The following is a 142,315-nucleotide window of genomic DNA, read 5'->3' as shown; positions in this document are numbered from 1 at the left end:
GAGCAACGCCTCAACTCGTGTTTTTATGGGTTTGTCTTTCAGTCAGGTCCCTAGACAAGCAAATACGTGGATCCGTGAACGTAAATGTTGTGAAATGATCGATTTACTTTTTTTTCTCCCCATGTTTTCTCTTTTCTCTCTGGGGACTCCGGCTTCCTCCAATCGTCCAAAAACATGCTTCATAGGTTAAATGGTTAAACAAAATGTTCCAAAGCTGTGAAGGTGGGGGTGTATGGGTGTGTGTTTGTGGCCCTGTGATAGACCAGGATGTCCCCTGCCTTCGCCCACAAATCAAATCAAACTTTATTTATAAAATAGCGCTTCTCATGCACTTTGTGCAGCTCGAAGCGCTTTAACACTAAAAACAGTAAACACACAACATTACAATAAAAACCCCAACCCACCCTTCACCCTTCCCACTCCCCTCCATTAAACCACATGACCCATGGCTCCCACGTACAATGAAATATGACTATGTAACTGTAAAAGAATAAATAAATAAATAAATAAATAAATAAATAAACAAGTATGGCTTAGCTCTGCTGTGAGGAAACAGTATCTGGGAATCCCTTCATACCAGGAGCCAGCCCGGCCACCGGAACATCGCCACAGTGCCCACCCAGACCGGGACAACACCGGGGTCCCCCTCACAGCCAAAAGCTGTAAAATTAGACCCCAGCCGCCCCAGCAAGGGCAACAACTGCAGCAACAACCGCTGACCAAGCCGGCAAGCCCTGGAGGAAAAGATCCCCTCAAGAAACACTGGGGCTAAAATCATAAGATGCTAAAATTAAAAACATAAAAAAGAAAGAAAAAAAAAACCATAAAATTGAAAATAAGATGCATAAAATTAAAATAAATACATAAATAAAATAGCCTATACTAAAACTAATAGAATAAATTAGCAGTTAAAATCAACTAAAAGCTAAATTAAAAAGGTGGGTCTTGAGCCTCTTCTTAAAAACCTCTACTGTCTCTGCGGCCCTGAGGCTCTCCGGAAGGCCGTTCCACAGGCGAGGACCATAATGGCAGAACGAAGCCTCACCATAAGTTTTGGTCCTCACCTTGGGAACAACTAAGAGGCCAGCACCGGAGGACCTCAAGGTCCGCGAGGGCTCATATTTTAAAAGAATATCATTTAAATAAGAAGGCCCAAGACCATAAAAACATTTATAAACCATTAAAAGAATTTTAAAATCAATCCTGAAACGCACAGGGAGCCAATGCAGCGATTTTAAAACCGGTGTAATGTGTTCCCGCCCTCTGGTTCTCGTCAGAACTCGTGCCGCTGAGTTCTGTAGAAGTTGTAAGTTTGAAAGAGACTTTTTGGGTAAACCAGAGAGCAGGGCATTACAGTAATCTAAACGACTGAAAATAAAAGCATGCATTAGCACTTCTGTGCTGGCAAGAGAGAGGAACGGGCGGACTCTGGCAATGTTTTTGAGATGATAAAATCCTGTCTTAACGACATTTTTAATGTGTGGGATAAAATTTAGCTCAGAGTCAAAAAGTACGCCCAGGTTTCTCACACATTGAGAAGGTTTAAAATTATGAAGATGTGGTAAAATCATCTCTCTCTTGTCTTCAGAACCGATGATTAAAACTTCAGTTTTGTCCTGGTTGAGCTTTAAGAAATTTTCTGCCATCCACAACTTTATATCTAAAATGCAGTTTAAAAGAGTGTTGACAGGTTCCAGGTCATCAGGAGACACGGCGATGTAAAGCTGTGTATCATCAGCATAGCTGTGAAAGTCAACGCCATGTCTCCTGATGACCTCCCCAAGAGGCAACATATACAAATTAAAAAGTATTGGCCCTAAAATTGACCCTTGGGGAACCCCACAGCTTATTTCGTGGATTCCTGAAGAGCACATATCCATACTTACATAAAAGTGTCGATCTGTCAGGTAAGAGTAAAACCACTTAAGAACATTTCCAGAAAGGCCCACTAGACTACTAAGTCTGTCTAATAAAATCTGGTGATCTACTGTATCAAAAGCGGCACTAAGATCCAGCAGCACCAGAACAGAAAGTTTCTGTGAGTCGTAGTTTAATCTTAGATCATTAACGATCTTTAAAAGAGCCGTCTCTGTGCTGTGGCTTTTCCTAAAACCAGACTGATATTTTTCTAAAATTTTTTGGGCATTTAAAAACTCATGCAGTTGAGTAGCGACACTTTTTTCTATTATTTTACTTAAAAATGGTAAGTTGGATACGGGTCTATAGTTATCCAGATTTTTTGGATCTAATTGACTCTTCTTCAGAAGGGGCCTCACCACCGCCGTCTTACAGGCAGAGGGGAAGACCCCCGTCTGAAGAGAGCAGTTTACTATATTTAAAAGCTCTGACTCAAAGAATCCATAAAATGTTTTAAAAAGTGAAGTGGGAATGGGATCTAAAAGGCAGGTTGTAGTGTTTACTTGGGATACAACTCGACCAAGCATCTCTGCATCAACCAGGACAAAACTCCCCAGTGTTTCTTCTGGTAAAGACAATGCTGGAGGTCTGTTAAGATCAGTGTACTGCATGGATGAAATGTTTGATCTTATGGCATTGATTTTACCCATGAAGTGGTCTGCGAAGTCCTCACATGCAGCATTAGATGATGGCATGGAGGACTTGTTGAAGTCTTTGTTTATTAAAATATCAATGGTTTTAAAAAGAAATTTGGGGTTGTTTTTATTTTCTGAAATGATTTTTGAAAAATAGGAGGTTCTGGCCCGTTTAACTGAGTTATTGTAGATTTTGAGTTGTTCTTTAAAAATGTCTTTGTGAATTATTAATTTCGTCTTCCTGTATCTCCTCTCTGCTCTCCTGCAGTTCTGCTACAAGAGGCTGGGATAGGCTCCGGCACCCCCGTGACCCCAAAAGGGAACAAACGGTTCAGAAGATGCATGAATTTTACATTTTTCTTAATCTAGGTGATATGGAATGATGTTTATTGAAATGATGGGAAAGTGTTTCTCTCTGATGATCGATAAGCAGGCCGGGGGCACAGGGAAGTCTAGACTTTGCTTGGACTGCTGCCCCCCGCGACCTGGTCCCAGATGAGCGGAAGAAGATGGATGGATGGAAGTGTTTCTTTCTGAAATGAGTTTGATAGATCTGTAGGATTTGTTCTTGTACTTCCCACTATTAATGCTTAAAATAAACCAATAAATCCAATCAGTCACCCCCAAACTCCAGGAAAATGTCAAGTTTTACAAGGACTACAGAATTACTGTGGAACTCTTTAACACAATTATCAACTAAACAACCGCCTGAGACAAATAGGGCAAGCTTTTTGTTTTCTTTTTTAACTTGTCCTTGAAGATCAGAGCTGTGGGCCTCTTGTGTTGGACATATTTTACAGTTAGGAGGTTATGGATCTATTGCTGTTGAGGCTAAGCTTTATTTATAAAAATTACATTTATGTTTTTTGCTGTTCACTCTGTATGCCACTAAAATCGATTGAGTCAAAAAGAAAAAAAGTAAGAATATTTACAGGATTTCTCAGTAGGTAAACTATAACAAAAATATAAACTACATAAAAAAAATCAAATACCAATCAGCTGTTGTGCAACGAGCCATAAGCTAAACAGTATGGTACATGGGTAGTTATTCAATATTAAGGTGCAAGAACAAAAATAATTAGTTATATGTGCAACGGTGCAGACTATTGTTATAGAATCCTGTCAGCTGTAACTCACAGTCTGATGGCAGAGGGGAAGAACTCCTGAGTCTGGTAATCCTGCACTTCACCGGCCCAAGGGGAGGAGAGGGAACAGACCTTGTGGTGAGTGGGTGGGGTCCTTGACGGTGGAAGCAGGTCTCCTGTGGACTCTGCAAGGGCAGAGGAGTCCTGATCTTGGACTCAGTCTTAACCATTCTCTGCTGGCGTTTGCGGTCCATGGCGGTAGAGCTGCCATACCACAGCGTGACACAGCTGGTTAAGATGGACTCAACAACGCAGCTCTAGAAGATGCTGAGGATCTTTGGTGACATATTGAACTCCGCCTCCTCAGGATGTACAGCCGCGGATGAGCTTTCTTCACCAGCTGCTTGGAGTTTAGTGTCCAGGTGAGGTCCTGGCTGAGTTGGATTGTTAGAGCTGCTCACCCTCTCTGCTTCTGCCAGATGAGCAGCGGCTGATGAGGGCTCCTCTCCTCCCTAATGTCCACCATCAACTCCTTGTTCTTGTCTGTGTTGAGGGTGAGGTTGTCGTCCTCACACCATTTCACCAGAGTGACCATCTTCCTCCTGTAGGGAGCCTGGTCCTTGCAAATACTGCGTCCTAAAGCAAACACGATGTGGAAACATATGTGGAAAAACAATGAAAAATATTTTCTATACTTTTAAAGATTTGTAACAATCATTATTTTAATGGGTTATTGGAAAAAATATGTTCAAGAAAACATTCATTTAGGGGAAAAATTTGGAATAGATTTGTAAGAAGAAGCAGAAAACCTTTTTTGTATTAAATTTTGTTTTAATGCATTTGAGGAAAAATACTTAGAAAAACCGAATTTCCCTTTCTTCTTGCATGAATAGCACATTAGAAAGTGTTATCGTGTTGCTGTTGAAAACTACATTTACAAATATATACTGATTTCTTTTGATAAGTCAGCGCAATCCACTGCTGTGTTTACTGAAAAGTTACAGAAATAAAAGATAATTATTCCTGACTTGTAGCCTTCACTCACAGCTTCTGCTTTTAGAAGCTTTTGTCTCGCAGGAAATTAAGTGTTGCCACAGAACAAACCCTTCAATCATGTTTAATATCAAAGAAGGCAGACAAGCAGGATGCGGACATCTAAAAAAGCTCTCCAGCAAAACTATGTTTGAATTACTTCTCAGGCTTGTCAGCAGCTCACAGAGCTTTGACGACAAGAAATGACGTTCTTGCAGTTCTGATGACTTTTTGCTGTTCTACATTCAGACAAAAAAAACTTTTTTTTCTTTAAGGATTGCTTTGTTTTGCAGGAGCATTAAACACACCGTGCTATGAAAGCACCTGACGCATCCAATTTAGCTGTTTTTCTAAAAGCTAATCCTTTGTGGCATCCTCTGAAATAAGCCTGGAATTCCATTAAAACTTGCAAAATAAACTCTGCCGCTCTTTAACTCTATAGAATCTACACACAAAAATCCTGATACTTTATTTTAGGATTACAGAAAACATGCCCAAATCCTCCAGTCACAATGCATTGCTTGAAATATTTTTAAATACTGTGGAAAAATAATAAAATCAATAAATAAACAGCTCACTTTTACACCAGCTATGTGGAAAATGTTTAAATTTACCCTCAAAAACATAAATATCACCTCCAAAGAATAAAAAAAAAAAAAAAAAAACGAGGACCAAACTAAGTACTTTGGTATTTACTGCTTAAGAAAGATACACATCACCAGAGATAAGGTCTGCTGCAGCAAATTCAAAGCCCACCTGCAGGCTTACCCCCACCCACCTGAGGACACTGGCAGTTTCTGCATCACACAGATCTTCAGCTCTGCCATCTAAAATGATGGAACGGGTTGTCCAGCTTCACACAAAGAGCTGCTAAAGACTGACCTCTTCTGCAGCTTCCTTTGCACTGATATATTTTTCTTTCATTGCTTTACTTAAAATCTGTCTGGCTTCGTTTTTTGCTTTTTATGCAACTCATTTATCATTCTCCTTGTATAAAAACATCTGTATAATATCAACACATCTCTGTCCTGCAGTCTTTAGGAACTTCCTGCCGCATGAAGCTGTTGACCCAGTTCAGTATATCTTGCAGGGGCGTGCAGAGGATTTTAGTGTAGCAGGGGCTCAGAGTCAGGAAAAGGGCAGCAAAACAATTCATTTTTTTAGTCCTTTAAACGCTTAAATACTCAGCTACTGTATGTTAAAGTGATACAATTGTCATCTTTAATGAAAAACAAATGATTGTCTACATGAATTGGTTCACTTTATCATAGACTTGGAAGACATCAAAGCAATAAAACACTGGAGGTTCTTTCTGTTGGCACAATGTGCTGCAGGCATAATTAACATGAATAGAGTTTTATACAGATGAGAATATTTTAAACACAGACATCTACAACTTTTATCCCCAGACTGCTAATAATATTAAATGTTATCATAGTGTTGCTGTAAGGATTCTGCAGTTTACTTCAGGTTTTTGGTCATGTTCTGTCCTCTGTCAGTCACTCCTGGTTCATGTCAATCATCCACAGCTGTCTTCATTTCTGTTAATCGTCCTCAGACAGTAGAAGAAGTGTCTGGTTTTCAGTTCTACATTGTCAGGTCCTCTGCTTAATCTGCTTTTGTTTCTCCTGTGCTTTTGTCCTGTTTAAGTTTATTTATTGAATGTTTACGCTTTTGCCACCAAGCCCAGTTTCCTGCATTTTGGCTCCTACACCTCCAGTTCCTAAAAGCTGCACCCAATGTGACTCTAGTTCTAGATTGGGATCTGTTCCTCCAAACACAGACTTTTGTTGTGATAGGAAAGACTTTAATACAAAAGATTGTGAAACTGAATAATACAGAGTTTAAAGAGGGCGATTGGTCCCGCCCACATTTCCTCCATCCATCCATCTTCTTCTGCTCATCCGGGAAGAAGGCTCATTTAAGCCTAGATGTCCAGACTTCCCTCCCCCCGGCCACTTCCTCCCACTCCTCTGGGGAGACCCAGAGACGTTTTCAGGCCAGGAGTCTCTCCAGCGTGTCCTGGGTCTTCCCCGGGGCCTGTGGGACATGCCGACATCCAGGAGGCATCCAAGGCAACCCTCTCTATGTGGAGGAGCAGCAGCGGACCTCGTTCTTTCTGTCACGACCCAGAGGTCGTGACCACAGGTGAGTATTGGAATGAAGATCGACCGGTAAATTCAGAGCTTTGCTTTCTGGCTCAGCTTTCTCTTCACCACAACAGACCAGTACAGCAACTGCATAACCAGGGACGCCGCTGCAATCAGCCTGTCCATTTCGCGCTCCAATCTTCCCTCGCTCATGAACAAGACCCCAAAATATTTGAACTCCTCTACCTGGGGCAGGAGCACACATTTCAGAGTCATATTTCTAATGAACTAGGCAAGGCAAGGCAAGGCAAGTTTATTTGTATAGCACAATTCATACACAAAGTAATTCAAGGTGCTTCACAAAACAGAAAAATGCATTAAAATCACAATACATCATAGAAATAATCAACATAAAATTTACTTTAAAAGAAAAGAAAGAAAAAATTTGAAAACTGATTTAAAAATAAAGGAAGGAAAGGAAAGAAAAGTGCAGATAGGACCTTTCAGTCATATACACGGCTAAACAGAAATGTTTTAAGTCTAGATTTGAACATGAGCACAGAAGAGGCCTGTTTTACGACTTCAGGGAGGCTGTTCCAGATTTTAGCTGCAGAATATTGAAACGCTGATTCCCCTTGTTTAGTTCTGACTCTGGGAATCAACAGGAGGCCGGCCCCTGAGGTCCTCAGAGTACGAGATGGTTCATATGGCACTAACATGTCAGAGATGTACTTTGGTGCTCGGCCATGGAGAGACTTGTACACAAGCAGAGCTGCTTTGAAGTCTATTCTTTCAGGTACAGGGAGCCAGTGCAGAGACCTGAGCACAGGACTAATGTGATCATACTTCCTGGTTCTGGTCAGGACTCGAGCAGCAGCATTCTGGATGTACTGAAGCTGTTTTACAGCTCGTTTGGAGAGGCCGGTGAGCAGGCCGTTACAGTAGTCTAACCTAGTGGAGACAAATGCATGAATAAGTATCTCCAGGTCTGGCTTTGACACTATGTTTTTGATTTTGGCAATGTTTTTCAGATGATAAAATGCCGCTGATGTTACTGACTTGATATGGCTGTTAAAGTTCAGGTCAGAGTCCATGATTACCCCTAGATTTCTGACTTGATTTGAGGGTTTAAGAGACAGAGAATGAAGGTAGCTGCTGAGACTTTCTCTTTGTTTCTGTGGGCCAAAAATAATAACTTCGGTCTTGTTTGAGTTTAGCTGGAGAAAGTTGTTCTGCATCCACGCACTGATCTGTTGGAGGCAGTGGCTGAGTGAATCCACCGGCCCATATTCACCTGTTGTCAGTGACACATAGATCTGAGTATCATCTGCATAGTTGTGATAAGATATGTTATTACTGCGTATTAACTGCCCTAGTGGCAGCATGTAGAGGTTGAACAGAAGGTGTCCCAGGATCGATTCCTGGGGCACACCACAAGTCAAGGCCATGTAGTCTGAGACACAACTCCCAATTTCAACAAAATATTTCCTGTCTTCTAGATAAGACTTGAGCCAACTTAGGGCAGATCCAGAGATGCCAACCCAGTCTTGGAGTCTGTGCAAAAGGATCCCATGATCAACAGTATCAAAGGCAGCACTCAGGTCTAGCAGGATTAAGACAGAGACTTTGCCATCATCAGTGTTCAGGCGGATGTCGTTGGTTACCTTGATAAGAGCAGTTTCTGTGCTATGATGGGGTCTAAAACCTGACTGGAAAACATCAAATGAATTGTTTAATAAGAGAAAATCAGTGAGCTGTTGGTAGACAACTTTTTCAAGGACTTTTCCTAAAAATGGCAGATTAGAGATAGGTCTGTAATTATTCAGTACAGTGGGATCAAGACCGTTTTTCTTCAGGAGAGGTTTAATGACTGCAGTTTTTAATGCCTCTGGAAATATTCCAGATTGAAGAGACATGTTAACTATTTGAGTAATTGATGGCAACACACTGTTCAGGACAGACTTTAGAAATCTAGTGGGTAACACATCAAGGCAGCATGTAGACGAGCTCAGACGGGTGATGGTCTCTTGGACAGTTTGGTCAGTGACAGGTACAAAGTGAGTCAGCTTAGAGTGAGTAGGTGGCCGTTCGATAGTTATATGTGTTGTGGAGTTGATGGCTTTTTTAATGCCCTGAACCTTGTCATTAAAAAATACAGCAAACTCATTACATTTAGGTGTGCAAACCAGTTCTATTGGTAGCTGGGTTGGAGGGTTAGTTAATCTGTTTACTGTTGTGAACAGGACACGAGAGTTGTTGCTGCAACTTCCAATGATTTCAGAGAAGTACCTTTCCCTTGTTCTGCATAAGATCTGGTTGTAAGCGTACAACTCCCCCTTATACATTTCATAATGAACCTGGAGTTTTGACTTGCGCCACTTTCGCTCAGCTCTGCGGCACTGTTGTTTCTGTGCCCTGACTAGATCATCGTTCCTCCAGGGAGCTTTCTGTCTATGTTTTCTCAATTTAACCTTCATAGGGGCAATGGCATCCAGAACATTCAAGATGCTAGAAGTAACAGAATTCAGCATTTCATCAACATTGGCACCAGAGGCGTTTTCAGGGTTTATCATTTCTACAAACTGTGCCCTAGTGCTCTCATTTATTTGTCTCCTTTGGACAACTGCAGGGCCAGGCGGTGGTTTGGGAGTAACAGACTGTTGTGGTTCTGTTGAGCATGCCTCCTCCTTGGAGCCCAACACCTGCTGCTCATCTCTACAATCAGCACCTCCCCACCTGCAGGCCATCACAGACTCTATTTATTCCTGAGGAGGATCTCCAGCCAGCGCCAGATTATTGTTCACCCTGTGGTAACAAGTCCTTGGCTTTGAACAATCCTTCACACTCAAGAGCAACTAAAATAACTTTTGCATCTCTTTCCAGTCTGCCTGCCTGCCTGCCTTCCAGCCTGCCTTCCAGTCTGCCTGCCTGCCTGCCTGCCTTCCAGTCTGCCTGCCTGCCTGCCTTCCAGTCTGCCTGCCTGCCTGCCTTCCAGTCTGCCTGCCTGCCTGCCTTCCAGTCTGCCTGCCTGCCTGCCTTCCAGTCTGCCTGCCTGCCTGCCTTCCAGTCTGCCTGCCTGCCTGCCTTCCAGTCTGCCTGCCTGCCTGCCTGCCTTCCAGTCTGCCTGCCTGCCTGCCTTCCAGTCTGCCTGCCTGCCTGCCTGCCTTCCAGTCTGCCTGCCTGCCTGCCTGCCTTCCAGTCTGCCTGCCTGCCTTCCAGTCTGCCTGCCTGCCTTCCAGTCTGCCTGCCAGCCTATCAGTCTGCCTGCCAAGTCAAATTAAATAACCTAACTTCTATCAGTTTGTGTCTGCACTTGGATTCAGTTATCCACTCCCCTCTCCCAACACAGACAGGTCAAAGAATACACAGAAATGATCAGAGAGGGCGACATCAACCACACTGACATTGTAAATATTAACCCCCTTTGTGATGAGCAGGTCCAGAGTGTGCCCTCTGCTGTGGGTGGGGCAACTTACATGCTGAATTAGATCAAAGGTTTCAAGGACAGCATTGAGCTCTTTTGCATTTCTGTCATTGACATTATCAACATGAACATTAAAATCACCTGTAATGACTAGACCATCAAAGTCTGTGCACACAATTGAGAGCATTTCAGTGAAATCATCAATGAAACTTTGGCTGTGCTGAGGAGGTTTGTACATGACTATGCAGAGTAAGGGAGGAGTTTGTTTTAACTCAATCTTAAAGGACACATACTCAAATGATGAAAACACACCAAATGATAAGTCTGCGGGTTGCAATATTATCTCTAAACAGTGCAGAAACGCCTCCACCCTTTTTATTTTCTCGTATTTCCGATACATGTTTGTAGTTGGGGGGAGTTGATTCGACTAAAACTGTTTCCTGTGTTTTTGTCAAGCCATGTTTCAGTTAAAAACATAAAATCAAGATTAAAAGAAGAGATAAGATTATTGATTAAAAATGATTTGTTGCATAAAGATCTGACATTGAGTGCAGCAAGTTTGAGATTAGTTTCCTTGGGACTGGTCGAAACCTTCTTGCAAGGGATATCAAATAGATTTCTTTGATTGGACAGTCCAACTGCCCTTTTTTGAATTCTACGTGGTGCAACTACAGGTATAGCACCAGAAGGAAGCTGTTCATCACAGGGCCCCAGTTTGACATAACCTTTCCTAGGACACTGGGGGCCCGTTTCATCCTAGCTCTGGGGGATAGCACGTCTAGAGGCGCGCAGGGGAGGTCGAGTTGAGGGTAGTTTGGGTGTTGGACCAGGAGGAGCGGGAGCTGGACGGGATTTGGGTGAACGATGGAGGGGGCGTGTTGGAGGGGCTTTGGATGAAGGACGTGTTGGAGGGACTTTGGGTGAAGGATAAGGAGGGAGTGCTGGAGGGGTAGGAGAGCTCCTGTGTGGTGTGAGGCTCACAGGTGTTAGGGGAGCCATCTTAATTCCTGACTTAATGAGGCTATCAAAATGGCTAGGTAGGGCCATGGGTGAAAGTGGGGGGGACGAAAAGGAAAGTGAGTCTTCACTGGGAGTAGATGTAGCAGGGGGCGCCCACAGCTGGTCAGACGGTGGTATTTCTGGGGCCAAATCTGGTGGTTGTTGTGGTTCTGCGGTTGGGTCCTTAGCTGGCGGTGGTTGTTGTGATGCTGGTGCAGCTGAGTCCTTAGATGGAGGTGGTTGTGGTGCTGGTGCTGCCGGATCCAAGTCTTTGACCGATGGTGGTGGTGGAGGTAGTTGTTGTTGTTGTTGCCGTTGTGCTGTGGTTCCTGGGACACTGGCTCGGTCCTTCCTTACTGCCTTTTCAGGGCCTTGGCCTATATGCCCCAGAGCGTGGAGGAGGTTCTTCACTAACTCTCTTGCTCCACCTCTGTTCAGGTGTGGGCCTCTTCCCATGAATAGGTCCTTTCGCTTCCAGAATGTATTGAAGTTCTCAATGTAATGCAATCCTCTGGAAGCACACTCTCTGGAGAGCCAATTGTTCAGCTGAAACAGACGGCTGAACTTGAGTGACACCCCATCGATGTTAGGAAGAGGTCCGCTGATGAATGCTTCAACCTCTACTTTGTCAATCTCTTCAAATAACTTGATGAAGTCTTTTTTCAAACGTTCAGATTGTTTTTTTTGATATCGACAGCACCTACATGGATGATTATTCGTTTGACTCCTTGGTACAAGACTTTAGATAAGAGTCCTGTAATCACTGGAACAGTAGAACTTGGGCAACATAAAGTTTGCATTCTTCTGTGGCTGACTCCACTGATAGCGCCATGTCCAAGCAGCAGCGTATCTCTGACCTTGACGTTTGGCACAGATTTTCTTTCTGCCTGTGCTTTGTTTCCAACATTATAACTCCTATTCTGTGGTCCAATTTCACTTTGTTCTTTAACATCACATTGTGTTAGGGGTAAAAATCTGTTTGTGAGCTTTATTTCGGATGTTCTGTCATCTTTACGCTTTGGCTTAACACAGAGTTCCTCCGCACAAAGTTTCGGAAAGGACACAACATCACTCAGGTCTATGTCACTGTTATTCTTCTCATTTGTAGTAAGAGCAGGCTTCTTACCACCCGATGTTACTGGAAGGGTCTTGTGAAGTCCATTTTCAGTTTCCAAAGTAAATATCCGTGTTTGTAGCTCTTTTATTTCTTGTTGGTAGATCCGACAGCATTCACAGTGGGAGTTTGTTTTTCTTCCTCTTCCGGACATGTCGCTGGCTTGTCAGACGTAAAAATATTGATTTGTATAGGTGGAAGTCACAAAAAAGGACCAGTCTGATATTCCAGGAGTTGTGGATGAAGTAAAATAATTAAAAATGATTAATTAAATGATTAAAAAGCAAATAAAGCAGGAAGCGGCAGGAGCAGGGGAAAAAGCGTCTGCACTCTTTTGCAGGGGGAGAAAAAAAGAAAAATCTACTACTGCTCCTCTGTGGAAACTATGGTCTAGACAGAAAATGACAAAGGTTTTAGATTTTGGCTAAAAACGCCATCATCATAATTAAAAGACTACTGGGAACGCTCTGAAAATGGAGGAAAAGATGATCAGAGTGGGTCTTAGACAGCATTAAGCTGACCTACTCTCTAAAATCACATGGAAGCAGTCAGTCTTGGCCAAATGTCTTTTTTGTTTTTCCTTTTTAGATGGTTTATAATGAAATTAAGAGAATTTATTTTTTGTTTTTTGTGGATTTGTTTGTGCCTAAAACTAATAATAATATGTTTATTTCTAAAGGTAATTGTGATGTTGCTTCCATCTCTCGGCCCAAACTGAGGCCCTTTCACTCTGAAACAACAGAGGTGTTCACTGTACACTGCCGTTGACAGGGAATTAAGCTTTCCACAGGGCTGCACTGAACACGCTCTCCTTTGGATTTTCCTGCAGGCTGTGCTGTCGGGCTCGCCGGAGCAGCCCACCCTCCCACAATCCTCTCTGACACACAAGCCCGCACTTGAAATTCACATCCAATGCCAACATGCAGTGGCAGGACAGGTAGTGGCGGGGAGAGAGGCACAGAGATAAGGTCGCTGTCACAGACGTCGGTGGCATTTTGCAGCAGCACTCGCATTTTTACCCCAACGACCTCTTTGACGCTATTTTGAACCGATTTCAATCATCTAAATGTGAAGGCATGCCACATATTCATCCTTGCATTTTTTTTTTTTTGGGCAGTTGGATTTGAGGCTTTTCTTGAACTGGCAGGTCTCAACTTGGAGTCAACACCGAACCCTGCTGGATAAATGTGTGCTGCAAACTTCTATCTTTACCTTTTAACCCTTGTGCTATCTTAGGCCCTTTAACATTGGGAGTTGGGTCATCTAGACCCACTAGACAGTCCTCTGAACCTTTTTCCTTCAATGATTTGTGATCTTCACTGGTGTCCATGGATTACATGAAATCCTCTCCACCTTTATCCACCTTTGTCATGGTAGGGAGAACACGTCAATGGTCATCTTGACCCCATAGGAAAGTACAAGGGTTGAAATAAAAATGCATTAACACCTGCAGCGTTTCTCGCTGACTGGCATAATCAAAGGGCTTTTCTGTCAGCATGGAAAAATGAAATTACAGACATGCCACCATCATCCGGGAGGTAATGACAAACTAAGGCATGCATGCTTGGGCAATCATTTTCTGTTTAATCTCCTTAGAGGAGGAGCACTGAAGCTGCTGACAGTTGGCAGACCTGAAATCAGCAGAATGTGAGGATGTGCAGGAATCTGCTACTACTACTACTACTTAGACCTCACCACAGTACGGAAACTGCACTAGTTAGAGTCTCTAATGACTTGTTATTGGCCTCAGAAAAGGGACTACTTTCTATTCTGGTCCTGTTGGACCTCAGTGCTGCCTTTGACACTATCGACCACGGTATTTTACTCCATAGATTAGAGCAGGACATAGGGATCAGAGGATCTGCTCTCCAGTGGTTTAAATCCTATCTGTCTGATAGGTATCAGTTCGTTAATGTAAATGGCCATTCCTCTCAGTGCACTCGAGTCAACTATGGAGTCCCACAGGGCTCAGTCTTGGGACCGATCCTGTTTACGCTTTATATGTTACCCCTAGGAAACATAATCAGGAAACACAGCATTAATTTTCATTGTTATGCCGACGATACGCAGTTGTATTTATCCATGAAGCCTGACCAGAATGACCAGATAGAGAAACTGAACGCCTGCATCAGTGACATCAAGACCTGGATGACAATTAATTACCTCCTCTTGATCCCAGAAAAAACTGAGGTCATTATACTTGGTCCTAAAAACCTCAGAGATGCTCTGTCTGCTCAGATAGTCTCCCTGGATGGTATAAGTATAGCCCCCAATTCCACAGTTAGAAACCTTGGGGTTTTACTTGACCAGGATTTATCATTTAAGGCTCATATATCTCAGGCGTGTAGAACTGCCTTTTTTCACCTGCGGAATATTGCTAAGATCAGAAATATACTTCCTAAGAGTGATGCTGAAAAACTCATCCATGCATTTGTTACGTCGAGGCTGGATTACTGTAACTCCTTGTTAGCAGCGTGTCCTAAGAGTTCCTTAAGAAGTCTCCAGCTTGTTCAGAACGCAGCTGCTAGATTGTTAGCTGGAACCAGCAGAAGAGATCACATCACTCCTGTGTTAGTTTCGCTCCATTGGCTCCCAGTTGATTCCAGAATCAAGTTCAAGATCCTCCTGTTAACCTATAAGGCCTTACATGGAATGGCCCCGTCCTATATTAAGGACCTCATAGTCCCTTACCAACCAATCAGAACACTTCGCTCGCAAAATGCAGGTAATCAGGAGATGTCCCCTTAGTGCCCTACCCGCCAATTTTAACTGCACCCCCCTTAGTACACACACCCCTCCCCCCTCAATATATACATCCCAACATAAACACACACACATGCACACACACACCCTCTTAAACACACATATACGCACACACATTTTGCAAGGAAGGTGGGACCTAGGACCATCTGTCCCCTGCCTCTTCCCTGGTGGGGGGTACGGGCCCCTTTGCAGCGGCGGCCGTGTCCCCGGGGTGCCGGCTTCCTGGGCCCGGCGGTGCTCTCTCCGCGCGGTGGGGGGGTTCACATTACATCTGAGCCGGGGGTGTTGGTGTCCCTGGGGGGTGGGTTCTGGTCCTTGCTCCTGAGCGCTGGGCCCCGCCTAACTTCCAACTGTGGCCGAGCCTGGTCGGGCCATATTTACAACACCCCTTGTGGGCCCTCTTTTTTCCCCGGGGTTCCCCCCTCCTGGGCGGGGGCGGCGGGCCCCTGCCTTGCTCCTCCCTGGACCAACCGTGGGCCGGGCGGATGGCTGCCTGGAGTGCGGGGCGGGTCTCCCTTGGGGGGTCCTGGCTCGTACCTGGGGTTGGGGCGGGGGGATGCCCGGAACTCCTGGGTGGTGGTGGGGTGCTCATCTGGGGCTGTGGGCGTCCCTCTCCGGTGGGGCCCTGCGTTGGGCTCTCCCGGCGCGGCGGGGGGGCTGTTCTCCTGGTTGGGCTGGGGCGGCCCTCTCTTTCCCTCTGTGCCTCCCTGCTCTCTGGCTCTGGGGGGCCTTGCGGCGGTCCTGCTGGCCCTGGCCTGGGTGGCGGGCTTGGTCGCCCGGGCGGCGGTTGTTCCCTGCCGGTTTCCGTGTGGCGTGGGGGGGATTCCGGCTGCCGCTGCTGCTGCGGTGGGGGTCTTGGGGTGGGGATGGCTGGGCGCTCTCCTTCCTTCTTTACACATTCCACCATCCATATTAGAAGAACATGAGCACTCACCTGAGCACGGGTGTTGGCTCACCTTTGCACTGGCGGTTTGCGTGACTGAATGACTGAAATGTTTCACACTAGTTGGTTTTAAGGCATAAGTATGCGTGTGAGCACTATCTGTTTTGTGTACATGTCGACAGATGGACATTTTTGCAACTAGCAGGTGTGTTTGACACTTGGGTGTGTGTGTGGACAGGCTCCGCCCTTTTTGTACTGCATTTGAGCCTTACCATGGTGATTAACAACCAGTAAACTTGTTGCTCTATGCTGCTTCATGGTCTTATCCCCCTTCCCCTCCTACTATCACCCTCCTTCCCCCCCTCTTTCTAACGTCCCTCTCTCTTCTTCCCCTCTTTCCTTTTCCGTCCGGTCCAACACCAAAGATCTTCAAACATGTTTGAAATTAATAAAGTTTGGCCTCAATTACAAAAGGGGTTTATTCAGACATACCTTTGGTTTGTCTGAAGATTAATAACCCCTCTTGTTAAAGTAAAATATGTCCAACACAAGAGGCCCTCAGCTCTCATCTGTTTGCCCAGCTGTTGGACAGGACAAGGTAAAAAAAAAAAAAAAAAAAAAAAAAAAATGCAGGACTGCTTGTGGTTCCTAGAATTGGTAAAAGTACGGTTGGAGGTAGAGCGTTTAGTCACCAAGCCCCTGTCTTATGGAATAAACTCCCAGCTCATATAAGAGAGGCCGACTCAGTTTCTACATTCAAAGCTAGACTGAAAACATTCCTCTTTGGACAGGCTTATTGTCAGACTAGTTAGTATTCAGAGATTATTTAACTTAATGTTAGTTTGTTTAAATTAAACTTAATAATAACTATTTCTTTTAAAAGGCTGCTAGAAGTTGAAGCTGGGGTAACTATGGTACACTGGGGTTCTGTCCTCTTTCCTTTTTTACTTCTACCCTTCCTCTCCTCTATTCTTGATCATAATTCATCATTTAGTTCTCCATGCCTCTGTTTGGTGCAGTGCGATTCATGTATTGTCCCTCTTTTCCTCTCCCCTCCTGGGGAGTGGGAGTGCTTCCAGACTCCAGTTGGCTCATCCGTGCTCCAGTTCCTGACCGTTTACCTCGCCTTTGCTCCTGCTCCTACACCTGGCTGTGGATCCTGCCTCTGGCTCATCTCTGGCTCGTCTCTGCTCTGTACCTGACCGAGTACCTCGTCTCTGCTCCTGCTCCTACACCTGGCTGTGGTTCCTGTCTCCGGCTCGACTCGCGCCTTTGACTGTCCCGATAACCACGGCTGGATGAAGCTCGTCTGCTGGACTTTTATATATGTAGTTGTAGATTTAGATAAGTTAATTCTTCTCTAAGATTTCTGGTAAATCGCCTGTCCGTCCTGGGGGAGGATCCCTCCTTCATGTGGGCACCCCTGAGGTTTCTTCGTTTTTTCCGGAATCCGGTTTTTTTTGGGAGTTTTTCCTTACCGCGAAGGGGGGTCTAAGGGCAGGGATGCCAGTATAGCTTAGTCAGTTTGTTAGTTCATTTTAGTATTTTTCTATTGAACTCTTTGTATTCGTGATACTTTTGATTTCATGTTTTACTTCGAAGCCCATCGAGACGACTGTTGTTGTGATTTTGGGCTGTACAAATAAAATTGAATTGAATTGAATTGAATTGCATCAGAACTGGAAGCATTTTCTTCTCATGGGGAAAATATTGTTTCTCTTTTTTTTCCCTCAAAGTTTTACTTTGGGATTTATAGAAGGATTTAGACGTTGCGTTGGGGTGAAGAAAGTCATGAGAGAGGAATAATTTCAAAGCTATTAGTCAGAAAATTGTAGCAAAAAAATGCCCCAATGACCTGTTAATGTTGGGCAGCGTAGCTATTCCACTAACCGCTCACAAGAGCTGTAATTAACACTCTTTACTTCTATTTGCCTATTGAAGATTTCTTAGTGTTTATGTTTTGTTGACATTGGGTTGAATCTAACTCCGTCTTACATGTTTCTACATTTTTCCACAAACGTGGAGACGATTGCAGGCATTTTTTTAACTATATGCCTTTGCTACAACCGCCTTATGGATGGATACGAGGTGAAAAAATGCTCAAACCTGTAAAGAGGTGGCCCGCACAAGATATCAAGGTCTTGGACAATGCTATATATACACTGGACATTTGACACTTGTTCAAAAACGTGCTGAACGCACTTTTAACCCTTGTGCTATCATATGACCCCCCCCTTACATTGTCATCTTCTCCCTACCATGACAAAGGTGGATAAAGGTGAAGAGGATTTCATGTAATCCATGGACACCAGTGAAGATCACAAATCATTGAAGAAAAAAGGTTCAGAGCACTGTCTAGTGGGTCTAGATGACCCAACTCCCAACGTTAGTGCATAGGATAGCACAAGGGTTACTGGTGTTCACGCTGGCCTGTCGCTAACTGATATTAGCCATGCACTCACATTTGGAAGAGGCTTGGTGCTAAATGTGGAAGTGGTCCAAATCTTGCAAAACTCGCTCCAGGCTTTTCCTTTCACAATCTTTATTCTGAAATGTGAAATTCTTTGTTGTACAATTCTGGTCGGACACCAACTACAATTGTCAATTTCTCCTCCGTGATCGATTTTCAAACGGTTGGCACTTGAGTGAATGAAAGGAAGCCATCATCACCATCATCATCATCACCAAATCAGAGTCCCTGATTGGTCAAAGTTCAACTGGTTTGACTTTCAACACCCATTCAATGGTTCTGTGTTTTGCACAAACACGGACTTAAAAACGTGCGTAGAGATGAGTGAATCGGAGACTTTTTCAATCTGGCATTTACGCACGTTTACATAGACCTTTCGCTGGAAGTGGTCGCTTGAGCGCACCATGCCGAGGTTGGCGTTCACACAGCATTAAGCAAAATTGTTCCTGCAGAGTTTTTTCTCTGTGGGCAAACACAACTCTCAAGAGCAAGTTAGGTGAAATAGGCAAGACGCAGCTGTGCTGAAAGCTGCCAGTAGGTGCAATTCACATAAGTGTGTGCTCCTTGCATGGAGCTTGACTATTGTATTTCAGGCCATTAAACACGGTTTGAGTGGAGATACAGGCACTAACATATTGAGCAGGCAGTTAGGAGCATTTTACTAATGACTAGACTGTAGCGTAAGGACACCATATGATAGAATCACCAGTACATCATGCAGCACATTCTTGCAAAAGACTATTTTTCAGGTAGGCAAAAAAAAACTTTGACCGCCTATTGCACTGATCTGATTCATTGCTGGTTCGACCAAAATAGCTAAGTGAGTTCAGCAAACTCTCTTCTAAAAATCAATATGTTATCAGCGCTGGACAAAAACAGATCTTGCTTTCCATCTGTGACCCTTTCCCATGCGGGCTCCACGCATCCACGTTCACTCTGGACTCGCTCGGCGAACCTCGACCTGACAGAACAAAGGATGAAGGCTGGGAAGGAGGTGTTGGGAGCAGCGGTGTCTGTGACTCAACTGCAGCCTGGCTCCAAACAGCTTTGCATGCAAAGTACTGACACTCTCAACTCTGCAGATGCTGTGAGAATGAAGTTTAACTAGAACTGTGGAGACGCATGTAAAGCAACCAGCTGCAGAATGAGTTAACTCTCTATGTTCTCTGCACCCACCGCTTTGTTTGTCATTCACCGTTGCTTACAATGACATAGAAATGATGCCCATCCATATTTAGGATTTAAAATTTAACGTAAAGTTTTCAAAAAGTTTTTTGCTTTGGAAATGTTTTGTTTGGTTTAAAAGAAGCGAAACAAGAGCAATGACACAATTGTGTGATAACCCCTGGAATAAATCCTTGGAATTCTTTCACATTTTAGTGGATCTTCGCCTATACTTTAAATAAAAAAAATGTTATTATTTTTCTTTTATCTGTACACTTTTGATCTTTTTGATAAAACATAAAAATGGCTTAATCTCAATTTGTGGTTTTTGCAGGAAAAAAATAAAAAAAGGCCTCTTGAATTGAGTCTTTCGGACAGCCTCTGGTTCATTATGGAATTATTATGTACCATAAAATACAAAATGTAAATTAATATTTTTTTTAAATAGCGGAGTTTACTAAATAAATTATTAAAATCAAGCATTGAGACAAAAAGCAGTTTTAAAGGTAAATTATTGGAGTAAACTCTCACGTAGTAAAAAATAAAAAATAAAAAGCTTAAAACTCACATTACTAAGGATTAATCCGTTTTCTTTCCAGCAGGCAGAGTTTGGTCATAATCTGGCTGGGGGAGGTTGATTAGAGAACCTCTACCCGTTCATCCATAAATAGTGTTTTTTGTATTTTTAACATATTTTTGTTGCATTTTTCAGATGAAGCACCTATCTAAAGAAAATTAAGTTCCAATTTGCATTTCTGAGTATTTCTGTATTCACATTGTTGTGAATCAGGAGCAGATGAAAATATGATGATGCAGATGACGCCGAAAATACGCTGGAAGTGCATGTTCTCCTCGTTCTCCTCATGCATGTGTAGGTTTTCTCCCACTGTCCAAAAGTATGTTTCATAGGTTAATTGGTGAGTCTCAGTTGTGAATGTGAGTCTGTGACCCTGCAACAGACTGCCGACATGTTCAGTGTTCACACTGCCTTCGCCCAACATCCTTTACATCTTCTTGGATTACTGCTAAATGTTGAAGAGTTGGAAAATGGAGCAGACAATACGATCCAAAAAGTCACAAATGAAACCTAACACGAGGCAAAATCAGAAAACGGAAGATTTGGAGGTGAAGTGGGAGAAAACAGGGAATCTATGACTAACTTAGGAGGCTACTGAAGGAGGAGAAGCTGGAATAGCAAAACCTGAAAACATAGGAAGAGAAAAATAAAACTAAAGACTGAAAACTGCTCCTTCCTACCGAATGCTGCTTTACTAGAAGTGTTTCGGGGACTTTCTTGCGTCTCACGCTGAAAAGTGTCAACGCTTTAAGCTTCAAGGACAATTTTTTTGGACCAGAAAGGAAAAGGATGAAGGAAGTTCTTCCACAATCTGCACTGTAAGAACTACAAGCAGGACTCACATCTTAGCTTTTGTTTAATTGCAGCAGACATCACTGAGGAAAACTCAAAACACTGTTAGTTCATATTTGACTGCTGCTCAGCGGGCGACCAGTCAGCAGAGTCGTGCTATTTGGTTGACAGCGAAGAACTGTCAGCAAAAAGGAAAAAGCTGCCTCTGCTGGTTGGTGTTGGCTACATATCCCCCAAACAAACTCAATTACTGCAGGTAAACCAGCTTTTTGGACATGGCGCTTGATGGGATGTGTGGTGAAAATGGGCTGCATGCGCCAAGGGACAGAGCTCCACTCGGTCCTGACACATTAATTGGACCACAGCTTTACAGTTCATCCTTCCCTTTTTCTGCACCGCTGCTTGTGAGCTCTGACTAATAATATCAATCTCAGCGGGTGTGCTGACCCAAGACGAGCTTTGAATCAACACGAGACATTCAATTATGCAAAAAGGTTGACAGTTAATTCACCTCTCAGGCTGCTCGGTGCCACACAGATTTTAATAAACGATGCAAAATTTGCTGAAAACTCCACATACATCTAGTTGCCTTCATTGTAAGTAAAAGCAATGCAATTTTAATTTTGCACAGGAACTCCTTCAAAAATTAAGGAATTTCGTTTTGACTTGAATTTGACGGAAATTCTGCTTTTATGACCTTAAACAGGTTCTTTTTAAAGCTAATTCAGGGTTTACAACCATCAACTTTTAAGGGGCTATTCAAGTAAATTTCACCCTTTAGGACGTTGCTTTGTATTTATGTTATTGCTACTATTAAAATAAATAAAAATTTTGATGGGCATTAATACAACATAAACGTAAAGAGAATAAAGTTAATTTTTCAAAATGGGAAATGATTTATAACTTTAGGCAGAAGTTTACATGGCGTCCTTTCAAAATAAATTTCTAAATAAATTTCACATTAGATCATCTCAATGCAACAAATAGGGTGATGTCAACAGTGATAAAAAGAAAAAGAAAAGTTTATTTTATCATCTGTGGTGCATCTCAGCCAGAAATTAGGGCTAATTAAGTGACCTTTATTCTATTTTTCTATCTATAAGGTGCGTTTGAAATACTTCAATTTGTTCAAAATAGAAAATGTGTCTTATAAGACATGTGAATTCTGTTTGGCAAAGAGTTGAATAAACTTTGAGTTAGGTTACAGTACTACTTACATACTTTGAACTTTACAGTTACTTTTTTTTTAACTTTTCTTCAACCAGAGAGCAACACTGGAAAGGAATAAGAGCCGTTCAGGAGTCTCCATGTGGCAGACCGATGACCGAAGAAGTGTGGCCTTATTTAAACAATCCTGCAAAACACGAAGGAACAAAACTTATCCATGAACCAACAAAAGACACAACTATTATTGCTTAACTGTAGTACCACTCATCCATTTTATTAATCCCATTTGGAGTCATGGGGTTGCTGGAGCCTATCCCAGCTGCCTCTGGGCAAATGTTGTGCATATAGGTTTGAACATTAAACACTGGCTGTATGCTAAAAAAATGCATTGATGAAAACACTTAGTACTGCACAACAAAAGTGTCAGTTAATACGTTATGAAATAGTTAAAAATGCATTTTCTTTAAAGTCTTACCCAAAAAAAAGTGCCTCATGCGGCAAATCTTTGAGATAAGTTTTGGAAAAGTTTCATTTTTAATGATTGTGATCATCACTTCAGTCTCCTTTAATGATCTGTGTTTACCGTGGCTTAAACCACCTATGGTCAAAAAAACACACGATTACACACATCTCCATTCCACCAGTGGAAATAACAAAACTACTTAGTGCACAGCCTGAGGTGGAAGAACACCACATGAGTCAAATAAGGGAGTGGCAGCAGACTGTGACTAATGTTGGTTGAAAGCAGAGCAGAAGGGGGAATTAGAAACGCTGCACTCACACTGTTCTGTTCTCATCATAAAGCAGAGCTGCTTGTTTCAAAGATATTTCTTTACGGACAGATTTCCCTTTGAATGACTCATCGAATCTTCTGTTCTCACAAACTTTTACAAAGTGTTTTTTAGTCATGACGGGCGGCGGCGACGGCAGCTCAGGTGGTTGAGCAAGCCCCCCCCCGGTCAACTATCCAATCCATTATTAATATTATAAGATAAGGTTTTATTCTCATATGCACAGCTTACCCTGACATACGAAAATGGGTTCCAGTACAACCCGAACACAAGATCAGACATACAACAGAAACACACACATGCAGTGTAACCCTTGTGCTATCTAACATGACCCCACCCTTACATTGACGTGTTCTCCCTACCATGACAAAGGTGGATAAAGGTGGAAAGATTTCATGTAATCCATGGACACCAGTGAAGATCACAAATCATTGAAGAAAAAAGGTTCAGAGCACTGTCTAGTGGGTCTAGATGACCCAACTCCCAATGTTAAAGTGCCTTGGATAGCACAAGGGTTAAAGTTGACTGAGGCGTAGCCATGTTAGGCGCCTTGCTTGACCCTTGTGCTATCCTGTGGGGTCAAGATGACAGATATAGATATAAAGTGATTAGAAGCTGTATACTGTCCTTCTAACAGTGAGGAAAATAACTGTGCTGGCTGTAATAAAAAATTGAGAAAAAGCTCAAATAAACATACTTCTGCCCCCCCCCCAAAAAAGTCCACCTTTTCTTTCTGCACTTCTTATGCATTACATTATACTAATATTTTTAGTTTTAATCCAGCAAAATGCATGCCTCATTGAGTCATAAAAACAATAGTTTGAGTGATGGATGTCTGGCACTGCGACCTGCAAGATGTAAAGACACATTTCCCTTGATATTCTCACTTTCCTGGCCTCTCTCCTTTTTTTTTTGTGTGATTTTCATCCTGTCAGCCTGACGGTGCTTTCATCTCCTCAAAGGCAGAGAGGAGATGGATCACGGCCAGCATCCAGTAGGAATATCTAAAGTCAAACCTTCCGTCCTGCTGTGATTGCTGCCTCTTGTGTCCCGGTCATTAGCCAGAGCGATCGATAGTCATCACTCCTCCTGTCATTTTCAGCTTCTTCTTTGTTAGCTGCACTTCCTCTCCTCTAACTCTGTCTTAATTTCTATCTGTTTGTCCGTCCAGCAAGGAGGTTAGCAGAAGTGACAGCAGGGGGACTCTGGAGTGAGATAAAACCACATTAGCATTCACACAATCTCCTATATGGACGACTCGAAGCGTCTACGTTTAACTCTGTGCTGCTTTTGAATGTTCAAATCCATCCACAGACCATTCTGTCATCAATTCCTCCCAGTCCTTTCAGTGATCTATGCTCTTTAAAGGCTGACGGCTCCACGTTTGAAATGCACAGCCCTTTGCTCTGCAACTCTGCATTCCCATTAAATGGCTACTTACTGGGAGGGAGAGCAGACAGGTATAGGAGTCTGCAGCTGAGGACGCTTCCAGTCGATGAGCTTCAGCCAGACTGCCGGGCAAAGGACAGACAAAGCACCTGGCAACTACATAATTAGAGATGTCAGTGGGCCACAGAAGCAGCAATATGATGAATGGGGTTGCAGAGTTGAGAGAATAAAAATGTGTTGAATTACTAGTGGAACTAAATGCAGGTTTAGCTTGGAGGGACTGAAGGAGCTCGACATTCGCCTCTCGGCACCACTGGGATCTGCAGCGGTGTGGTGATTAGTCAGTCAGGAAGGATTTGATCAGACAAACAAACAAAAGGTTGTCATTCTCTGGGTTTTATCTCTGGTCAGGATGGATCCAGCATCTTCATTCTGCTCAGGTCTTCCTCCAAGCTGCTTATTTCCTTTCAAATGAGCGGTGTTCAAGAAGAAAACTTTACTTTTAGTTGTATACAGTAACTCACAAACACATATTTGGGGGTTTCGTGGCACATGTGCAAAGACAGAGGAGGGTTTATCTTCTCATTTGTGCGACGAACCCTTTCAAATGCAAACTTTGGACATGTTGGCGTTTGCCACAATCCAATCGGTGAGTCCAAATATTAATATCAAAAAGCAACTTTAGAAAGCAGGTGTGAATATGTTTTCTTAGACAGACAAGGACAGACGGGGACTTTCTTGGCAGTAGATGCCCCCCTGAGGAAGAGGTGGGTTACCGTCACAGCTCAGAAACCATTCGGTGGTTCAGACCGGAGACAAAAACGCAATCCTCACTCCTGCCGTTGTTGGGTATAAATGTTGTTTAATGTGCTGTCCTATGGGGTCAAGATGACCATTGACGTGTTCTCCCTACCATGACAAAGGTGGATAAAGGTGGAAAGATTTCATGTAATCCATGGACACCAGTGAGGATCACAAAACAAAAAGGTTCAGAGCACTGTCTAGTGGGTCTAGATGACCCAACTCCCAATGTCAAAGTGCCTAGGATAGCAGAAGGGTTAAACCTGACTGCATTCACATAAACAAGCGTGACTGAAGGTTGAGGTGAGGGTGGGGTCGATCCTTGCCATGGGAATGATTTAGGGCGAGACACTTGACAGACCTACAGGTAACCAAACAGTTTGAGTCTGAAACATTGACTGTAAATGAAAACCGGACAAAGCTAGTGTGAGATCACTTAAAGAAACGTCCCGTTCCAAACGAAACGGAAGTAACTGTCCTCCGCTTTGTGCTGGACAGTTTAGGCTACAATTTCAATTTTCTTTGTGTCAAACACATTAAAATAAAAACAAGAGTTTAAAATAGATAAAACAAGGCAGTGCGCTGGAAAAGAAATGCTTTGAAGAGAAACCTCGAATGATCCCACCTCCTTTACAGCACCTACTGTTGTGCGTGTTTCTATTCAGTGTTTTCTTTTTCTTTTTTTCCACATTCACATTACTTTCTGAATAGCACCTCTGCAGAAGTGACATTTTTTTGTCAGGCTTCTGCGTCCTCTGTTGATTTGTGATAATGGACACCTCCCGGGGGTCTTTTAATTATGCCTTTTTTTTGTTTTTGTTTTGCAAAAAACCAAAAACCTGCGATTTTCCAGGACATCATTCCCAGAGCAGCGGTAGTTCATTAGAAATTCGCTTCGGAACAAGTCCGTCCCCCCTTCCCCTCCTTGTTGCAGGGACCTTTTGACCTTCCAATTTTTTTGTCTTTTACAGATTTGATCTTTCCCAAACAGCATTTTTTCATCAGCTTTACAACGATTAAAAAAAAAAAATACTCAGAAATGCAATTTTAAGCTTAATTTTCTTAATGCATGTCCTCCATCATCAGAAAAAAAATGCCACGAGAAAAAATGTTAAAAACACAATTTTTAGGAGAGCGAGTCTTTCCGAGTCACCAGAGGCTCATGATATAGCAGGACTTGTGTTACAATCTGTACTCGATTTCTTCAGCACATATTTATTTAAAAAAACGTATATTTTTGTCCTATAGTGTAATCTGATCAAAAACAGAGAGAAAACAGTCTATAGAAAAACGTTGGTTTAGCACATTCACTCAAAAGTTGAATCATAGTCATGTCTAACAGGCCTTTGAATTTTATAAATAATGGCTGAGCAGTATAGCTTTTTATACTATGCAGCTTTTATACTGTACGACTTTTATGTACTCTAACAGAAACTTAAGATGCACTAAATATGTTATTTTTGAAACGAAAATTCAATGAGTCCATTTGTCAAATCCTGTACAGTGCTGCCCTCTTGTGGTGAAAACTTTACATTGCATCTAGCTGCTGTACCTTGCTGGTAAAAGTTGGGACACAGTTTATATACAGAGCAAATGAGCTTTGCAAATTTCTACATTATAATATACATAAAGATTATTACATTAAGATCAATTTAGCATTTAAATTAGCTTTTTCTCTCCATCCTTTGCGCATTTAGAACTGATGCTATTAGATTTTAAATCTTCACCACTCAAATGCATAAATTTCATCCTTTTTTTGTTTTTTTTGGTGAGAATTACATTTATCTAGTAGCCCATGACTCCAGCCAAGCGCTGCTCACCAATTTCATCCCAACAAGAACATGGATGTGAATCAATTATGGCGCCGCAGCAGAGGCCGCGTGCGCCTTTTTCCCCAACGGGCCTGAAATCGATGAGGCAAAGATGAAGCTTTCAGCATCGCGCAGAGCCGGACCCCATGGACCCTGACGGCTCTGAAGATTAATGAGGGGAGCTGCTGCTGAACAAGCAAGTGGCCTCTCCAGCAGCAAGCATGTTCGCCACGACTGATCAGCCGAGACTCCTGACATCCCATTAGCCGTGGCCAAACATAAACAACACGAGCGAGTACAGACACAATCATTTTTCTTTTATTGAAAAATTTTCAGCCCTGAGGCTAGAAGCTTCGATTAGAAAGGCCACAGTCTTCAAGCCTCGTCTAGCTCCTCAGTTTCACAAAGCAAAACCCGACACAACCTGCCAAAAGGGAACCAAACGTAACCTCGAATAAAAATAAAAAATAATAAAAAAGAAGCAGACATTTGAACTGAAGTTCCTTTTTTTGCTCCTTCCAGGAAATGAAGTTAGCAAAAACCCTTTACACCCCTTAAATCCCTTTTATACGGAAGTTGTTTCAGGCATAAATCAAAGTAATATGCAATTCAGACTTGGAATATGAAAATACATTTTGAAAATCAGAATTCAATAGAATAAAAAAATCACAACTCAATATGACAATTTTAAAAATAAACAATAAATAAAAACATCATCAATTGCATTTTGAGTTATAGGTCGTTTATGCCAAAATTCAAATGCATTTCACAATTTACAATTTGATATGCAATCTGACCTTTCATTTTCAAAATGCAGTTTGCTTTTTACTATGCAATATTTCCAAAGGACATTTCAATCCACGGTTTGCTTCACACTCAATTGATGGGAACTTAAAATCTATTGCATTGTAATTTTCCATGGGGGGGGGGGGGGTTTGTGTCAGAATAGTCTCCCCCAGGTGTAAGCATTTATCCGAGTCAAATTCACCTTGAAATGCTAACTGTCAGACTCTCGTCAGGGCGGGGCCTACCACTTGCATAAATTTGCTGAATTGTCAACTAAGAATTGCATATTACTTTTGGATCACGAATTCTAAAAAGTCAGCATTTCTCATGCTCCAGTAATAAAAAGCAAGGGCCCCTCTGAACAAGATTGTCCCTTTAGGTTCACATTTACAGGATCTAGATTCTCCTTCAACACTTGGTCTCCTCAGGATTTAGTGTTTTCATCAGCAGCTTCGAGCCCAAACCGAGCAGATTTGTTGGTTCAGAACAAACTAAAATCTCTTTGTTGGGGTTTTTTTTCCTTCTAGCTCAACCCGATTCATTTACAGAAATATGCAGAGAACAATTTTGAAGAGAAGGTTTCTTTTTATCCTGAAATGTTGGAGCTCCTACAAAGCTGAGGATCAAAACTGTCCCTTCATCGTGGTCCAGTGCTAACAGCTGTGGTTCATAAAGGGCCTATATCATGCTATTCTCAAGCCTTTTATAGTAAACGATATCCATGCACATGATATTACCTTTGGCACAACGAAGTACATATTTGATCAAATATTAGTTATTTTCCTGAGTTTCATGACGTCAACCTAGAGTGGGCCTCAGCGGCGTGTCTGCGTTTCTCCCGCCAAAACCCAACGGGGACTTTTGCAAAGATGGATGGGCACATTCTGCATGTGAACCAAAAGCGTTTTTGACGATCACCGCTGGCTCCGCTGAGAAAGTGGGTGTTGCATTAGCGCAGACTCTTCCTGGAAGGGGCGGTTCCTCACTCATCTACGTCACAATGTGAGACGTCGCTCGTTTTCATGCATTGGGAGGGGATTGGTGCTCAGAGCGCAGGTTTTTAGAGGAATATGTGTGAATGGAGAGGAAAAAAAACAGCTTTGGGGTTGTTTTTTGTGAGGAATTAACATTATGATACATTTAAAGGCTCAGAAAATTAGATACAGCATTATATAGGCCCTTTAAAAGCCAAAAGGCCTTAGAGCTGCAGGGGGAAAAAATATTTCAAATTGATATTTATTTATTTTTCTTTGTCCAGGCCTGGAACAAACTGAGGTAATACAATAATAAATTATTCAGTTTTGAAAGAGAAGCAAAATATCAAGAATACAAAAATGGTATCAAACACTCACGATGCAACATTCTCAATATACATTTTTTTTTAGTATCATTTCCTCACCGACCATCCAGTTTGTTTCTTCAAAATCAGTATTTTAACTCTAAGGCTTCCTTCATCAGTAGATTGGATTTAACACTGTGCTCCTTCAACTCAGTTAGCATCAAACCTTTCTTCCCGACACTGCGAGGACGCTCGGCTCCAACCAGCCGGCTTCACTCCGTCCGTTCGCATTCACACGGTTTTCCTTTTGCCCTGCAGCTCGCTCACAGATCTGAGAGAAAACGTGCCGATAGGAAAGTCAGAAAAAGGGGTTTCAAAAGTGCAAAAATGTCTTCCTTCAAGAGTCCAGACTGGAGAGTCGTCCACCCAAGCTCAGGCTGATAACAGTACTCGCCATTTAAGAAATTGTACATTCCCATCCACTTCACCACTAGCAAACAAACAAACAAACACAGAATTCCAAAGTGAGGACTTCAAACAAAGAAGCTGCCGGTAAGCCTCACGCTCCGGCAGCTCTGGCAGATTCCCGGGAATTGTCGGACAGTACTGAATTCTTCAAAGTGGGAAAAGTCCCTGGATTGAAGTAAAGTGACATCACGTGGATTTTGGTTTGCAGCCAGAGCAGACGGGCTTCTGCGGCCACCACCATCCCTCATCTTCATCAACGCCTCCGTGGTCCTCTGTGAAACAGCAGGGATTTTGTCCACACGGACACCTAAAAACCGTTTTCATAAACGTATCAAAAATATGGAAAGTAGCGACGGAGCCTGTAAAAGCAGGACGTACTTGGACTCGTACAGAACTGCTCATGATCGGCTAAGTTTCCCCAACTCTGAAAAGGGTGCAGAGTGGTTTTGGTGCCGCATCCATGCAGGGAAAACGACCCCAAAGCGTAAACATGGCTCTTAAAACCTGTTACAGATACTTCCATGATTCTCCTTAACGTTCTACGTGGAAAACTGCCGTTTTTATGGCCACAAACTACATGTCTTTGACTTGTTCCCACCTCACATTCCCAAACTGGAGTATCGGTGCACTTCCGCTCCATGTGACATCAAAGTCAGTGCCATCTCATCCAGACGTGTCCTCGAACCTTCAGAAAAATGTTCCACAAAAACTCAACAGTAGCAGAAACGATCGTCTAGAAAATGACAAGATGCAACTCCCCCCCCCCCCCAACGAGAGTTTCTCGTTTTGGCACCTCTCCCTTTTGTGCCGCTCGCTTCTTAATAAGTTTTTAAAAAATTACAATTGATTGAGAAGATTGGCTTGAACACAGATGGACCTCCGTGAGGAGGGAGGCTGCAGTCTTCATCGCTTTGGATCCATCATCGTCGTCGTCGCCCGCCTCCCCCTCGTTGTCTTTTGTGCACCGGTACAAAACCACTGCTGTGGAGTGGGTCCCTGACATCCAAAGTTGTGTCCCTGTGTGGGTGTGTGGGTCAGTTTGTGTGTGTGTTTGCCGTAGGCGATTCACAGGCCAGGACAGGTCACAAGATGGAGCAGTGGAACCTGTGGGAACCCGTGGACCGCTCTGCCCTCCACTTCATCTTCTTCTTCTTCTTCTTCTGGTTTCGCTCTGGAACCTGTTGCCTGCAGATCCAGAGAAAGGAAGCAGAGTCACGTGTGAAAGAATTCAATTAAAAGCGATCAAACATCTGGCAGATCCCAGTTTGCTGCAGGAAGGGAGGGATTGTGGGTAAACAGGAAGAGTTTGTTCCTGAGGGTTGAGAAGCGCTGGTTCCTTTGCTGTGAAGCAGCAGCTAGTTAGAACAAACTTCAGAGCGTGTTCTGGAGTTCATGATGTGCATGATTGGGGTTTTGAGAAACGTGTTCATACATCCGCACCTGGGAATATTCTGACACTAGGACTTAAAGTAATATTTGACCTCCATCATCAGAAAAGTGCTACAAGAGCATGTTTAAAAACAGCAAAAACACAATTCTCATTGGAGTGGGTCTTACAGAAATTAACTCGCACATCTGCACCTACGGGAATGATGACGCTGTAAGACTACAAATGCAGGAAACCCCTCCACCCGTTTAGAGATGAGCTCGTGAACGTTTAAGCTCACAGAAGTGGGGAAGTCCGTCTCATCTCCTTTCCCGGCAGAGGGGAGGTCTGCTAATGTAAAAAAAAATTAAAATAAAATAAAAATCAACGTAATCTTTTTTTTTTTTTTGGACACGAAAGCAGACAGGATGAGGCGCCACTTTACCCGCCATGAACTACTGATGTACTAAAGTGGAACAGAAAAAGCAGGCTTTAGTCGTGTCAAAAATAATACACAAGAACTTCTGGACAAAATGAAAATATTTAGGTTAAAATCTTAAGATCAGTTCAAATATTTCTGCTGCAACAACTAACCATAATAAAAATAATAATAATCCCTATGCCTCCATATTTTTCTGTATTTAATCTATGGTCACATATACAACAGCGGCCGCTAATCTTGAAGATTCTGCCGCCGCCCAACGTTTTCCTGACAATGGTTGGCGTCAGTGGCGGTTCTACCCTGAATTACTCCCCGGGCGAGACCCTCCTCTGGCGCCCCCCCCCCCCCCCAATAGAGTCACTTTGTCCATTTATTGTAACTGAAAATACAGTTAGGAAATATTTAATAAACACAAATAATCTGAAATAAATATTATAAACTACAAATCACACAAATAATACACTAGAATAAATGTAACTGCAGCACTAAGAACAGAAAACACTAACTAAAACCTAACCTTTGTGGCCTTCCTGATGCAAGCTTGTCAATAACGTCATCATATGAAATCTGCTCCCCCCCTGAATGATTGATACTAACAACAGCAGGTTAGTGAGTTGCTCCTGAGACATTGGTGATCTCAGGTATGACTTGATCAACTGGAGTTTTGAAAAGCTAACAGCAGCAGCAGCAGCAGCAGCAGCAGCAGCAGCAGCAGCAGCAGCAGCAGCAGCAGCAGCTGCAGCAGCAGCAGCAGCAGCAGCAGCAGCAGCAGCAGCAGCAGCAGCATGCTACCATCACAGCTTATTTAACATTATGAACTAATATACAACAATAAAACACAACAAAAACTTTGTGTTACAGCAGAGCAGACACACACACGAATCATAACTAATGTTACAAGTTAAGGCAGAGCAAACATTTAAGAATAAATATCTTAAAAATGACGTTATTTGCAATATTTGGGCCTACTTCAGTTTTGGTCATGATAGACCAAACAAGAGATTTTTCCTCTGCAACGTTGTTGTTGTTGTAGGGCAGGTAGCATTCGAATTTAGAAAACGTGCATCTAGCTATGCGATAATACCCTTTTCTTTGTCTCTTTTCTCCTCTTCTTCTCTTTTCTTTCTAAATTGGGCACCAGCTTTGACCTTTTTTCTCCATATTTCAGATGTTTTTGCATTTAGCATAAATGTCCTGACATAGGTATCAAGTCTGTCGACTAAACCAACTGTCATCTAAGTGAAGAATTTTTTTTGTTTTCCCATTTTTTATTTGGGCATTTCACACAAAAATAACCAAAAAAGCATGATTTTTTTATACCTTTTTTATACCCGCAGCCCCCCCCCCGTTCGTCATACATTTCCAGAAGGAGCACGTGCAGCTGCACCCAGGGGCGCCAATTCGCTACATGGCGGCGCAATTTTTATTTTTATTTTTTCATCAAGCACTGAGCCGCGGCCCGCGACCGTTGCCCCCCTGGAAGAAGATCCAGCCAGGTTTGCGCATGCGTTTTGCGCTCCGTGCTCACCTCTCAGGCTGCACCCTTCACCCCGCGCCCCCTCCCTTCTCCTTCTTCACCCCGCGCCCCCTCCCTTCTCCTTTTTCACGCCGCGCCCCCTCCCTTCTCCTTCTCACACACATTTGCGTCTACTTCTCAAAGACAGGAGAGAGCGCAGCTGCGGGGCGGGGGCGCCGCCAGGTTTCAGGCTGTTACAAACTCTGTGATATAAGTAAACCAATAGTGATGCATAAAGTATTTTACAAGAGCTGAGCCGCTGGCGCCGCCCCTCCGTCATTTTTCCGCCCCGGGCGATCGCCCGTATGGCCCGTGCCTAAAACCGCTACTGGTTGGCGTGGTCATAAATGCCGACAGTTCCTGCCACCGGTCTCCCTCTAAATGTGTGAGGGCAGTGGCTGACCCATGTCAACAAATGGCCCAGTCGCCGTTTCATCTCAACAACTTCTTCAAACCTCTGCGGCCGAAAAATTGCGATTGTCGCAGCCCGATTAGAAACGCCACCGTGTGGCTACCTGTCGCATTAGCTAAAAAACGATTTAGGTCATTTAGGTGGCCGCACGTTGGCATTTTAGCATATGTGACCGTAGCTTTATTCTAAACAGCGTTTCTTCTGTTCAAATGTTGTGACTGCAAAGAATTGTGGGATTGAATTAAACTTTCAGGGAAAATGGCTGGATGCACTTCCTTTTCAATTTGCAGAAGTCCAGCATTCTTCCTTCACTTACAGGTCATTTCTCTCAGAAGGGATCGTTCCACTTAAAAAAAAAAAAGGGGTTTGGGACAGACGATGCCTCACCTCTCTACAGGTGTGACAAATCCTCAACCAGCTCTTGATGATACTTTCTGTAGTTTGAGCGTCCTTAACAAAGTAACAAACTAAAGCCTGCATGCAAGGCCAACTGCTCATAAAGCATGGTGAACAGGAGTGAGAGCACGCAGATGTTTCTCATCGCCACACGGGTCATGTGTGATGACTGCTGGGGGAAGATCCACCCTGAAGATGAAATCGTGTGTGAAAAGAGTACTGGAGAAGCTACAGTTAGCAATATTGGAAATAAACAGCACTTTATTCACTCAATCATACTATTGGTTCAGGCACATTCATTTTTTTTCTTAGACTCAAAATATAGTTTGTTGTGGAAATCAGAGAATGTTGACTCTTACCTTTCTAGATTTTAAGTTACCAAAATAAAAGCACTACAAATTTCCCTAAGTAAAAGCAACTTTTATATGAGATACAGTTGCAGTGCTTAACGTTGTGATCATTAAATAAACAGAATGACAATTTTATTACAATGGAAGACGTATTAAAGTTTTTTTCTAGGTCGTATTAGAAAAAAATGAAAATAAAAAATAAACAAAATGTGTTCCGGTTAAATCATATCACCAGACTCTTCCCAATACAGACCCCTAATTCTGTGCCCCAGCCCTTAATAAAAAAATATGCAATCTTAAGTTTGACAACAAGAGGGTGGTGTTGATTCAGCTTTGCTGGTTCATATTGTTTGTTCCCCAGAGCCAGCCACAATTAAGAGGATATGAGTCAACTTACAGTATGTCCTAAAAGCCCATTTTTCTGAGATGACCAACGCAGACAGGAAATGGATCTGGGATGTTTCTTTCCTTAGTCAGCCTTTCAGCATGAGAGCCACAGGCCTTGGAAAGAACCTCACGGGGTGTTTAAGTATTTTTATGACTGTACTTTCTATGTACGACGGAGTATTAGGGCCACCAAAAAAAAAAAAAAAGTAAAATTACGAGTTTTTAATCACCTAAATTTAGGAGATAAAAACTCGTAAATTTATGAGAAAAAACTCGTAATTTTACAAGATTTTAAGTCATAAATTTATGAGAAAAAAACTCGTAAATTTACGATATTAAGTGGAAGTGAGCATGCAGAGCAGCAGGTGAACGCCGTGCAGCAGCAGAGCAGACCGACTAAACTTTGTTGAACAGGTGAGCTGAATGAGCTTGAACGCTCCAAATATCTGGAAGCTCATTTGTTTGATTTACAATTTATTAAAGTTTTATTTATTGATGGTTGGTTTGCAGGATCCCTGCAGCCCGATGAAGCCATCCGTGTCCCTGCAGCTTTCCACTTCAATCCTTTCTTCCTCCACCAAAAACAAGATCTCTACGTTTGTGTGACGCTTCCGTCTGAGGAGGAGGATCACTTTTTTGGCATTTTCAACGTTCTACTGCTAATATAATAGACTATTTTCATTCATCTTTGTTGTTTAATGATATAACGGGACGTTTACTTCCGCATTGGTGTTCGGATCTGATGACAGGTTCATGACGTAAGGTGACAGATGAACTTCAGGGTTTGTGAATGAAAAGGAGAATAAAAGCTGCAGCGATCCACTGCACCCAAACGTGTCTCTGAGCTCCTTATTTTACATATGAAACTCCGCTTTACTGACACTGAACCCCAGAAAACCGGCTCCACTGACAATCTGATTTTGAGTCGCCAAAGGTTCAGAAACTGTTTGTTTCAAACCTATTATAAACCTGGAAATAAAGCTTCACAAAAGGCTCCACATCTTTCATCTTCAAGCGATGCTTCGATAAACGGACAACTTCGGTGTTTTCTCCTTGTTAATCTATGACTTTTTTCTCGTAAATTTACGAGATAAAATGTCGTAATTTTACTTTTTTTTTTTTTTTTTTTGGTGGCCCTAATACTCCGTCGTATCTATGGAAGCCTGTTGCATTCAGTCAAAAATGGAAAAATCGCCACCTTTTGTTTTTTTTAAAGTTTGTTTTTTTAAAATAAGTGGGTTTTTTGAACTAGGTTAACACGTTTTTCTAAATATTTTTATCTTTCCTGAGATAGTTTAAAAACTACAAGTTGATCGGCAATAAGAAACTGACCAGAAGCCACAACATGTCTGTTTTCCTGGATGAACAATTCATTTTTGTTTGTAGTGATGGAGAAAATGAATTACAACCGAAGCGATCAGTTCAACAGAACACACCTGCTGAGTTTGTAGTTCTACACAATTTATGCCGGAAAAAAACTATCCAGAGAAACAATTACAATTTCCTTGGAGCGAATTTAATCTGCTTCCATAACTTTAACATCAAAGAAAATGATTTTTTTCGTAAAGCTGTGCTAAAATATATCTATCCCAGAGTTTCTTTTACTCAGAGTGTACGACTCACAAACCAGAAAGGATGCAAAGATGAAGAAGTCACCTTATAACTCGGACCAGTTCATGGAAGGCTTTGTCCACGTTCATCGGAGGATCCTTGGCACTGGTTTCAATGTAGGTTATCTGGGAATAATACAGAAATGTCTGAAATCATCTGATGAAACAGTTTTCTACATTAGAATTGACAAACAGACAGACACTAATATTAATCCCATGTTAGCAGGAAAAGAAATGAAGCTAAATCTAAAAGTTCTTGAAACCTATCAGTAAAACAAGGATAGAGATTTAACTTTATAGACTACTACTATCTGGAACAATAAAACTTAAAGTGTTTAAAGAAACAAATACAGCAATTAAGTCGTCTGCTTCTGAGAATGAAATGAAAAATGTCAGATTTCAGAAAATAAATTACTTTTATTCGTCTGCAGATTCTTCAGTGCAAACCTGTAACGTAATGAATCTGCTGGAACTCTAAAAGGTCAAAGGTCAAACTTACGTTGTGTTTTGCAGCCATCTCGTGGCCCTGCTCTGCGGTGACCTTTCGTAAATGCACCAAGTCCACCTTGTTAGCCACCAGCACCATGGGGAAGGCCTCTCTGAGATAAAAAAGGTCAAACATTTTGGAAAATGGTCTTCATTTCCTATAAAAATCCTTTTTTAATAAACCCAGTTGACGTGCAGTATCAGTTAACATTCATCCTGGGCTGCACAAACTGGAAACGTAATGTTACTGAAAGGTGTTAAATTTCACAAATGGCTCTTATTTTGGGAACAAGGCACAGCATGATTGTGCAGACATCAAAGTCCCGTGAAATAGAAGCGCCGTGAATGTCAGACTGTAAAGTCTCAAAGATCTTTCTTTTAGAACGCCCAACAGTTTACAAACTTACTGTGGGAATTCCTACATGGTGCTGTAAACCTTCATAAACACTAACAAGAGATGTGGTCTGAAGCCAGGTGATGGTTATTAAGAGCCCCAAGAATTGCCGTTATAAAGCAGAGGATTTGACCGTCACCTGTCAGGTTCTTCCATGAGTGACACTTTTAATCTTACACTTAAACAAAAAGGTGAGATTCACCCCAGAAGAGCTCTGTTCCACACAGCCACAGAGGCAGAAAGCTTTTAATGAGTATAATTAGTGAGACAGGAGGGTTTTTTGGGGATACCTGACCTGGTTTGAGTCAGCCTCTAGCCTCAAACAGGAAGTCTTACTCTTTGTTACAAAACCACTGACTGTAAATGGGAACTAGACTGAAGGACCCCCCCCCCCCCCCACACACCTGGTGTTCCAAACAGGAAGTGAAAACCCATAGAGAAATACACACCTGTTGGTCAGAATAACCATTCTTTCGCTGCTACATTTATTAACATGTTCTTGCAAGTTATTCAAGTTTTAAACTGACCAGTCAGATTCCTCAAAAGAATTTGGTGCCTGCTGGCCCCCAGGTTCAACTTTCCAAATGTTTGACAGATTTTGTTTAGTCCATTTTGAAGTGGAAGAGGTGTGGACTTCCAACAAGCTCAGTTCTGATAGGTTGCCATAGAAATGTTGACTCAGAACGACCCAGACCAATTACAGATTAGCGCCGACATCCGTCTCCAACATGGCGGCGTCTGCATTGTGAAAAAACATAGCGACTGAACTGACTTCATTTCATTAGAGCCATTTCCTTTGGGTGATGTCACTTTCACTGGGTCCAGTTCTCAGATACAGTCAATGGTATAAACGGGTGAACGAACCGTGGTCCTTTCTGTCTCAAAGCTGTTGCACAGTACCTGTCTTTGACCCGCAGGATGAGCTGATGGAACCGGTCCACGTGCTCAAAGCTGGCCTTGTCCGTGACGGAAAAGACGATGAGGAAGCCGTCCCCCGTCCTCATGTACTGCTCCCTCATGGCGCTGAACTCCTCCTGGCCTGCCGTGTCCAGCACTGAGGGGAAGCAAACCCATCAGTCCTTTATCCCAACTTTAGCATCAGCATATTCCGCTTTAAGCTTCATCTAAGCAGATCTTTAAATGTCACACACCTGAGGGTGGCAAATGACTTCTTCCCATTTGCCCCCTCCCCTGGGGGACCATTTAGGTGGTCTAACCCATCAATGGAGGCGTTGGGTGACATATTTACAGTATTATTACCCAACCATGGTTTTAAGCCCATGACCTCCTAGTCTCAGGGCAGACACTCCCCCACTAGGCCACAGAGCCATACTTTTTCTGACTAAACAGTACAGAGTACTGGAAAAATGACTGTTCAAGCGCACTAAGGATATTAGGGTATCTTTATTTTAGATGTTAATAGAAAACTAAGAAAGTCACTTAGAAAAGGAATAATGGAAAAACTCTAGTCTTGTTATTTTTTAATTGTTTTCCACAAGAAGATCATTTGATACGTGATGTGATGCATTGTAGTGGTGTCAGCCACAGAACCTACAGCTTTGCTCCACTGTAGCTGGTGTATGAGAACTAATCATCTGAGGAAACTGGTGAATATTTGTTAAAAAAAAGTTTGTTTCAAACAAGTAGTTCCTAGATCGCTGTATTCCAAGAAATACCCACCATTCACTCTGATCATGAACAGATTGTTGTTTTGGTTACAAACTGGGGTCTAGGCCTGCACTTTAATACAGAACATTCAGGCTATTTGGTCTGAGGTTGTATTATAAAAGTGTCAAATATTACTGTTTGATGGAGAACCTGCAGCCAATCAGAATTGAGTTTTCACCCAGACCACGGTATAGGATGAAGTATGACAGGGTAGACCTTTAAAACCAGGCTTTGCCATGATGCTATAGACCAGCGTTCTTCAACCAGAGTGCCGCGGTGCAATAGTGGGCCATGAGAAATTGCTCCATTTCATTCAGTTGGTCTAGAAAGCATTTACCAACGCCAGGATATCAGCTCTGTGCTCATCCAGGTTGCTCAGAGTAGACAGAAATATTAATTAAAAAGATCATAAAGTACTTTTTCTTCCCCTAATCCAATTCTTTTCTTGGGATACTTTGATATAAATGACTGCATATTGTCAATATAGACTATATAATTAAATTAATGCTTCACTGTACAACAACTAGTTGTATATTATATAATAATATTAAAAAAGAGCCTTATTATTAAGAGTAAGACCTTTTTTTTTTTACATTTCTGGTTGTTGGTGTGCCTTGGAATTTTCATGCAGGACAAAGTGGACCTTAGATTAAAAAGGGATGGAAAAGAAATACGAGTTCACTTGTCCAGCGGGCTGCATCACTCTCCTGCTTTTCTATCAATTTAATACTTATTTTCTCTTTTTTTTTCTTCTTTGCGGTAGTTTTAACCAAATGTCGTCTCTAAAACTAAAACTAAAAATGCTGCAATGAAAAACCTAACTCAAATATCAATTTGAGTTTGAACAAAAGGCTCCCAGTTGATTCTAGAATCAAGTTTAAAATGCCCCATGGCCCCGTCCTATATTAAAGACCTCATAGTCCCTTACCAACCAAACAGAACACTTTGCTCCCAAAATGCAGGACTGCTTGTGGTTCCTAGAATTAGTAAAAGCACAGTTGGAGGTAGAGCCTTTAGTCAACAAGACCCTGTTTTATGGAATAAGCTCCCAGCTCATGGAAGAGAGGCCGACTCAGTTTCTACATTCAAAGTTAGGCTGAAAACATTCCTCTTTGGAGAGGCTTATTGTCAGACTAGCTAGTGTTCTGAGATTACTTAACTTAATGTTAATGTGTTTAAACTTAACAATAAAGTTGTTAGTAGGCCGCTAGAAGTTTAAGCTGGGGTAACTATGGTGCACTGGGGTTCTGTCCTCTTTTCTCATCTACTTCTACCCTCCTTCTCTTCTCTATTCTTGATCATTATTCATCATTTAGTTCCCTCTGTTTGGTGTAGTGCGATTCATGTTCTCTCCCTCTTTCCCTCTCTCCTCCTGGTGGGCGGGAGTGCTTCCAGATTCCAGTTGGCTCATCCATGCTCCTGTACCTGACTGTGTACCTCGTCTCTGGCTAGCTCTGCTCCTGCTCCTATACCTGGGTGTGGATCCTGTATCTGGCTGGTCTCGTGCCCCCAGCCGTCCCCCAACTTGAATTGGATGAAGATCATCTGCTGGACTTTAAATATGTAGTTGTAGAGTTAGATAAGTTAGTTCTTCTCTATGAGTTCTGGTACACCGCCTGTCTGTCCTGGGGGAGGATCCCTCCTTCATATGGACACCCCTGAGGTTTCTTCGAAGGAGGGTCTAAGTGCAGGGATGCCAGTTTAGTTTAGTCTGTTTAGTTAAAGTTTTAGTGTTATCCTATTGAATTCTATGCATTTATGATCCTTTTTGATTGTACATTTACCTTACAACTACCGGTACGAAGCCCATTGAGACTGTCGTGAATTTGGGCTAAACAAATAAAATTGAATTGAAAAGGAGGAAAACTCACCATCAAGTATGGCCCACTGTCCATCGATCTCTGTGTGTTTAAGGTAAGAGTCCTCGATGGTGGGATCATAGTCTGGCACAAAGATCTTCTGGAAAAACTGGATGGTTAAAGCACTTTTACCGACACCTCCATCCCCCACCACAACCAGCTTGTAGGTTGGCAAGTTGTCACTTGGCACTGCGCTCATCGCCATGGTTACCTCTACGGCGCCGGTAACGATGTGGAAGTAGGCTAGTAGGTGGCTGATGAGACGCACCTGGCTTTTTAAAAAGGACAATGAGAAGGGAAACGGGAAACAGAGAGAGGAGTTAAGGCTTTTTTTTTACCCCCTTCTCTTTTGTTGCTGCAGCTGCCATCTCATCACCATGGTAACCATATAAAAGCTTTAAAAAAAAGCATTTAAAAAAAGCATTTAATGCTCCCATTAATAATGTGAAGGATGGCGTTTATGGGTCCCCCATTCAGAATCTCAGAAATGCCATTGTAAGGTTAGGTGAATTCTTTCCAAATACAAGGAAAGAGTCGACTCTACAAAATAAAAGCATAATAATTATAATAATATAGCAAACCCTACAACATGACTAAAGAAAAGAAAAAAGAAAAAACAGTAATTTTTCCATTTTTACCCGCCATTTTTAAGTTAATTGATATGTTTATGACAATATTTGGAAAAAGATCAGTGATGAACAAATGTCAGACTCAATTTGTGCCAAAAACAGTTTTTTTCTTGGAATAACCCTTCCTGGGCGGATGTGAAGCTTGCTTCATCTCTGATATGGACAACATCAGTGAAACTGGAGTTCTGTTTCAACTGTGGCACTTCCTGGTGGTTCAGTCTACTCTCAAAAGTGCAATGTGAAAGCTCACTTGATATCTGATATGGACCAAACCAGTGAAACTGTATTTCTCGCCATTTAGGCCTGCACAATAAACCGCAAATTTATCGTTATATCAAGCTGTGCAATACGCATTTCGCAAAAGACGGCACAAATGTCAATAAATGATTACCGTAAATGTGCTAAAAAAAGATCTTTGGGCAGCTTGAAGTATTTAAAAAAAATCAAATAAATCCATTTATGCATTTGACCAATCGGATGGAGCCCTTCACGTTGTTGACCATTTGGATGGAGCCCCTTTATGTTAGATGTTCGCCTCCTATATAGACGAGGGTCATGTGGAGTATAATTCAAGTTATGTTGACTTATTTAAATTAAACTGTTGCAGTGAAATGGAAATGTTTTTAGTCGTTTTGCTATTTGTTCATATATTGCATGTTATATTGTCATCGCAATATTGATCACAAATATCGCAAATCGCGACTTTTCCTCAAATCGTGCAGCCCTACTACCATTACATCTACTCTTAAAAGAGCAATACGAAAGCGAACCAAACCAAAATGTGCCGACGTGTTTCATCCCCCTCACCACCATCCAACAGAAACAGGAAAACTGTTCTGGTCCAAAACCGGGTACCCGGGAAAACAATTTTAAAGTAAATGTATGTGCCAAATAAATATAAAAGCTAACGTTTGTAAAACAAATGATTCATGCTAACATTTTCTAACACATGTTAATGATTAACTAAAATTTTTGTAGTATTTGAGATTCAAACGTGCTTTTAAAAAAAAGGCTAATTGCTTTGCAGTAAAGACAGTGTTTTTGTAAAACACTTTTAGAGTTACAGAAAACAAAGCAGCGTTTTGTTGCCAGCATTAGCGCCTCGCTGCTTTTGTGTTAACAGCCAGTCTGCCAAGATGCAGAAGGCAAAAATACACAAAGATGCTGCAAGAAACCAGAGATACAAACTGGTTACATATTCTATGCAAAGAATTCCAGACGACATGCATGACATTCCTCGTTTTTAGTTCAGTACGACCGCAGGATGGATTCCTGTGGCTTGTAATTGTGGCCTTTTTGAAATAAGGATAAACAGCCCTGTGAAGTGTGAGATTTGTAGAGGCCTTTGTAAATCAGGAGGATTTTAAGTTGTACAAAAATTCACACGCAGTTTTTATTCCCACAACAGAATCATCTGGAAGGGTCAGACCAGGACAGTTGGCTCCCCAGCATCATGTAACAGAGCCGGCATAAGGATAACAGAACAGTAAAAAAAAAACAGAGAGCCACACAAGTTTGTAGCTCTACTGTATCCCTTCCACAGCTCAACTTTTTAAAAACAGCAAGCTGCCTTCTTTATGTTTTAAATACATCTTGTAGCACCGAGTGGAACCAGCTCCGCCAGTGAGTAATGATACCTCAATCATTGGGATATTTAGCTCCCAAGAGGACATTTGAGGGGCTCTTCTTTACTCTTTGCAGAAACCATCATCTTGTTGGGGCTCACGTTCAATTTCCGATTTTTTCCAGAGCCCCCCCCCCCTACTGAAGGAAAGCACTAAGTACAAACAGCAGACAACTTAAAGCTAATTTTGCTTTTATTTAATCAAACGCAACACAAATGTAACCCCCATTTCTGGGATAAATAATAAATAAATTAACATTCTTGGAATCAAAGTCCCAGCTGTGTTTTTCTTTGTAGTCTAGACTAAAAGGAGACAAACATTCACCTTCAGAGTAGCACCATTTTCTAAAGGATTAACAATACAGCTCATATCTGGGGTCTAAGGTTTTAATTAAATTATAAACCCCGTCTTCGCCACTGTATATATGGGTCCCATGTCTTTGGCGATATGCAAAGCGACCGCTTCGGTGACTGTTCTCCACCATGCCCCTTTCCTACGGGTACCGATCCCCTGTATTGAACGATCCCCGGGGCAACATTCTTCAAGACCACAGTATCGTTAATATCTCACCTAGACGGTTCTGCTATCGGTACTGGAGAAGTCAACTAGAGCTGTGACGGTGTGGGATTTTTGATCACCATGGTGATGAAACAGCAGGAGTCACGGTCAAACCCGCCCCCAACTTTAGCACTTAAACTGGACCAGAGATTATCATTACATTTGGTCAAACGTTGTAAAGTCTGACTCCAATCACCTTATATCTATAGTAAAAGCATTCCCAGTGGTCTTTTATCATAATGCTGTTTTTAACCAAGAATCAAATAACGTCTGTTGTTTTCTAGGACATAGTTTATGCGGAACAGCAATAGTTCATTTGAAACTGGAAAAGTTGACGGCGGGACTGTTGGCGTGGAATAAATGGAGTAACCCTGCCCTTTCTTCAGATCTTCCATCAGTTTACAGTCTCTCCCACCAGCTTACACCCCCTCACATCCCCAACTTAACAAAACCACTGCAACAAAAATGGCGAGAAATATTGGAGCTACCCGTAAAGTTTTGAGCCAGATCCCAAAGATCTAGTTGTTTACAAGTGGATGCATTAGAATGGAGCAGGGAGCTTGTGGCTTGCCGTAGTCGCCTCTAGGTCACATCTACAAGCTTTTTCCAACTGCTTTACTGCATCTGCTTCTGATTCACAGTGATTTGAATAAAGAAATGCTCAGAAAGGAAATTTTACGCTTAATTATCTTTATATAGGTCCTCCATCATCAGAAAAATGCCACAAAAACATGTAAAAAAAAAAAAAACACCAAAAAAAACATTTTTAAATCAGAGTGGCTCTTTAATTTATTCTGTTTATTATCAGCCACACATTCCAGCTTGAAAAGCAGATGTAAATCAAGAACTCATGAAATTACAAAAGTGAAAGCAAAAATAAACCAATAGCCTTACTGTGGATCCAATCGGCAAACCTGCCAACTTGTCAACAGCAAAGGCAACATGCCTAATCAATAATACCAACGTTGTATTACAAAGGCTAGTTAAGTAAATGGTAAATGGCGTATACTTATATAGCGCTTTTCGACCTACAAGGCCCAAAGAGCTTTACAGTCACCGACCCATTCACCCAGTCACACACACACATTCACACACTGGTGGCGGCTTCGCTGCCGAACACCGCCTCCAACCTCCCACCAGAGGCAAGGTGGAGTTCAGTGTCTTGCCCAAGGACACATCGACTCATGGGCGTGCAAGGCGGTAATCCAACCTGCAATCTTACGACCGCCCTACCGCTGCACCACGGCCGCCCCGTAAGTAAAACACTGTACAAACGGAGGCAGGGACATCCTAAAAAGAAATTAACTGACACATGCAGACACTAACCTATTGTCCAAAACATTTTTTCAGGGTACACTCATTCTATAAAAACACAAGATCAGAATACAAAAACAAAACAATAAAATAACTGTTTGGTTGCTCTATAATGCACAACATTTTAAGGGGAACGACAACCTGTGTTATTAAAATATTAGTTTATTTTAGTAACCCTGGTTAACACAACTGCACAAAACAAAGCTTTGCCTTAGCCTGTGACTGACCAACCAAAAAGATTGGAAACAGGATCCCAAAAGTTTCCATTCTCAGGTCCAACCAACACAGCATTTCAGAAAACAGTTCAAAACAGTAGTAGAAGTGTAATGGTCTGGGACCGCTGTGTGACCTGCAATAACTATGAAATCTGCACTTAACCAGATGTCCTATGGGAGAATGTCAGGCCATGAGGTCAAACGTGAACCACACAAACCCTGGTGTAGAAATGGATTCTTTAAAGGCTGAATGCAGCAATCTTCACATGAATGTCAGATTTGGATCTGGGTGCAAAAGTTACAACAAAATAAGACATTTGATAGAGATTTCTGATGTCTAACATTACAGAAAAGAACATGAACAGGGATCTGTTGGTTCAAGACCCACTCCGATCATCTCTTAGCCCATTTTAAAAGTGTTCAAATGTAAAGGAAATGCTTGGAATGACGCTAAAACTTTCTCCTCTGTCCCACAAAGAACCTCGTGTTTGAAGTTCAAATCTGACAACAAAAAAAGCCACACACTCACTTAGCACTCACACGACACCCCCACCCACGCACCATTCCTCTTCCATCCAGCAGGAAACAGCTGTCAGCTGGCTGAAGTCCATCCCGTCCCGCTCGCCACAATGGAGGGAAGGAAAAAGGCTTCCTTCCTTTTCAAAGCCAACCAGTCGTTCAGTTAGTCTGCAGAAGTCACCCAGCCAGGCAAGGCTGGGAGTGTCTCAACCTTTTTTGTTTTTTATGAAACACCATCTTTAGGTCAACTGGATGGATGTCAAACAGTCCACAGACTCAGAATCTGTACAGCAAAGCGTTTTTTTATAGATGCAAGAACCTCTTTGTGTCTTAAGAGTATAGTAGACCCCGAGGAGAATCCATCTACCTGTGACTGTACCAGCTGTACACAACTCACGTCATTCACCGGGCAGCCATGCTAAAGCCAAGTCAGGTCACAACCCTGCAGGGCGCGTCAGGATTTCCCTCACCAAAGAAGTGTGCACTGCCCAACAGCACAACACAAACTGTGCGCCTGGCCTCTGCAGAGCCCTGTGGCTTCAGTTCCAGCGGAACAGACAGCCGATTGGAGGAAAGGGACCATCTAACCTGCATGGGAGCAAACAAAATAACTCCCCCCATGATCAGATCATTTTTGACTTTCAGTTGTCCTGCACACTCAAAGATACAAGACAGAATAACTTCCTTCCTGTCGTAGAGTCCATCGCAACCACAAGTTAGTCAACCCTACATTAATGTCAAAAACGAATAAATAAGGTCTTTACTTAACCAGACTTTATCCACCTGATTCTAAGAACAAATCAAATATATTGCTGCCTGTAATTATTTGATTCTGAATGATGATGTTTTAGAGAAAACTTTGAACAGAGCCTCACTTTAATAACCTTCATCGATGAAAATGGTCTTTTTGGTGTTTTTAACATGTTCTTAAGGTATGTTTCTACTGATAAAGGACATACATGAATACAGCTAAAATTGCATTTCTGAGCATTTCGTTATGAAAAAGGCTTCCTGCGCCGCTCTATTCCAATGCACCCACTTGCAGACAAATAGATCCACGTAGGCCTTTGTTTTCCTCGACCGGCTGTACGGCTGGAGAGCTACGATATCCCTCGCCATTTATGTTGCACCTGCTGCAAGCTAGTAGGACAACATGTAAACAGAGAGCTCTCAGTAGCTGAGAGTGAAAGAAAGTCCCGCCCACGACTCGTGGGTGCATTTCTAATGAACTATAGCTGCTCTGCGGAAACGAAGTCCTAGAAAACAACACAGTTTTTTTAGCATAGTCATAAATAAAAGACCACTGGGAACGCTTGACCAAATAGATCAAAAGATAATCAGACAAGACTTTAACACTTTTAACAGAACCTACCTGGACTTAAATGGTCAAACTTAAATTTTTAAGCATTGCCGTGCAGTTTTCAGTCTCTGTAAGCAGGACATCATCCTCAAAAATCACAGAAATACATCTCCCTTTTTTAACAGCATATTGATGTTTTTTTTATTTTGTTTAGGAAATAATTAAGCTCATCCAAGAATTCCAACAAATATGTCCCATTGCTTCACGTGACTTTACCCTACCTGTGATGTGACTACTGCACATGCGCACACCGAGTACTTGATGCTATAATTATTTTTACTGGATACCATGTCGTGCATCAAGTATAAACCATAAATGAAAAAAAATCTGCTTTTTGTATATATACAAAGGAAGCGTTTTCTCCAGAGCAGGGCTGATCATCTTAATTAATAGGATAATGCCAGCAGGCCGTCAAACCTGCAACCTGTTGGTAAAAAAAAACAACAACATGGTTGGGGTCCTAGCCTAATGTCGCTTTTTTGGGTGAAGCTTAAGTCAAGCCTCCCATTGACTTCCTTTAATGGTGATTAACCATAAAAATTGCGGCTCTCCTGAACGACATCATCATGCTATTTGACGCAGAAGAATCTGCTTCATCTTCTCCACAATTCCTGCTTTTTTTAGCACAAAACTGCGGGTGACTATTTATCCTATTTCTCCCATTAATGTTGAAAACAAACGCGTATTTTTGAGGGGGGCGTTGATTAATTGTATTTATCTTTTTCTCTCGTGCCCACGGGGGATTTTTGTCACAGTCTGCCGAGGCCCGAGTGGGTTTGAGGGCAAAAGAAAACGTCAGTAGTAGAGCCTGAGTAACGGATTTGCTTCATTTCGAAGTTAGCATAAAACAAAAAAAATACTCTGCACGCGGCTCGTTTTAAACAAGCTAGCCTCGCTGAACTGAGGTCGCTTACCTTCACGAGCTTCTTTTCCACGCCGATCCAGAGACGTTCTCACGCCAACATCTTCCTCCTCCTCGCCGTCGTCCTCGGCTTTAAACCACCACCGCCCTTCAACCGGGACTGTGCTGCCCACATCTGCCGAATACACGCCGAGCAGCTAATCTTTGGAGTGCAACAGCTGATGCTATAAATAGGAAAGCTCCATAGCAATTAAGAATGTATGAAATGAATGTCGGTTCTAGGAGATTTGTATGTCTCCTTGTTAACTAGGACTCAAAAGCAGTCACTGCTGTTGTTCAGAGCTTTTTTCTGTTCTTCTTTTCTCTATTTCATCCGGTGAAGGAGTGCGGGAGTTCCCCCTTTTTTAGAGAAATGGACTGTTCCCCTGCGAAGACTTTTTAAAGGGATAGTTCTGTCAAATTCTACGGAAGGGGGAGAGGGCTGTGGGGAAAAAAGGCAATTCTAATAATAATTATAATTTTTTAAAACTGACAATAAAATAAAGGGAAAAAAATTCGAGCCTAAAGCAATAAACAATGAATAAATACTGTTTTTTTTTTTTTAATTAAAAAAAAAACGCAAAAGAGGGTATATTAGAATCCGAAATGTATATGTTTTATTGACTCGACTCGAAGTGCATCTTTTAACAAGTGAGAACCAATTTGGTTGGACTTTGTAGCTGAACATCACGCTGCAGCCAGGGACGCTTTCAGACTCTGGCATGAAGCTGGGAAGCCTCGTCAAGGTGCCTTGTTTGAGAGCAAGAAAATGACTACTGCTAGATTCAAATATTCACTTCGCATTATCAAAAGGCAAGAAAACATGATGAGAGCAGACTCTCTGGCCAGAGGTCTACAAAATAATGATTACCATAAATTCTGGAAGGAGGTTAATCCTATGAATAATCGTAAAACTTCATTGCCATCCAACATTGAAGGTGTATGTGGTGCTGATAACATTGCTGATTTATGGCGTAAGCATTATTCTGACCTGCTTAATTCGGTAAAAAGTCATGCAGTTTCTATTGACAATGTGGATTTTACAGACACAATGGTTATTCGTGCAAGTGAGATTCAAGATGCAATTTCAAAGATAAAAGAAGGCAAAGCATGTGGTCTTGATGACATCACAGTCGAGCATTTAAAATATTCAAGTTTTAAATTACTGCCCCTGCTGGCCATGTGTTTCACTGGCTTTTTAACCCATGGAGTCCTGCCTGATTCAATTCTCTCAGTTGTATTAATTCCCGTCATCAAAGACAAGACCGCCAGTTTAAATAGTCTGTCGAACTACAGACCGATTGCCCTTTCCAGCAACATTTCAAAAATTTTAGAATATGTTTTATTGACTAGACTCGAAGTGCATCTTTTAACAAGTGAGAACCAATTTGGTTTTAAAAAAAGCCTCGGCACTGATATGTGTATCTACGCGTTACAGGAAATAGTTGGGAAATACCTGCATCTGAATACATCTGTATTTCTGTGTTTTATTGATGCCACTAAGGCTTTTGACAGGGTCAACCACCTCAAGCTTTTTCAGAAGCTAATTAATCGAGGAGTGCCCAAATATCTTGTACGACTCCTGGCTTTCTGGTATGCTAATCAAACAATGGTAGTCAAATGGGGCAATGTCTTATCAGAGCCTTTTTATGTAAGCAATGGAGTTCAACAGGGGGGGGATCCTCTCTCCATTTCTATTCAATGTGTATATTCATGACCTATCCACTAATCTGAATCTGTGCAAAACTGGATGTGTTGTTGGATGTCAAACCTTTAATCATCTTATGTATGCTGATGACCTTGTCATTTTTAGCCCCTACAGTGCTGGGTTACAAACACTTTTAAAAGTTTGTTCTGACTATGGCAGAGACTTTGACATAAAATACAATCCCTCCAAAAGCAAAGTAATGATCGTAAGGACCAAAGACGACAGAAATGTAAACTGTCCTGTTTTTAAGCTTTGTGGAACGCCTCTGGAACAAACATCATCTATCAAATATCTTGGACATTTCATTACTGACGATTGGAGGGATGATAGAGACATTCAGAGACAGTACTGTAAACTCTATGCTCAGGCAAATATGCTGATGAGAAAATTCAGTGCATGTTCTCTTCAAGTGAAGTGTTCGCTGTTCAGAGCTTACTGCACTCCTCTGTATACGGCCCCTCTTTGGTGGAACTATGGACGTGGGACATTCCACAAATTCTTAGTGGCCTATAATGATGCTTTTAGGCTTCTGCTACAGGTGCCCAGGTGGTACAGAGCCAGTCAGCTGTTTGTGGACGCTCACATCCCCACCTGTGAAGCTCTACTGCGTAAGCTTACATACAGCCTCATGGAACGCCTGGACAAATCTAAGAACTCAATTATCATGTCTCTGACTGATCCCAAAAGAAGCTCATGCCGCTACACTTCTGCCCTAAGGAAACACTGGATACAGCGATTATACTCTTTTTAAGTTATATCTTTTTACTTTTTATTATAAATACTGTATTTGTATCTTATGTTTTATTTTATTCTCTTTTCTTCCTATGGACCACCTGAGTCTGAAATAAAAGTTTGATGATATTTGTTTTGGGGAAAAGAAGATACTTTTTTCCTAGAGTTACTTTAAAGTTCCTCTGTGATAAACAGCGATCCTAAAGGTCCTCACAGCAGCTGAGAAAAGCTACCTCCTGCTACATAAAGTAAACTCTAACAAATAAATACCTTGCATTGTTTCCCACCAAGCTTCTTTCAAAGGCAGTTTACAGTCTCTTCGAAATGTTGATGTCTCATCTGGTACATCTAGTTGAATTTGTTTAAAGACCCACTCTGATGACTACTGGGTTTTTTTTGTTGTTTTTTTTTTATTTCCTTGTGGCATTTTTCTGATGACGGAGGACATAAAATGAGAAAATTAAGCCCAAATTGCATTTCTGAATATTTCTTTATTCAAATTGTTGTGAATCAAGAGCAGATTAAAAAATACAGTTAGAAAAAGACCTTATTTGTGAGGTCTATAAAACTAAAATACATAAAATGAACAAATAAAAGAATGAGTAAAAAAATTAATGATCAAATATGCAAATTGTAAAATTCACGTTTTGAATCATCCTGCTTTTGTATGGAAATGTTTTTCAAATAACAAAAATCTGACAACATAATCAATATTGACTATTTACAAAATCATTATCTAGTACAGCTTGTCATGTGATTTTAAATACTCGTGGATCTCTCATAACCCAAATCTGTGTTGGTATAGTATAAATGACTGATCAGAAGTTAGGATTTGGATAATTATAAATTATAACTACATGCAAAATAGCAAATGTGTTTCTGTTTAAGAGCAATAATTGAACTATTTACTAGTGTATTTGAACTTAAGTGTAATTTGCAATCATTTTTTTGATCCTCAGTTTGATGTATCTTTGGATGGATTCAAATATATCTTGTTTGTCTTATTTTAGTATAATTTCTGCTTTGATTGCTTGAAATAAACCATTTAGAATCCAATTTAGGAAATGTGCTTGGCTCCCGGTTCCACTCCATGTTGATGCATCCACTTGCAGACAAATGTATGTTTTTGTTTTTGTCTGAGCTGGTATCGGGCTCAGAACTGTACTGCTGGATAGCTCCAATATTGCTCGCCAAGCTAGCAGGGGAGCGTGTAAACAGAGAGCTCTCAGCAATGGGGCATTCCGGCTCGCAACTTAGAGGTGAATTTCTAACGAACTACTGCCGATCTGCAAAAACTATGTCCTAGAAAACCTTTTTTTTTCCGCTAAAAAAATGCATAATTTAAAGGCAGTGCTTTTACAATAGATCAAAAGATGATCCCAGTGGAATCCAAGGCCAGTTCATCGTAAACCACAAATGTCTAAAAATAAAATTGATTAATCGATGAATAAAGTTGTTCTCCTCTTGGAGGGGGGCAGTGGCTCAGGTGGTTGAGCAGGTCGTAAAACGATCAAAGGGTCGGCGGTTCGATCCCCAGTCAACTGTCATCCTTGGGCAAGACACTTCACCCTCCCTGCCTCCAATGTGGCCACCACTGGTGCGTGAACTCGTGTGAATGTCCTGGTGATGGTCAGAGGGACCGTAGGCGCAAACTGGCAGCCGCCTCTGAAGAGTGAGCGAATAATGGACACATCGTAAACGTTTTGAGCGTCTGGAAAAGCGCAGATAAATCGAATCCATAATTATTTTTGGCATATCTCTTCAATAGTCACTACACCATCAGCTTTCACTGAGTCACACAGGTGGTTTGGCAGAGAGTTTTACGCCAAATGCCATTCCTAACACAACCCTGTGTTTTATCCAGGCTGGGGACCAGCATAAGGGCTTGAGCCCCCAACATTGTTATGCAGTTTAGCTTCATGAAGCTTATTACATCTCCTGGGAAACAAACCCTGGTTTTCCATGCACCAGTCTTACACACAACTGAGCCAACATCAGTGTAGTGTTTCTCCTTTAAATTCACTCTGAATTATTCACCGGACTCTGGATAGCAGTCACCATGCTTTTTATTTCTCTCTCGCCCTTTTTACAACTCCCTGATGACGTCATCACAAATAGCCCGTCTGTTGCAATACACTACATCCCTCCTTTTCTCAGATGACTTGTGCTACAAACAGTAACAGAAAATGAGTTAGCCTCTTATACTAAACTTGTAAACATCGGTCATAACATGAAATGAAATACTCCCAATAAACATATCTTGTCTCAAGTTTAACTGACTTCACAAAATAAGTTCCGTTTTACATCTGAAATGCAATCTTTAGTACTTAACTTAAAATATGCTTCACCACTTAACTTCCATCCAGAACAATGCACATTCTACTTAAAACAATCTGCTTAAACAATTTTTTTTCTTTCCTTTTATAAATGGAGAGGGGTGGACTACCCTTCCATTCAACAACGCCGGGGTTTATTCTGCCCCTTTTGTGGCTTTGTTTGTTTATGTGACAAAGTCCTTAAGATGTGTCGGAGCTTTCTTGACTCTTTGAGGTCGACCTTCCTGCTGCTGCGGTGGATCAGGCATTGATGTAATAGGTTCAGCCCCATCATAAAGCATAGAAGTGTCCTGTTCAGGCTCAACCCATAACTTCACGTGTGATACATGTCTCATCTTCTTTTTCCCGTCTTTCTCCAGCCATACTGATGGACCTTTTCGGCTGATGACAGTGTAGGGTTCAGGTTCAAACGGTGTTGACAGTTTGTTCTGCTTTTGCTGACGTAACAGTACTCTGTCCCCTTGTTTCACTGAACTTTCTTTAGCTTTTCTGTGTTTGTCTGCGTCTGAACGTCCTTTCTCCTTCCTCAGAGCATCGGTCCTCCGAACAGCAGCATCATCTGTCGTTGGAGTTTGTTGGAGATGTGAGAGTTCTGGAAGTTTGGTCCTGATTTTACGGTTGAACAGGAGTTCAGCTGGGCTGCGGCCTGTGACGCAATGAGGAGTGCTACGATAGGCCAACAGAAAAACATCCAGCTCGGCCCGCCAATCCTTTCCTTCAGCATGAGCAGCACGTATAGCCTTACAAAGTGTTTTGTTCTGTCTCTCGACCTCTCCATTAGCTTGAGGCCAATATGGAGTGATACGGCGATGTGAGATTCCATTTTCCTGTAGATACAGCTTAAATTCTTTTGAGATGAATGGCGTGCCATTGTCTGTTACAATACTTTCAGGGAGACCATGAGTGGCAAATAAATGTTTCATACAGTTGGTTATGTTCATAGACGTAGGGTTCTGAAGAACGTCCGCACTCACCCATCTGGAGTAGTAGTCTGTTACTACCAGCAGGTAATGTCCTGATGGAAATGGTCCACACATGTCCATAGCAAGCATCTGCCACGGTTTTGCTGGAAGCTCCGTCCTAACAGTAGGGACATCCTGCGAAGTAGAAGTATTGATTTGACAAGCATGACATGATCTCACCAGGTCTTCTACTTCTCGATCAATTCCAGGCCACCAAACTTTGGTTCTCAGTCTTTGCTTTGTCTTCACTATCCCTTGATGTCCTTCGTGTGCTAGCATCAACGTCTGTCTTTGTGCTGCTAAAGGAATCACAATTCGAGACCCTCTCATCACTATTTTGCCAACCGTGCACAGTTCCGTTTTAACAGTTTGGTAGGCTGGGTCACATTTCTTCCAGTCACCAGTTTCTATACAGCTGCGCACAATATTCAACGTGGGGTCGGCTGCTGACAAATCCTCCATTTGTTGTGGAGTGAAAGCGTGCGGCACTGCATGGTGAGCCACCCAGTATACATGGTCCTCCATAGTTCCACGTTGCACAGGGTGGTTGACTGTTAGCCGTGACAATGAATCAGCAGAATTCTGTGGTCCTGGTTTATACAGAACTTTAAAACTGTAGGGTTGCAGCCGCAGAGCCCATCTTTCAATCCTTGCTGGTGGTTTGGATTTTGGTGAGTAAATGGTTTCCAGGGGTTTATGGTCGGTGACCAAGACAAAGTCCTTTCCGTATAGAAACACGTGAAATTTCTCACATGCCCACACAATAGCCAGAGCTTCTTTTTCAGTTTGGGAGTAGCGCCGCTCCACATCAGACAAAGCTCGACTCGCATAGTAAACAGGTCTGAATGTTCCATCTCTTTGCTGTTGACTCAAAATTGCTCCTAATCCAACAGGGCTAGCATCAACAATCACATGCGTTTCTGCCTCTTGTCTGAAATATGCCATTACATGAGAACTGGTCAACTGCCTTTTTAACTCAACAAATGCAGTTTCCTGCTCAGAACCCCATGTCCACTTGTAAGATTGCCTTGTGAGTTTTCTTAGTGGCTCTGAGGTTGTTGCTAGACCAGGAATGAATCTGCCACAATAGTTCACAAGTCCTAAGAAACTTCTGACTTCTGCAGCATTTGTTGGTCGTCGTGTGTTTTCTACCGCTTCAATCTTTGACTGGGCTGCTCCAATTCCGTTTTTGGATAAGACGTGACCCATGAATTCCAGCTGTGTCATTTGAAATTGACATTTCTTTCTGTTGACTGTCAGGTGATTCTCTTTGAGTCGCTGCAGCACTTGGTGTAATCTCTCGTCATGTTGCTGCATGGTTTCCCCTGAGACAATGATGTCATCCGATATGTTGTGTACTCCGGGAATGCCTTGGAGTACCTGTCCAATGATGTGTTGGTATATCTCAGGTGCGGATGAAATGCCAAACATCAGTCTTTTATAGCGCCACAGCCCTGTGTGTGTGACAAAAGTGGTTATAGACCTGGATTCTGGTTCCAGCTCTATTTGATGATATCCCCATTTCAGGTCTAACTTCGAAAACATTGTGGCTCCTGTCATATTCTCCAAGATTTCATCTATAATGGGGATGGGGTGTCTTTCTCGTATTATGGCCTCATTTGCCCTGCGCATATCCACACAAAGTCTGGGCTCCTTTTTTCCATGCACAACAACCAAGGGTGAGACCCATGGGGTCGGTCCATTTACTCTCTCAATTACATCAGCATCTTCAAGTTGTTTTAGCTTTTCCTCCACTTGCTTCCTTAAGCTAAAAGGAACTCTCCGAACAGGCTGAGCAACTGGCTGCACACTTTTATCTATATGCAGTTTCAGTTGGAAGTCTTTGAGCTTCCCCAAACCCTGAAAACAGTCTTTGTACTTGTGCTCAAGCTCCGAAATGAAAATTGCAACATCTTTTTGCTGAACTGAGTTCACCTGTTCAAATGGGCCAATGTGTAGAAGTCCCAACTTCATAGCAGTTTGTCTGCCTAATACACAAATTTGTGCTTCTTGCACAACTTGGATCAGTGCAGTGACGGCTTCTGACATCTCATTAGCTCTGAATGTAGCAGAAAAAACACCTTTAACATGGAGCGCTTTCTTTGATCCAAAAGGATAAACTTTCTTCACTGGGTTCTGCAGCTCAATATTGCTTTTTGATTTTAACAGTTGAAAAATGCATTCTGTGACAATATTACATGAAGCTCCAGAATCTATGAGCATTTTTACTGGTTGTTCATTTATTAATACTGTCAGAGTTCCTTCTGCGTCACAGTCTTTGATTGTAAACACATGATCCTCTTCACTATCACTGTGTTCCCTCTGAGTTTCAATGGTGACAACTCTGTTAACTTTATGTGTCATCTTTGTTTTACACATTTTTGCAAAATGTCCTTCTTTTCCACAGTTGTTACACTTTTTGTTTTTTGTTATAGTGCACTCTCGACTTAAGTGCCCTGATCTTCCACACCTGAAACATTTTATTCTGTGTTCACCACCTTCCTGCCTTTGAGTGGTGGGCATTTTGGGTTTACTCATTTGGTCTGCTTTTTTGTAACTTTTCCTCTCCACTGCATTTACTGTTAGTTTTTCCATTCTTGCGGCCTGTTGATCTGCTGTTTCCATAGTTCTTGCAATTTCTAATAGTCCTGCAAGTTTTAGATCTTTCTCACGTAACAACCTTCTGCGTAAGGTGTTTGATGTGCACTTGTCAATCACTTGATCACGAATGAAATCATCTCTGTTGTCTCCGAATTCACAAGTGGCTGCCAGTTTTTTTAATCTGCTCACAAAACTGTCCATTGACTCTCCTTGTGACTGCTCTGCTTGTCTGAACACGTGCCTCTCGTAAGGAATATTCTTTTGTGGTGTGAAATAGGCATTCAACTTGTTAACCGCAGCTTCATAGCTGTCGTCATTCCCAGCATCATCCAGAGTAAAGAAGATGTCTTGAACTTCCGCTCCCGACAAGTGAAGCAGTAAAGCTCTTTTCCGCGCATCCTCACGGACTCCTGACGCAGCTAAATAGAGTTTAAAACTACTTAGCCATTTCTGCCAGCGAACGCCGACGTTAGCTGAATCGCTGAGCACATCAAAGGGAGCGACCGCGGGTAAGTTTAGCGCCATTTCACTCACTTATCCGTCTTCTTGGGATCGTTACTTCTATCTTGAAACTTTATTTCCGTTTTCACCACAAGCAGGATCCCATCCTCGTCGCCATTTGTAGTGTTTCTCCTTTAAATTCACTCTGAATTATTCACCGGACTCTGGATAGCAGTCACCATGCTTTTTATTTCTCTCTCGCCCTTTTTACAACTCCCTGATGACGTCATCACAAATAGCCCGTCTGTTGCAATACACTACAATCAGTAAATAAAGCATTTTAGTCAAATAGGTCTGCATATAAACACTTTTTATACAAACCGATTAAGAAGCCTTCAAAGTGCACCCTGCTGCACTTCAGCAATTTCTGGCAGCAGAAATGACGAGCAATGCAAAGGGGAAGTGAAAGTATCGTGCAGTGTTGTGTGTTTGCATGACAACCATCCATTTCTATTTATATTCTTATTGTGTGTATAATTAAAAAACAAAAACCTCCATAAAGCCGTATAAAAACTGCAAACTGTAATCAATAGCTGTTGTTCACGCATACTTTAATGACTTAAAATAAATACTTTTTTTAACCTTTATTTTCACTAAAAACTATTGACGTCTGTTTTCGGTTTATTTGAGTTTAGTTCATTTATTTCAAACATGTTATAGAATCCACAACAAGTAAATCAATATTACCCTCACTGATAACAATAATAATCAATTCCGTCATGTAATCTTTTTCTTTTAAGGAAAATTAAAAAAAGAGTATTCATTTGATAGAACTCAAGAAAATGACATGTTAGGAGAGGAGATAGACAGAAGCTGTAGCTTATTAATACCCTTTTAGCTTTGACAAGAAAAAAGGACAGAAAGGGTTTTGCAGTTGAACGCATTAAGTGGAAATATATAGTTTTTTCCATTATTTGCAGATTCAGTTCTGCAAACTTTTCCAACGTGCTTGTTTGTGCCGTTTAAAACACAGCTCCTCTCAGTCTCCATGGAAACTGGGAAGAGGCAATCAATGGGACTGTTGGGCTCATAAGGAAATTGAAATGGGACGTTCTTTTCTGTCTGTAATTGTTTGTATGAATACAATGCTTTGACAAATAGAGGAATTGAAAATTCTAAATAGGTCACTGCAGTATTCTTGTTCACTTTTTCCAAGTGTTGAAATCTATGAATTTAAAGGAAACATCTTTAACGTTTAACTTTAAAGATGCCAAAAAGTAAGATTGTTCCGACGTTGTTGCATAGTTTCTATTGATAAAGGAGTTTCTTCCCTTTTTTAGAACCCTGTTTTAGTGCTTTTAATTTGCTTTTTTCCGTCTCAGCATGTGACACCTGGTTTCAGGTAACCAACCTGATGCTTCTTGTTAGTCATCACCTCCATCTCCTTATTTTTTTATTTGTCTCCGTGTTGGGAGAGCTTGAAGACCCACTCCGATGAAAACTGATAGGAAGAAAACAAATGAAATTTTAACCACCAACCAACCGATTTTTGGTACTAGGCCAAATAAATATAACTTATATTTTATTTGGTTGATTTTTTTCATTTAATGGTACTTTTTTATTGTAGAAAAGGAAAAGCTGTGTCATTAAACCAGCTGTTGCCAAAATCATCAATTGTGTACAGTTTGTTTTAATTCAATTCAATTTTATTTATGTGGCCCAATATTACAACAATAGTAATAATAATAATTTTTATTTATATGGCGCCTTTATGGACACTCAAGGTTGCCTCACAGTACAAAAGTATGTAAAAACATAAAAATACAACAATAAAACTCCATAAACACAAAATAAGTTAACAGTTAAAAACAGCAATTTAAATATTATGAGCTGAATTCATGACAAAAAATAGTGGTCTCAATGGGCTTCATACCGGTAATTGTATAATATACATAAAATCATAATGAACATGAAGTCATAGAATTCAATAGGTAATGGCTAAACTAAACTAAACTAAACAGACTAAGCGAAAGTTAGCATTCCTGCCCTTAGACCCTCCTCTGTATGGAAAAACCCCTAAGAATGACGGATTCGAGGGAAAAAAGAAGAAACAGCAGGGATGTCCTCATTAAGGAGGGATCCTACCCCAGAACAGACAGGCAATGTACCAGAACTCTAAGAGAAGAGCTAGCTTATCCAATTCTACAACTACTTGTTCAAATAGTCAAGCAGATGGGGTTCATCCAGATGGGGTTGGGGGATGACTGGGGGCGCGAGACTGACCAGAGGTAGGGTCTACAACCAAGTGTAGGAGCAGGAGCAGTACGAGTCTCTGTTGAGTTCTAACCCTCAACAGAGACAAGTGTATTTATGCCCTGCCACAGACTGTCGACCTGTCCGGGTGTCCCCTGCCTTCACCCGCAAGTGGCCGGGATAGGCACCGGCAGCCCAGTGACCCAGAAAGGGAAAAAATAGATTGGAAAATAAATGAAGTAATAGATGAATCACTGCGGAGGGCATCAAACCAGACCCAAAAAGGTTGAAGCCATTTACATAGCACTCAGGTCTGAAATTTTTCAGCTGATCCACGGCACCTTTGGATTCCTAAATTCATACTGAACTATGCAAACTCATCAGAACCACTACGGAATCTGACTAGAAAGGGACATGTGGGAATGGACTAGTGAAGCAGAGAGCTCATTCCAAGCAATGAAAGAAGCGTTGGTGAGTGATCCATGCCTGGCATATTTTGAACCTACAATAGTTACTAGTGATGCAAGCCCATTAGGACTAAGTGCAGTTTTGCTAGGGACTACCAGATGGACAGTTTTGCTAGATGGACAGAACAACCAAACAGTAGTTTATGCAAGTCGTCCAACTGAATGGCGCTTTTCTGAAATGGAACATGAAGCTTCAGGTCTGTGGGACATTTTAGAACTTACTTGTGGGGAGGCAAGTTTACTTTTCAAACAGACCACAAACCTCTCATTTAAATGTTCAACCCAGAAAGGTAACGCTGACACCTCCATGAATACAGAGATTTGGGTTGAGACTACACCCATATGACTACAAGATACTGTTTACTGAAATCATGAAATAAATGTTTTCTGAAGATCATCAATCATTAATAGGCACTGGATTTTGTTACTTCAACGGAATCTATCTGATCAGAACCGGATTTAAAACATTGTAGAACTATCAAATGAATGAACTCAGTAGGGGTGGGATTATATAAGCTTGCTTCTTCCCACTCCTTTTCAAGCAATAAGTCAAACTCTACTTATACTTCAGTTAATGATCACTGTGTTTAATTAAGCAAATGTGATTTAAGTGACATTTTTGTTTTGTGTTCTGTCTTTTTAATCTATGCATTTGATCATTTCTGTAATGAGTTTGATAAATACGTGTAAATTCTTTATTGCTTTGACTACGATACTTGAAATAAATCAATAAAATCATATCAAATCAAGATAGAACAAATACCGGTAGTCGGAATGTCCAATGTTGCCGACTTACCTTCACAACTTCCTTTACCTGAGACTGAGTATAACGAGTATTTGGAAACATATGTAGACCGCATTGTTATTGACAATGCAAGGGGTACAAGCTATGAGCATTCAGGACATAAAGCAGCAAACAGCAGAGGATGGTACACTGAAACAACTAAATAAACTTGTTGAGACAGGAAAATGGCCAGACTCAGTTCCCGTGGATCTGCAGTCATATAACAGGTGTACGAGAGAGTTGTGAACATATGATGGACTCCCACTGAGAGGACACAGTATAGTGCTACCCAGAGAAATGGTAAGACAAGCACTGAGGATTGGGCACGAGACTCATCAAGTGGTGGCTTGTACCAAACAATATCTTAGGAGTTAATTCTACAGGCCCAACATGGACTTAGGTGTAGAGAGACTGGTCAGAAACTGCTCCACCTGTGTTCTCAACCAGCCACTATATGAAGACTAACCCCTCCAACCACTAGAAACTACCCCAGAGACCATGGACTAAGATTGGTATGGATCTGGTAGTCCCTATCCAAAAACCAGCACACACTGACTGTGATAGACTACTATACATCATTTCTGGAGACTGTAGTTATTTCAGACATATCTTCAGCTACTATGGTTACAGAACTGACAAAGATATTTGCTAGATTTGGCTATCCCCTAGAGGCTGTTACTGACAATGGCAGGCCGTTTGTAGGACAGGTTTTAGAGTCATTTCTAAAGTCATGTGAAATTAAACACATCAGAGCATCACTTTATTTTCCACAGAGCAATGGTAAAGTGGCACGGTTTCACATACACCACCTAAAGAAAGCATTCAGGGCAAGCTATTATGAGGGAAAGACATGGAAAGAGGAACTCCCAAAACTGGTAGTGGCATATTGTTAAACACCTCACAGAGCGTCAGGAGAAACACCAGCCATGTTAATATTTGGAAGAGACAAATGCACTAAATGTCCAAATCTTGAAAAAGAAGATCGAAGATCGACCAGAAAAGGAGAAATCAACAGATGTCAAAACCAAAAATGAAACACTATGCTGCCCAGACCAGCAGAGCAAACGAGCACAATTTTAAAGTAGGTGATATAGTTTACATTGTGAGTACGGAAAATGGATAGCTGGATCCAAAATTCAGACAGACTCGTTGCGTACTGCTGAAAAACACAGCCGACAACTCCTTTGAACTGGTCAACACAGAGGATGAATCTAAAGTGATCAGGGATGTCAAACATCTTCGTAAGACACCCCTGGAGGTTGACTTTGACATCCCCGAGCCTTCATCGGCCAGCAGTGATCCAAACCATCATGAGGCAGTGGATGCTGGGACTGCTCCAACAGTTGAGATCCCACCAGAACGTGACCCCTCTGCATTTGTCATTATTACCAGGAAGGGCCAGGCTATCAAAAAGCCCATCAGATACAGAGACTTGGGTAAAAAAACAACATATACACGTTCTCATTTATTGACAAGATTTATTACAACGGTATTTGAAAAAGTATTTTTGTTTTAGTTTGACAACAGCGTGATTTGTTTATTATAGGAAAATGTAGTATAGTCAAAGTTCCTGAAATATTGCGAGACAGACACAGAGAGAGCAAGAGAAGGAGAAGAAAAGGAGGTGAGCTGGCTGGGAGATTGAAACAAATGTGTCAAATAACGCAAGATAAAACTGAACTAAAAGACTGTTGATTTGAACAACACAACACTAATGTTTCCCTCAATGTCGCCAACTCTGGCCCCCGGAAAACACCTAACTGTAGCCGCAGGGAGCTCCACGTGTCTAACTAGAGAAGAGCCAATGACCAGAGTTGACGGTTCAGCGGGTGTGTTGCTGAGGGGAGGGAGCATATTACACATAGATTTAATGAAATGGGAAAAACCTAAAAAAAAAACCCCACCAAACTCAAACTTTTCTTTTGTAAATGCGCATTAAAAAATTAATAGTTTCAATTAGGCTTCAACACTTGCAGGCCGGCTCAGTTTTTTTATTTTTTGATACAGAAACACTAGAATTTTTACAAAATTTAACAAAAAAGCTAAATAAGAATCACATAAAGTTTATAAAACATAAAAAGAGAAGAACCAGGTCCAAAAGACGATCACTAAACATGACACTTTTTTTTCGAAACGTGTTAAAATGACATGGGCTTTTCATGATCACTGAGAAAAAGAAAACATTTACAAAGCAGAAAAACACATTTAATTTCTGCACAGCAACGGACCCCTGCCCCTACATCTAAATATGTTTTTGTCTGTCAGGCCTGCTGAACAATAGGAGAACCACTCTAAAGTGGAGGAGTGCAGATAGTGCGATAAAGTTTAAGATGAGGGTGATGTGAGGAAGACTGCTGAAGCAGCCGTTAGAGCACAACTACGTTAATGGAACATTCACACCAAACTCGGAAATAGGTGTCCAAGCAGCCACTTCCTATGAAAAGTCTATGTAAACGTGAGTATATGACCATTTTGGGCATCCAATTTCAAAGTTCTTTCATTCATGTCTTGCGACGGAAGTTTGTAAGTACGTTTTCAGGCTCTACGTACAAAACATGCAGCCTTTGAACAAGCCTTCAAAATTAAACCAGTTGAACTTTGGCCAATCCGGGAATCAGACTTGGCAGTGACCTTCTCAAAACACGGAAATGCTAGTCGTTTGAAGCTTGATCAAGAAGGAGAAATTCATAATTTGTGCCTGGCTGGATTTATATGACAGCAAGACTTTCACATATTAGAATAGAAATGTGAAAGAGCGAGATTCTTGAGATTTGTACATCATGGAGCAGGTTCTTCTGATGCAAAAAGGCCGTGCTTGTTCAGCTTCAGGTCTTCGGACTGAACCATTTTCAGGTGGCACAGCTGCTGCTGGCGTCCTCATGGCTTCATGGAGCGGTTCACAAGAACTTGCAGATAAGTGAGTTTCTTATCAGGCCGAAGCTTCAGAGGCATGAAAACTGTAGATAAACGTGAAGTTCCTAAAGCTGCAGAAATCTAACGTGTATGCAGAAATTTAGACGTGACACAGACAGCTTTGAATGCTGTCTTTTTTCAGATTGGACTCTGGCCATAGCAGTGCATTCTGGGATTTTATTTACAGGAGGGAGCAAAGAGTTGCTTCTTATAGAGTATATGTCTCAGCCTTCTTCTTCTGTGTGGAACAGTTTTCTCCTCAGCTTTCACTGATGCCCTCGTCTGCATTGATGAAGCACGTGTGAAGCCCCGCCTCTATGTCCTTGAGTTCCACCGGCAGAAAGTCTACGGCGCTGTTGACACCGGCTGTGATGGCTGGAACACCGCTGAGCTGCAGGGTGCCGGATGTGCCGGCTGTGGAGTAAACTCCAGAGTCTGTGCTGCTGCTGCTGCTGTTGTTGCTGCTCTGACGGAGGACTCTGAAACACACAGAACCAGGTTCACTTACTTTTTCTTCACTCACATTCAAGACATTTTTGTACTTTTACTGCAGCCGAGGAAGATCTCATGAACACAAACCTCTGAAATTTTTTTTTAGAAGTCATCTTAAAAATTGTTACATCTTTTACTTTGACGGATTTAAGCTGCTCCTTTGTTTCACTTTGTGATTTGATTTTAGTTATTTTCTTACAGCTTTTAAGGAGATACTGATTTGGTTTATATATGCTTACAGCTACAGATGAGCATTATAATCAATTCCATTCCTATTGCACATCATTGTTTGGATCTCTAGCAGACGACTTTCCCACAGCTAATTGCGTTGCGGTCCCATCATGCCTTGCACTTTGTAAACAAGCCATTTGGGTAGTTTCTTCCCACCAGACACAAGATGTCTAATAGTCATCTACTGTACTGTCGATGTATAATGGACACCTCATCTACCATAGTGTTCTGAGAGAGATGTGCATATAGAGGTCTACAACACATCTTCCTGTAGACATTAGTCTTTTTTATACATTTACTAGATGTAAAACATAAAACAATTCCCAGTCAAACATGTTTCAATCATTGTGATTCTCTGAGCTCACTTTTTTTCTAATATATATGTGTAAAGGCAATTCTATACGTTAAGAACGTTACCTCTGAACAGTAAGTAGACACAGCAGAAGATAAGAAAATGTTTTTAAGCTCTTTCTAATAATAATAGAAATGAAACTTTTTACCATCATTTTATTCAGTTATGTGAAAAGTTAAACATCTAAACAGAAATATATTTGTTGGATTGCTGTTTTGATAATAGTTTTTTAACCATAGGTAAATCTCAACAGATATGTTTGCTACTTGGACGGTAGAGTCTTGTGATTACTAGTTGGACACGGTGGGGTAGTGGTTAGCTCTCTCACCCTACAGCAAGAAGAACCTGGTTTGAATCCTGGCTGGGGCCTTTCTATGTGAAGTTTGCATGTTTCTCCTCAACAGGCCTGCTTCCAATTACATGTTTCACATTGGTGTACACACACTAGGCTGTAGTTGTTGGTTTAAATCTTCTGAACTGATGGATGTAAGATTGCAGTATTTATATAATTAGTAAATTAAAAAAAATTAATAAAAAAATATATCTAAATATAAGATTAGATGACTACAGGTAAGTGTGTAGGACACTTCTATCTGCAGATAGCTTTCAGAACACTTTTAATAAATATGAATGAATGTTTTAAATGAATGTAATGAAGACTGAGGAGATAAATCTCAGTCTTTCAGATCTTTGTGATCATGTAATTGAACTGAGGCTAAGCTAAAAGACAACACTTTTCTTCTTTTTTTTAAAAACAAATATGTAATACTTTAAGTGACCTGCTATCTGGGTTCAGGCCTAAAGGGGGCGCTGCTGACTCCTTAAGCAGACTGAGCGTTTCCAGCACTGAGGACTTCGGGCAGACTGTCATGTTGTCACACAGCCGTTCCGACTCAATACTCATGGTGATGAGCTGGGGACTTCTCCCTCCGGTCGAGTCGCGGCGAGACTGAGGAAGAAGAAAAAAAGCAGAACTTTGTTTTCTTTGTTTTTCGGATAAATCACATCCTCCTGAAAACAGGAGGAGCTGGTGGGGGCGGGAGTACCTCTATGAGGAAGGAGGGCAACTCCGGGTGAAACACCGACTTCCAAAATCGGCTGCATCTGAAGGAGCCGACGGCCAAAAGCACCACGAGAGGGACGACGATGACCAGGAAAGCCATGAAGATTAGCAAGATCTGCCAGCAAGGAGCATGTCCTGACACACACACAACCACACAAACACGGTCATTAATTTCAACCTCTTCTAACTGTAGGTGGCTCACATGCGCTAGTATATAGTAGTAAAATAAAATCTTTAGTGTAAACAACAATAACCTGCGTTCAGCACGCTGTAGAACGCTCTGAACGTTGCTTTACATTACTACATGTTCAATTCTCTTCATCTTTGATGAGATTCAGCACGACATGATCTTCATCACCCAATAAAGCAAAACAGTTCACTTTGCAACAGGACATTTTATTTGTGATTTTCACTAAAAAAATAAAGAGAAATTTCCATATTCTGTCCATTTTTAATAAAAAAAAAACACGAGAAAAATCACATAAAACAGTTTCCCCTTTTCACTCATTCTTAAACTAGATCGTTTAATTTATTTTTCTTTCTTCAAGTTTTTTGCCACAAACTCAGACCTGGAGTAAACCTTATAACGCAAGACTGAGTTCTTCAGATCAAATGGATCTCCTAATGAACTCCTGCTGCTCTGCAGAAACTATGTCCTAGAAAATGACAGGTTTTAGATTTTGGCTAAAAACAGCATAAACATAATAAAAAAAGACCACTGGAAATGTTTTGACAATAGATGTTTGGAGTGGATTTTAAGTGACCCGTGTTTCCAATTTCAAGGGGCATTTTAACCACCATTGTCCTGAAGTAGCTATAAGTTCTTCGCTGAAGAACAAAGTTGTGACTGGACGAGGGCGTGCGGAGGAGCAAGGCTGCTGTCACTCAGCTGATCCAAGCACAAACAGTGGAAAGATTGAATTACATTGTTATATTTTTCTTTTCAATAATCATAATGAAAAGTAGCAAAAATCAAAAATGATCTTTAAGATTGGATGTAAAAAGGGACTTTTTCATCACAGAATGATCAACCTAATGCAACAAGGCATCTGCTTTGAGTATAATCTTTCCAAAATGTTCATATTTTGTGCAAATTTTGGGCATTTCTGACAGCGAGCTTTTCTGCGATGGAAAGACGGGTTTCAGGAAGCTTTCAGTGAATTAAAACAGAGGAGGAGTTGGATGAAGGTCTCACCGTCATTCTTCATGCAGAGCGGCGAGGTGAAGCTGCTGGAACGGTTGTAGTATTTGGTGTATGACTGGACCCTGACACAGTACCAGGTCAGAGGCTTCAGGCCAGATAAAGCCACCACATTTGAGTTGGTGGAGATGGTTTCCATGATCAAAGCCTGAGGGACATTTTTTAAGTTAGTTTTAGTAAAAATCTTCACGTGAACCACACACACAGACTTCCTGCTTGCTTCTTCTAACCACAGGTGACTCACAATTGCCAGCACAAAAGCACAACAATCTGTGGCACAGACAGGAAACACGCGACTCTTTGCTGCACGAGTTCAAACCAACAAACATGCAAGTGAAGGTTCATGCAGCTGTCGGTAAAAAAGAGGAAGTAGAATGAAAACAGCAACCTGCAGAGTTTCTGCACAAAGATCTAAAAAAAAAACCCATCTTTTTGTGCATTTATGTCAACATGTGTTCCAAACCTCCTCATCTTCATGCCGTTCCCAGTAACAAATGTTGTAGGACAAGTCCGCCATATAATCTTTCATGGAGCTGTTGGTGCTGGTCAAGGGGTCAACAATGGAAACCTCCAGGCTATATCCAGCAAGGGTCAGTTTCACGGAGGAGGGAGGGCCAATTCCAGCTGGAGAGACAAATACAAGATAAGACTTCTGGGCGGGCAACGGGCAAGGAAATATTAAAGTCATCAAATGAATTAACTTTTCTAAACTTGTTCATCTGTTTTTTTCAGAGCTTTCTGTTTTACGTAGCTCAGCTGTTACAGCGTCCAGATTCCAGGCGATAGTCTTTTTGTTCTTGGGGAAGACAGCTGACCCCACATATCTCCTGATCGTAAATAGGATCAGCTAGTCATTTTGGATAAAAAAGGTTGGTTAAATGTCCTCAGTTTCTCCTTTCCGATGCCTGAAAGGACTTTAAATTGCCCTCAAAGGTTCTAAAGACATTCCACACCTGCCCCATTGAGAGCATCGAGCTCCCTGACCTGGAGATCGTCTACAGCATGAGGTGTCAAACTCCAAGCATCGAGGGACAGCCTCCTGTGGTTGTTTTTTTACAGAAACTCTGCCTTATCTAATGCCGATTACCTGGATCATGTGTTTTTAGATAATAAGGAGCTTTCATGGCAGGTTGATTGGAAAACATGTAGGATACTGGCCCTGCATGGCCTGGAGTTTGACACCCTTAACTTACAGCATTGACGCTGCACCAAAGTAAAGACTACAGTGAAGTAGCTCAGTATAGTCTTTACTTCAATATGGTCTATACTGAGCTCCTTCAGTTTAGTCTTTACTGAAGAGGCTCTAGACTCTTCTCTCTGTTGAGCGCAGGGAAACGTTTCAAATAGGATGAGGAGTTCTTTCCCGCAGGCCATTCTGGCCTTCAACCAGAACACATACTACCTGTTCTTTCTGGACTCACCCGCCACACAGCATACTGTTCTACCTCAGCTGATTCTAAACAGGAAACTGCAGTACTCTACACCATCTCTGCACAGTATTGTTACTTTATACACTCTCATATGCTTTGTGACCTTGTTGCTGTATATGCTGTATAGCAGTTTATATTGTCCTATATTTATGACATTTCTTAGTTATATACTTAGTTACTTTTTTTTCTTTTTATACCTACCGGTAATGTTTTTATACTTGGGTCTTACACTTTGTTGGACAGTCGTGCAATACGCTTACATTATATATTGTACTGAATACATATACAACAATTATCATTGTTTGCAGTAAACTTCTCAACCACTTTTCCCATGCAATCAGTTAAGGCCTTGGTCACAACTGCCTTTGTGGGTGGACACGGGCTGCCGATTGTTTAAATAAAGCGTTCTACTTCTCCGTGTCACTGAAACCCAACAGACGGACCATTGGAAATCAACCTTTTTCGCTGAACGCTCTTCTAGAGTGGAAATACGGGACATTGCTTCACCTTCAGAAGCACACAATACTGGTAAAGTGTTGAAGTAACACTTAACCAGTATTGTTTGCTTCTGAAGTTGAAACAATTTCTGCATCGTCTCATTTCTCAAAAGCTTTGTCTCCTGTTTCAGTGGTTTGTGGCGCTCTGAAGGCTTCATGTATGCTGCAATTAAACAACTCTTACTGTCTTTATCAGGACAGAACTCCTTAAATGCCCAAGCAGAGTGATTGCCGTTGACACTGGCTCGCACCCGGAGTTTGTAAATGCTGAAATAATACAAGTCGAAGCTTGTGAGTTCACAGGAGTGCTCCGGTGACTCTTTACATGCCGGTTTCCAAACCGGGGGCTTCTTTTTGATTGTCAGCATGTACTTCCTGTGGGGGAAACCAGAGAAACACAAATTAAGTCTATGGGATTTTCATACTAATGGAAACTTGGTGTAAAGGTCAATGCATTTTGGATTAGGCTGCAGACACATGTAGACAGACGAATGGCTGCCAAGAAGAGTAAAAGTAAAGTTGTGCTTTTATTTATGTTTGACTTAATTTTGTTGTAAGACATTTTCAACGGGTGACATCACACTCACTCGCTCCAGTTCTTATATACAGTCTATAGTTGCAACATAGAAACATAGTGGAACAACAAAATCCACAGAAACAACAGTGCCCTCTACAACGGCCATGAGGGATCCGTCTGAAAATACAAAAGAATGAGGCCAATTTATTTGCAGAGCATCTTATGTGCTCACAGCTAATTCAAAGAGCTTTGCAGAAATGCAAAAGCTTTGAGAACAAACACAAAAATTAAATGGCAAAAGATTATAAATACACTGAAATGCAATAAATCTACAAGTAAAATCTACAACAGTCGAGGAACCTCTGAGTCAAAAGAAACAACCCTCATTTATGATCTGAAATCCCAAATGTCAAAAGATGAAGGATGTTACCGCGTGGTTTCTGGTGTGTCTGTGCACATGTGTCACTTACGAGATAAACTCTGTGGTGAAGGTGACCTGGTTGGGCAAGGCAGCGCTCTGCTTGTAGTTCCACCTTAAAGTGTAATTAGTGTTGATGGCCACCATAGTCAGGTCTTGTGGGGGGGGCAGCGCTGTCGCCACTGCAGGAAAACAAACAAACACACAAAAGAACATCAACCCTGGGACTCAAAGACACGTTTCTTTGTGAGGAAGACGAGGGAAACAAAATGAAAGAATACGGTGAAAAGCATCTGCCGCCTTTTGACAGGAAGAACAGCAACAAAGGTGAAACAGTGGGAGGCCATCCAACTATTCAAACTGCTACAATTAACAGGAAGACTGGGAAAGAAAATAAATGAGAAACATGAGGCAAATTCAACTACAAAAGAGGAAAACAACATAAAAATGAAATGAAGAAAGCGAAACTTCAAACCAAGAAAATCCATGGGAAAAATACAGAAAAGCAGGTTTGTGTGAAGTGAAGAAGAAAAGACAAAGTAAGAGTTTAGTTTGTTTACATGACATCCCAACTTGAAAAAAATACTATGTCGAGTTCAAATACACCCCCCAAAAAGTAAAGAAAGTAATAAGTGTTTGTCATGAAACAGTTCTGTGTTATAGGTGAGAAAAATGTATTCTACAAATACACTGACAGTTTGTCACCTTAATGATCGGTTCATTTGAACCGTTAAAGACAGGAGATCAAGAAATCCACTTGAAAGAAGTTCTATAAATGTTATTTGCATTTCATTGAGGGAAAATAGGTATTTGAACCCCTAGTAACCATTAAGGCCCGTACACACCGGGACGAATATTCGCCAGGCGTTATTCGCCAGCGTTTTTCGCCACGTTTTTTGTGTTCACACCCAGGCGATTTTCGCTGACGATGAGTGGAGTGAACATGCAATTTCATTCCCTGACATTAGATGGCGCTTAATGTAAAACAGAAATACTCCTGTACACAAGGTGGCGCTGCGCAACTTTACGCTTCTTAAAGTCGCTTTTCACTCAGAAGAAGAGAGCAAGTATTTACATGCTTGTCAGAATCAAACAAAGAAAACATGAATATTTCAAGCACCAGTAGCTCCAACTGGTGCTTGGTTCGGGGATATTTTAGAATGTCCGTCATTATTGCTTCGCGGCTGTGTAGACGCTACTTGGCGTCTATTTTCTTCGCTGGTATGTGTGCTCAGCAAGGCAGTTTTGTGTTTGAGCGCCCCCAAGTTGTGTTTTACTGTAACTTCAGAAGCTCCAGACACGTGAGCAAAAGCGCCATTCTCATTGGTCGAGTAGATTTCGACGCGACGCGTCGAAAAAAAAAACGAACCCGAGGCTTTTTTTTTTTTTTGACGCTTTAACGCGTGGCGTTTTTTCGCGTCGGTGTGCACACTCTCATTGGTGCCCTTTGTTTAGTCACGAGGCGTTAAACGTCGGCGAAAATCGCTGGCGAAATTCGTCCCGGTGTGAACAGGCCTTAACCATTAAATTGAACTGAAGACAGCTGCTTTAACTAATCACCTGTAGAAGAGACACCTGTCCACAGAATCTGTCCATCAGTCAGACTCCAAACTCTCCATCATGGGAAAGACTAAAGAGCTTTCAGTGGATTTAAGGGAGAAGCTTGTAAACCTGCACAAGACCGGAATAGACTACAAAACCATCAGCAAGAAGCTGAGGGTTACCATGACAACTGTTGGTGCAACATGATTATAAATCCACCTATAGATATGGGGCTCCAAACCAGATCTCACCTGGTGGGGTTTCCATGATCATGAGAACAGTGAGTCATTGGCCTAAAACGCAGGAGCTGAAGCAGTCACCTTGAAAACCGTAGTGTTTTTACCGTAACCCTTAAGAAGACACATGTGTAGGCCCACCTGATGTTTGTCGATGAACACCTTCATGATTTGGGTAATTAGGAAGGAGGTACTGTGGTCAGATGAGACCAAAGTGGAGCTCTATGGCTTCAACCTGCCGTGTTTGGAGGAAGAGAAAAGCTGCCAATGTGTTAAGGCTGTAGCCATATCTTTTATTTTGCATTTCCATCAAAATGGGACCTCTGTCTTTTTGTGGATCTTTGTCTGTCTGTCTGATTGATTCCAGGTGTGGTGCTGGAAGGCTCTGGCTCCCATTGGACCCATGCCGATGGAGGCAGCCTTTAAAAGAACTGTGTGGACCTCCGGCCTGTGAGAAGGGAGCTTTGGGGGCGGCCGTGGTGCAGCGGTAGGGCGGTCGACCCATGATCGTAAGTTTGCAAGTTCGACTTCCGCCTTGCACGCCCATGAGTCAAAGTGTCCTTGGGCAAGGCACGGAACCCCACCTTGCCTCTGGTGGTAGGCGGGCGCCTGTGTTTGGCAGCAGAGACGCCATCAGTGTGTGAATGTGTGGGTGAATGGGTCTGTGACTGTAAAGCACTTTGTCCATTTGCCATTTATATGCCATTTACCACTTACTTACGCTCTTCTCCACTTGTTTTATAGTTTGTGATGTTTTGTGTCCAGGCCCACTTTGTGTAGTCTTTTGTTTAGTGTGGTTGTGTTTAAGTGAAGCTGTAGTGGTGAACTGTCATTTTCTTATACAGATGCTTTCCTCCTGTTAATGTTAGTCTAGACAGGTTAGTGTTTTGTCATTATTTTCCATTTTCTTTCATTCACAGGTAAGATTTCAGATTTGAGTTATGTGTGGATTTGTTTGTTATTTTGGCCTTGGTTCACCCTGAAAGCCTTTTTGCTTCACCTTTTAAGTTTTTATGGATTGTTAATTATCAATTTGTTAATAAATTTGTTATTTTTCATGGTGACAATCTTGTTGGTTTCTGTTGAAGTGAGAGCAAAAACATTTATTTTATTTTATGCTCCTCTGGGCCCCTAGACATTCAAAGGGGTATAACACAATGACCTATCCCCACTGTCAAGCAAAGAGTTGGAAACATTATGCTAGGGGGGGGGGGGGGGTCTACTACTGCAGTCAGTGGATGGGAGGAAAGGCGGAGCCATGTGCTGTCAAATGGTGAACTGATGCCGGCCAGGATTAGCATACAGCAGATCTAGGGTTTTGTTTTCACAGGTGGGACAGTCCACATACTGTGTCCATTCAGAAAGAGTCCCATCCAAGTCAACATGGTTGAAGTGATTACTCTATATTCATTTGGTTGTCGATTCTCCAGCAGGGAGATAGTGTTGCTGATGATGTCAGCAGCTGCGTCTGCATCAGCTGATGGGGGAATGTAAACGGTGACCACAATGGCGGATGTAAAGTCCCTGGGCAGATAATAAGGAAGCAGTCCGGAGTTCATCGTTCGGGCTACAGAGACGCTTTTGGCACAGACAGGTCCTGGATTGCACCATCGCTCGTTCACATACAATATTATCCCACCTCCTTACTTCTCCCCCCCTCCTTTTTTTTAAGAAGTCGTTTGTAAAGAAGAGGAAGCAAAATTCCTCCTGATGTGCAAAAACCTGCTCAACAACTATAGAAGAATCTCTGTGCTGCTTATAAGGGTTTTCCACAGAGTACCGAGTCTTTCTGGCAAGAGGCTTCAAATACAAATTTCCATCAATAAAATGCAGATTAATGTATATCAATTCTTTGGAGTCAATTTCTAGAGTTGTTTTTTTTTTAAATCTCTCATTGTTCAATTCAGATGACTGACTGTGCAGCAAGGAATCAAAGTCTTATTTCCTCCACCGTACATCTGTGCTCATCAAGTTTGGTAATAAAACTAAATTTACATGAAAATAAAATAGAAAGCAGAAACTTGTAGTCATTGTGTCTAATTGTGAACGTTGATCAGTTCCTCTTTTGAGAAGCAAACCGGCTGTTCAACACAAAAATACTTAAGACAAAAAGAAAAACCTTGCGGGTTTGCAGAGTAAAGACATGTGAAGGAAAAAAAAGGTTATTTTAAGAAAAGAGGAAGTAAGAACTCAAGGTGCGTTTGTCCCGAATGCCTGCAGGTGTGTACGGTAAGAGTCCTGCTCAGGAGGTTATGAAACATGTTTCTCTGTGACTCAGTTTCTGAGGAATGCGGTCCTGAACTTCCAAAGTTATAACCTTTATAATGATTTTTGAATGCTCCTCTGAAGAGATAAAGTTGTCCTGAAAACTTAGGACCAACGCACATGATTTAACCAGCAGGGGTTCTTGTTTGTAACACCTGAAGCAAATGTTCTGCACCTTCAACCGACAACCAGCTTCCTGGTCTTCATCGCCCCGACCACCAGCAGCCTGACGGCTTTAACAAGCCAGTTTCTGCTTTGTTGAAGTTTCTAGAGAACCAAGGGACAACAAAGTCCGCTAGGCTGTCATGAGTGCGATGACAAGAAGATACACTGGCCCGTATCATGATGCCTCCACCGACTGACCAAAGCCAGTCAGATGTTGTAACTCTTGTGAGGAAAGCTTTTGACTTTTATCAAAGTCTGAGATATTTATAGGCGACACACCCGATGCCATCCTGTCAGGTTTATCTTTAGACAGCAGCTGTTAACAGGATTTTACTGCTTCAAAGTCAGAAACTGTACAAACTTGTAATGTGGAGTTTCAGTGTAACTCTGAGGTGGAAAATTAGCTCCAGCCCTGAAACTGTGAATGGATGACTCAGTTTGTGCTCCTGCAGGACTGCTGAGAGGAAAAAAAGGTGGAAGGTGGAAAAAAAAAAAAAAGATCAGCTTCTAGTTTTCTCAATGTCTGCCAACCAATAAGTGAAATCTGGAAAAAAAAAACACAAACACAATAAGTGTAACCTGGTGTCTATCATTTCACATGTGTTCAGCCCAACAGGACCAGGAATGACACTGAGTAGTTAGGGATATGAAAGATCATAAAAGGCTTTTTTCATTGAGTTTATTGCATTCAAGACTCAGAATGACCGTTCCACATTTTAGCCACAACTTTAGCTGATCAAGAATAAAGCTTTACTTATGGCCGCATGGATTTAGAAACTTATGAGCGAACAGTCACTTAAAAGTAATAATAATAATAATAATAAAAGCATGTTTAGAAGATCATCTGGCTCTTTGTGTAGAACAGAACTCGCCATTTCTTCTTCTGTTGCCTGTTTCGGTATTTTAGATAGCTCTGCGCATGTCGAAAAGATTTATTCTGATGGCAAGCGCGGCGTATTATGTAAACGTTTGATATAACTGGATCAAGTTTTTCATGGCCCATGGAATCTGATCCTTGATCTGATCAAAGACATTTGGAATCTGTGACCACAGCTATTGATCCCCTCCATAGTCTGGTTAAGCTACAAATGTTCAGAACTGAAGAGGCTGGCTGTTCATGGAGGGATGCGTCCAAGTAGATCAATAGAAAGTCTAATGCAGGAGAACCACGTGGCAGGAGAATAAAGACGACTGCGGGCTTCAGTGGACCATCAACATCCAGAAAGAGTGGAATGAGGAGGAGGAACCACTTCAAAACCCAGATGGACTAAAACTATCGGCTCCTTGGGTCAAACCACTTCTGAGCCTGGTCCAAACGGAGGAAACCTCTCAACTGGGCCAAGGAGAAGAAGGGCTGGACTGTTGGCCAGTGGTCCAAGGTCCTGTTTTCTGATCAAAGTCTTTCATTTGGGAATCAAGGTCCAATGGTTTGGCGAAAATGTGTGGGAGGAGCAGAACCCAAGCTGCTGGAGGTCCGGACTGAAATCTGCACAGTCTGTCATAATTTGGTGTCCAGTGTCTAGAGCTGGTGTTGGTAAACTCTGCTTTCTTCTATCCAAGATGACTGCAACAGTCTAGGAGAATGTTCTAGAGGATTCTGATTCTCTGCTGGATGAAGATGCAGATGTCATCTTCCAGCTGGACCGGGCCCCCGGCCCAGACCACTGAAGTATTGAAGATGGACTAATCACTTTGATATGTATACTTTATTTGGAATGATTTGAGGGGATCATAATCTGTCCCCATTTTTTTTTTTAAACTGAGAAGTAAACAATGTTTTCACCACAGTATTTACATGTTCTGGTTTTATGAGGTAAAATCAAACAAACTGGATATGAATGAAACAGTGGGGCCTGAATCTACAGTCTACAAAAGAGATTTTTTTAGAGTGAGTGAAATGAAAACATGTTTCCACGATATTTTAAATTTGTGAAAAAGGTTTCCTTTAACCTCTTCAATCTTGATGGGACTGACTTCTGAAAAAACATCCGAGTCCACATTTTTATTTATACTAAAACTACCTAAATACCACCTATCCTGTTACTAAACTCCAGTTAACACTGGATTTGTTAATAAGTGAAATAAATATATATATTTATTTCACTTATTAACAAATCCAGTGTTAAAGGAAATAAATATGTATATTTATTTAATTATTAATAAATCCAGTGTTAAAGGAAATACATATGTATATTTATTTAATTATTAATAAATCCAGTGTTAAAGGAAATAAATATATATTTTAAACAAACGGTTCGTTTTTAAACCCAAGTCGAGGTTTTCCAGAAAAACAACAATAATAACAATGTTGAACCTTTCCTGCGCGGGACTTCTCGATTTAAACTAAAAGTAGTTTCTGCATTTTCTGAATCTCAAAGAGTATATAAATGTGGTAATATGGTTGTAATAAAGATTACTAGTAGTAAAGATTATTAGTAATAAAGAGAATAGATAAACCTTGACACCGATCTTTAATGTTTTTGTCCTGAAGGGAAAACGAAGCGTCATGATCGTCGAACAAATTCTTTGTTTCTGTTTCGCTCTTTCGGCTCCTTACCGATCCCATCTCTCCATTTCTTTTTTAATCAAATTACTCCTTAAATTAAAGTTTAAATGGGTTTAGAATCGTTTTAAAAACAAACACGATCCTTAGGACTCGAGATTGAAAAAGTTTGTTGTTGTAAATGCAATGTGGCGCCGCTCGGACTAGTTAGTAGTTAGAATGTCATTAAAATGTGTAATTAAAAAGGAGCGAGCTCGAAATCAACAAAACACCAGATTATGATTCATCACGATTGGAATAAAAATGTAAAGTTTAAAGTTATATAAGAAGAGCAGAAGAAAGTGAAAGTATGACAGGACTAGTACTACTGACCAGCGCTGCTGCGGCACCACGACAGAAGGCAGACCAGGAAAACGGCGATCATGACGGACTCCTTTGCGGGGATCGACGCGCTAAAGCTCAACAAACTGCCCGTCCGGAGGTTCTCATCCTCCTGCTGAATTCGGCGTCGGCTCGGTTCCTCTGACTGTTGGTGTCGCCTCGAAATGCTGAAGGGAACTCAACTTCTTCTGTTTGTTTTTACACTTGGTGCAAAATGATCGATCGCGCGTTACTGCCCCCTACTGGATAGAACTGAACCTGCGCCCAAATCCAAATCAGATTTTTTTTAATCTGCTTTTTTAATCGCGTTTTTACGAAGAATATTACTCTTTAAAATAAAATATATTTACATTTATCTTTATTTTAAAAAAAACACAATTTTTAGAATCATGTTTTTTCATTGGAGTATCTGAAATGAAGTGGTTCAAACTCCTTCTAGCCCAAATTTTGTTTTTATTCTTCTTTTCTGTTTTTTATTATTTTTTTCTTTGAAATTTTCCCAAATAATTTTGTTTTTTTTATACTAAGTTTTATCTTTAGTTGTCTTCAAATGAGTTGTCAGAAGACAGTAACGTAACACCCCCTTTAAGCTTCCACTCCAAGCATCTTTTAATCTTTCAAAGCGTTCCCAGTGTTTGTTTGTTTTTTTTTAGGAATAATGATTATGTCTTTTCTAGCCAAAATAAAAAAAAAAACAATGTAATTTTCTAGGACGTTGTTTCTGCAGAGTGGCAGTTGTTCAGTAGCTCATATCCCTTTCATTTTCCCTTTCCCTTTCCTTCTCACTTTGCCATTTACTGAGTTTCAGAGTATGGAGCTTGTGGCCCGCCCAGCATATTTTCTACAACACAAATACGCTCTTTTTCAAACAGCCTTTTTTTTTTGTCTGCTACTGATTCACTATGAGTTGAACATAAATAACTCAGGATTGCCTAATTTTCTTTACATAAATCCTCCATCATCAGAAAAATTGCACACGAACATGTTAAAAACACCAAATACAAGCTTTTCATAGGAAAAGTTCTTTAAGAGAGATTCTAAGAGAGATTTAAGAGAGATTCTATCAAACTCAGTGAATCTACATGTTTTATGTTTAATAAACTCAAAAGGTAAGATCTTCAGTTTTTATACTAGAAGTAAAGGCCATCTGTGGGAGTCTGACCTTTAACCCTCTTGCTTAAATTCTCTTCTCCCTGTCGCAGTGGAGTAGACGTGTTACATAAAATCAAGACAGAAAAGTTGTTTTAAATCCTGTTTTGACATTTGTAGAGTCAATGTGGTTTGTTTTTATACCTGCATGGAGCAAAACCGCTGTTGTGTCCAATTTTGTGCCAACACCTGCTCAATGAAGAAACTAAATTTTCACTGGCTTTTCAACAAGAGATTAGGAGCTTAAGACATTTCTGACATAGTCTGACTCATTCACAGAATGCTCTTCTACCAGCCTGAGTGCTGATTCACTTTGTTTGAATTGAATCCTCGTTGTTAAGTAAAACCTGTTTGGTTTGCTGAAGTTTCTTTTTTTTTAAACACATTCCAGGTCTGAAATGTGTCAAGGAATTACTGTTTTATTTAAATGCGCCTTTCGTGTAACTCAAGGACACTGTACAAAACAAAGGTCAGGAAGTTCAAAAATCAAATCATGGTAGCAAGTTGGAACAGAGAGGAGGACAGAAGAGAAAGGGAGGGAGTATTGATATGTAGTAGGTCGGAAAGATAAGAATAAGCCGGGTTACGGAGGGCCTTAAAGGTGAACAGCAGGACTTTGAATTGGATTCTGGAGGTTTTGGGAAGCCAGTGCAGCTGGTGGAAAACCGGGGTGATATCACTGAAGGAGGGGGTTCTGGAGACAACGCAGGCAGCTGAGTTCTGGACCAGTTGGAGCTTATTCAGGGTTTTTTTGAGCGGGAAGTGTTTAGAATAGAAGCCGAGTGTACGGTGAGGGAGGGGCGAAGGTGACGTAAATGAAAATGGGCAAACAGAGCAGTGTTATTAATAAAACACTGAATAGATAATGAACTATCCAGGATGACACCCAGACTCTTCACCTGCGGGGAGGGGGAGACTGAAGATGAGTCAGTGGAAAGAGCAAAGCTTTGGAGAGGGTTTGGAACCGACAAGATGTAGTTTGATTTTATCACTATTGAGTTTCAGAAAGTTTAAGGTGAACCAGTTTTTGATTTCAGATAAGCAGGAAGGACGGGCAAAGAGTGGAAGAGAGGAGTCAGGTTTGCTGGATAAACAGAGCTGGGTGTCATCTGCAAAACAAATAAACTTTTTATTACATTTACGGAAAGTATTGCCAAGGGTTAGGAGGTAAGTGGTGAAAAGAAGAGGACCAAGGTCAGAACGTTGGGGCACACCAGAAGAGACAGAAGAAGGCTGAGATTTAAATGATTTAAGCTGAATGAATTGGGTGTGGCCTGAGAGGTAGGGCTTGGAACCAACGGAGGGAAGTGGAGGTGGTGCAGTGGGAGGAGAGCCTTTGGACGAGGATTGAGTGAGATATGGTATCAAAGGCTACACTCAGATTGAGGAGGATGAGAATGATGAAGAGGTCAGAATCACTTACAATGAAAAGGCTGTTCGTGAACTTCAGCAGAGCAGTTTCAGTGCTGTGTGAGGGGCGGAAACCAGACTGAAAAGGTTCCGGAAGGTTATTTTGTTTTAAGTGATCATAAAGTCAGGAGGTAAATATTTTCTCTAGAATTTTGGAGATGAAGGGAAGGTTAGAAATTGGAAGGAAACTACGAAAACTATTGGACTAAACCAGTTTTTAGGATTGGTTCAACAGTTACCGCTTCAAAAAGTGATGGGACAATACCAGACAATAGTAAGGAACGAATAATGCAGCAATGAGGCTAAAAACTTGGTGTATTTGTTTAGAAACGGTGCACAATTTTCCCCCCAAAAGTGCGACTTCTACTCAGGAGCGATGATGGTATCTTCTTCATTATCCCCCTTTTCTTTATCTATCTTGTGGCTCCTGTGACTTATATTCTCTGGAAAAAGGATGGCCCTTAAGTTGTTTTTTCATCTTTAAAAGGAATGGGAACAGCTCTCAAATGTCCCAACACCCGTTTTGCTGCCCAACTGAAAGAAAAAAGAACTGGACCATTCTGGACCGTTGGATCCAGAGAGAGGACCAGGCCAGTCGTGGATCTAATTTTCCAGGAATCTTAATAGGAAAAGCAAAAACAAATGTCTACACATGCATAGATTGAGACTCTGACCTTTCTATGTTTTTTCCTTGGTCACATCTGCTGTTTGGGAAAACCCATGAGGAGGAGGAGTGAAATGAGACAGAAATGTCTCCAAGAAACGGACAGACTTGATTATTTATTGTGAGAAACAGAGGATCTGAACAAGGTGTCTTTTGAGTCTGGAGCGCTTATAACTGTAACCTTGAATTTTATCAGGGCCGCTCCCCGGCACTCATTCATGTGATGGATCATTCCACCTGATAACTTGTCAGAGGAGGAAGCGAGGCGTGGAGGAGAGGAGGAGACCACGGTGAAGCCGTTGCAGTTTGACCAGATCCACACATTCCTGGTCTGACATTGGTGGCAGAAAAGAAGATGATAGAGAAAAAGACCGAAGGGAAGAGAACAAGAACCCGGGCCGGGTCAAAACCTTACGAGTTCAGCTTGGAAGTTATTTATCTTCAATCAATAAAGTTTAGCGGGAAAATGGGAGAAACACTAAAGAAAAAGAAAATAATGGAAATATTTTTGAAGCATTGGGTGACAGTAGTTTCAACTTTAAAGGTTAATTTATCAAACTGAAAATCCAGGTGATTTATAAAAATCCTGCTAAAATAGAAGTTAATGTTAATTCCCTGGTCTTTGAATCGGGAAATTAAGCTTAAGAAAATAAAGAAAAAACATGTTTTAAGGTTAACAATATTTAATAAAGGCTCATTTAGAAAAAAATTAGAGTATGAAGAGAATGAATCAGCTTGATGGATCGAACCAATATTTCCATTGAGAAACCCAGGGGATTTTTATGAGGACCATTTTGTTTTGGTTTTTGTGTTTTCTTTTGCGTTAAATGTCTCTTCTTGGTAATATCTGGACAGTTACTTTTGATGCCCTGCTGCAAATGCAGGCTCAGACTCTCATTGGTTGATCAGATGTGTCATGAGGGCTGCAGTTGGGTGTCTGTAGCTGGATGCAGAAAGGCATTACGGAGGTCAATTCTTGTTCACTTAAAGTACCAAATTTACATAGAAACGCTTTCATTTAGTCTTATAAAAATATATTCTATAACACCTGCTGGATAAAGTATTGGGGAGGGGGGGTTAGGAATCTACAGTGCATCCGCTATACATGTCAAAAAAACAAAGAAGTCCGGATCATCCACAAAGTAGGAGACTTAGATCAGGGCTGTCCAAACCTTTTGTAAGGAGGGTCAGATTCTGTGAGAGGGTCGACCAATCAGCCTGCATTCTTTGAAACTTTACGTTGATTTTAAATGACAACAAACTGTCAAATTTGTTTGATTGTTTTACAATGGGAGAGTTTTAATGTCTTTACATTTAACGGAAATCTAAGTAAAGACGTTTTCATCCGAAAATTTAGTCAATTTTGTAATTGAAGAACATAAATCAAAGCAAAGTAAAATAAAGAAAAAAAGTCGGAAAAAAAGAAAAAAAATTGACAACAATAAAGCTTGAGTTCAGACAACATGTTACATATTATTCACTGTTAAATTCTCACTGTGACTTTCTAAATGTAAATCATGTGAGCAGGAAAATAGTTATCTTTTTCAGAAGTACAAACCCCTGTTGTTTTGACCAGAGAAACAAACCAATCCTTTCTATTCATTTGGCCCTTAAGGCTCTCCGCTCATGTTCACGTCACTCTTCCCTCCTCTCAAAAGACTTTAACTGAGCGATGTCAGACCCATCGGTGCTGTTGCCACAGGCTTATTAAATAAATTCAAACCCCGCTCCTATTTCCTCTGTCTCTCAAAGTCAAATGGAATGCCCCCAATTCTCTCACTCTCAACTCTACCTTTCAATATTTACAGTCGATATTCTAAAAATGAGCTCGACAGTGCAACAGAAGGGTTCTGGAACAGTGTTGCCACCCATTACAACGGCTAATGACTGAATTTAAGCAATCACTATCAAGAAACTGTAGAGTTTTTAGGAAGTGCTGTTTGATACTGATTGTATAACAGGAGCGCGGGGAAATGTGAACTCATTTGGCCCACTGGGCGAACTTTAGACATGCCTGACTTAGAGCATACCAATCAACTCTTTATTCAGTTAAAAACATTAAAACTCCAGGGTCTTTTATCAGTATCAAACAGTAACATCATACAAAGCACATAATTACTTATTTAGTTTGAGGAAATAGAAATGAAGAAACTATTTGTAGAGGGAGAAAATCCACATAATCTCAGAGGAAGGAGAACATTTAAATTACCATTTGGAACAAACCAACCGTAGGGGATTTTGTGTGTCCATGTGCGCAGAAAATTGTGATAGTCTGGGGTTTCAACAAAAACTTCTCCTTTTTTTACATTTTTTTTATTTCAGCGGTCTCCACAGCGAATCAGCTCCCTCCATCTAACCCTGTCGTCTGCATCCTCTACTGTAACACCAGCTACCTTTATGTCTTCCTTCACTGCATCCATAAGCCTCCTCTGTGGTCTTCCTCTTCCTCTGACCTTCTCTTTCTCAATCCTAAAAGTGAGTATTGGATCCGTAGAGCTCTTTTTTGCCATTAAACCCATTTGGTTTTACCACACAATGTTTATACATAGTTATAAGCATATGGTATTGGCACAAATCAAGGATAAATACTAGCTAATTATAAGGATGTCAATATCAACCCAAAATTGCAATGGTAATAAACATGTGAAGTAATATATGTAAATGCTATTGTTACTATCATTATTATTGTAAATTGATAATAATGGTTATGATTGTTTGGGTGTTTTTATAATATTATTATTTTAGTAAAATTATGTTTTTTAAGGGGCAGACTTTAATAAGCTATAAGTTTCTGCTCCTTTTTTTGTTTTTGTATTATTATTTATGTTCGTCTTATCTATAATTTCGTATCATATAGATTTGATTCTAATTATTAACAAGACACACTCAAAAAACATTTGCTTTGATGAATAAGTTAACAATTTCAAAAACTCTTGAAAAAGATGGCTGTGAAACATTTTGGTACCTTCAGAAATGGTTTATTTTTTTATGCTTCATTAAAAAATAAGAGGAACCGCAGTTTGCAGACTTCTTCACAAGTCAATTTAAATAAACATTGAATACCCAAAAAGTATTCCAAAAAATAACAAAACGTTCTTAACATAAGAGCTGTAGCAATTTAGCTTAAAATTCTGCCTTAATCAAAAACAATAAAAGCCTTTCATCAAGATCTTCTCCTCATGCAGAATGTAGAACGTGTGTCCTTCCGTTTGCATGTCAGAAGCATTGTTTTTTTCTTTTTTTACAAGCTCAGCAGCTTTTTTTTTTTTTTTTTGGAAAAACTTCTAACTGCTTACGCACGTAGCTGCTCAGTAGCACCCTCTACGGGGAATAGAGCGTCTCAACAACAAACAGACTGAGACAAACGGCTCTCATCTCTTCTCCTCAGCAGGCTTTTTGCTGCCGTCCTCCTCTGTCCTGCTGCACATCACAACGCTGATCTGGTCACTGAATTCCTCCACGGGCTGAGAGGTCTGCATCACCAGGTACAAGGAGGACTTGGGTGGAGCCAGAAGAGACTGAATGAGAGAAAAGACGTTTTCCTGTAAACCTCTTATGTGATCTGTAAGACAAATCCTTCATGTTGAACAACTGTGGTGAAAAAAAAATAAAAAAACTGTATCCACACCTCCTTAAAGTGCTCCGGAATTGCATATTTTGGGCAAAGAAAGTGGGACAAGCTTCTCCAGTGACGCACCACAAACACAACCAGAGTCAAAACTCCTGCCAAGATGAAAAGCGCCACCACTACTGCCACCCACGGGGGCTCTTTCTCTGAAACAGAGGGAGGAGGATGGAGGGAGAATATTCTCAACAGAGATCAGCGAGCAGGAGGAGCCGATGAACGCATTTCCTGAATGCGTTCTAGGACTCGGTTAGACGTCTCATCACAAAACTCTTCAAAGAATTCGACTGAATAAGCAGTTAAACCAAATGATTCATTTCTTAGCTGAGAGCCATGGCGTCCTCCTCAGGACGTCCAAATGCTGACCTTTAAGACATCGTCCCACCTTTTCTCAAAGACCCACTTTGAGGAAAATGGTGAAAAATGCATTTTTTCCTGATTCAAATTATTGTGAAACAGGAGCAGACGAAAAAATGCAGTTTGAAAAAGAACATATTTTTTGTGACGTAGAAATTACGCTGGGAGAGCCACAAGCTCCCTGCTCCGAACTTTGAGCTACGAGGAAGGAACTGTTGGCATCCCTGCCGACTCAGAAGCAAATTTTTAATGAACTATTCCTGCTCTGCAGAAACTATGACATAGATTTTTTGAATTTTGGCTAAAACTACATAATTCTAATTAAAGGACCACTGAAAATGGTTTAATAAAAAAGGCTTAAAGATGATTGAAGTGAGTATTTTAAACAATATCAGTTGGGAAAAAAAGTAAACAGGACACTGTTTTGCTTTGGAGATATTTCCTTATATTGGATTTCCTTTGTTAAAGGGCCTATATCATGTAAAAATCAACTTTTAAGCTTTTAAGTGTGTTATAATGATCATTCCCCCGAAAAAAAAACAACCAAAGCAGTATTTGGGATGTCACAAAGTGAGGAACATCATCTTCAAGTAGGAGTCTGTGCTGCCGGTGTAGGTACCGTAACCATTCGGCCTGCAATAACCGTTCGGGGTCCTTTCGACTGAGGACAACGTCACACTACGGTAACCCCACTTGGACAAACTACGTAACATGGAAATCTGCCCGGGCTCTACATATTTTCATTTCATGGTTCCTTTTGTAACCTAAATTTATTTTCCTTTCTTTTTCCTTTTTCTTAAGATATGTCTGACATTATTTTTTGTAGTGTTTATAGAGAGATTTTGCCAAAACCCACTTTGTAAAAAGATCTGTGGCTGTTAGAATGAACCTGCTGCTCCACACAAGCGAACCGTGTCTCTGATCAGAGCAGCTGGAGTTTCGTAGCTTCGCGTTCACAGGCAGGGAAGATGCTTTGTTACAGTGTGCGGTCCAGAGAAGGATTGGGAACACACTCTGTTCGGCTGCAATGCAATTAGTAATAATCGTAGTAATAAAAGCACCTTTTTTAATCTCGCTCCATGTTGGAGCTCTAATTGTTTATAACGGACCGCATAATATCTTCTTCTATGGTAGTATCGTAATTTGTCCAGACCAATCACTATCTGACACGTCATCGGACAAACAGACAGCCAATCACATAATGTGACGTCAGCACTAGTCGAAGGACCCCGAACGGTTGTTGAAGGCCGAATGGTTTTGGTACCTACACCGCCCCCCAGGCTAACAGACACACCCATTTTCTCCAATGAGCTAGCTGTGTTTGTCAAAAATGCTGTCTTTTTAAATGAACAAAACGCACATCCATCTTTGCAAAAGTTTGGATGTTGTTCGGGGGTGAGATGGAGACACGCTGCAGAGGCCGACTCTAGGTTGACATCATGAAACGAAAGGCGGCGCCTCAGAGACCGAGTCGTCTTACTTCCGGGTAGGAATGTTGTTTACTCTGAATTACCGGTATGAAACCTATTGAGACGACAATTGTTGTAATATTGGGTTATATAAATAAAACTGAATTGAATTGAAAGGCTTAAGAAAATCATGATATAGGCCCTTTAAGAATGTATTTGTTTTCCATTTCGGAAATGTTTTCCTAAACATAACAATCTTCACGTTTCTTTAAAACAACGATCCCGCAGTTTGATGAGATGATTACCGCTGGGGGTTCTGGCGCAGTGGACGATGCTGGGAGTGCTCGGTTTCTGGGCCGTGCTGGCAATGATCTGGACCTGGACGCAGTACTCGGTCGAAGGATCCAGGGAGTGTAGAACCACTCGGTTCTGCTGTAAGCCACTGATGTGTTTGAGCTAAAGAAAAGGAGGTCAGAAGGGTCGGGTCAGAACCGACCTGATGGGAGGTCCGTCTGCACCCTAACAGTAAAAGCTTTCATGCTGTTCTTGGTCAGTTTTTATCTTTTCTCACTCGTATGAATAAAAACCACAAAAACATTTAGAAGTGGAAGAATTATCTACAACGAATGGCACCTCTTTCATCCTGTCCTTCTTCCAGTAGGTGATGTTGTAGGTGGCATAATAGTAGATCTCTCTCAGGCTTGAATGCACAAAAACCGGATCTGTAATGCTGACTTCCAGTTTGGCTCCATTTGAATACAGAGAGACGTTTGGAGGACCGATGGAGGCTGAAAAAACAAAAAATTATTAAAAGAGTAGTGCAGCAGAATATGCACTTTTTTATTTAAAAAGTGACGGAAACTCATACTTTTATAGTAGCGAGTAAAGAAAAAAACTGAAACTTAAATAAACTAGTTTGTTAAATTGCATTTTTATCCTTCCGAACAAGAATCATCAAATCAAACTTTATTTATAAAGAACTTTTCATACAATGGTGAAAAGGAGCTCTTTTAAGAATAAGAAAATCTAGTTCAAGCTAAAAGAAAACCCAAACAAAACAAAGTCCTTCACGTAAAAAATATAAACTAAAGACACATAAAGTGTATATTGCTCTCAACCCCCACATACCCACACTGTGGAAACACAAAATGACATAAATAGGAATAAGAACAGAAATCTGTCCACGCTGTTGATTGTGTATGAAAACTGGACTGAGTGACTCCTTGTCACTGGCGTTCAGGAAGTCTGGAAACTCAAATGCCATAGACTTCCAAGGAGAAATAAACCGCTATTACTCAGTCATTCTATTTGTCAGAATAACCATTCTTTCTTTTTCTGTAATTCAACTTATTCAAGTTATAAATTGACCAATCAGATGCCTCAATAAAAGTAGGTTGAGCCTGCTGGACCGGACCCCACATCCAACATTCAAAACCTTTGATTGGCAGATATCATTTGCCTACTTTCAAGTGGTAGGGGTGTGGACTTCCAAAAAGCTTACTTCTGATTGGTGAGAGTGGTTGCCATAGAAACTCAGACCGACTCGGTCCAATCAGTGCTTCACTACGAAGAAATTGTTTTGAATTCGTTGGAGCTGGATTTAAGACATTTTGTATGGGTGACGTCACAGTCACTCAGTCCAGTTCTCATATACCGTCTACAGTCAATGGTCCACACCAGCTCCAACCCCCCACCCCTACACTCATGAGGACACCCTTCTTATTAGCCAGACCCCAAAGATCCCAGCGCGACCACCCTGTAAATGGAGAAGGAGTAGTCTCTGGTGTGGAGGATCCTCGTGAGGAAAACACTGGAGTTCAAACGAAGAAGGGAAAAGAATAAAATATATAATGTTAAAATGGAGATCATAAGGAACCTTAAAGCAACATGGACATGTAGAAATGCTAAAATTACATTTAAGTGATCTCATAAAAACCATGAAACTGGGTACACTACAGCAAAAACAAAGTTTAAAAACACAATAATTTAATAATCGTGTTTCTAAATTTCGGCTAAAACGACTCGATCTCTGTGGAGCCTTTCAGTCCTTGTGGGTGTCGCCCGTTTCATCACGTCAACCCAGAGCCGGCCTCTGCAGCGTGTCTGCATTTCGCCCATGGAAACAAACAAAATCTGAACTTTTGCACAGCAAGAAGGCCGGCTCCCGGCTGGAAGACCTTTCTGTGTGGAGTTTGCATGTTCTTCCCGGGGACTCTGGCTTCCTCCCACAGTCCAAAAACATGCTTCATAGGGTTGTTGGTTACTCAAACTTGTCCCTAGGTGTGGGTGTGTGATTTGTGGCCCTGCAACACACTGGTAACCTGTCCAGGGTGTTCCCTGCCCTCCCCCACGAGCGGCCAGGATAGGCTCCAGGAGGTTTAGAAGACGAATGGTTCTCAGAAATGCGTGAATAGATCAAAATACCACTTTGGGGTTTCTCTTTGTACGGAATGAGCAATATAATACTTAAAAATTCCAAAAATTGATTTTGCATGGCATTGGGCTTTTAAAGGAATGTTTGTTTGAGAAAACACGCTGGTTGTTCCTGAAGGTTCGTTGTTGCTGTTGGAACAACATGATGATTTCCAAACGGGGGGGTTTACCCATACAAATCAGCAAAGACGACTACCATCAGTGTTTGGATCAGAAGTTTGGATCTGCAGAAGAACACGAAGGGAATAACATCCACTCACTCTGCTTGTCCAGCAGAAAGTCGTCACTGCTGGCCCACGCTGAGCTCTGCGCACCCAGCTGGGCCTTCACCCTGCCGGTGTACCTCCCATAGATGCTGACAACCAAGTGGGTCAGGTCACATTGCAGAGCGGAGGTGTTCACGCAGCCTGGTTTGGAGTCCATAAGAGGCTTCCTGTGGTTTCAAACATAATGCATGAGTGGAAACAGCACAAACAGTGTCCTAACACTGGGACACCATGGAGGTTTCTTCTTTTTTTTCCGGAATTCCTTTTTTTTTAGGAGTTTTTCCTTTACCAGAAAGATAAAATTAGGCTATATAAATAAAATTGAACTATAGAGTTGATGTAAACATAATCATGAAGAGTGTATTGTAAGTATATAAAAACTAGGGTCAGCTTCCTCCCACTCTTTTTCCAACATGCTTAAACTGCTTTTTTTTAAATTTTTTTTTAGAAATAATAACTGTAATTATTTAAAAAGTTGTTTAGTATTTTTCTTTTATCACTCTTGTATTTTGCAAATGGGAAATAAATAAATATGTTAGCGCACAATTGAACAATGGTGCTTTGTTTTTGGAGACGCTTTGAACATTTTAGACAGATTAAGACCGAATTTCCTCTTTGATAAACACTTAATCAGGAATGTTTTACTTCAGGGAACAATAGACAATTGTTGGATCATAGAACAAGAACACAAATCTATTATTATAATGAGTCTGTGGTCAGACTTCTCTTCTTTGAGTTCATGATGCTGATGCAGCCAGCTGGCTTTTAGTCAGCCTCAGGTTTCATTGCTGTGTGGGTTAACAAAGCTTATGAATCAGACTGTATTTTTGGCTGGATCCATTTCCTGGAAAATGGGTCATTTTACGCATCAGAAAAGTTTCAGATTGATGCTTTTGTTTTCCTGAATTTGACCGGAAAATGCTGCTTTTCTTACCTTAAAATTAACTCAGTTGTGTAGACGAGGTCCCTGGGGGCTCCTGCAGGTGGATCCCACTTCAGAACCAGATCCATGTTTGTCGACGTCAGCTGGACGTTTGTGGGACTGTTGAGGACTCCAGACACCGCTGCGTGGTGAGAAACATACATTCAATCTCCGTAGAACTGATCTCAATACACGAAACCACGCAGCAGCGAATCCTGTAAAGCGTTATAGTTCCCCATCAACGCTCATTCAAAAAATAATCACAACTGGATAGTGAGTCTGGAGTTACCTGTGGAGTAAGCAGGAAAGGTCAGGACGAGCGCGCACACGCATCTCCACATGCTGTCAGTCTGTAACATGTTCCTTCAGCCTGGAGACAAAAGCTAACGTGTCCCCGTTCAGAAGAAAGCCAAGCGTCTGTAATTTCCTGGTAGCGTTGATCAACAAGAGGCGGGGAATTACAACAAAACGAAACTTCCCTGCGCGTAAAGGTCTAGTTTGTATGGAAACCCGTCGATGGCAAAATGGTACCATTTAGAAAAAAAATGTATATATATATATATATATATATATATATATATATATATATATATATATATATATAGATATATATATAGATATAGATATAGATATAGATATAGATATAGATATAGATATAGATATAGATATAGATAGATATAGATAGATATAGATAGATAGATAGATAGATAGATAGATAGATAGATAGATAGATAGATAGATAGATAGATAGATAGATAGATAGATAGATAGATAGATAGATAGATAGATAGATAGATAGATAGATAGATAACAAATTTACAACCAAGACTGGTTTTATGTATCTTAGTTTCTCAATTACAAAAGAGTGATAGTCACTACAAAATATGTTTCATATGAGAATAAAATGGAACATACAATTATATGCTTTTAATACAATTAAAAGTAATACTATTATATGAAAAAGTTGAAATTTTACCCAAATAAATGTATATTATAGTCATAAAATTATTAGATAAAAGTCAAAATTTTAAAGAAGCACAGACATAAAATTATGAGGAAAAAGTATATATCTTGCAAGGGTAAAAATTGTAAGATTTTGAGAAAATATAAAATTCTGAGAAAAAAAGGAACAAATTTTTACGAAGATAAAGTCATATAATCATGTGAATCAAATCAAACAATTCGGGGGGGGGGGATAAAAAGTTTGAAAAGATAAAAAGATGTAGAGTTATAAGAAAAGTAAAATTTTAAAAAATGTGCAAAAATCTCATAAGAATAAGGTTGTAAACTTATGGGGGGAAAATTTAACTTTTATGACAATAAATCATAGAATTATGAGGAAAAAGTCTTAACACGTAAAGGAAAATGCCCAAATTTTAAGGGAATGAGTTGTAAAATTATGAGGAAAACATTCTATGAAAATAAGATTATACATTTATTATTTGAATTTTACAGGAGAAAAGTTATGTTTTATTTCAAAATTAAGTTACAGCGTCATGAAATTAAAATTGTATTTTTACAAACAAAAAGCGGATGTCCATTGGAGTTCTCTTAATGGTAGGCAACATGAATTAAACTGATTGTTCGATTGTTTTTGTTGAAATAATTTAAAGCTAAATGTAACATTTACATTTTTCAATTTACAAATCTATTCTTGTAAATTGCTTTTTTTTTAATATATTAAGTTTTCCAACAATTTTCCAAATTTATTCTTGTATTCTTTTTTTATTTTCCTTCTTTTATGGTGACCCTACGACTCCGTCATAGAAATCTGACGTACATTGCACTGCTCAAGAATGTTGAGAATTCTGCTTTCCCTTTTTTTCCAAGTTAAAAAAAATACCATGACTTTTTCCTTGCAAAATCACAACTTTTAAAGTCAGACATGTAAAACTTAATGTTGGTAAAATTTGACATGTAATTTTATAATTTTAGACTTTATTTGCATAAAACATGGATTTTGTTTCTCATCCTCTTACAACTTTACACTCACATATTCTTCTTTTTTATTTGTTTTTCTGTAGTGGTGGCTCTAAAACTCCTTTGTCTCTGGCCTTGGACTTAAAAAAAAAGTTTCAGATATTTCTCTGTTTTTGTTTTTTTCAGGCTAATTTATTTCCATACTTTTTTGTGACTTTTACGCCAGACCAGAAGAGGGCGCTAACTCGCAACACCCCTAGCGGCACCCGCAATAACTCAGACGTATCGTGCGCGCATGCTCAGCAGGACCATTGGGGGTCCGTTGAGGTGGTGGAAGTTCCACGCCGAACAGGTTTTGTTTTCTTGTTTTTGTTTGGATTATTTCCGGTAAAGACCATGGCCGGCACCGCATTGAAGAGGCTCATGGCCGAATATAAACGTGAGTAACTTTTCGAGACCGGCGGTCCGGGAATAACCGCGTAGTTCTATCGCCGGTGAGGAGACGAAACTTCGTTAAAAAAACGCGTTTTTTTAATTGTGCATTGGTTTTTGGAGTGAGACTAATATAATAGACGCTATTCATTTTCAGCTACATATTAACAGACCAACTACTAGAGTGATTCGGCCTAGCCTTGAACACACGACAACATGAACATCTATATGTTTTAGGTATTAATTTATTTTGTGGATCGTCATCGATCGTGCGCCTCCATGATGATCCAGAAGCTTCTTCGATATTATGTAACTTTAGCCTATTTTAACTGCACAACATAAACGACAGGGATCCACTGGAGACTCGTCTCTTAATTCAGTTGGATCTGATAATCAACCCATGAAGAAGGCACTCAAATCCTACCGGGGAGTTTTACAGCTTTGCTGCGACGCTTTCGGTGTTGTTTTTAGCATGTTAGCATGTTAGCATAAAACAGCTGCTGAGCACAGCTACACATCAATCAGTGATCGATTCAGATGACAGTTTTGATTATTGTTTTAACTATATATATATATATATATATATATATATATATATATATATATATATATATATATATATATATATATATATATATATATATATATATATATATATATATATATACACAGTATATATATATATATAATAGTTTCAGTTACTGGATAAGTCAATTTGTCTTTAATTAAAACAATTAAAAAATCACAAGTACAAGAATAATTTTCACTCATTTATATGATCACCTGCAGAAATAAACAAAGTTCCTTCAGAAACCCAGAACTTTGCAGGTTTTTACATCTACTAGGTAGAAAAGCCCTCTCCCTAAACCCATTATAAAAGCATGATTGGTTGTAAGCAGTTACTGATTCTGCTGCTCGTCTTTAAAAGCTTCTAAAGAGATTTTTTATGGAGACAAGCTTTAAGGTAATTTTGTAACTACCTACCTTGTATTTGTGTTATTGTCTCTTATTTATTTATTTTTATTGCATTCACCTTGCACATAGTACAGCACTTTGGTTTTATTTGTAAAAAGTGCTTTATAAATAAAGTCTTCTTAGTATTTTTCATTGTGATGGTTCAATAATGCTGTAATCTTGGCGATTAATAAGCAAGAAAATCAACAGGGACGACCCCTTTTCATTGTCATTGTGTCCAATTATAGATCAACCAATCATTTGTAACTTAGATTATTAGGAATCAAATGCAAATAAACCTTTTTTTCAAATGAGATTCATCTGAGAAGGTGCTGTTATTTACGTTAACATCGTTTCTAGAAGTTGCAATCATAAAATGTGTGTTTCTTTTTGTTCTTATAGCGCTCATGCATATTTGCAACGCTCTTATTAGTTTGCCGTATACCTCCACAATCGTACAATCTTTGTTTTTTACCGACAAACTACTGTCATTTCTCCTCAGCCATGTGAGCACCTAAAAAACCAGCAGCTCCGATTAAAAGAAAATGTGTTTTTGGTGTTTTTAACATGTTCTTGTGGCATTTTTCTGATATTGGAAGACATATGAAAAGAAAGTTAAGCTTAGAATTCAATTTCTTCGTATTTTATTCAAATTGTTTGGAATCTGGAGCAGACAACAAAAAGAGTGTATTTGTGGCGTAGGAAATACAAAGTCCCTGCTCCAAGCTCTCGGCAGTGGGGACGGGATTGAGGGGCAGGTTGCTTGGTGCCAACGGTCCCGCCCACAACTAGGTGACGAATTTGTAATAAACTACAGCAGCTCTAAAAATGACACGTTTTTTTTTTTTGGTCAAAAACAGCATCATTATGATCAAACTAGCACAAAAGACGATAGCAGAGAGATTTTAAGACATAAAACTGCCTCGGTAGTTCAGGCTCTTTAAGCTGTGCTGCATACAGATGGATGCAGCTTCCCAAAAAACTCCAACTTAAACTGAATTCACTGCAAAAGCCACACCTAAGTAGAGGATATTAACCTTTACAGTAGACTTGTTGGCATGAAGAATGGCAGAGGAAGGCTGGGACTTTGAGATGGGATGAGTGATTGGATTCTGGGTGGGTGAATAAACTGCGATGAATATGCGGGGGGTGGGGTGGACGGAAAATAAGCGTTTCAGCTGGTTGGGGCGTGGTCCTGCCCTGTAACTTCGCTCTTTTCTGCTCCCTTTGTTTCACCTGCTGCACCATCTGCTGTTTCTTTACTTTTTTGTGTGTCTGTAATGCTGCCAAAGCTTTCTGTAAATACTTAGAACTGCCTCTGTGGTTGAAAGGCGATTTAGAGATAACGCGTCCTTCTCTGATCTGTGTTTCAGAGCTGACGCTGAACCCGCCTGAAGGCATCGTCGCAGGTGAGCCGCAAAAACACAACCCAGATCTGCTCGTTCGACTGATTTACCCTTTCAAAATCAAGATTAAAAGATTTTTGAGGAGTAAAGCATCAGAAGAAAAGATGTTGGAAAAACAAAAACATCTAAATATTCCCCAAAATATGGATTTATTCCATTGTTGGTGCAGTAAAATTGCAACTTATTTCAGTTTTATCTCAATAGAAACGGTACATCTGCTCATTTTTATGTGACGGGTGATATTATTGGGTTTCTATGCTTCAGAAAGTGAGTAAAAATGATTTTACATCTCACAGATGAATCAGTTCGAGAGACAATTATAGTTTGTGATAAAAATAAAAGAAATTGCCTAACTGTTGCATTGTTGGTCACAAGGAGGTAATATTTGTGCATGTGTGGTCGGATCAGGTAGCAACAAACACTGTGGGCTGAATGCGTGTTCATGAAACCGTATATAGCGTGTTCTTGAACATGCAACACATGCCTAGTGTGAATGTAGCGTCAAATATAAGCACGGTGATCAGGCCACGTTTTTTCCTTCCAATTTTTTGAATTTGAAATAGGTTACTGAACATTATTTTAGAAAATGCTGTTTAGGAAAGAAATGCATTATATTTAACCATTGTTTTTTGTTTTTTTTAAGTGTTAACTCTTCTCAGTCCTACAAAGAAACAACAAATCGGTGCACACATTTAGAACAAAGCTTCAAACGTTGCTAAAATATGCTGTTGCTTGAATCACTTAGCGGCTCTTCCAAAGAAAATACAGCATTTTATGACGGAACAGGAACAAACTCCTGACCCGAGTTCTGTTGGTTCTGCAGGTCCGGCCAATGAGGAGAACTTCTTTGAGTGGGAGGCGCTCATCATGTGAGTACCGACTCAGTATCTCCATGGTAACAGGACTTCACCTTTCATCCAGAACACACAAATTTTCCTGACTTTTTAAAAAAACCTTTATTCCCTCCTGGTTTCAAATTAATCCATATGATTTAAGAAGCGCAAAAACCAAAAGATTAAACAAGTAGTTCAACAACAGTTCAACAACAGTTCAACAACAGTTCCTCTAACACGGCCCAGATCTCACAAACAGCCTAAACTGTACTTGATAGATTGCCTACAACACTGGACTTGTCTGAAAAGTGGTTTTCAGATGTGAGTCCACAACGGTGGCAGCTGCGTCTCATCTTATCTTCAGTTTGAGTCCCACAAAAGAACTGACTGTCATTAGAACTGCACCGGTTCATGCTGACCTGGTCCATCTTCTACAATCTGCAGCTTTGTCTCACTGTCACCAGCAGGCAGCGCTGCTCGCCATCCGTGGGCCCTGCAGAGCCACACATTAGAAGAGTCACATGCATCAATATATAAGAAAAACCTAGGAAAACATTACTCTTTAAATGTGTATTTTAAAGTGCTGCTGTTCTAACTCAGGTTATATATTTGTTCATTTATTTTAACGCCCTTTTATTTGTTCATATAAATTAAAATGATAATTTCTGTTTCCTAATTAATCAGAATTTGCATATTTTGGCAGAAAGAAAGTTAATAAACTGCGTAAAAAGACCCGAGCATTTATTCCATCTTTCTCCCTAAAGCTCTGACCGCAGAGGATTGTGGGAGTTTTGTCTCCCCTCATCATCGTGTTCTAAAGGGGAAAATTAAGGAACGTTAAAGCTCTTTTCTTTGCTGAATCAGAACATGTGAACCAAAGAAGCACAGTTGGAGACGGGGATGATCTGACAGGATTTTGCTTTTTCCGCCTCTCATCGTTTTATGTCTGTGATTTTTATTTTTTAATGTCTCGGTGTGCTCCGGATGCTGCTGCTGGAGGAGGAGCTCCCGAGCTTCGTGTTAGTTTCCATTTAAAAGCAGAACGTTTGGGTGTTTGATGTCGGCTCAGAGCTGCGATCTGAACAGAAGTGAAGTCATCAGCGGCGATCAGCGCCGGCGGGACAATGACTCGTCGACTGCCCTTCAATTGAAGCTGCTGCTTGCCTGTTGATGTCACTCCCCACGCTCTGTCATTACCTGTTGTTACACATCCAAACAGGAGGAGACGTGATCGGACTAGAGCTAGCATCTACCATCCTCCTTGAGGGCAAAAGAACTCTGAGAACTTGTCCAAAGATTGTCTGCATGGAGCTTCAGGCCAGAAGACGAAGTGCTGCGTCAGCTGGGAGTCCGAGTCAGAAATAACCTGCAGATCAGATCAGGGAAGGAGGACAGGCGAGATCTGAGATGAGGTCAGATATGCAAAGGTCCTCCAGAGCTCAGCTTATCGCTCCGTCAGAAACTTTCTGTCTGCTGCGATTCTGCGTCCGTTAGAGGATCTCTGATAACATCGGCAAGCTTTACTTCCACTTTGGTGAACGCAAACGGGTGCAGATTAAACGCAGCAGCGGTTTGCTCTTCCACTGATCTTCAGGAGAGCTTCTCCAAACCTCTCTCTCCATGTCACCTGAAACCGGATCTCACCGCTTCCGGCACCAACAACCTGTACAGTCAACGTGTCATTAATCTGGCCTTCAGACTTGAACTGTCTTCTTTAACCTCGGATACCTGAAGTCTGACTGCCAGCCTATCCTGAAGGACATCTTTCCACAGACACTTTGGAGGACACACGGATTCCAACTCGGGTCCTCTGAGCCATGAAACAACCACTGAGCTATGAGTCAAAAATGAAAAACTGATGGTAATGAAGGACAGAAAAGACCAACATCATTTAGTCCGTCTAAGGTTGTATTCAGACCGGACACATTTGTTTTGGTTCGCCTTAAGTAAACCAGAGTTCATTTACCCCAATTATCAGTATGAATGCATCATAGAGGACTCTGGTCCGGGACCAGGAACCACTCTCGGACCCATCTGACGAGGTGGTCTCGGTCCATTTCCAATCAGACTGAGCTCCGGTTCACACTCAGTCTAAATACAATCCATTCCCAAAGCACAACAACAGGACCAAAACGGCCACCGTAGCCGACGTAAACAGAGTAGGACTGAAGCAACGGATGAGCTGTGGACAAATATGAAGCAACGATTGCCGTGTCATCAAACAGAAAAAAAGGTCCAACTGTTTATTTGTCAGAACGTATGCTGTAACACAGGCGAAGATCACTTCTTCCATGCTTTTCTTGCATGCTTCATTCTGTTTCCCGAAACAGAATTCTCTTAAAAATCTGACATAAAACCACAACGATGAGACACAGCAACTCATTGAAATGTGGTCGGATGAATGCAGGCTCATCATTTAATGTGATCCACTTTGCTTCTCACTGTTTTCCCAACAAACCATATGTCAAAATCACTTCATACCCGACGTCTCCTCATCACTGCAGTTGCTAATATCCTCGCGCGCCACGCCTCCTTGCCAGTGACCTGCCTTGCAGCGTGCCTCTGCCGTACCAAAGCTTTGGTCCGGAGCAGAATGGTCCGCTTGATGCCAGTCTGAATACAGACCAAACGCAGGGTTCAGGACTCGATCCGGAACAAAGGATTTTCCTAGTCTAGACATACCCTGAAAGATCAGCTGGTGGAGAAAAGCTCTCAACATTTCCACAACAAAGACCAGAAAATAGTGGAGACTCTATTTTATCCCAACACGGTCTTCTGAGACTTGTTGCTGATTTTCTTGCTGTTCGTTTTTATTACGCCATGAGGAATACAGTAGCAGCAGGAGGATCCAACTACAAGGTCTGTAGGATCCTCTCCACAAGTCCTCGCTCTCTGGTGTTTCACGGAGTTTGAAGCTTCTCCAGGCGATGGGTTAGCCTCCAGTGTCGTTGTTGCGTTTTCTTGGTGTTTGGCGTTGTGAGGCTCTCACCGCCGCATGTGCGTTTGTGTTTCAGGGGCCCCGAAGACACGTGTTTCGAAGGCGGAGTGTTCCCCGCTGTCCTCAGCTTCCCCTCCGATTATCCTCTCAGTCCTCCCAAGATGAGGTTCACCTGTGACATGTTTCACCCCAACAGTGAGTCCGCCCACGGCTTTGTGCCTGCTTTCGTCACCATGGCAACAGATGTTGAGCGCACAAACCTGCGACCGCTTTAAGTATCTGTGATGGAGCAACGTTTGATTTCATCTTCTTGATGACTCAGGAAAACTGAAATTTGGATCTTAAAACCTCCACTCACACACGCACACACACACCCCTACACTCACACACGCACACACACACACACACCTCCACTCACACACACGTCTTGTGTCTTAGCCCGTCTGCAGACTTGTCTCGGCACGCTCCAGAGCTTGTTGCTGTTGGCGTGTTTTTACCGCTCTCTGATTAGTGGGGCCGAAGCCGTGATGTCAGGACACGAGCGCTCTGAGCGCGCTCAGTGCTGATGAGAAGACGAAGTGCTTGTCGCTCATCTTCACCAGCATGGCCCTGAGCCGAACTCCACGCTGCAACTGTTAAAGATGAAACGGAAGCTGCCGATAACAGCGGCTCGGTTTTCAGAGGAGATTTCCTGCAGCTGGACCGAGCGGCAGCGCCCTGAAACCCCCTGCACGGGGAGGGGGTCCAAACAGGATCAGATTAAAGACCCACTCCAATAGAATATGTGGTTTTGGTGTTTTTAAAATGTTTTTGTTGCATTTTTCTTGTGATAGAGGACATAGAGCATCGAAGCTTGTAACTGCCTTTCTTAGTATTTATTAATTTAAATCATGGTAAATCAGGAGCAGATGACAAAACAAAAACGCTCTCAGTTGTGATGTAGAAACTCCAAGGGGCAGGCTAAAGTCTCACTGCTCCACTCTCTTCCAATGCACACACTTCTGGACGACTAGATCCATGAACGTCCTTAAAACTGTTCGGCGGGAAACATCCAACATTTTTCACCATATTTGTTGCACCTCTCAGCTTGGGGTTGTGAGGGGCTGTAAGCTAACGGGAGAGAGTGTAAAAAAATAAAAGACGATACGAAATGAAATATAATCCCATTTAGCAGTTTAAAAAAAAAGTTGCTAAGAGTTCAGAGAAGCTAGAACCGGTGAACTAAAGCGTTCTCCTCCCCCGCCCCAGTCTATCCCGACGGACGGGTGTGCATCTCTATCCTCCACGCCCCGGGTGACGATCCCATGGGTTACGAGAGCAGCGCCGAAAGGTGGAGTCCAGTCCAGAGCGTGGAGAAGATCCTGCTCTCCGTGGTCAGCATGCTGGCAGGTATGGAACTCGTTTGCGTCTGACACCAGCAGGGACTCGGCGCCATTCACAGATTCAACCTGTCGTCCTCAGAGCCCAACGATGAGAGCGGCGCCAACGTCGATGCCTCGAAAATGTGGCGCGAGGACAGAGAGCAGTTCAACAAACTGGCTCAGAAGATCGTCCGCAGGTCTCTGGGTTTATGAGGAGGACGTCTCGTCAGGGCGTCTGTCGGTGAAAGACCATCACCATGGAAACCACCAGCACACAGAGCCGCTGACATGGACAGACTGATGGGAGGGTGCTCGTCAAGGCGCGTCAGCAGCCGTACACTGCATGTCTTCTTACCTCCTCTGCTAGTCTCCTCCCCCAGACTCTTGCTTTAGTGGTCACAGCGGCGTTGGACTTCTTCGGACTTTTTAGACTGTCTGTCTTCGTGACGCAGGATCCTCACGATGCGCAGTTGGGCTTTCACAGCCGGGCCGTCGTAGCTCTGCTGCAACGTCTCCTGTGGATTTGTCTGATTTCACAAATAGATCAATAAAGGCAATGAAAGAGTGAGGTGCTTGTTATGTTGGTTTACTCTCTGCAAAATGTGAGGAAGTGTGGGAATCTGCAGCCGTGAATCGCTGCATAACTTCAGTCAACCAGGAAGGAGGTGAGCAAAGAGGAAGACAAGACAACACAAGACTCTTCAAAGTTCTGGATCCTTCAGATTCTCCTCAAACCCTGTCTGAAGGTTGATCTGTAAGTCACAGTTTCTTAAAGTCAGGTGTTTAGCTTTCAAGCACAACTAAGATTTTAGACCTTTGAGTAATCTTACTAGGATTACAGTTTATTTAAAGAAAACTTGTTGCAAGTATTTCTTTATCCATTTTGTGCTGACTCAGAAGCAGATGATAAAGATGTCCTTTGAAAAAGCTTGTAGTTGTTACATAAATACTATAATCAGTTGGTCTAAAGCTCCCTGCTTCACTGCATTCTGATGCATCCACTTGCAAACAAATAGATCCTTCGTTTTCCTCGTCCGAGCTGGAATCTGGCCTAAAACTGTACGTCTGGATAGCTCCAATAATACTTGCCATTTTTGTCGCACTGGTTGGGTTGGGGTTGGTGATGGGCTCGCGGGAGAGAATGTAAACAAAGGGATGATGGGACATGAGCACAGGCTTACTCCTCGCCAACAGTCCCGCCCCCAACTCAGAGGTGATTTGCTAATAAACTACAGACACTCTGCAGAAACTATGTCCTAGAAAACAACACGATTTTGATTAAAACCAGCAAAGTGGTAATTAAAAAACCACTGGAAGCAAAAGGAATCAAATGTTGATCAGAGTGTGACTTGAATTAACAACTTTTACAGCAAGAATCAAATCAAACTGTATCTGTACATTAAAGCACTTTACATACTAACGCAAAGTGCTTCACAGGCATGAAATTAAAAATAAAATTATAAAAAAATACATAATGCTCCCAGCACCCAACATAATGAAAGCCAAAAGGACCCATAGAAAAGGTTAAAACGTATTAGAAACAGAAACCAGCCTGGATGCAGTTGTGAAGAAATTATATTCTAGGAATCTGTCCGCACCAGCGACCGACCCACTCGTGATCTAAGAGTATAGTAAATCGTAAAGTAGTTAAGTAAATCTTAGTGCACATGAAGCTCAAATTCATATATATATAGAAGGAGGACTCCATAAAAGTAAAGTAAATCTAAAGGTCCATTAAAATCTGATCTGAGCTGAATTTTTTGGTCCCATAGTTTTTAAATTTACCTTTAATAATGAATTCAATTATTTGAGACTTTTTTTATTTGTTAAAAAAAAGAAGAAGGAAAACGTGGAAAAGACAGTGAAGCACAGGACTTCCCAGGGATTACAGGTTTAAGTTTAAATCTTAAATCCTCAGACATGTTAGCAGGAGTTTGCCACGAAGAGATCTACAAAATAAAAGAAAAACATTTAAAAATATCAGATATTTCCTGGAATCTTGAGCTTTTCCTGATGAGCAGCAGATCTGAACCAACTAATTTAAGGAAATACCCAAATAATCGCTTAATTTATGGCTTATACCAAAATTATGCACTTAAACCTATAATCCCCAACAGAAAAGAAGTTTCTACATTTTATCCCATAAAGACTTGTGATTTACTGTCTTTTCCAAGAAGGTTTTTTCCCAAGAAATTGTCAATAATCTAATTAGATTTAAGATTACAAGATGAGATCAAACTCAAAAGATTCAAATTTAGAGAATCTTTTCAGTCTTTTGTTGATTTATTATATTTTTTAATTATAAGAAATAACAGAAAATGACATTTGTAAAGAAAGATGGGACTTGGACAGAACAAGAAAATACAAAAATACACTTTTGTTCTGTAAATGCATTTTAAAAATGTGGAAAAAAAAGGTATTCATTTACTCAATGGATGACTATATAAATAAACAATAAAAACATTTACAGTTTGGAACTATTATAGGTTTTCAGTTAAAATGTCCGCGAATTCTGAGCTGTTTAATTATTCAAACCGACTAGAAAAGACTTGAGGTAACAACATACAGCCTTTAATGAAATGAATGAAGACATGAGCTCTCCAAAATTCAAGCCAGTTGCTGCTGTGATGAGCTGAATGCATCAGAAATCATGAAAAACAAACAAGGGAATAAAAGCACATCATCAACAAACAATTGAGTATTTATATTTTACTTAAGTGTTTCCCTTATTTAATTCAAACATGAAGACACCCTGTCGGACTTTTGTAAATCCTGCTCTATATGAGCTTTGACTGTCTGACTCACACGGTGCTATGTGACTCCGGAGGTGTCTGAGTTCAGTGCCGTCTCTGCCTGCTGGACTGGATCCAGTGTCTTGTTTAAACTGGGATTTGAGGGATCTGAAAGCCTGGGATCAGAGGTGCTTCTCCCGTCTGCAGTTATCTCGGCTCTGCCAGAGACAAAGGCCCCAAACGGATTTCACTCGGCAAACAGACCCGAGTCTGCTGCTGGAAAAGCTCCTCGGTGATTAATGGGGCTTCAGCTACCCAAGCCTAGCTGGTATAACCAGCAGCCTCCATGATCCTGGAGAAGATGTTCCCCCTTTGGGAAGCTAGTAAAACTGGGTTTTCTAGATTCATTGTATCTAACTAAGGTGATGTTGAGCCCTTGCAGTAAGAAAGTAAAGATTTTAAAGTCCTACTCAGATACTCTGTAAAAAGGAGTATTTTATCATCACAAACGTACCACATCTGACATTTTCACCTCACCTGTTGTCATTCAGTCAAGTCATCTGTCATGGTAGCAGTTCACTAAACCCGTCTTTTGAAGTTGATGTGAGGTTAAACTTTAAGTGGATGCATTTTGAGGCCTAAACACATTCAGCTTGTCTCACCATCAAAATGTATTTAACAGAAAAGCTTCACAGCAATGAAAAATGTGACTAGTTCAAAAGAAAAACTACTTTACAAATTCAGAATCAGAGATTATTATAAATTCTAGTTGGATTGTCTTTTCAAACCTGATAGAAAGCACAATAATGTACGCAATCAAAGGCTGGAACAACTAGTTTTTATAAAACACGCCCACTTGAACTGCCAATTGTTACTTGTAAGCCATTTTTTTTAAATTAATAATTTAATTTGTCTAGAAATTGGACAAAGGTAATTGTGGTTGTTTAGGAATTTTAGATGGTTGCCATGGTGATGTAATAAAGCAAGCTTGTAGTCATGGCCGGCAAAAGAGATCTATAGATTTAGCTGTTGTGACATTTTTTGTTGTGTTGTTCATTCATTCATTCATTTTCCATACCGTTTATTCCCTTTCGGGGTCACGGGGCTGCCGGAGCCTATCCCGGCCACTTGGGCGAAGGCAGGGGATGCCCTGGAGAGGTCGCCAGTCTGTCGCAGGGTAGAATATCCACAATCACACACCCATTCACTCTCACACCTAAGGACAATTTAGATTAACCAATTAACCTATGAAGCATGTTTTTGGACGGTTGGAGGAAGCCGGACATCCCGGAGAGAACCCACACATGCACGGGGAGAACATGCAAACTCCACACAGAAAGGTGTTGTGTTGTGTTGAATTTTTTTGTGTAAAAACTGATTGCATATTTGTTTATCCCTATTAGTCTTTACCAATGTAAAAACTTCTTCCTGGGGTCCACTTTAAAAAAAATATAGGTCGTTGCAAGAATTTTGAGTAAAGATTTGATTAACACACAGCACATGCATGTGTGTGTATATATATATATATATATATATATATATATATATATATATATATATATATATATATATATATATTTTTATATATATATATTATTATATATATTTTTTTTTGTGCATACAGGTCTCCTTTGTGCCACAGTCGCAGATTAATCCTTTGCTTCTTCCCTTTGTCTCTTCGCTGTTGTCCTCCTCCTAGTGCTCCATTTATCATTTCTGAACGTCCACCCAAATCCCCCACAAATGTGACATTAGTTTGTGACAAGAACAGACATGTCTACAGAACAAACACGTCGCATTCAGTCTCTGCGGCCTGAGACCTCTGGATTACTTGGACTGTCAGGAGAGCTTATTACCTTCAGGTCTGGTTCTGATTGGATCTCAGAAAAAGACACGTGGCACTAAAATTCTGCAAAGAAAGTAGCTTTAGAACTACACAGATATTTGTGTCCCATCAGGGCTTTTTCATTATTTTTGCAAAAGCAAAAAGAGCCATTTGACCAGAAATTCTCCTGATCCTGCTACTTTTCCAGCAGCTTCAGAGGACACACACCTGGTTGGGTCTTTCTTGTGCACACCAGTACTAATTTTTTCAACTTCTGTGTCCGTTTAGGGGTTTTGTATTTTGCCTACCCAGTCAATAAAGAAGAGTCCTCTTTTTTTCTATTTTTGAAGCGTTTCCAGTGGTCTTTTAATTATAATTATGTTGTTTTCTAAAACATAGTTTCTGCAGAGCGGCAGTGACTCATTAGAAATTCACTTGTGAGTTGTGGGCGGGTCTGTTTACACACTCTCTCGCTAGCTTACGGCCCAGCTCCCCAAAAATGGCGAGCAATATCAGAGCTATCCAGCCGTGCAGTTTTAATCCAGATTCCAGCTCAGATGAGGAAAGCAAACACGAACGTGGGTCTATTTGTCTGCAAGTGGACGCATCAGAATGGAGCAGAGCAGGGAGCTTTGGCCTGATTGTAGCTGTGCCTACTACAAGCTTTTTCCAATGGCCTTTTTGTTGTCTGCAGAGATTTGAACATCAATACTCAGAAATGCAATTTTAAGCTTAATTTTGTTTATCTATCTCCTCAATTGTGAGAAAAAGGCCACAGGAATGTGTTAAAAACACTATTTTTATTGGAGTGGGTCTCTAAAAACAAACTTGGCAGGTTGGTAATTTTTCTGTTTTTGGACCTGGACTTGTCTGTGGATTTATGACGTTTTTTGGCCTTTGTTTGATTTGGATTTCCCTTTTGGATTGTTTTTGGATTTACCTCACCACCCTGATCATCACATCCTAAATGCGTAATAAGTCTCAGTTTATTTATAGATTTATTGCCACATTTTCCTGTGAAGGGGTTATTTCTCATCTGTCAATCAGAGTTGCCTCCTGCTCTGAGCGTTATCAAGACATTTTTAACTTTGAGACTAAATGGAGGTTTTATTGAATGAAATTGTTTTCAGGTGAGGCAGCTCTCCCGCCCTTCCCTCCTCCTCCTCCTCCTCTGCATCCCCTCCCACTCTTTTATGTTTAAATGTGGGCTAGCGAGCCTGCAGGTAAACGCTTGCTCTCCCGGGCGACACTCACCTGCAGGGAAAAGAGATTTTGACAGAGAGAGAGATGAGCACGACAGGTGGACTTTTAAACGCAGAAACCAGCAGCACAAACGGAAAAGACAAAAAAAAATCAGATTCAACAGATTTTGGGAGGAAATCTTGAAGTTTAAGAAGCTGTGATTTGTGTAGATTTTATTCTGACCTCAGAGGCACAAACTGGCAGAATTTTCTTTGGAAGCGGATCCAAGTAAAAATAGTTTCTAAAACAAAACAAATAAATTTCGCCTCCTGCAATAAAACTTTTTTTTCAAACATACAAATAGGGTCCAGAAGAATTTGAAACGAGAGACACACTTTTTTCTTACCGGACGTTGCATGTGGATTCAAAAACCAACCCTAAACCAGAGCTGGACCCTCCTCAGCATCTGGATCACCTTCTGACCAGGTTTGATGTCAATTTCATTATATAACTTAAGCGAGATCACAGACACACTCTGCCTGGAGTCTCCAGAAATACAACAGAATAACAAACTTTCATGATCTTGTTGAATTTTGCATTTTCTTAAATCTTTACCAAACCCTTTCCTGCATGAAACTATCACTAACTCCCACATTACTGAGATGAAGCAGGCAATTGGTGCTCTCTGGCAACCACATAAGAAGCTTCGGGGTATAATTGCATGCAGAATCTGCTGAAATAATGACAAAATCATTCACACTTTTTATTGGCACCTCTTTCATTGTCCAGGTAAACAAAATGATAAATCTCTTAGAAATGTTTTGGCTGATTTTTTTTCTACTACAAATCACATCCATATTCTTGGTACTCTGGTCCCAGGAAGAACCTCTAGGTTTCTGGGGTTGAGGTGAGAGTTTTGAATCATCACATTCACTCTATGAGGAAAAAAAACAGCTTGTGTTTTTATGCTTGTGCATGTTTTGTTCATGGGAAGAGACGGCAAAAAAATCTAGATTTAAAAGACATGACAAAGACTCCTATTTCTTTATTTCAGACTTTTTAATGTTGCAGCGTCAGCAGGGTGAATTTTATCTGTTCCCTTTTTTTTTTTTTTTTTCCAGGGAGATCACGTAGGATCCCAAAGCCATGGTCTTATTTGTGCCTCAGGTTGTCAGGAAGATGATGCTGATGCGGTCCAAAAAGCATTCACTGCATACAACAGGGATGTCGTGTTATCCTCTGCTCCTCACCGGGGTGTTGCTCACTGTCCCGGTCCAAAGCCACAGCTGGAGACCCTGCACAGGTACAAGGACTTCAGCATCCTTCTACAGACTAACGAACGTCTTCATTTCAAACTTTGAATTGCGTTATCTTAACATTGTACTATCTCTTCAGTTTGTGGATTAACAGCTGTTTAGAGACCACATTTTTCTGTTTATGATTCATTATTGTTTACCTCCTTTGAGAACTACCTTTTGGACTCAGAAAAGAGTCGTCAATGTGAGCATGTCCTGGAAAAACATGATAAAAAGGAGCGGATCTAGCTCTCAGGTTGACATTCTATGTTACTTAGTTCTATATCTGTATTTGTTTTTATCTGTCTAAACTGGAGTTAATAATAAAAGAACAGGTGCTCATCACTACACCTTTACTGAAGACTGTTTTTATCACAGTAAACCCAGCAGATGGTGTTTTGTGCTCAGCCCGGTACCTCCCTGTACCTGTCTGACAAGCTGAAGGTGACATCCCAGTTTGTTCCGTTCACTTCAGACGTCTTTGCTGCTTTGTGCTTCCATGATTTTAGTCTTTGAAATGTGAGATCTGCTTCTGAACCTGCTGCCTCCTCCCTCCATTCATCCTCCACTGATCTGCTGCTGCGACAAAACACACAGAAAGGCCTCAGAGGAGCTTTAAGGGGAATTCCAGCTAAAACCGATGCCGATTAGAAACACAGAACTCCCTTGCATCTTCTTTAATATTTGATCTCTAATCTCAAAATTATAGTAAACCTCTGACCCATCTCACTCCATGATGATACAGTTCTGCCAAATCAGTAGATAGTGTTGAGTAATGTTTATTAGCTTTTTATCCTTCTCTCATCTAACTGTACATCCCATAATCAGAAAGAAGCTAAGCAAAATTCATCATCACCTGTTATTCTTCATTAATTCTGAATTGATCGTCAGTCCTCATCCCTCGTATGTTAGACTTTTACCCTCAAATTGGAGAAAAATGTTAGCTTAATGAACTTAGTTTGCCTTTCAAGACAAAATAAACACGAATCCTTCATGCAATGTTCTGTATGTTCACCAGTGTCATGGTGGCAAACACGTGGAGAATCCAATTGTGGGCCTCAGTTGGCGACTCAAAGTCAAACCAGTTTTAGTTTTAATAACAAAGCACAACTGGCACTGAGAAAATTAGCAGGTATAATATCAAACACATCTCAGGATTTCAACATCAGGGACACAGTTGAGGATGATGGTATAAAGCCTTAATAGAAACGACACAAAACAAAGGGAATTGAGTTTGAATAGACCGTTGTGTAATTTGTAAAAAATACTTTCAGTTGGAATTAACAAACAAAAAAACAGTATTTCCTAAATCTTTAAAGGGTCTCTCAGTTGGGATAACACACACCCTTCGAACTACTGTAACTAACTACTATAATTGATGTAATGCCAAATAGACGTTTTTTTTGTTTTTAGATTAAAACCATAATTTTTTTAATTTGTCTGATTTAAAATATTCTTTTTTAGTACACAAAATTTCAGGTTCTCCTTATTTGTGTGCCATAATCATCAAAGAAACAACAACAACAACAAAGGATTGACATTTTTCAACGTATTCAACTTCCACTTTTTGAAAAGACTGACAAAAATACATTTTTCATGATCTTCCAATTTCTCGAGATGCACTTATCCACTAGGCCATTCCAACTTTTAGTCTATGTTACCCCATGTAGCCCTGCAACAGGCTGGCAACCTATCCAGGGTTTACCCCGCCTTCCCCCATCAGTTGTTGGGATAGGCTCCAGCAGCCCTGTGACCATCAAAAGTATTCAGCAGGTTTAGAGGAGGAATGCTACCCGTAATAAATAAATGTCATTAAAAACTGTTTTACAAGCTCAAGGTTACAAATATTTGCAAACCTATTTTGTAAGCCTCTCTATATCAGTAAGGTTTTACATGTTACCCCTTAAGCTTCGCCGTATGCTACTTTTAGAACTACTTCATCAAAAAAGTTACTTTGAATTTAAGCTCTTATAATACTTTTTACTTGTTTTACTACTTGATAAAACACTTTGTAAGTTACTTTGTGACCTTTTTCACAAGCACTTTTGTGCAACTTTATAAACAACTCTTCATTCGATCCAATAGATCAGTGGTCCCAGACCTGTTTCAGGCCACAGACCAGTTTTATGTCGGGCAATCTTCTCACGGACCAGCCTGTACGAAGCTGAAGTGGGGGCATCCAGTTTCCTTTAACTTTTAAACCTACTGCTATTATGATGAAATCTACCCGGATGAATGACAGTCTTCTTAGACATATTTTAAGGGGAAAGTTTATTTTCATTTTCTGTAAAATATCTGCAGCTGCTTTAAACTCCATTTGTTCACCAGATTTTGTGTGGGAACCATAAAACTTCAAAATCTTCAAAACTAGACACCAACTTCAGCCTCATCCGACCAATCACTAAAACTGTTATTTTCTGAATTTAAATACAAACTTATATCGAGCTTTGGGCAACTCTATTAGCAACATCCTCGTAACATTAGACATTACTGAATATCATGCTTCCTTATTATGGTCAATTGGAACGACTGTTGCAATAGATCCATATGTGGAGTAATTCTCCTGGCTTTTGTCTGTTAAATGCAGCTTTCTTTTATTGTGAAGTTGACGGCTCCGCTTCTGTTTCCCCACTTGCTTTTTTCGGCCAAAAGAACCTTTCTAAAAACGTTTAATTTTTGGCAAATTTAATAGCTTGGGGTTTTTAGTTTGGTGGTAAGTGCAGCCACTTTAAGAAAGTAGTGGATGGATTTTCAACAAATGACCGAATGACTTGACACGCGTCAAGAATGAGTTCGATGTGGTGGAGAGAATCCAGTGGTTTTACAAAATAAAACTTAAATTTAGAATCATATTATAGATAAAACGGAAAATTGTATGTTGGTTCCATAAGTTAATCACTGCCTTTAAAATATGTGAGAGTCTTCTTCATTTCTCTGTTCTCGCTATTAGCCGCGTTAATCCTTATGTATTGTTCCACACAATTACAAGCTATTAAGCAGTTAATAGAATGAGTTGCCACAAAGACATAATTTAGTGACCGTAATAATAATTTATATTTTACATTTATCTGTTAACATTTGCAGTGTTCCTCTGGAGTTCCTCATTTACCTTACGTGCAGAACAGGCTGAAGCTAGTGGTCCTGTGGTTCCTGTGGACATAATGCAACTCTGATGACAGGAGGGTGAAACTAAATCTAGCTCTTAGTCTAATTTTAGATCAAGACTGCAGCCACAGATGAAGGAAATTGTGCGCTGCTGAGTTGATAATGTCATAAAACAAAGTTGAGCTGATAAAAGTCTGCATGACAGACATGCAGCTCGCTTTATTCATGGGAGCAAGAGTCATTTGCACCTCATTTTCTTTTCGTGCTTGTGGCGACTTCACCTCGACAAGTGCACGCTTTCAGGGATCTGAAATTAGTGAGAGATAACCACCATCACATCTGATCAGTCTTTATTTTTAGCTCTCTGTCTAATGTGACAAGATTTCACAACAACCTGTGTTTTAATCATGGATGTCGTTCTGTATCCTGCTGTTTCTGTTAGTCTAGAGTCCAGGATCCACAGGGAAAGTTGGCGTATATTATCAAAGTATTTGCTTTGTTTTGTAGACATTATCACTGTTAAAACCCAAAACATCTAATATCTTTAATCTGCAAGTGTTGGTATCGAATTCAGACTTCAGAGTCGATAAACACAAAACAGCTGTGTGTTTATGAAACAAACACCATAACTGCTGTTTTGACACTTTGGATGATGCAGAAATGTAAAGAATAAGATCCAACTGTGGCTCTATCAGCTTTTCTTTGATTTTATTTGAGCATATGATCACAGCGAAACCAAAAAACAAAAAAACGGTTGCTTAACTTTAATCTGACTTTGTTCACACTGATGCAAATTTCAGTAAATGTCTTATCAGAGGGCTTAGAAAGAAATGAATCAAGATAACAGGGACCAAATCAGAAGTCCTCTAACTAACTGAGGCCAAAATGAAAAGAAACAAGGCAAAGACTTTTTAAAATGTATTGCAGGATTAACTCAAACAAACTCAGAAACAACTGCAACTGGAGCAAATACATCAATAGAGTTCCCACTGAGGTAGAGTCCAAGCCTTGGAGGTAAAGATGCCTCCTAAAGAAAGAAGGTAGTTGGATCCATGAGAGGTGATCCATCCATCCATCTTCTGAATCTCTCTGGGGAACCAGGGGGTTGCTAGAGCCTATCCCAGCTAGTGTTGGGCAAAGGCATGGTACACCATGGACAGGTCGTCAGTCTGTCACAGGGTGGAGGAGGAGCCTAAATAACAAAAAAAACTCTGTCTTCTCATCTAGTTACCATAAAAATGAAAATGTACTAAATGAACATCTACTTCAAGAAAATGTAGTCTATTGATGAAGGCATGTAGAAATAATGAAAAGAATGAGACCACACAAATCACTGATATACTCCTGGAGTGACTCTTTGTAGAGCATTTTACCTTAGTTTTCTCACCTGTGTAAAATTTGTTCTCCACATTTGACCCATCCCCTAGGGTAGAGGTGAGCTGCAGACACAGCTGCGCTTGGGAACCATCTGGCGGTTTACCCACCACAATCCAACTCCCCAAATGCAGTGTCAAGCAGAATGGCTTTGGGTCCCATTTTTAGAGTCTTTGGTATGACTTGATTGTGGATTTGAACTCACAACCTTCCAGCCTCAGGGTAGACACGCCAGTTGTTCCTGCTGTGTTTTTTTTTTTTGAAATTTGGGGATTTAAGCTAGTGTTGACGCAACATCCTAAAAACAAAGTGCATTTGGTTCACAGACCTGCTGCCGCTTGATCTGCTATCCAGAGCTCTGGCAAGTCCAGGACAATCCCTGCCTACACAGGTAAAGCACAGGAAAGGTGGGAAATAGATTGGGGAGCCATGGATAGATAATGGAAGCCATGTCCTTCCAGCTGCAGATGGTTCAGTCCAGAGGATCCAGAGGGTTCAGGCTGACTGGCACCATGGCCACAGCCACGAGTTTCCCCGCTTCACAGATTTTCACCAACTGTAACTATTTTCCAGCTGAGTTCTCCTTGGTTGCCACCCTGAAGATCTTAAGATTGAAACACAAGGTGAACTGAAATTCAAGAAGATCCTGATCCAGTCCTGTCCTGTCAGGTGGAACCTGATCATGTTCTCTCTGTTCACAGACAAGTGAATACATCTTCTCCATGGTGAAGGAGGGCCCAGATTTGCTGCTGCTTGGGTTACGTGTCTCTGAGAACCACCTCCATCTGGTGATCATGTCTCCAGGTCTTGGTAGGCGGAGCAGAGTGACCTTTAGGGACATCAACTTAGACGATAACAGGTGGCACACTGTGGTTCTTGCTGTCACCGGACAGCATGCCACGCTGACCATCGACTGCAGGCCGCCTCTGGAGATGTGAGTAACTGATAAAACAGCGATGCTTTTAACTCTGTTTGATTCCACTTCTGAAAAAACTGGATCAGGATTTGGGTTTTCTGATTGCATCTCTTTTTTCGTCCATTTCCGGTAAATCCACTCATGAAGATGTTGAAGATGATATGTTTCTCCATGATTTGGAAATTAATAACAGTGTTCCTGTCTCCCAGTAAACAGATCCAGTCGTTTCCCAGCGCTCTCAGTACCAAAGGTTCAAGGTTCTTCATCGGCAGCAGGGGCCAGTGGAGAGGCCGCTTCACTGTGAGTTTGTGCTCTGAATCAGAAGCATCTCACAGTCCGGCTAGTTCATCATGGTTCAGCTGTCTGCAGGGTCTGCTGCGGCAGCTGGTCCTGCTACCAGGTTCGGACGCCAGACCAAGACTGTGCCCCAACTCTGAACCCAGTCTGGCTGAGCTGTCCGTTCCACATGTCCTGAAGTCCACACCTCTCCAGCCGGACGGCCAGGGACCGCTTTATCCATACGGTGAGGATGACGAGTCTATTCATGAACTTCTGTGGTTTTTAACCGAGGAACAGAGTCTCACTTCCACCTCTATTTTTACTTGTTTCCTGTTTAAACGCTGTGCTGTGATGGCATCAGTGACTCTGTAACCTGAGCTGCACACTGACAGGATGAAGAGTTGTTTGTTTATGACTGACAGGCCTCTGCAGCTTCTGTTTGTGTGTGAGCTCACTGTTACCTCTTTAGGACCTTTTGGTTTACACACCAGCAGTTTCAGGACGGATGGTTGTCATAGTGACCATTAGTAGTAGGGGTTTGTGTTCTGGTCTGCCCTTTATGTCATGCTGTCCTTCGACCAGATGAAAAAACCTTTACTCTCGTGGGGTCTGCCCACAAGTTCTGTGGATTTTTGGATTGTTGATACCCGTGGGGGGTCAGACAGCCACCTCAAGGGACGTAATGAATTTGATTAAAGAAATGAATTTTTATCGTCAGTCTTAAATGATTCGTGGTTATGCAGTTGCTGTACCTGTCCGATGTGGTGAAGAGAGAGCTGAGCCAGAAAAGTAAAGCTCTCCATTTACCGGTCGATCTGGGTTCCAACACTCACCTATGGTCACGAGCTCTGGGTCATGACAGAAATAACAAGGTCCCAAATACAAGCGGCTGAAACGAGCTTCCTCCGTAGGGTGGCTGGGCACTCCCTTAGAGAAAGGGTGAGAAGTTCGTTCACCCCCCGGAAAGTGCTTTGAGTAGAGGAGCCAGCTGAGGTGGCTCTGGCATCTGATCTGAATGCCTTCTGGACACCTCCCAGGGGAGGTGTTCCAGGCACGTCCTAGTGCTGCTGAAACTACTGGCCTGGGAACGCCACAGGGTTTGCTTGGGCTGCTCACCCTGCAACCCAGTCCCGGATGCGTTGGATGGATGGACGAGTGGCTGGTCGGATGGATGGACGTTGCTCTCTCAGCTTTTCAATCAACAAAAAAATTCCTTCATAACATTAACTTTAACCCTCCTGTTATGTTGTGGGTCAAATTGACCCGTTTTAAAGTTTGAACATCTAGGAAAAATAGTTAAAAGTATTTTTTCAGCATGAAAATTCTTTTGCTTGCCTTAATTAGCGTATTCAACATATATTATGAAAATGGTTCATCTCACATATATGCAACCCCCCCTGCATGTTTATATCACATAGATACTGTTTGGGTCAATTTGACCCGGCAGTCAAACTGGAGGTACAAAGCTGTCTTATTATTATTAGCAGAAACAGAAAGATGACAGTCCAGGAGGCTCTGGAAGTCATCACTAATCATGATCAAAAGAAGACTATCTTGAGCTAAATTCTGATTCTAATGATTCTGATTTTGAACCAGATGAGGGAAATGCTATTCCTGTTCCTCCAAGCAAGACATTCATATCAAAGAATGGTGAAGTACATTGGTCTTCATCCCCAAATATGCGTCAGACAAACTTGTCTGCAGAAAACATCATAAAGACAGTGCCAGGGCCCACTAGGATGGCATAGACTCATGTGACCATGTCAATTCAATTCAATTCAATTTTGTAAATTGACAACAACAGTCGTCTCAATGGGATTCATATCGGTAATTGAAAATGTAAAACATAAAATCAAAAGGATCATGAATACATAGAATTCAATAGGAGAATACTAAATTGAACTAACAAACAGACTAAACTAAACTGGGATCCCTGCCCTTAGACCCCCCTTCGCAGTAAGGAAAAACTCCTAAAAAAAAATGGATTCCGGAAAAAAAAGAAAAAACCTCAGGGGTGCCACATGAAGGAGGGATCCTCCCCCAGGACGGACAGGCGATTTACCAGAACCTATAGAGAAGAATTAATTTATCTAAATCTACAACTACATAAATAAAGTCCAGCAGACGAGCTTCATCCAGATGGAGTTGGAGGGACGGTCGGGGGTCGAGTCGAGCCGCAGACAGGATCCAGGTCAAGACAAGCATGACCTGTGCGAAATGTTCAAAATGAATTTGTACAAAGCACAATGTGATGACTGGTCACTGTTGTGCTGTGTATATCTACACACACACACACACAACTTCATATTGCAATTGCTTGTCTGTTGTATTGTGATTTTGTTTTTTTCTGGTTCACAGTGAATGTATGTAAAACAAAATTTCAAGATTATGTTTCAATGTTATGTAAAACTATTGTATTTTATATGTTAGTCTTTCTAAATCAATACAGTAGTGAAAAATTAATAAAAAGTTTGAGCATGTATGTTTTTAAGAAAAACGAGTGAATTATCTAATAATTGAATGACTACCTGTTAGAGGTAAGGAACACCATTTCACTAAGTTTTGATAGAATAATTAGTAATGAAGTTAGTTATGAAATATTCACACTGCTTGTTAGGATTTTTTGGGTCTGACATTTTTTAATTAATAAAACATGCACCAGGTCAAATTGACCCAGGAACATCATCTCTGGTCCTCACAAATGAACATAACAGGAGGGTTAAATGTTAGCTCCTGTTGACGTCTGTTGAATGAATTTTTTTTTAACCTCTATCTGTTTCTTGTTTTGAATGCTCACTAATGTTTCTGGTGTTGTGCACCAGAAGCTGAAACTCGAGTGACAGTGGGAGACCATCCTCCATGTTCAAAACGAGAACATGGCCAGCTGTGGTTCAACACCCAAAGCAAGGGTCTGTTCATCTGTGACGGGCTGATGTGGAAAACGCTGCTGCAGAGTGAGTCTGAACAGCGTTTAACAGATCAACTGTGACTATTTTACATTATGATATGCCTGAAGCATAAAGTATATGATGCTGTTCCCTGACGTTCATTTAAAATATGTTTTTATGGTTACAAGCTGTTTCAGCTTCATCTGTCTTCTTGTCCTGAATTGACTTGACAGGTAAAGAGCGTCTGGACTACGTGGAGGATTACGAGGACCTGTACACTCGCTCCAAAACCTTAGACATCGAGGTCTTCTCCATCCCATCTGAAGGCCTGTTCATGGCGGCTGCCAATAAGTACTAATACTTAAAAAAATACTTAATAAGCCACTGACCTGTATAAATAAATCAGAACATGGGGATAACAAACATATGTTCACTGAATTGGCTTCATTTGATTTGAGCCTGAAGTAATCCGTTTTCTGTGGGTGACGTCACACGTACTCAGTCCAGTTGCCATATACAGTCATTGAGTGCTAGCTGGTTTGCAATAAATTCAGAAATGGAAGGGGAAGACTTGGCATTTGCCTCATCAGTTGACAGTACTTTCCAACTCAAAAAGGTAATCAAAGTATTTTGTGTAAAGGCACGGGCAATCATCTCCAGCAGGTGTCATGGTCATTTCTGATCCCGTCTCATTAGTGACCTTCATTTCTCCTCCTGCAGGGACTCCAGGCTCGGATCAGGTATCTTTAGATGGAAAAACGGCTCGTTCCACTTTTACCAGAACATCAGCACTCAGGAGGCCAGAGCCTGGAAGCACTTTACCATTGATGACAAGGTGAGCAGTACTCAGTGCACAAAATGAGAGGACGAGCTGTCACTGGAAAGTCCGGTGATGTTTGGTGATGGTCGGGAGTTCTAACCTCAGAAAGAACTGTAGACTGACTGTTTGTGCAAAAGGAAAAAAAAGCCATTCAGGTTTAAGCACAAGTTTCATACACCAGAACAACACTAACCAAATCTCAAGCATGAGTTGTATATAGCAAAATCTCTTCATATCTGTAATTACATCATGTTTAATATAAAATGCTTGACTTATAATCAAGATAGAAGGATTTGAAATCATCAACTTAGAGATATAGTCCCCCATGTCTGCCCAACTTTACACAACAGCGTTTTCACTGTAGAAGCACAAAGCTGTGAGACAAACCTCTTAGATGACCTGCAGATGTGAGGGGTGGAGCCAAGTGTCTGATTGGACCCCTTGAGGCCATCTGCTCTGAGGACAGATGAACGTTGAAAAGGTGCTTAGAGCAGAAGGAACAAACATATCTGAGGTGGAGTCTACTCTTCGTTTTGAAGCCTTGTGTTCACATTGTGTAGTTTTTGTTTACTCAGGCACAACACACAGGTGTTACCATAAAGCTCTGTAGGTACTGAGCCAGGCAGGAAGGCAGCAGAAAATGACATCAGCTTAGAGAGAAAATGACTCTGGAAAAGGTTTGACCCACACGCTGGATGATGTATGATGAGCGGGTCCATGAAAAGCTCAAACCTTTGGTCCAGTTCAGACTTTGTTGGACACACACACCTTCTCAGGTGTTTGTTCTCTGTTGACGTCTGTGGCACCTTGTTCCTTTGTGAGTCTTTGTAAAGGTTGACTCGCTGACATTTTTGCGTCTTTCTGTGGTTTTTTTGGTGGGTCTATTGACTTTGGTTTGTTACCTGACGACTGGGGTCAAAAGATTTCAAAACAACTCATCAACTTTGTGTTTTGTTTGCAGTTGTTGGTGACGCATTTATGCAGTAACACCCTCCTAAAAAAATACCGTCTTTCTTCCAAAAAGCTCGTGTAGGGCCTTAGAAATTCAGCCCGCACAGCTGTACCATATAAGGCTACCGGTATTTGGAGCTGATTACTTATCCACATAAATAGAATTTTTTTCTAGGTTTACCCCTCAAATCTTAAAAATTACATCCACAATTCCATTCAATAACTATTGACAAAAAAACAACAACGTAATTTTAGGTTTGCCGTTTGTTCATTTTGGGGTTTTGGTCCTAAACCTCTGGCAGTCCAAGAAACAGACCGAAACCAGGGGGCTCCTTACAAAGAATGCAAAGAAAGATTCTTTAGCAGAGATGAGGATTTATCCATCCTAAATTCCAAACCAAAGTAAACCATCAAGACTGCATCCAAGGAGCACGTTTTTACTGTCCCACGTGAACAGCACTAACAGGCTCCGTGCACACTGCGCAGGATTCGGAAGACTTGAAGAAATCTGTACTATGTGCGTGTGTCTCACCTACTTCACCCTCACTTACCCTATTAGTAGTGTAAATTGTATAACCAATAGGCTTTCAAAGTATTTAAAGAAGTCCATTCAGGATTTTTATATTTCAAGCAGATTATTTATTTTTATCTTTAAAAAGTATTTTACTATTTATGCAGCACTTTTTGGTAAGGTGAGAATTTGTGGCTCTGGAACCAAGACAGTCCTGGAGATGTTTAAATGTTTCTTGATTAAACACATAAGGGTAAATGTTCTCAAACAGATGGTTTGCTGTGTTGTCTGTCAGACTTTCCTGGTGGTGGCAGACTTGAGGGAAGTGGAGCCTGAGCTGTCCGTCATCTATCGGTGGAACAAGAGGCGGCGGCGTTTCGTCCGTTATCAGGCTCTGGAGACTCATGGAGCTCAAGACTGGGAGGCTTTCCAGATCCACAACAATAGCTTCCTGGTGGTGGCCAATCATAGAGGTAGAGACTCTTATTTTGATGATCGTAATGCATCATTTTGAAAGGAAGAGGGTATCCATAACCACAGGCATCTGCTGGTAAAACACTTAAACTTTTACGAGTGTTTTAGAGAACAAACATGAGTCACCATGAGCAAAGGCTGCAGCCTGATGCTGTTAATTACTCCAGAGCTGTTAGGATCAGAACTGCTCTTGGTTTTGTGGTGGGTTTGTTGGTTCAGAGCATTTAAACTAGAGCTTTTGATGGCACAGACTTGTGGTTTTATGCTCACTTTGATGCACCGGGGAGCTTGTCTGTCCTGGACCGTCGTCCTGCCGCAGCTCGACTCGAACACTTCAAACACATCTACACCTGCGCTGATCCCACACTGATGGGTGTGTTTTTCCTGTGAAGATTAAAACACTCTTACTGATCCGAAGCGATAGTTTCAGATCTGAGGGGAAGGAATGCAGGTGGACTGTGATCACATCTAAGATGTGTTCACAGCTTGTCATGCAGTCCACCATCTTTCAGTGTTCAAATCAGGCAATAAAAGCCCTCAAACAGGACCAAAAAGGGGCCACTGAACAGACAGAATTGGCCTGAAAGGAGTCACCACTTGTGTTTTATAGGAACAACTCATGATGCCAGACAAAAAGTGAGGCCTCAAATCATTTTAAACTTGCTGTTACAGGAAAACAGTTCCACCGTCATTCAAATCTACAAGATTGTCAGACTCATCACGTTTTAGATTTTTTTTCTGCTCTGACTATTTCCGCGTCGCGCCGCACCACCGCTGCAGTCAAGACACGGTGATAAATGCGATGTATATATGCTGATCTTTCCGATAAGGCATCAGTTCAGAGAGAAAATTCACCTCTTAGCGCTTGTTTTTGTCCAAATGATGAAGCAAAAGATTGTTTTAAAGAAGCCGGCGCAATGATACAAAACATTTAAGCTAGGTGACCGGAGCTTCTTTTTCACCGTGCGGTTATCTTGTGGGATATCACTTTTTAATGCACACCCAGCAGCCAATCAGAATCTAGTATTCTCCTGGACCATCTTATAAGCTCAAAATATACGTAGTGGCTGTGAGACATCATCTCAAGGACCCTTTAATGCCAGAGACGCTACTAGATTCAGTCCATTCGAAGACCGGCACAGGTTTTGATAAAATGCTGAAATATGATTTGCAAACCAGATGTGTCAAGCATGGGCTTTGGCATTGTTATCATACCAAAAGGAGGCGAACATCCCCTCGTTATTTTAGACACCTTGGTAACCTCTGCCATGCTCCTGCGGTTTTGTAGATCCCTCCATTGATGAACTGATATTTCTCCTTGCCCTGTGTTGCAACAGGACACTGGGTGGCTGCCAAACATTCAGTTGTCATACAGTCTAAAAAGGTTTTACTTAGCCATGTTTATATGTGTTTAACAGCATTGTGGGCTTGCAAATCCTTCCTGCTCTGACAGTAATGCCTGTGGATTTAACAGTTGGAGAAATCTTTTCAATCTGGTCAGTCAGGCTAGTGAATAAAAGCTATGAAATTCAGATCATCAGTTTACAGTATCTGGTTGGAATGATAGCTAGATGTTGCCATGGCAGCATTGATGTAAGATCTGAAGACTCCTGAGATTCATTTTGAATCCATTTTGACACACTGGTATTCTGACCAATCTCAAAGGGGGATCCAAAATCTGTGATCATGTGGATCATAAAAACATTTGCCTCTTTGTGTCTTCAGCCAGAGACTTCAACTACAACATCCACAGTGTGATCTACAGGTGGAACCCTGACACAAAGGTAGAGTCCATCTTTCTTTTTTTCATGATTTTCTACCGTCCTAATGTAATTTTAGTCATATTTCCAATATTTTTGTCATGAATCCTTCAGTTTTTCTGTTGACTGTCATTTCGATCCCATATTTTTCTACTTTTTCTTGTCTTGAAAACTTCTCTGTTAAGCTCGGGTTAAGAATTATCCAGCTCTCAACCTGTCCAGTTGCTTGATCTTTGCTTTCTCTGCCTAGCTCTTTGAGGTGAACCAAACTCTTCAAACAACTGGAGCATTTGATTGGGAGTTTTTTACCGTTGGACCGTACCACTTTCTGGTGGTAGCCAATACCTTTGATGGTCGGACTACAACTATCAGCTCCACTATATACGTCTGGTTGGATGGCCACTTCAAGAGCTTCCAAAACATCACGGTATGTGGCATGTTGTCTTTGTGGATCTGGAGTAGATTAGAATTGTATTTATTTACCTTTGCACCATCAACAAACTGTAAGTCAGAACAATCCTTGTAGTTCAGATGTGTAAGACTCTAGGCCTCAAGGAAATTTTCCAATTTCTTTAGATACCCCCCCCCCCACACACACACACACACATGCAGCTTATTACCTAGATCAGATGTGTTTTTGCTATTAAGAAACTACAATGGAAAACATGTAGGACACCAGCCCTTGAGGCCAGAAATTTGACCCCTGTGCTCCAGATGAATGGACAGATGGGTTGGTAGTTTATGATGGGTGGGTGAGAGATCATTCTTTTTTTATTTTTAAAAGCTCTACAAAAGCATCTGTCATCATGTCTCCGTGTCTGGGTTCATGAGATCATTCAGACACTCTCCCAGTATGTTGAGCTTCACTCCTGAAGTGGAAGCTGCTTCTGAATGACAGCCGCTTCGGTAGTGTTTCCATGTCTCTGTGACCCAGTTTGAAGACTTGTTGTCCCGCATTTGTCCAAGAGGGAAATATAAAAATAAGATTAAAACTAGAGGTCTTTATCATTTATTATATCTCAAGGCTCACGAGATCCAAGCAGTCTGCCTCCAAATGCTGCAGTGGCTTTCATAGACAGGCTGGCGACTTGTCCTGGGTGTACCCTGCCTTTGCCCAAAGGTAGCCGATATAAGAAAATTGCTGGAAGTTCAAGTTGAGAATGCATCGATCTATTGGAGTTGTATTCTACCCGCTGGTCAAGTCCTTGAAAACATCACGGGCCCGAAACTAGACGCTAAAATTGAGCTGCTGTTGGACTGACGCCCCATGCCTGACGCAAGGATTGCACCACAGGACCTCAGATCACATCTGTACATTAACTTAACATTAAAACTCGACGCCCATGACGCACAAATTTGATATTTGTCAAAATAACTGTTATTGCTCTGCCACCTTTTTTTTTAAACATGTTCTTGATAATTCTCATTTTTTTAATATTTATTCTTTAGTGCAGGTTATTCAAGTTGATAACTGACCATAAAAGTAGGTGGTGCCCACTGGCCCCCACATCCAACATTTGAAACATTTGACAGATTTCTTGTAGCCCAGTTTCAAGTCTTAGGGGTGTGGACTTTAAACAAGCTCACTCCTTATTGGGGAGTGTGGTTGCCATAGAAAAGTTGACTCAGACTGACTTAAACCAATCGCTGCTTACAGAAGAAGTTTGGCTCCAACATGGCAGCGTCACTATTGGGAAAAAATGCTGACTGAGTTGACTTTATTTGGTTAGAGCTGGAAATAACTCGTATTCTATGGGTGACATCGCACTCACTCAATCCAGTTCTCAGATACAGTCAATGTAACAGATGTAGAGCATTGTAAGTCGCTAGTATAAAGTAAACTTGTTATAACACTGGAAGAAGAAGAATTAAAGAAAAGTTGTACTTTTTTCAGAGGCTAGAGACCCTGTTCTGGACCTCACATCATTAGTTTTTCTTTAACAAACTTGCTAAAACTTATTGCAACTACATGAAAGCAGAAGCTTAAAATCAGCTTCATATGAATTAAAATATGTATAGTAAAGCACAGGAAACCCGCAAAATAATTACTGAGTGTGACTGGGGGTTTCCAGCTTCAGAAAGTCCTTTATTGCTTTTAAAAAACCACAAAACCATGTTAAAGCTCTTCATGAAACTCCTGGACCTTTAATTTCACCAGACAGCAGCATCAACACGTCCGCTCACCTGCAGACTCTCCAAAAATATTCCCTCCTCTCCTATTTACCTCTGCTCTTGACCTTGATGGAAAACATCCTGAGATGTAGGAGAGGATTTCAGTAGAACTTCAAAGATTTTAACTTAACCAAGTTACAGCTGAAGATTTGGTGGCTCACTGGGTTAAGATCCTTGTTTTCTAAGTGAATGAGAAGAGGTTCAAATCTCAACCTCCACTGAGCAAGATGCTAGGTGTTGTAAGTGCCATTCATGTGATAGGAGATCCATGTTTGTTTGTTTTTTTATACTTTTGCGTTTAAACGGTGACCCACCTCTGCAACCTCCCCATTTTCTCCTCCTTTTCATCCACTTGCCTCTTTTTACTCAGCATTTGTATCTCCAGTCATGGCAGAAGACCTGGTCAACAGGAACTAAAAACGAAACTGTTCAACCTCCCATAATCTGAGAAAATAAGCATATATTTTTAAGACATAAAAAGAAAAAACTCAAAGAACCTCTCTGATCATCACAGTGGTCTGTTAATAATAATTATGCTGTTTTTAGACTACGGTAAATAAAAAAAGGTGTTTTTTAGAACATAGTTTCTGCAGAATGTCAGGAGTTTATTAGAAATTTGCCTCTGAGTCGTGGGAGGGATTTCCTTTCTCTCACCTTTACTCTCTCTTTACATGCTGTCCTCCTAGTTTACAGCCCCTCACTCATATTTCCATTTAATAAACATGCCCTTTTCCAAATAGTACGTTTTTGTCTGCTCCTGATTCACAACCGTTTGAATAGATAAATACTCAGAAATGCAATTTTTGAAGTTAATTTTCTTAATACATGTCTTCCATCATCAGAGAAATGCCACAAGAACATATTAAAAACACCCAAAACACTATTTTTACTGGTGTCGGTCTTTAAAGATACTAGTCCTCACGGTGACGGTGTGACATTGGACCACAGACAGGTTATACTTGATCGTGACTACATGCAGTTTATAAAGATGCCGTGGAAGATAACTCCTGATTCCGTAGGTAAAGTTCTTTGATTCTTACTTCAAATGCGCAAAAACCCACAACTGAATCTCTGTAATATTTTACCAAGTTTCCTTTTGTCTTCTCATCAATGATTTTTCCATTGATCAGTTCATCAGCGAACTGTTTTTACAGCTCGAGCTCCTTGCTCTGATCTTTCGGTTCTGCTCCTCCTCCTCCTCCTCCTGCAGACAGTCGGAGCCACAGACTGGGAGGCGTTCCAGATTGACGGCAGGTTCTTCCTCGTGGTCGCCAACAGCCACAAGTTTGCAGACACGGGCCAGAGTTTGTACAGTCTCAACTCCACAGTGTACGAGCTCAACTCACTGACCCAGACCTTTATCCGCTTCCAGGAGATCCTCACTCACAGGTGATCCCACCAAGCTCCAGCTCCGTGCTCACTCAAAGAGGTTCACAGCACGTTCTCACTGTAGAGGCTGCACAACTTCAGCAGAGGTTGAAGGGACAGAAAATATACACGCTTTGTGCAAAATGATGAACCCCAGGTCCTGAGGATAAGAAAAATTGAGGATTGTAGACTGCAACTGCTCTTTCTGTATAATCAGCAGTGTTTTTACTAAGTTGGATGAATTGGATGAATATGTATGGACAGTGGAAAAAACATAAAAACCATGTTTGGTTCTCAGAGAAAACTTAGTTTGAGATGACATGCCTTCAGAATTAAGAATCTTCATCCGGTAAAATGTATTTTAACCCAAGAAAGTATCCAAATTGTAGTGTTAAGTGACAGAATCGTCTAGTTGGATGGTCGCTGATTAAACTCCGGTTTGGTTAGGTACCCACCAGTGCCTACTTACCTCACCTTTGTGCTGTCCTTAAACAATCCCCATGGGTCCAGTGGAGGCTGCTCAGCTGGTTCTGTGGTTAAACTTACTGTGAATGTGAAAATTGTGCAAATGTTGACAGGAACAAGGCATGTTTGTGCAAAAAATGTATTAAAAATAAATTACACAGGTGAATCCACCTGGCAGTGACTGGGATAGGCTCCAGCAACCTCATGACACAGAAAAGGGAATCAGGGAGTTTTGAAAATGAATGGATGGATGGACAGCACTGCACATCTTCTTTTTTGTTTTAATTTAACTCCTGAATAGTCTTCAAAGAAAACAATTTAAAATCCAAATAGACAAATAATTTGCTGACATCCAGACGAGATGTTAACTTGTTTAAGATCCTAGAACACAGGCCAACATGTTTTCCAAATAACCTGCCAATGAAGTTCCTTTACTGGCTAAACACACCTGATCCAAGTAAGCAGCAGCAAATAAGGCAGGATTTCTTTAAAAAAAAATAGAAAAACACCCCTGCCCTAGAAACTGGTCCAGAAGGCTTTGAACTCGGAGACACGGTCTGTGTCTGACATTAATGACAAGATTCAGACTCAAGAAGTGAATTTTGAAGCTATTTGGCACATTTCTAGAGAAAGCTAAGTAAAACAAACATCAATCTTCCCTGAATGTTTATTTTCTTTTATCTTTTGTGTATCACCATGACAGGAATTTAGATTACAAGTGTAGCTAAATGGACATATTCATAAAAATGTTAGTTCTTGTGCCTAAAGTCTGTTTGTGGATATTCAGCTGCCCCCTTATGATGCTCATGTTGAGTCAATGCTGACACCTGCTGGTCTTTTTTCAACTGAAGTGCTGATGGTCCATCATCCGTTTTCAGAACCTGCTAATGCCTGTCGGGGTCACTGGGTTGCTGGAACCAACATAGTGGGGGAGGAGAGAATAAAAATGTACATAATGATAGATTATCAATCTTTCTTTTGTTTTTGTCTGCATTTTTGTCTTTATTTTTAATGTTTTTCTATAATAATCCACATAGTTGTTTGCCTGGTTGTTTGTGTCCCTAGTGCTCTGGACTGGGAGTTCTTCATCATTGGAGACGAGAAGTTCTTGGTTGTTGCAAACTCTCATGACGGCAGCTCCTACTCTCTGAACAGCATTATCTACAGGTGTGTGGCATTCATTCCAACCTACAGGTGCCTGCCGAGCCTGCGTGACTGTTGCCGTGTGCCTTTTGCAGGTGGCAGGGTTACGAGGGCTTTGTCCCTGTCCACAGTCTCCCCACGTTCGGCTGCAGAGACTGGGAGCACTTCCGCACAGATGAAGGCTCCTTCCTCATCTACTCCAGCGCCACGTCCCGCCTGAGCAAGGTGTTCCGACTCCGGACATACTGACCCCATCCTCAACCTGACTTTTTTTCGTGGCCTTCTGGATCTACAGTTCTCTTCTCTCCATGCAAAAATGCATGCAGAGCCCTCCACGAGGACTTTTTTTTAACAGAAACTTTATTTCAACAATTTGCACTTTGCTAACGACTCCTGTGAAGGAGTAGAGAAACTCATTTGACTTAGATGAACCAGGTAGTTAACCATAACAGCAACCAGCTGGTGAAAATGCACCAAAGATCCTTGTCACCTGTTGCCATTTTCAGCACATTTTCTCTGATTTCTACAGCAACAGGAGTTGATGAAAAAAAAGTAAAAAAATATTTAGTCAGTCATCAGCTGGGCAAGTTCTCCCACTTAAAAAGATAATAGGCCTGTAATTTTCATCACAGGTATGCCTTAACTATGAGAGACAAAATGAGAAAAAACGTTCAGAAAATCACATAGTTTGATTTTTAAAGAATTTATTGGTAAATTATGGGGGAAAAGAAGTATTTGGTCAATAACAAAAGCTCAACTTAATACTTTGTTTTATACTCCATGTTGGCAATGACGGCAGTAAAACGACTTCTGTTAGTCTTCACAAACTGTTGCTGGTCCATTACTCCATGCAGATCTGCTCTAGAGCAGTGATGCTTTGGGGCTGTCGCTCTGCAACACCGTCATGTTGCTCCTTTAGCTGAAATTTGCACTTTTGACTTAGACATTGAGATGTTAAGTCTTTCGACCTTTAACATTCACAGGTTTCAACAGAAGAAAAATGCTACGTTTTTTTTTAATCTTTTTTTTTATTCTATTGGCTTTTGTTGAAGTTTGTCAATGGATGTGTCCTGTTAAGTAACATATCTGGAAAATTAGTCTTTAACGAAGGTTTTGAGTGGTTTTAGGTCTTCTAACCAAAAGCCAAAACATAGCTTGTTTTATTTATTTTGTAAAATATGTTTGTTTGTATAAGAGGGGATTTTCAAGATGACCCCGTTAGTGCTTTTATGTGCTGTGATTTGAATAGAAGGGGTTTTTCAAACTTTATTTTAATTTTTTTTTATTTGATACTATGTTGTCTTTTATATTCTTTAAACATTACAAATTTCAATAGCTTAAGTTGTTTGTAGTTTTTACTTAAATGTATATTTTTTATAAGCATCTTGAACTATTTATCTACTGTGTCCTGCTGTCAAGTCATAAATAGATTATATCGCATAGTAAAACATGAAACAATTCACACTATTCTTCCTCTATGTGTAGAATATGTAAAAAGATTTATTTTAAATAAGATTTATTTTTAGTTAGTTAGTTTTGTTTACATGTTGTACATCTGTATGTTGAAAACTAAAAAACACTAATGTGATCGGAAAGGTGTCATGAAATCAGTAAATCACCTGTTAATGTTGTGTGTCACATTTCTTTTTGTTTTACTGTCCTACAAAAGTTAATATTTGTTTTGTGACGTGTTTTAAAAAAGATACCTTATTAGTGAATAAAGTGCATCTAAACTTTTCTTTTCAACAATTTTCATAAAAGCATTTTTTACTTTAAATGTTTGTATAAATGCCGATATTAACTATAGAAATACTTTCATTTTTTGTATTTTTTGCAACAACAACAAACAGAAAAAAATGTAAGGACAAATATTTATTAGTTAAGCATAATGGCTTTTTTTTTACCGTTGTGATCAGAGCTTTTAGGTCCTTCCACCAGCAGGTGTCGCTGTGAAGCCTGGGGTGCTCTATAGTTAGTGGTCACGTGATCGTAAAAAGTATAACGTTTTGAACGTTACGATGCTTTGAGCGCGCGGAGCGCTTTCTATTTTTTCCTCTGGTTTTTTTTTTGTCGTTTTCTTTTCTCTTTTAAGTTACGCTCGTGACAGAAGAACAGGCAGGCTCGCCCAGCCTTGAAGTCGGTTTGTCCGTTGATTTGTCTAACTTATTGACGCAACATTGATTGGTTGAGCCCGGCTCGTGCAGCAATGTCCTCGGTTCGGTGGTGGTGGGTCGAGTGTTAAAATTACGCTTTAGTAGTGGTTCTGTTTCTGTGCCTGAGCGGTTCTTTTGGCGCTGCTAGACCTCCAGATAAGTGTCGAGGATAAGCGCCTTATCTGACGTTGGAACACCTGGTCAGGTGGGTTTAAAATCGCGTATGAGTTCACGCATGAGGGAAGGTTACCACGACAACACACTGTGAAAACTAGCTAACTTAGTTATCCTGTTTCCTACACCCTGTTGCGTAGCAACAGCCGTTTGAAGCTGTAGAACTTGTAATATCTCAACTGTGGATTATACCAATAATCCCACACCGTGCGTTATGGTCCACGGGGAGTGGAAGGCTGCACTCAATCAAGCAGCACATGACTGATGTTTTTCATGAGTCACACAGGCAGCACTTTCACCAAGTGCCATTAGTCCTGTGGTTAATATTTTCATTCTGGTTAAAAAACTATTAAAAAAAAAAAAGAGTAAATCGTTGTCTTATACAGTCAAAAGGGGTAAACAAATGTTTCGGAAGTATTTTTTTATTATTTGCGTGGGTGTGTACTTATCTAATATATTAACGTTTTACTTTATAAGTATTTTTTTATATTATTCTTAGTCTTTTTTCCCCCTCTGCTGTCAGTTGCTATGGTGACAAACACATTTAACAAGTATGGGATCAATAAAGTAAAAAAGATAAAAAATAAAAATAAAAATAAAGTATTTCTGATTCTGAAGTAATCGATAATCCTAATGGTATCAGTGACCCCTCCCCTTTATGTGACGTCACCAATGCAGTCACATAAATCACATTCCACCTTCAGGATCAAGTTAACTTTAAAACAAGAGGATGTCACGTTAAAGGGGTGCTTTAACAACTTTTTTTTTTAAAAACATAACTGTAATTAAATGTTTGGAGAAAAATCCTGCATACAATACATTTCAAAAAATAAATTCAAGACAGATTTATTGTTAATACTTTGCAAGATGGGAAGAGAAAGAAAAACTAAGAAATAAGAAAAAAAGTGTAGTTTATGTAACTTTTCCTTATAATTTACAGATGTCGTTCGTTTTTTCAGCCTATGTGGTTTTTGAAGAGATTACTTTCAAATATCGCTAAATTTCTATTTTTAGTCAGGCTTTTTGTCAACCAATTTTCTTATGTACATGAAACTTAGTTATAAAAACAAATTTATAAATATGAAAACATCTTGATCTTTTTGATTAAAATTACAAAAACCAAAATTGTTTTTATTTTATGTTGAATTTCATTAAAATTGGAATAGGTGGTGATTTTGTGGATGTTCTTCCAGAATTTATAGGTGAATTTACACCTACTGGTGTTTTTACTGTCGTCCAATTTGATGACCAAATTTATTTCAAACCTGTTTTTTAATTGTTTACTGAAGCTGACTTGTTTCTATTTGAATGGCGGGATTTTGCAAACATGTTGGATCTTTACTGGATTCTTTTCCTAATGTTACACCTGTCTCAGCCAGCATGGATTCTGGGTTGCTGATTGGCTGGCAGCAGCAGAAGGAGGAGCTCGAGCGGGAGGTATGCCGTCTGCAGGAGGAGCTGGCAGAGAGTCGAGCGGAGCGGGAGGAGTTGGAGTCCAGAACCCGAGCTCTGCAGGACAGGGTGAGGGTGAGGAGAAGCAGGTTGAAATCACACGATCGTTAGAAAATCTTAAAGCTTTTCTTGCATTTGCAGCTCCGTCAGACCATACATCCGTCACTTGGCCTGTCACTTGAGGAGGAGGAGGAGCAGAGGAGGTGGAAGAAGCAGCTTAGGGAGGGCAGGGAGAGAGAGGCCAGGCAGGCACTGCTGATACATCGGCTGCAGAACAAGGTAGGGCCACAAGAGGTGCTGTGGAGCAGAGGAGGCTGTGATATTTGACTTGTTCTGAACCTGTTTGCTGCTGGGCCTCTGTGTTCTGTAAAGAGGGTGGTGGATGTGTGTGCAGGTTCTGGAGTACAGAGATCAGTGCCAGCATTTGGACCTGCAGTTGCAAGATGAACGGAGGAAGACGCTCCACATGGAGGTCAGTTTGGTCGTTTGTGGTTCTGGCCTTCTGCAGAAATTCAGCTAACCCCCTTTGGTTTATTGAATGGCAGGGGGTCCGGGATGAACATAGCAACTCTCTGGAAAGCGCCCTCATCAGGCTGGAGGAGGAGCAGCACAGGTCTGAGAGCTGCAGATGTGGGGAAACCGAGGTCCAAACGATGTGGATCATCATCGACTCTGATTTCCCTGCAGGTCCGTAAGTCTGGCTGACACCAACTCTCTTCTGCGGGAGCAGCTCAGCCAATCTGAGAAGTTCAACCAGGAGCTTAAGGAGGAACTCCACAGACTGACAGCTGATTGGATCAGATCCACGGAGAAGGCGGAGCAAAGAGAAACTGATTGGCAGAGAGAGAAAGAGGTCTTTGGATTGTTTTATTACCTCCTCATTACCTCTTCACACTGACCCGTTCAGAGATATATTTTTTTTCGGTTTAGGATCAGCGGGGTCACGTGGGTCAGCAGCAGAACAACTGGCTGTCAGTTTGGAGATCCGTGGTGGCTCTGAGGAGACAATGTCACAGCGTGAAAACAGCTGCCGACAGGTCAACTCCGTCCCGACCAATGTTTAACCAGGTGGAGCGTCCACCCTCTGCAGGCTGTGGGGGTTAAACGTCGACTGTTTTTGTCCGCAGAGACCTGTGGGAGCTCAGGGCCGAGTTTTCCCGTCTCTCCTCAACACTCCTCTCCAGCTGTGACTCTGTCTGCTCCACCCAGAGCCTGGCGGCTCTTCACAAGCCTTTGTCTTCAACTTTGCTGCCTCTTCCTTCCCCACCATCCAGTTCTCCTCCTCTATCCTCAACACTGATCCTCCCTCCTCCTCCTCCAGACTCCTGCTCCACTCAGGGATCCTTCTCCATGGGGGAGCTAGAACTCAAAGAGGAGGAGGGAGAAGGTTCTGAGCCTAAGCTCTATGAAAAGACTGAAGCTTTGCAGCAGAGGTGAGCGTTTATTGGGAGGCTCGTAGAGGTGGTGACTTTGCTCCTCCTTCATCTCCTCTCCGTCCCTCTCTCTCTGGTAGGACTGTGGAGCTTGCTCGCTCACTGCAGGATGAGAGAGAGGAGAAGGAGAGGGAGGTGGAAAGACATCAAGAAACTGCAAGGAGACTCCAGTCTGTCAGTCAGGCTGTGATCAGACTGGTGAGTCCGTTTGATCTTAACCCCTCTTAGCTCCGTTTGCTAATCAATCTCAAAAAACTCTATTTATAAATGAGTGTCCATACAATACACAACGGAAAAAAGGAGCTTTGGATGTAAAGATGAACACAAAGTAGGGCTGTGCATTGTTACTTTGGTGGTGATCTGATTTGATTCACAGATCAAACCAAGATTCTTACGATAATGTTTGTTTGTTGCCAAAGGTCAACACTGAATACCTTTTATTTGAACAATAGATTAGAATCAACATAACAGACAAAAAAAAAAAGACTTTGAAAGAAATGGTTTTGTCACCGTACCCATTAAACACAAAAGATGTTTAGACAGTTTAAATACTTTAAATTAAATATTTTTCTGCAATTTTAGTGCAGTAATTACATTGACTGATGTGTACTTAATAATAATAATAATTGATACTTTATTTATCCCACAATGGGGGATAAATAAAGCCGGGAGGATAGCCGGGAGGCAGTAGCATTAAGGGTCTTGCCCAAGGGCCCCCACTGGGGGATGTTAATTGCTCGCCATTGATTTGGTAATTGCCCCATTACCAATGTTATCATTGTTCAATCGAACCCTGGTTCCCTGGGTGGTAGTCTTTCACCTTACCAACCGAGCTACTCAGCCGCTCACTTTTGACTTTTGACCATACTCTACTATATTTATAAATAATATAATGGTAGCAGCTGCTGACTTCTCTCCAGTTTATCAATACAGTGCTAATTACTTCACACACAAGCCATGTAGAAGAACTGAAGATCTGGCTGAGGTCCATCCATTTTCTAATCCATTTTTTTCCCTTTCGGGGTCACGGAGCTGCCGGAGCTTATCCCGGCCACTTTTGGGTATAAGCAGGGGAAATCCTGTACAGTTCGCCAGTCTGTCGCAGGGTAGAGCGTCCGCAATAACACCCATGCACTCTCACATTCACACAATTTAGGTTGACCAATTAACCTATGAAGCATGCTTTTGGTCAAGCCAGGACTTGAACCAGGGCCTTCTTGCTGTGAGGCAAGAGTGCTAACCACTGCACCACTGTGCAGCCCATGTAAATCAGTAATAAATGGAAATACTAATTGATTTTTCTGGAACATATACTCATTGAAGTCCTACTGCAGTTGAACATTTTGCCCACATAGGGCGTCAAAACTCATAGTTATTGTTTTCAGGCCAGAGTCGTCAGCAGCAGAAGTCGGCCAGCGAGCACCTCCCCAGAAGACGTCCTGCGGGCGGATTTGTCCTCCATGCTGGCTGTGCTCTCACAGGCGGAAAGCGTCCTGCTGAGGAGGAGCGAGGAGCTGCAGGTCAGAAACGCTGACCTCTGCTGTAGCTCTGATTCGCACAGAGCTCCAATCGTCTGTCTGTGTTCACGTCAGGGGGCGGAGCTAAACCTGCGACGTCTCGGTGAGGTGAGAACCAGCTTGCAGCTGCAGGTGAAGCAGCTTCAGGACGACCACCAGCAGCTTCTGGCACGCTCACAACACACACAGCAGGAGCTCACGCACACACAGAGCGTCCTCAGCAGGTGAACAAACACACAGTGGGCTGCAGCACATCCCGTCCCACAGTCACTGCTACATGTTTGTGTGTCTAACACAGCGAGAAAAAGGTCTCCAGCTCCCTCCGCTTGCAGCTGGAGGAGGTGCAAAGAAGAGAGGAGGAGGTGAAGAGAGAGAACCACAGACTGAGGAGAGAGAGAGACAGAGAGGAAGAGAAGAATCTGCAACTGGAAACAGACTCACATCGACGGTACTCTGCAGCACCACCCACCCTCATTCCTTCTGTGTGTGTTCTCCTCACCATGTCCTCCTTGTTTCAGGGTGGAGGCGGAGCTCCTAGAAAGTGTCCAGCTGACGGAGAGAGAACATCTGCACCAGATGGAGCTCCTCAGTCTGAAGGTAAAACCTGGCAGAACTGCTGTTCCCTATGAACCGCAGGATTTTTGAAAAAGTTTCACACAAATCAGTAGAACAGTGATTTTTAAAGTAAATTAAAAACGGCGATTGAATTGACTTTACGTCGTTTGAGGAGGAATTTTCCATGGATGACATCCCTCACTCAGTCCAGTTCTCATATACGCTAAATGTGTCTATCTTATGGGTGACGGCGGTGTACACCCAAGACAGTTTGCAGGGCCATAAATCACATTCACGATGAAGAGACAATAATCAGTCATCATTAAACCTATAAGGCATGCGTTTGGGTTTGGGCTGGAAGCTGGAGATCCTGGAGAAAACCCACAAATGCATGAGGAGAACATCCAAACTCCTCACAGAAAGGACCCGTTCAGTGTGGCAAGGGGTCCTTACCTCTACACCACCACACAGCCTCCCTCTAAATGCTGCATTTATTAACATAAATAACACGCTTTTTGACATACTGTAACCCTTAAAATGTTTACGCTGACAGTATCAGAATCAGCTGATTCTGATGCGGAGAAAAGCCGCTTTTCATATCAAGTGTTAATTACGGCGGTATTCTTTGCAACACAAATAGTTGGTTTATGTTGATTACATGAACATTCCACTACTGTAAAGTGTTGAATATCCGCTCAAAGTTTCCTTTCTCTGCTTCAGAATCTACTGGAATTGTTGTGTTAAATGCTCAATAGTTGAAGAGTTAGAATTAGGCCTGCACAATATACCGCAAATTTATCGTTATTGCAATATCCAGCTCTGCAATATGCATATCGCAAAAGACGGCGAATATCGCAATAAATCGCAAACCCAAAATGTGTTAAAACAATCTTCTAGCAGCTTGAAGCATTTAACGAATCAAATAAATCCCTTTATGCTTTGACCAATCAGATGGACGCCTTCCCATTGTTGACCAATCAGATGGAGGCCTATTATGTTAGATGTTTGTCCCCCATGTCGATGAGGGTCATTTGGAGTATAATTTTTAAACTGTTGCAATGAAATGGGAATGATGTTTTTGTTTATTTTTCTATTTGTTTATTTACCGCAAATTTATCGTTATCGCAATATTGATCACTAATATCGCATATCGCAAGTTTTCCTCATATCGTGCAGCCCTAGTTAGAATAGTGGAGAGAATGTCGAAATTGGAGCTAAAGCTCCGTTGGTAACGGGTTCATGTCAACCTCTCAAAAAACATATATATTATCTTCTTGTGGAGGCAACCTTCCTTTTTGACATTCCTTCTGTGATTTTCAATATCTATCATCATATTTAAACTAAACAGTCTGGCTTTGATGGACACTTCTCAGAAGTTTTACAAAAATTGATCAAAGTTTGTTTCGCTATCTCAAGTGAAGGAAAATCCTTTTTAATGTTGACCTGCAGGGGGCGCTGGAGAGAGAACAGCTGGACAGGCAGAAAGCAGAGGAAGAGGCAGCAGGCTCTAGGGATGCCCTACAGCAGGTAAGCCATTTTCTTAGATTCAGAAATGGCTGTGTGTCATCGGGCTGCTCCTGTCATGACAGTTTTGGCCCCGCCCTCCATGTGTGACCTCCTCAGTGCAGGGGAAGCATACTCCGCCTCTCATCCTCAGAAAGCCTGCTGAGGCGGGATCTGGAGGAGAGTCGAGATGCTTTGAAGAAGGTTTCTGCTCTTAACTCTGCTCTGGCCTCAGACAAGAGAGCACTGAACCAGCAGCTGCTGCAGGTAAGCCTGGCTCAGAGGCGTCTGAGCAGTCATCTGAAGCTCCATATTAACTGTCTGTCTGCCTCACGTGTGTTCTTAAAGCTGGAAGGCAAACTGTCAGAGAGCCAATCGCAGCTGCAAGCTGTGAGTTCAGAGTTCACCTGTCTGCAGAGAGACGTCAGACCTCTCAGGTGAGTTAAGCCGTCCACAAATTTCTGATGATTGATCCATGATCCCACTGTGACCACCGTTCAGACTGCAGAGGGATCAGGATGCCGACGTCATCCGTCAGCTGAAAGAGCAGCAGGTGGAGGCTGAGAAAAACCTGGAGAGAAAGGAGAGAGAGCTTCAGCTATTGGAGGAGGAGAGAACAAGTGGTGAACAACAGCTGGAGGAGGTAACGAAGAACAGCTGCAGCTGTCATAAGAGCTTTGTAGAGTCATTACACACCTGTCTTTAATAAAAAATAAAGTGAAACAGGAGAAAGTTTTGCCATGTAGCTTTACAAAAATGTATTTTTAGTGTAAAGTTGGACTTTATAATGTAATAATGAATTGAAAATTCATTATATTCTTTTGTCCTTTATCCCTGGATGTTTTCCATCTGTCAAAAGAGAAGATTTACTAAAACTTTGTTGTGTTTTTGCTTTTAGCTTCGCTCTCATCACGTCTCGCTGTGCCAGGAGCTGAAGGAGTTGCAGGAGGAGTTGCAACAGGCGAAACAGGAGGTTAGGATTCTGAATTGGCAGCAGGAGGAGCAGCAAAGGGAGAGCAGGAGCCGGCAGGAGGAGCTCCAGAATGAGCATAGACAGCGGGCGCAGCTGGAGGAGGAGCTGCATGAGCTCAGGTGCTGAATTCTACCTGTCCAAGCACTGAAAACTGTCCAGTCCATTTGTGTTCTGGTTCTGCTCACACAGACGGTTTTTGTTGCAGGCCTCTGTCAGTGTCCCTGCAGCTGCAGCTCAGCCAGCAGCAGCAGCTCCTCTCCCAGGTCGAGGTGGACCGCTGTCAGCTGAGCACTCGCCTCCATGCGCTGCAGGAGGCCAAGCTCACCTTACAGGGTCTGTCTGTTCATCTACTAGAAAATGAGGGAGGTGCACCCACGCTCCTCGTGAGTGACCAAATGTGGAATGGTGTCAGTGACGGCTGCGTTTGTGTCTGTCTGAAGGTGAAATCAAATGTCTGAGAGGGGAGCTGCAGAGAGAGACAGCCAGCAGAGAGAGAAGTGAGGGCGAGAAGGAGGTGCTGCAGGAAGACCTGCAGAGACTGACGGAAGAGGTGCAGGAGCTGAGGAGAAGAAAGGCAGAAAAGGAAGAGGAGAAAAAGATGTGCCAAAGAGAACGAGAGACACTGAGGGAGGAATTAAGGCTGAGAGACGGGGAGCTGGAAGCCCTGAAGACACGCACTGAAAGGATGGAAGAGGAGCTGGAAGAAAAGGGACAACAGGTGGAGAGACTGAAGGAGGAGGTGACACAACGAGCTACCCAAGTCAGCTTCCTAAATGAGAGAATAGTTGGCTTGGAAGAGGAAAAGAAGATTCTGCTGGAGGAGGCAAAGAGTACTGAGGTCAGACTGCTGGAGGAGGAGGCGAAAAGGAAAGACGAGGAGGTGCAAAGAGATGGGGAGACTGAAGCTCTCTGTGACAGAATAGAGAAATTAGAAAGAGAGAAGGAAGAAATAGATAAGGAGGTGCACCAAATGAAGAGAAAAGCACAGGAGCAAGAGGAGAGATGGAGGTCAAATGATGAGGAGAGCCAGAATGAGATAAACAGACTAAGGGGAGAAAACTCTTCCCTCCAGGAGCACAGAAAGTCAGAGAAGCGACAAATAGAGAAACTGCAAAATGAAAAAATGGAGGTGCTGGAGAGGCTACAAGAGAAAGTTGGAGAGGTGGAACTGATGAAGGTAAAACTAAGTGTGGCTCAGGAGGAGAGTGAGGAGCTGAGGGAGGAGGTGCAGAGGAGGGAGCGCAGCCTGGAGAAACAGATATGTGCAGTACGAGAAAGGGAGGAGGAAATGGAGAACCTGAGGGGGCGGCTGAGGTTGGTGAAGGAGCGGGAGGCGGAAGCAGAGAGAGAGCTCCAGGAAACTTCTGACAAACTGAAAAAAAAAGAGGCGAGGGAGGAACACCTGGAGGTGCTGCTTAGAGAAAACCGGGAACTTTTGAAGCAGGAGGAAAAAGGACGAGAAGAAAGAGAAGACAGGATCTGCTCCTTGATCAAACAATTGCAGGAGGCCCAGGCTGTTAACCTGGGAGCAAAAAGAAGAAGCACAGAAAGGCAGAAGGCCCATGACAGACTGCAGGAGGAGGTGAAGGACTGGCAGGAGCAAGCAGAACAAAGTGTGAAGGAGGTGGCAAAACTCAAAGAAATCCTGAAGGGGAGAAATGAGGAGGTGAACCAGCTGAAAGCAATGCTTGAAGAAAAAGAAGAGGAGTGGAAAGAGCAGGAGGCTTTGAGTAAAACAGAGAAAGAAAGGAGGAGAAGGCTGGAAAACAAGCTGGTCGAGGTGGAGGAAGAGAACACCAGGTTAGAGAAGGAGGTGAGACTGATGCAGGCAGTTGGAGATAAAGATAGGGAGGCTCTGGCAAAGGCTGGAGAGGAGTTAAAAACATTGAAGGACAACCTGGTAAAAAGTGAAAACAAAGAGAGGGAGCTGGGAGAAACTGTGAGAAGAATGGAAGAGGAGAAGATGATGCTGAGTAGCAATTTGAGAGAGATGGAGGACGAGATCAAAGCAGAGAAGGAGCAGTTGTGGAGAGTAAGGAAAGAGAGGAGCAGTCTGGAGGACAAACTAAAAGAAAAAGAGAGAGAAATAGATGAGTGCAGGGATTTGCTTAGAAGTCAGGAGGAAAAACTTGAGGAGGTGAAAAAGATGGATAGAAAAACATTGGAGAGTGAAAGAAATCGGTATCTACTGTTGGAGGAAAAAGGGAAGACCAGGGTTAAAAAGCTTGAGGAGGAGAAGGAGGACCTTTTACTGCAGTTAATGAAAAGGGAAAAAGAAGTGACAGAACTCCAAGAGGAGGTGCAGAGGCAGAGGATCACTGCAAGCAAGGAGCTCAATGAAAAGAAAGAGGAGGCATTTAATGTACAAAGGGAATGTGAGGAGGCGCAGGAAAAGCTAAAATCATTGAAAAGGGAAATGATTTATCTCCAAGAGGAGGTGAAACAAAAGCAAGAAGAGAATGAGGAGGTGCAGGAAAAACTGCAATCATTGAAGAGGGAAATGATTTATCTCCAAGAGGAGGTGAAACAAAAGCAAGAAGAGAATGAGGAGGTGCAGGAAAAACTGCAATCATTGAAGAGGGAAATGATTTATCTCCAGGAGGAGGTGAAACAAAAGCAAGAAGACAATGAGGAGGTGCAGGAAAAACTCCAATCATTAAAAAGCGAAATGATTTATCTCCAAGAGGAGGTGAAACAAAAGCAAAAAGAGAATGAGGAGACACAGGAGAAAATGACCGTGTTAAAGGAGGTGCACCAGAAACATTTAAAGAAAGAGGAAGAGTGGAGAACTAACGATATGATGAGCAGAAATGACACCCAGGAGCTACAGAGGCAGAAAGATGAGGCTCAAGAGGAGCTGCAGAGGAGCAGAAAGGAGATCTACATACTTAGAGAGGAGCTAGAAAAGGAACAAAGAGAAAAAAAGGACCTTCAAGATGAGATGAAAAAGAGGAGTGAAGAGGCTGGATTGCTAAGACAGAAAATAGAGGAGGAGTTCAGCAGCACCAAGAAGAGGGAGGAGACAGAAAAACAAACAAGAGAGAAGACTGAGATAGAGTTGGCCGCTCTAAAGGAGGAGCTGCAAAGGGAACACAGGGAGAAATTGGAGACAGTGGAGGAGCTGAAGAAGAGGAGAGAGGATGTCACTGTGCTTGAAGGAGAGGTGAAGGAGGAGTGCATGAAGAAGGAGGAGGTGCAGGAAGATCTAAGAAGAGTGCAGCACAGCTTGGAGCAGATGTCTCACAGTCTGAGCTCCCTTCAGAGTCAGGTAAACTTGGAAACAGCAGCCCTAGTGGCTTAACGAACCACAAGATCACAACTTTGATGAAAGTTTGCCAAGGATTTAATTCTGTTTTTGATCACTTTTTAGCCTCTTCTGTAGGATTTCTTTGAGGCAGAAGTTTTTTTTAGAGTGAAACTAACTGTAAACTTTCCTTCAGGTGTCAGAGCTGAGTATCAGCAAGGAGCGAGTAGAGGTGGAGAAGCAGCAGATGAGAGAAGGCCTGCAGGTGGCGCTCAAGGAGATGGACTTGCTGAAAGTTCTCCTCCAGGTACCGTTTCTCCTGCTGTCTTATAAACAAAGTATATGTGGATCGGTAACTAGGTGGCGTTCTAGTTTGAATCAAGATCCACAATTCACAGATCGAACCACGGATCCTTCTATTCAGTACATTATTTTTGAATGGTTGATGCATGTGTCTTTTTACTGGTCGTATGAAAATAATAATCATGCATTTTATTTAAAACACTCAAGAACACTGCACAGATTCAAAAGTAAAACACAATAAAATCACAAAATGACAATAAGTTGAGATAATTAACAAAATCCGATTACAGAAGATGAAAAATTGTGATTTTGGAAAAGCACATTTAAACAGATTTTGAGCCTGGATTTAAAAATTGAAAAGGACTCAATGTTACAGAGGTCTGGGGTGGTTCCAGAGTTGGGGAGCTGAAGGCACGGCTCAGTACGGTGAGCTGAAGAGAAGAAGACTGGAGAGAGCGAGAGAGAGTGTTAATATGGAGGAGATCAGAAAGATAAGAAGGAGCTCGGTTATGGAGGCTTTGAACGTGTAGAGAAGAGGTTTTAATTGAATCCTGAAAACTACTGGAAACCATTGCAGCTGCTGGAGAACGGGAGTGATGTGATGGAAGGAAGGAGTTCTGCTGATGATGGAGGCAGCTGAATTCTGGACCAATTGAAGTTTATCAGAGAGGCCACAGAGAAGTGCATTGCAATAGTCAAGGAGAGAAGTGACCAGACTATGAACCAAGATGGAAGCGGATTGGACAGTGAGGGAGGGGCGGAGACAATTAATATTGTGTAAATGAAAGACCGAGTAATGCTGTTGATGTGAGACTGACAGGATAATGGACTGTCAAGGACGACACCCAGACTCTAATAATGATATGTATTTAATCATCTTAACCTTCAGACTACCAGAGAAAATCAATGTTGTCCAGTCTTTTTTTTTTTCTTTTTATATAAATGTACCAAAAACGGCAATTCCCAGAGTCCCACCCCTTCACTTTTGGTACCATTAAAAAAGCACCAAATGTCCTCTATAAATACCAAAAGGGGTTAATTCATTATTATGCAGTGGTTGGGAGATATTCAGGTTTAGAAATGTCCTCTACTGGGGACAAATTTGCATTGCTGGGAGTCAGGAGGACATGACATCACATAATTTATCACAAGATGTTGGTTATATTCTTAAATTCATATTCATCATAATTTCTTTAACCAAAATTGTTGATTAAATTAAAAACAAAACATGTTTTTATAAAACTTATTTCAGTAAACTGAACTTCAGTCTCACTTTTTTTTATCTACAAAAAACACTTAATAGTTTTATTTTGAAAATAAGAACCTTTGAGACTTTATTTTTATTTCCAGAAACAGTTAATTATGCGGCGCCTTCCGTCCGTGAAACCTGGGTTCGACTCCGGGCTGCTCCCTGTTCCCTTCTCTACTTCTGTGCCGGTCCCAAGCCCGGTTGCTTTGAGAGGGTTGCGTCAGGAAGGGCATCCGGCGTAAAACATTGCCAAGTTTACCATGCGACTCGTTCGCTGTGGCGACCCCTGATGGGAAAAGCCGAAAGAGAAACAACATTTAAAATCCAACATTATTCTGCAATTTTAGAACAACAAATACTGATACATTGCCTGAAGTGTATTTTAATAGACTCTACGATATTCATAAACTTTGAAAATCAGACGTCGCAAATATTTGTACCCGTTTTTTCTAAAACAAATTGTGAATATCCGAGTATTTAGATACTTGTAATCCCCCACTTGTTAGTCTGATCTAGAAGCACCAAACTCCAGATCTTTTTTCTTGTTATCTTCTACTTGTATCAATCAGGAAAGCCATGCAGAAGGAGAACTGCTGAGGAGCACACTGGAGGAGAAGAAGAAGGAGATGGGGAGGGTTCGACAGGAGAACCTGCAGATGGAAGAGAGGCAAGAGGAGCTGGAGGAGCTGAGAGCCAGGGTCAAAGCCCTGGAGAGAAGAAGGACGGAGATGGCAGAGGAGCTAGATAGGGCAGATGAGAGGAGGAGGGAGGCTGAGGAGTGGTGGAGGAGCAAAGTGAAGGAAGTAGAACGGCAGAAGGGGACGATGCAAAGCACTCTTTACACAGAAATACAGACGCAAGGGGAGCTACTGAAGGAGTCGAGGTCCAAGCTTCAGGACAGTTTGAGGGAGCTGGAGGAGGCGAGAATGGAGCTTAGCCGGAACAGAGCCTTGTTGGAGGAGCAGAAAACTTTCACGATTGCTGACAGAGAGGATTCGGGGGAGCAGAGGAGCAGAGGCAGCCAAGAGGAAAGAGGGGAGGTTCGTGTTAACACAGAGGTACTGTGTGTTCTCATAGAGAAGCTGCTCATGTCTGTCTACTTTAAGGTGAAGCAGGAGGAGATCAGGAGGCAGCTCCAGCAGAGGGAGGCTCAGGTAAGGTTCCAGGTCTTCCTGCTCTCATGAGTTTGAGCACCAGAACTGTTTCAGATGAAGTCTGTCCTGTGAGCAGGTGGACAGTTTGACTCTCAGAGTCCAGGAGCTGCAGGAAGACAGAAATCAGCTCCGATTGGCTCTGGAACAAACTGAGGCGCAGCTGAAAAACGTCGCCACCCAGGTGGAGCAGAGCACGGGGGCGGAGCCTAACCCAGGAGAGGTTATTGATTTGTCATTTGAGAGAGGAGAAAAAGTGGCTGTGATGGAATTGTCACGGGTGTGTGAAATGTGGGTTTCCAGACTGTAGGGGGCAGACTGGAGGTCCTGCAGAGACTGGTGGCTGAACTGGAGCTCCAACGGACACGACTGCAGAAGAAGAACTTGAATCTAGAAAAGCAAAAAGACAGACTGAAGAAAGACAGAGACTTTCTGAGAGACACCCTGAGACAGGTACACACAAAGAAGCATTTTTAAAGATCATATTTTTATGCTTTTGTCAGAAATGTGATCTTAAGTTAACTTTGTCTGGTGTTCCTCAGGTGGAGCTGGAGCGTGGGAGGCTCAGCCAGCAGCTGACAGACAGCAGAGGATCTCAGGTGGAACAGGTGTGTCAGAGTGAGCTTTACTGAAATGATGTGTCTTTGTGTGGTTGTTTGTCATGTGTGTATGTTTATGTCCGCTCAGGTGTGCGCTAATGCCACAGAAGAAGATCGTCTGCGCAGCAAAGTGAAGGAGCTGGAGGAGCAGGTGAGCATGTGCAGAAGATCAGTCCAGGCGTTGACTCAACTAAACTGATGATGTCGCTGTGCCCCTCCCTCCCCAGGTTAGTCAGCTTCGTCTTTCTTTAGCTATGGACCAGCAGCAGAAGGCGGAGTTTATCCAGCAGTCATCCAGAAACAGCCAATGGCTGCTCTCACTAAGACGGGACCTCAATGATTCGCTGTCTGCTGTGACCCGTCTACCAATCCCGTCTGTCCTGGAGTCTGAGACACAGAGGTTGGACCGCAGCCTGAGGGAGGAGGAGCTTAGGATTTCCTTGAGTTGATCGTGACTCTTGAGTCACAAAAGCCAAACCTGGAACTGAACTTGAAAATGTTAATCGTATTTACCATGACACAGGAGGTTCTCCCCACAGTAGATGCACTTTCAGACTTTTCAGACTTTCAATGCTATGGGATGAGGTGTTTCCTGTTGATAGGCAACAACATCCTGCTTTTGGACATGAAAGGATCCGATCTGAATTTGGAGTCTGTACTCACATTCTGAAACAGTTTGCCTCAAAGTTGCCTCAGATGAAATCTCAGGACAAATGTTCACTCCGACCTTTTTTACTTTATTTATTTGAAGATTTTTCTGTTTTTTAAGGACACAGCCTGCTTCAGTTTTAGTTCAGGTTAGCTGTGATCCCATAAGAAATTCACCAAAGAATAAAGTTTTTATAGATTTCTTATCGTTGCTGTTCTCTTCTTACTGGCTTTTTCTTTGTAAAATTTATAATTTTGGCCGTTTGGCCTCCTCGGTCCCGTCAAGGCCTGACCAGAGCTCCTCTAGGGCCGGCGTCTGGGGGTGGGGGCCTGGGCTTGCTCCGGGGGGGGCGACGCTTTCTGGCTCCTCTCTCTCTTTGTGGGGTGGGTGGTGCCGGGCCTGGGGTGTCGGCGCCTCCGGGGGTGGGGCCCCTGGGCTGGGTGGCCCTGGCCCCTTTGCTGAGGGGGGGCTGGGGGACGGCTGTTTGACCACCGGGGGACAGTCTACCAGCTGTCCCCAACTTACCCCCTTCCTCATATAACCTCATATTAGGGTGAGGGGGTGGGGGGTCTAGCCTGCGATGCGCCTTGGGGGGGGGGGCTACTTGGCAGTGGTCCCCCTCCTATGGTTGCCGTATGGAGTGGGCCCCCCCTCTTTCGGTTTTATTTGCACCTTAGACATGTAGGGTCCTTGCAGTGACGTGCGGTGAGGTTAATGGATGGTGAGGCACTGACGTCATCAATCATATTTACAAACATATGAACCATACTGAGTAACTTATTCACCATTTAATTGACAACAGTTAACGTGTTTTGTTTAAAATATCATTTCAACATGTTTTTTCATATACAAACTGCAGCATAGAAAAAAGCACAAACCTTATTATCGTCTTACCTTTACTTGTAAATAAAGCCCATATGCCGCTCCTTCTGAAGAAAATGACTTGCCGCTTGCTATCACTTCTTCTATTATTTTTAGCGTCATAATCTCAGGGCTCACCGGCGCCCCCTAACTTGAGGCACGGGAACTTCTGGCCTCACCCAGTTGCTTTTTTGCCGGCGTTTAGCGCTCAGCACAAGAAACACGTCCCTCAGTTATTTATAAAAACAAACACTGTACATCATATACCTCTGTTAAATTATGTAAACTCAGCTCATAGAGTACAAGTGATTGAACCGACATACAGAGAGACAGCAGTACCGTCTGACTGCATAGGTATTGCGCAATCCAAGGTGAGGCTCAGCGGGCTGCTGCCTCATCGCACGTCACTTCTTAGTATCTGAACGGCAAATGCGGAAATTCAGCGATTTTGAAAAGAAAAAACACCCAAAAATGATACATTTAAATGGAAAATGACTGCAAAGCACAAATTACTGAACTTAAATATAATAATAATTGAATTTATTTTTCTCTTTTCTTCCCATGACAGGTGAGGCACAGCCTCACCTGCCTCTCCTGACTGCACGTCACTGGGTCCTTGGTAGGGGGGGTGCTTGGACATCACTGCAAGCAAGCAGCAGATGTCCTCCTGGCACCCTACCCGCCAATTTTAACCACACCTTAGACATTTAGGGCCCCTTGGTGGGGAGGGTGAGGGGACATCACTGTGAGTAATCAGGAGATGTCCCCTTAGTGCCCTACTCGCCAATTTTAACTGCACCCCCCTTAGTACACACACCCCTCCCCCTTCAATATATACATTCCAACATAAACACACACACATGCACACACACACCCTCTCAAACACACATACACGCACACACATTTTGCAAGGAAGGTGGGACCTGGGTCCATCTGTCCCCTACCCCTTCCCTGGTGGGGGGTGCGGGCCCCTTGGCGATGGCGGCCGTGTCCCTTGGGTGCCGGCTCCCTGGGCCCGGCGGTGCTCTCTCCGCACGGTGGGGGGGTTCATATTACACCTGAGCCGGGGGTGTTCGTGTCCCTGGGGGGTGGGTCCTGGTCCTTGCCCCTGAGCGCTGGGCCCCGCCAAACTTCCAACATGGCCGAGCCTGGTCGGGCCATATTTATAACACCCCTTGTGGGCCGCCCTTTTTTCCCCGGGGTTCCCCCCTCCTGGGAGGGGGCGG

The 142,315-nt window shown here is 41.6% G+C and overlaps 6 protein-coding genes and 2 long non-coding RNA genes across 14 annotated transcripts; 5 read left to right on the top strand and 3 right to left on the bottom strand.

The window, feature by feature from the left end:
• Nucleotides 1–6,678: 6,678 nt before the first annotated feature.
• Nucleotides 6,679–11,707, top strand: LOC144988693 (uncharacterized). Its single transcript, XR_013652665.1, has 2 exons — nt 6,679–9,569; nt 9,679–11,707. It is a non-coding gene; the product is annotated as an uncharacterized LOC144988693 (long non-coding RNA).
• Nucleotides 11,708–13,845: 2,138 nt separating this feature from the next.
• LOC144988694 (uncharacterized) lies at nt 13,846–17,605 on the top strand. The gene is made up of 2 exons (XR_013652666.1): nt 13,846–15,021; nt 16,576–17,605. It is a non-coding gene; the product is annotated as an uncharacterized LOC144988694 (long non-coding RNA).
• A 9,595-nt stretch (nt 17,606–27,200) lies between these two features.
• Nucleotides 27,201–47,836, bottom strand: mrasa (muscle RAS oncogene homolog a). 2 transcript variants are annotated; one of them, XM_011489965.4, is made up of 6 exons: nt 47,458–47,836; nt 40,336–40,595; nt 37,697–37,850; nt 36,416–36,515; nt 35,963–36,042; nt 27,201–30,622 (listed from the first exon to the last, which is right to left on the bottom strand). In XM_011489965.4, exons 2-6 carry the CDS (start codon nt 40,526–40,528, stop codon nt 30,520–30,522), a joined length of 630 nt encoding a protein of 209 aa, XP_011488267.1. In that variant the 5' UTR covers nt 40,529–40,595; nt 47,458–47,836; the 3' UTR covers nt 27,201–30,519. The 2 variants fall into 2 exon arrangements, with proteins under 2 accessions (XP_011488267.1, XP_004082041.1); XM_004081993.5 differs by having other exon boundaries at nt 40,336–40,591; nt 47,458–47,835.
• Nucleotides 47,837–61,698: 13,862 nt separating this feature from the next.
• On the bottom strand, nt 61,699–76,243 carry crfb15 (cytokine receptor family member B15). The gene is made up of 8 exons (XM_004082020.5): nt 75,926–76,243; nt 68,895–69,024; nt 68,092–68,282; nt 66,444–66,604; nt 65,975–66,128; nt 64,763–64,914; nt 64,496–64,665; nt 61,699–63,120 (listed from the first exon to the last, which is right to left on the bottom strand). Exons 1-8 carry the CDS (start codon nt 75,975–75,977, stop codon nt 62,901–62,903), a joined length of 1,230 nt encoding a protein of 409 aa, XP_004082068.1. The 5' UTR covers nt 75,978–76,243; the 3' UTR covers nt 61,699–62,900.
• Nucleotides 76,244–82,113: 5,870 nt separating this feature from the next.
• On the bottom strand, nt 82,114–88,644 carry crfb4 (cytokine receptor family member b4). The gene is made up of 7 exons (XM_023951031.2): nt 88,459–88,644; nt 88,182–88,311; nt 87,242–87,414; nt 85,182–85,336; nt 84,854–85,004; nt 82,786–82,931; nt 82,114–82,675 (listed from the first exon to the last, which is right to left on the bottom strand). The coding sequence occupies exons 1-7, from the start codon at nt 88,526–88,528 to the stop codon at nt 82,529–82,531; spliced, it is 972 nt and encodes a 323-aa protein (XP_023806799.1). The 5' UTR covers nt 88,529–88,644; the 3' UTR covers nt 82,114–82,528.
• Nucleotides 88,645–90,368: 1,724 nt separating this feature from the next.
• On the top strand, nt 90,369–98,581 carry ube2g2 (ubiquitin-conjugating enzyme E2G 2 (UBC7 homolog, yeast)). Its single transcript, XM_004081992.4, has 6 exons — nt 90,369–90,528; nt 92,849–92,884; nt 93,705–93,750; nt 96,729–96,847; nt 97,901–98,041; nt 98,114–98,581. The coding sequence occupies exons 1-6, from the start codon at nt 90,486–90,488 to the stop codon at nt 98,224–98,226; spliced, it is 498 nt and encodes a 165-aa protein (XP_004082040.1). The 5' UTR covers nt 90,369–90,485; the 3' UTR covers nt 98,227–98,581.
• A 5,268-nt stretch (nt 98,582–103,849) lies between these two features.
• On the top strand, nt 103,850–124,740 carry LOC105356869 (thrombospondin-type laminin G domain and EAR repeat-containing protein). Of its 2 annotated transcripts, XM_078940220.1 has the most exons (16): nt 103,850–104,238; nt 104,874–105,055; nt 109,853–109,917; nt 109,988–110,149; nt 110,228–110,460; nt 110,652–110,742; nt 110,812–110,965; nt 113,544–113,675; nt 113,843–113,960; nt 114,330–114,444; nt 116,187–116,364; nt 118,091–118,149; nt 118,376–118,552; nt 121,508–121,686; nt 123,196–123,297; nt 123,369–124,740. In XM_078940220.1, exons 2-16 carry the CDS (start codon nt 104,899–104,901, stop codon nt 123,520–123,522), a joined length of 2,076 nt encoding a protein of 691 aa, XP_078796346.1. In that variant the 5' UTR covers nt 103,850–104,238; nt 104,874–104,898; the 3' UTR covers nt 123,523–124,740. The 2 variants fall into 2 exon arrangements, with proteins under 2 accessions (XP_078796346.1, XP_078796345.1); XM_078940219.1 differs by lacking the exon at nt 103,850–104,238 and having other exon boundaries at nt 104,810–105,055.
• A 507-nt stretch (nt 124,741–125,247) lies between these two features.
• si:dkey-230p4.1 (uncharacterized) lies at nt 125,248–140,431 on the top strand. Of its 5 annotated transcripts, none has more exons than XM_078939472.1 (28): nt 125,248–125,631; nt 126,980–127,121; nt 127,194–127,331; nt 127,447–127,524; nt 127,598–127,665; nt 127,740–127,905; nt 127,983–128,089; nt 128,180–128,485; nt 128,566–128,683; nt 129,871–130,005; nt 130,078–130,226; nt 130,301–130,450; nt 130,521–130,599; nt 132,007–132,084; nt 132,181–132,327; nt 132,409–132,497; nt 132,562–132,703; nt 132,959–133,152; nt 133,239–133,366; nt 133,474–136,301; nt 136,474–136,584; nt 138,399–138,869; nt 138,936–138,983; nt 139,060–139,203; nt 139,284–139,433; nt 139,523–139,588; nt 139,668–139,730; nt 139,807–140,431. In XM_078939472.1, exons 2-28 carry the CDS (start codon nt 126,981–126,983, stop codon nt 140,026–140,028), a joined length of 6,516 nt encoding a protein of 2,171 aa, XP_078795598.1. In that variant the 5' UTR covers nt 125,248–125,631; nt 126,980; the 3' UTR covers nt 140,029–140,431. The 5 variants fall into 5 exon arrangements, with proteins under 5 accessions (XP_078795598.1, XP_023806498.1, XP_023806497.1 ...); XM_023950730.2 differs by having other exon boundaries at nt 126,976–127,121; XM_023950729.2 differs by having other exon boundaries at nt 125,278–125,631; nt 126,980–127,127.
• Nucleotides 140,432–142,315: the final 1,884 nt, after the last annotated feature.

This window comes from Oryzias latipes, chromosome 21 (genome assembly GCF_053564925.1).
Source record: "Oryzias latipes strain Hd-rR chromosome 21, Olatipes_Hd-rR_3.1".
Lineage (NCBI taxonomy): Eukaryota > Metazoa > Chordata > Actinopteri > Beloniformes > Adrianichthyidae > Oryzias > Oryzias latipes.
This window is presented reverse-complemented; position numbering and strand designations above follow the sequence as displayed.

Excerpts from the sequence above, each read along its gene's own strand:
- ube2g2 (XM_004081992.4), top strand. The coding sequence starts at position 90,486 with ATGGCCGGCACCGCATTGAAGAGGCTCATGGCCGAATATAAAC. Across the intron at positions 92,885-93,704 it reads GCCTGAAGGCATCGTCGCAG|GTCCGGCCAATGAGGAGAAC; the intron begins GTGAGCCGCAAA and ends TTGGTTCTGCAG. Across the intron at positions 96,848-97,900 it reads TGACATGTTTCACCCCAACA|TCTATCCCGACGGACGGGTG; the intron begins GTGAGTCCGCCC and ends CCCCCGCCCCAG.
- si:dkey-230p4.1 (XM_023950729.2), top strand. The coding sequence starts at position 126,981 with ATGGATTCTGGGTTGCTGATTGGCTGGCAGCAGCAGAAGGAGGAGCTC. Across the intron at positions 139,434-139,522 it reads TGAGAGACACCCTGAGACAG|GTGGAGCTGGAGCGTGGGAG; the intron begins GTACACACAAAG and ends GGTGTTCCTCAG. Across the intron at positions 139,589-139,667 it reads GAGGATCTCAGGTGGAACAG|GTGTGCGCTAATGCCACAGA; the intron begins GTGTGTCAGAGT and ends ATGTCCGCTCAG.
- crfb4 (XM_023951031.2), bottom strand. The coding sequence starts at position 88,528 with ATGTTACAGACTGACAGCATGTGGAGATGCGTGTGCGCGCTCGTCCTG. Across the intron at positions 87,415-88,181 it reads ACAACTGAGTTAATTTTAAG|GAAGCCTCTTATGGACTCCA; the intron begins GTAAGAAAAGCA and ends TTGAAACCACAG. Across the intron at positions 82,676-82,785 it reads TTCCGGAGCACTTTAAGGAG|TCTCTTCTGGCTCCACCCAA; the intron begins GTGTGGATACAG and ends TCTCTCATTCAG.
- crfb15 (XM_004082020.5), bottom strand. The coding sequence starts at position 75,977 with ATGATCGCCGTTTTCCTGGTCTGCCTTCTGTCGTGGTGCCGCAGCAGC. Across the intron at positions 66,129-66,443 it reads AACGGCATGAAGATGAGGAG|GCTTTGATCATGGAAACCAT; the intron begins GTTTGGAACACA and ends AATGTCCCTCAG. Across the intron at positions 64,915-65,974 it reads GCTCTGCATGAAGAATGACG|GACATGCTCCTTGCTGGCAG; the intron begins GTGAGACCTTCA and ends TGTGTGTGTCAG.
- LOC105356869 (XM_078940220.1), top strand. The coding sequence starts at position 104,899 with ATGGTCTTATTTGTGCCTCAGGTTGTCAGGAAGATGATGCTGATGCGG. Across the intron at positions 116,365-118,090 it reads GGTGGTGGCCAATCATAGAG|CCAGAGACTTCAACTACAAC; the intron begins GTAGAGACTCTT and ends TTGTGTCTTCAG. Across the intron at positions 121,687-123,195 it reads CAGGAGATCCTCACTCACAG|TGCTCTGGACTGGGAGTTCT; the intron begins GTGATCCCACCA and ends TTGTGTCCCTAG.
- mrasa (XM_011489965.4), bottom strand. The coding sequence starts at position 40,528 with ATGGCGATGAGCGCAGTGCCAAGTGACAACTTGCCAACCTACAAGCTG. Across the intron at positions 36,516-37,696 it reads ATCCTGCGGGTCAAAGACAG|AGAGGCCTTCCCCATGGTGC; the intron begins GTACTGTGCAAC and ends TTTTTATCTCAG. Across the intron at positions 36,043-36,415 it reads AGATGGCTGCAAAACACAAC|ATAACCTACATTGAAACCAG; the intron begins GTAAGTTTGACC and ends TATTATTCCCAG.